The sequence below is a fragment of the Eptesicus fuscus genome, chromosome 6 (assembly GCF_027574615.1).
Source record: "Eptesicus fuscus isolate TK198812 chromosome 6, DD_ASM_mEF_20220401, whole genome shotgun sequence".
NCBI lineage: Eukaryota > Metazoa > Chordata > Mammalia > Chiroptera > Vespertilionidae > Eptesicus > Eptesicus fuscus.
The window spans coordinates 18,612,757-18,741,973 of record NC_072478.1 but is presented as its reverse complement, the minus strand read 5'-3'; the positions used below and the strand labels follow the sequence as shown (position 1 = coordinate 18,741,973).

Here is a 129,217-nt window from a genome sequence, read left to right as displayed (position 1 = left end):
TCAAACCCCTTGCAGACTGAGGGAAGGGACCGTGGGGAGACCGGAGGCTACGTTCAGGGGAAAGATCCGAAGGCAGAGATAGACGTCCAAAATTTCGGAAGGTTCTGATGATCGACCCTCAAAGAGGAAGGCCGGTGATGGGAAATCTCAAAGACGGATGGCAGCGGCCCAGGAGAGACCAAGGTTGAGGAAGCCCCCTCCCCGGAGGGGAATCTGACGGGTGTAGGAGGAGTTTGGGGGTGCTGGGCCACTAGGGCGAGCGAGCTGCTGCGACAGGGGCGCCAGCACTGGGGTGAGGGCAAGAGCTGAGGCCATCAACAAGGCTGAGGTGACATCTTTCTCGGCTAGCCACCGGTAGCTGAGAGAGAGGTAAAAACGGGAAGGTGCTGAACTTGGGGCCCAGAGCACTCGCCCTCCAGTTGTTCCCCAGCTGACCTCCTTCTTGTCCTTAAGACTCAACTACAGGTCAGCTCCATCAAATGACATTAGGTTTGCCCGGCCGTTGTTCTCAGTGGCTGAGCGTCGACCTGTGAATCAGGAGGTCACCAGTGGATTCCTGGTCTGGGCACATGCCGGGGTTTCAGGCTCCATCCCCAGTAGGGAGCGTGCAGGAGGCAGCCCATCAATGATTCTCATCATTGATGTTTCTCTCTCCCCTCCCTTCTTCTCTGAAATCAATAAAAATATAGTTAAAATAAAATAATAATAATAATAATAATAATAATAATAATAGACTCGTTATTCTAAAAAGATATAGGTAATTTAAAAAAATTTTTTTATGCCCCCTTCTTTCAAAATATATCGATATACTAGGATAGTAGTCAATAGTTTTGTCCCTATCCTGGTGTTTGCTCACTCTTCATCAAGGGCAATCATAAATCACTGATGAGCCGAAACCGGTTTGGCTCAGTGGATAGAGCGTCCGTCTGTGGACTGAAAGGTCCCAGGTTCGATTCCGGTCAAGGGCATGTACCTTGGTTGTGGGCACATCGCCAGTAGGGGGTGTGCAAGAGGCAGCTGGTCGATGTTTCTCTCTCATCGATGTTTCTAGCTCTCTGTCCCTCTCCTTTCCTCTCTGTAGAAAATCAATAAAATATATTTTTAAAAAAATCACTGATGAGTCCTGAACAAAGTAAAGCCTTAATTTTACCCTTTATTTTAACAAAGTATGAGATAACAAAGTATTAAGAGTAAAAAATAAAGGCAGTAATAGTCATTGGTTGGTTCATTAGTAAGCTTCCTTCTAATTCTGTATTACAGAATATTGAAACTGTTGAATATCTTTTGGCTTCTAACTTTGCATGCTAGGCAATTTGCAGAAAATAGTTGGAGATGTAGTAAAGAATAGGAAGGTACACAGGGCTAAGTGAATGGAACAACAACTTTTTATTTTTTAAAGGAAACCAGAATGTATCCATTTTTTTTAAAATACATTTTTATTGATATCAGAGAGAAGGGAGGAGAGGAGATAGAAACAGCAATGATGAGAGAGAATCATTGATGGGCTGCCTCCTGCACGCCCCCTACTGGGGATCGAGCGTGCAACCCAGGCACGTGCCCTTGACCAGAATCAAACCCGGACTCTTGAGTTCACAGGCCAACACTCTATCCTCTGAGCCAAACCGCCTAGGGCCAGAATGTATCCATTTTAAGCTGCCCTTTCCCACAGTTGCCTTGTTGCATTATCCACTTTAATTTATTGTTGCAGACAATAAATGTCTTTGGAAGTAATTTGCAGTTCCCAGTTTGCAAGTTACATAATAAAATTTTTCCTTTGACTCTAGAATCACAGTTCATTTTAGACAAAACCATAAATATTTAGCTTGATTTACTGGACCCAACTGGAGGGTTTTTGGCCATTGCTAGAAATCAAATCCAATCTGAAGAGAATATGGAAGCTGTAAAGGGAGTTCCAAAGCTGTCTCCAAAAATATTTTAGGACAACGTCTCATCCTTTTTGTCTTCCATAATGCTTACATAGCCTAACTCTTCACAGATAGCTCAAACTCAGAAAATGTTTATTCAGTTGAATCAGTTTAATAGTCTCATTACTTAATGGTTCACATTTAAAAAAAGATATTTTTTATTGATTTCAGAGAGGAAGGGAAAGAAACATCGATGAGAGAGAATCATTGATGGACTGCCTCCTGGTGATGGAGCACAACCCAGACATGTGCCTTGACCTGGAATTGAACCATGACCTCCTGGTTCATAGGTCAATGTTCAACCACAGAGCCACACCAGCCAGGATGGCTCACATTTTGATAAGCTCTTTTTTACTTCTCTTGCTATTACTGTGTTTTCAATACTGAAAAACAGAAAAGATTAATAAAACATTAAAGAATGAAATATGAAGTATTACACAATGTAATTCTGACTGGTATTATTTGTTTTTAGTAAAGTAATACATGAAACTATTTTAATTGAATAATGTAAAAGAATATGGAGGAAAAATAAAGCATCCTCCCTCACCCACTCTCGCAACAGAGTTACCACTTTGATGTGTTTATACCTGTGCTATCTGATAGCCACTGGCCACATGGCTATTGAGTGCTTGAATATAGCTGGCCCAAATTGAGATGGACTGCAAGTGTAAAATACAAATTGCATTTCAAAGATTTAATATGAAAAAAAAAAACATGTAAAATATCTTGTTTTTATATTGATTACATATGGAAATAAGTTTTTACATATTGGGTTAAATAAAATCCTATATAATAAAAGCCCAGCGACGCTTATGGCGGAACAAGAACGACCGGTCGCTATGATGCGCACTGACCACCAGGGGGCAGACGCTCAATGCAGGAGCTGCCCCCTGGTGGTCAATGTGCTCCCACAGTGGGAGTGCCGCTCAGCCAGAAGCCGGGCTGGCGAGCACTGCAGCGGTGGCGGGAGCCAAGACTGCTTCTGGGGCAATACTAAGGAGCTGTGAGCCAAGCGGTAAGGAGCAAGCAGGTGGGCAGTTAGGAGCGAGGAGTCCCAGATTGTGAGAGGGATGTCTGACTGCCGGTTTAGACCCGATCTAAACCAGCAGTCGAACATCCCCTGAGGGGTCCTGGATTGCGAGGGGCGCAGGGTGGGCTGAGAGACCCCCACACACACACACACGAATTTCGTGCATCGGGACTCTAGTATATTATAAAATTGAATTTTAACCTGTTTCTTTTTACTTTTTTTTAAATATAATTTTATTGATTTCAGAGAGGAAGGGAGAGGGAGAGAGAGATATAGAAACATCAATGATGAGAGAGAACCATTGATCGGCTGCCTCCCGCACGCCCCCCACTGGGGACCGAGCCCACAACCTGGGCATGTGCCCTCGACCGGAATCGAACCTGGGACCCTTCAGTCCGCAGGCCAACACTCCATCCACTGAGCCAAACCGGCCAGGGCTCTTTTTACTTTTTTTAATATGGCTACTAGAAAATATAAAATTACATATATAGTTTGCAATATAATTTCTATTAGTGGCCTGATGCACAAATGAAGATTTGTGCAAGAATGGGCCTTCGTTCCCCTGGCTGCTGGCACCGCCTTCGCTCTGGCCTGGAGCCACCTTTCTGCCTTCCACACTGCCCAGAGGCCCAGAACAGCTGGGGTGGTGCAGAACACCTGCATTGTTGCCATGGCAACGATGCAAGCATCCGTCCCCAGCCGCTGGGCACCTGGTTATGCAAATTAACCTGCCATCTTTGTTGGGTTAATTTGCATACTCACTCCTGATTGGCTGGTGGGCATTGTGAAGGTATAGTCAATTAGCATGTTACTCTTTTATTAGGTAGATTAGCCGCACTGGTCTAGACTTTTCATTTTATGCAATAACTAGTGGTCCGGTGCATGAAATTCGTGCACGGGGGTGTTGTCCCTCAGCCCAGCCTGCACAGTCTCCAATCTGGGACCCCTCGGGGGATGTCCTATTGCCGATTTAGGTCCAGGGATCAGGCCTAAACCGGCAATCGGACATCCCTCTCTCAATCCGGGACCACAGGCTCCTAACCACTCACCTGCCTGCCTGCCTGATCGCCCCTAACCACTCTGCCTGCTGGCTTTCTCGCCCCCAACTGCCCCCCCTGCCAGCCTGATTGCCCCCAACTGCCCTCCCTTCCTGGCCTGATCGCCCCTAACCGCCTCTGCCTTGGCCCCGCCACCATGGCTTTGTCCGGAAGGACGTCCCGAAGGTCTCCCGGAAGGTCTCCCAGTCTAATAAGCATATTACCCTTTTATTAGTATAGATATGTCTACATATAGAAATAGTCCTAATATATAAAAACCCAGGGTCCCTAATGTCCAAAATGACTGAAGGCTCGACTGACCGGAAGTTAGTCCTGGGTTGCCGTGGTGACCCAGCACTGACTGCCGCCACTGTGGGTGCGGTGAACCAGTACTGACTGCTGAGGGGGCTGCAGATCAGGCCCAGAGAGAGGCCTAGAGAGAGAAGCAGGGTCTGATCCGTAGCCTCTGTAGCAGCTGTTGATCAGCTGTTGCCTCTCTCTTTCTCTCTGGGCCTGGCCAGCAGCTGTGCCTCTCTTTTCTCTCTGGGCCTCCACAAGGGCTGCTGATCAGCCCTGCCTCTCTGATCAGGCCAGGAGATAGGCCCGAAGACACTTACTGGCATAGAAACCGACCAATCAGAACTAAATCTGGGTGAATTGTGAGGAGCCAATGGCTGCATAGGAGGCAGAGCTTTTGACGCTGACTGGCATAGAAACCGACCAATCAGAACCAAATCTGGGTAAAGTGCAAGGAGCCATTGGCTACCTAGGAGGTGGAGCTTTTGATGCTGACTGGCATAGTAACCAACCAGTCAGAACCTAATCTGGGTGAACTATGAAGGCAGAACCTAAGGTGGGGGCTGAGGAGGGGTTTTAAGGGCAACAGCTGTTTGTTGTAAGCAAGGTGTAAGAAAGCAGTGCAAGGAGAAACCAAGATGGCGGCATAAGGTAAACACCTAATTGTTGCCTGCCACAACAATTTTGAAACTACAACTGGAAAACAGAGCGCACACCGTCCAGAACCACCGGAAAGCTGGCAGAGTGGAAAACCTACAACTAGAGAAAAAAAGAGAGGGGGACGCTGAGCCTCAGGAGCTGTGGAGGTGCAGAGATCCGTGAGCGACCAGTCAGAAATTATGCATACACTGTCTGAAATAAAGAATATACAGAGTAGACCACCGCACCCGAAGAGTCAAACCAAAGAGCTGGAATATGAGGAAGAAAAAAACACCCAACCAGAGAGGTGGAAAGAAAGAAAAATCCAAAAGTGTGAGGATAGCATAAGGAGCCTCCGGGATGGCTTTAAGCATACCAATATCCGAATTTTTGGGGTGCCAGAAGAGAGAGAGCAAGATACTGAAAACCTATTTGAAGAAATAATGACAGAAAACTTCCCCCACCTGGTGAAAGAAATAGACTTACAAGTTCAGGAAGTGCACAGAATCCCAAACAAGAGGAATCCAAAGAGGACCACACCAAGACACATCATAATTAAAATGCCAAAGGCAAAAGACAAAGAGAGAATCTTACAAGCAGCAAGAGAAAAACAGTTAGTTACCTACAAGGGAGCACCCGTATGACTGTCAGCTGATTTCTCAACAGAAACTATGCAGGCCAGCCCTAACCGGTTTGGCTCAGTGGATAGAGCGTCAGCCTGCGGACTGAAAGGTCCCAGGTTCGATTCCGGACAAGGGCATGTACCTTGGTTACGGGCACATCCCCAGTAGGAAGGGTGCAGGAAGCAGCTGATGGATGTTTCTCTCTCATTGATGTTTCTAACTCTCTATCCCTCTCCCTTCCTCTCTGTAAAAAATCAATAAAATATATATTTAAAAAAAAAAAGAAAGAAAGAAACTATGCAGGCCAGACGGGAATGGCAAGAAATATTCAAAGTGATGAATAGCAAGAACCTACAACCAAGACTACTCTACCCAGCAAAGTTATCATTCAGAATTGAAGGGCAGATAAAGAGCTTCACAGATAAGAAAAAGCTAAAGGAGTTCATCACCACCAAACCAGTATTATATAAAATGCTGAAAGGTATTCTTTAAAAGGAGGAAAAAGAAGAAAAAAGTAAAGATAAAAATTATGAACAACAAATAATATCTATCAACAAGTGATTCTAAAAATCAAGTGAATTAAAAATCTGAGGAACAGAATAAACCGGTGAACATAATAGAATCAGAGGCATGGAATGCGAGTGGATTAATAATTCTCAGGGGGAAAGGGTTGTCTGTGTGTGGGGTATGGGAAGAGACTGGACAAAAATCATACACCTATGGATAAGGACAACGGTGGGGGAGGGAACCGGGTGATGGGGAGATATGGGGGGAAAAAAAGGAGAAACAATTGTAATAATCTGAACAATAAAGATTAAAAAAAAAAAAAAAGCAGTTCAATTTTTTAATGACCTGTTTGGCAGTATAGTGCATATGGCTGGCTATCAGTCCAGATATAGGGATTATGTATTCTTGTCTGCCAAGAGCATCTCCTCCTGCTGAAAAAAAATTTCCCCCCCATTTAAGCAATCCTATCCTATATAATCTATCTAATCTAATAATAGACAAATATGCAAATTGACCATACCTCCGACACACCCACAAGCCACGCCCACAAGCCACGCCCACCATCCAATCAGAGCAAGCATGCAAATTAACCCAAACCAAGATGGCTACAGCCACAGAGAGCAAGGTTTCCTAGGTAACAGAGGAAGCCAAGCTTTCTGCCAGCCGTTGCAGGCCTAAGCCTCCACTCAAGCTACAAAGTTTCAATTATAGAAGGTAAACAAATTCAAACAAATGGCGGCAGAATGGAGCTTGAGAGAGCAGGCCAGGGTTGCCGCCGGCAACAGGGGAAGCAAAGCTTTCCACACACCCTGGCCAGGCCCACCCGCTTAAGGCAACAAAGTTTCAATTATAACCCAAACACAAATGGCTTCGGGCCTCGGAGGGAGCCCCAGGCTTGGCTCTGCTCCAGGCTACAAAGTTTCAATTGTAGAAGGAAAATAAATTCCAGATACCAGGGCCTCCACTTGCGTTGCCAGGGGGCGTGGCTGGCCTGCAAACCACCACAGGCCCCTCACTCAGGCCGCCCCACGCCCCAAGGGTACCCCACCCTGATCAGGGACACCCTTCAGGGCAAACCAGCTGGCCCCCACCCCTGTACCAGGTCTCTATCCTATCTAATAAAAGAGTACTATGCAGATTGATCATCACTGCAACACACAATATAGCTGCCCCCATGTGGTCAAAGATCCTGCCCCCATGTGGACACAGGATGGCCACCACAAGATGGCCAGCAGGAGAGGGCAGTTGGGAGGCACCTGGCCTGCAAGGGAGGGCAGTTGAGAGTGACCAAGCCTGCAAGGGAGGGCAGTTGGAGGTGATCAACCCTGCAGGAGAGGGCAGTTAGGGGTGACCAGGCCGGCAGAGGATGGAAGTTGGGGGCAAACAGGCTGGCAGCAAAGTGGTTAGGGGGTGATCAGGCTGGCAGGCAGAAGCGGTTAGGGGCAATCAGGAAGGCAGGCAGGCAAGCAGTTGGGAGCTAGCAGTTCTGGATTGTGAGAGGCAGGCAGAAGCGGTTAGGGGCAATCAGGAAGGCAGGCAGGCAAGCAGTTGGGAGCCAGCAGTCCTGGATTGTGAGAGGGATGTCCGACTGCCCGTTTAGGCCCGATCCCAGGGATCGGGCCTAAACGGGCAGTCGGACATCCCTTGAGGGGTCCCAGATTGGAGAGGGTACAGGCTGGGCTGAGGGACAACCCCCCTCCGTGCACGAATTTCGTGCACCGGGCCTCTAGTCTATACTAATAAAAGGGTAATATGCTAATTAGACCGGGTCAACCAGCCATCTTCCGGATGTCCAACTTCCTTCCAGACAAAGCCATGGTGGTGGGGGCTGAGGCAGATGCAGTTAGGGGTGATCAGGCCAGCAGAAGAGGGCAGTTGGGGGTGAGAACAGGCCAGCAGGGGAGGGCAGTTGGGGGCGAGATCAGGCCGGCAGGGGAGGGCTGTTGGGGGCGATCAGGCAGGCAGGCAGAGGCAGTTAGGGGCAATCAGGCAGGCAGGCAGGTGAGCGGTTAGGAGCCAGCGGTCCCTGATTGCAAGAGATCGGGCCTAAACTGGCAGTCGGACATCCCCCAAGGGGTCCCCGATTGGAGAGGGTGCAGGCTGGGCTGAGGGAACCCCCCACCATGCACAAATTTCGTGCCCTGGGCAACTAGTTGTGTTATAAAACAAAGGGATCATTCTGTACCTGTTAATTTGTAACATGCTTTTTTTTCCCCCCCCATTTAATATATCTTTGAAGTCATTCCACGTGGATACTTGCAGTTCTGCCTAATTGGGAGGTAACATATAGATATATGATAATTTGTTAGTTATTCTCCTATTTTGTATGTTTAATTCATTTCCAGTTTTCCATCATAATAATCAGAATTACAGTGAACATCCTTATACATTTCTCGTTTTCTTTTCATACTTGCCAGGATTTTTCTAGGTTAAAAATTATATAGTGTGGGTTTTTTTAAATATGTTTTTTTCTTGACTTCAGAGAGGAAGGGAGGAGAGAGAGAGAGAAACATCAATGATGAGAGAGAATCATTGATTGGCTGCCTCCTGCATGCCCCACACTGGGGATCGAGCCCGCAACCCAGGCATGTGCCCTGACCGGGAATCCAACCGTGACCTCCTGGTTCATAGGTCGATGCTCAACCACTGAGCGATGCTGGCCGGGCTATAGTGCTTCCTTAAAAGCAAGAATAAATCTATATAGCATGGATCAGCTTTGGAAAAGCTGAAGGTATTTGATTTGTTATGGCCTGGATTCAGGCCCACTTTCTAATAAGAACTTACCCATGAGGTTACATTCTGGAATTTATAGTTTGGTCCTAGAGATGGTAAGTGACTCACCGAAGATCACACATTTATACAGTTTAGAACTCAGAATTCTTGATTCCATGAAGACTGAAGAGCCAAGTAGTCAATGTTTTAGATTTTGTGGGCCATACAATGTCTATAACATTGACTATTATATGCTCTGCTATTATAGCACAAAAGCTGCCATAGTTAATATGTAAACTAATGGGTGTGGCTGTGTTCCAGTAAAACTTAATGGGTACTAAATTTAGATTTCATGTAAATTTCAGGAATCACAAAATATTAATTTTAAAAATATATATTTCTTTTATTGATTTCAGAGAGGAAGGGAAGAGGAGAGCGAGATAGAAACATTAATGATGAGAGAGAATCATTGATTGGCTGCCTTCTGCATGCCCCCTACTGGGGATTGAGCCCGCAACCCGGGCATCTGCCCTTGGCTGGAATTGAAACCAGTATCCTTCAGTCTACAGGCTGACGCTCTATCCACTGAGCCAAACCAACTAGGGCAAAATATCAATTCTTTTGATTTTTTTCAAAAGTCGTTCTTAGCAGGCCCTGGGCGTCATCCTGTGCACTGAAGGGTTGCTGGTTTGACTCCCAGTCAGGGCACATGTCTGGGTTTCTGGCTTGATCCCCAGTGGGTGCATGCAGGTTGGCAGCCCATTGATGTTTCTCTTTCTCTAAAAATTAATAAAAAAAAAAAAAGCCCTAGCTGGTTTGGCTCAGTGGATAGAGCATCGGCCTGTGGACTGAAGGGTACCGGGTTCGATTCCGGTCAAGGGCACATGCCCGGGTTGAGGGCTAGATCCTCAGTGGGGGGCGTGCAGGAGGCAGCCGATCAATGGTTCTCTCTCATTATTGATGTCTCTCTCTCTCTCTCTCACCTCTCTGAAATCAATAAAAATATTTTTTTAAAATTATTATAAAAATAAATAAAATAAAAATATTTGGGGAAATGAACACAGACGATGGGGCAGTGACAGCCAGGGTGGGGTTGGGGGGAGGGATCAGGGGCGGGCTGGAGGGGGTCTATGGAGGAAAAAAGGGAATATATGTAATACTTTCAATAATAAAGAATTATTAAATATATACATATCGTATATATTTGGAGAAAACAGGAAAAAATAAAACAAAAGAACAAAAATAAAGGAAAATTTTTTTTAAAAAAAGCTTAAAAAAAAAGTCCTGGTTGGGTGGCTCAGTTGGTTGGAGCATACTCCATACTCCTGTACAACAAAAGTTTGTGGGTTTGATCCCTGGTTGGTTGCATAGGGGAGGCAAATGATGTTTCTCTCTTCTCTTTCTCTCTCTAAAAATCAATGAAAACATCCTTGGGTGAGGATTTAAAAAAAAACAAACACAGATAGCAATCCAGTCTAGGCAGTAGTTTGATGATCCCTGCTCTAGACTCTCAAGTCTAGAGAAATGGAAAATTCCTTACCATTCTACAAAAGCTATTCTGCTTGCAGTTTGTTTTTTTTTTAATTTCTTTATTGATTAAGGTATCACATATTTGTCCTCATCCCCCATTCCCATCCCAAACCCCTCCCCACGCATGCCCCCACCCCCCTATTGTCCGTGACCACTGGTTAGGCTTATATGCATGCATACAAGTCCTTTGGTTGATCTCTTCCCCTTCCCCCCACCCTCCTCTACCTTCACTCTGGGGTTTGACAGTCTGATCGATGCTTCCCTATCTCCAGGTCTGTTTTTGTTCATCAGTTTATGTTGTTCATTATTTCCCCCAGATGAGTGAGATCTCATGTGATACAAAAATACACTTATAAGAACCAAAAATGAGACAAGCAATAATGGTTATGCTGAGAGGCAAATGAATCAGTCTGTAGTGAGTTTCTTTCTGGGCCAACAGTTCTTTTGAGTCCCAATTTCAATGTCAAACAGTTCCTTATGTATACATGTCAGCAATGATATTTCAGTTCTGGAGGGTGGACAAATGGTGGTAATGCAGGTCCGACCCTCTCTGGTTTGGTCCTGGGCAACCTGCAGTGAGGCACAGCTGCTGACTGCTAGTATGGCAAGGATTCGTCAGTGTCTTCCATCTCTGGACTGTTTCTCTTCTGTCTTCATGGCTAGAGCAGTCCTGTCAATTCCTCTCTGTTGCAGGAATCCATATGGTCTTGGAGTTGTTTTCTGAAAATATACAAACATATTCTCGACCAAAAATTAATAAAGGAATATTTTCTATAAATTTGACTTGGGATCCTTTTTCATTTTTTGCCCAAACGATTTTTCTTTGGCTTGTTTTGACACCATGTGTGTTTTTCATGGGTGTCTTGCTGTTAGCATTACAAATGAAAGTTAATTTTCTAAAGTAAAAATTTTCTAGATATAATTTACTTACAGGATATTTTTCCTTACATGATATTCTTCTACTCTCCCCCCTTTTTTGATTTAAATATTAGGAGGCTTTTGGAAATTTTATAATGTAGTCTTGATAGCTTTTAAATTTTAATTTTTTTGCACTAAAATATGACTGCTTTAGGTTCATTACATGTTACGCAATTTTACCATGAGATGAACTACCAATAAAAATTTTAGTTAACACTTTAGGAACAGCTTTTTGTCCAGTACAATTAATTTTTCTAGAATATTCGCTTATTTCAATTATCCAATTTAAATTAGTCTGAAAACTTGACTACTATTTTACTGTCATATTTAATACTCTAACAACAATCTTATTTTACCCTGTAAATATTAGTGGAAAGGATTATTTGCCTTCTTGATTAGGCCCTGAGCATTCCTGGTGGTAGGCTGGATTTAGATATCAAAAACCCACTTCCCCACATCATGGGTACAAGACAACTCAAACAAGTCTTGTTGCAGTGAGAGGGCAGCTGCTGTTGGCCAAGTCTCTGTCTGTTACCCGGGTCCCGATTTGAGCTGGGCATGGGAAGTTAAGCAGCCCTGGGGGCAGGAGACCTCCCTCAGAAGGGGTGAGGGTTCAGGCCCCTGCAAAGTTGGGGGGGTGAGGGTCTGTGCCCCACCTCTGTTGACCCCCAAGTTCTCTCCTGATGGCCCCTCTGCAACTGTGCCTGTCTTAGGTTGTTCCTTCCCTGAGGAATCTTACCCGTCTCTGGCTAACCAGCCATCCTCTGGGGCCAAGCAGGGTGATGTGAGGTTCAGTTCTGTCTCCGTGGTAGCCTATGCCCCTATGGCCTCCATGCCCAGCACCTGCCTTGGGATCCCCTCGCCTGCTGGCGAGGCCCCGGCACTGATCACATATCTTGGGGAACCCAGGTTTCTTCTCCAGGGAGGGCCCAGCTCACCCCACTTGGCGAGAGACAGATCCATGGTACCAGCCACCATGAGGCTTCAACCTCGGCATGAACAGAAAGCTCAGGCAACAGCTGTGGGCAATTGGATTGTGAGAAGAGGGGCCAATATAGAATGCTCAGGTGCCTTCCCAGGGGGCCCTCTACACAGTGGAAGGGATTAAATCCTTTCATGTCCTTTTTAAATTGCTGCCAGACATTCAAATAATTAGTTTGTAAATTTGTTTGGGATAATTGTACATTATGCTGTTGTAATTCTAAAATATCAAGAGACGTGTTACCTTTGTCTCCAAGCACCAAAAAGTGATTTTTTTTTATTCCCAAGGGTGCAAGGTACTATTATAGGTAATGGGGGTAACACAAATCTGGGGGAAATTATAATGACATTGTAGAATAATATCATGTAAGGATTTTCTTTGCTCTAGGCCATGGCAATTCCATTTCAAACTGGCTGTCAATTTCTTTTTGTATAGACAAGGTCTTAGTTACATTTTCTGCACCTCTCCCAGGAGCAAGTAGTGATAGTCCCTTCCTTTGGTGTCCACGCAAGCCAGAAACCTCTCTTTAATTTTACACACAAAAGAGCAGTGATTTGATTTTGTGTCATACAAAAGGGAAGCTGGGTGGAGACCCCTGTGTAATTATGCTTCCTTGCCCCACCCATGGTCTTCCTGGATGACCAAGGTGTTTGGTATTATTGGTGACTATATTAGGTGGGGGATCAGCCCATGTAAGGGCTCTTACCCATGAAGGGTCAGGAACATAAGTCCAAAATACTTCCCCATTTGCCCCAGGTCATATTACCGTACAGCTGATGACTGCTAGCATGGCAAGAAAGATGTTCTCAGGCGTTCTTGGGGTTTTGGTTACCTCACAATTTCTTTTTATGTCTTTTTTATTTTATTATTATTATTATATATATTTTTTTACGTATGTGTCCTTATCCCCCCATTACTCCCCACCCCCAACTCATGCCCCACCCCCCTGTTGTCTGTGTCCATTGATTAGGCTCATATGCATGCACACAAGTCCCTTGGTTGATCTCTCCCCCTTACTCCCACCGACCCCCTCCTTCCCTGAGGTTTGAGGTTCTGATTGACGTTTCTAGTTTATTTTAATTAATAGATTTTTAAAGCAGTTTTAGATTTATATTAACATGAGTGGAAAATACAGAGTTCCCCTCTCCCACTTCCCTCATTATTAACATCTTGTATAGTGTGGTACATTTGTTACAGTTGATGAGCCAATATTGATACATTATCCTACACAGGCTGTCCTCCGGTTAAGTCAGACTCAACGTATGTCGTTTCATGGTTACGTCGCCATCTCCCATTTATTTATAATAAAAAAAAAAAGTTCCGTCATTTTGACATATGTACATATATGCTTTATGTTCTTTATTATTTATTTACCACAAATAAAGGTCAGGGGGAGAGATCAACCAAAGGACTTGTATGCATGCATATAAGCCTAACTAGTGGTCACGGACAAGAGGGGGGTGGGGGCATACATGGGGAGGGGTTTGGGATGGAAATGGGGGGATGAGGACAATCATGTGATACCATAACCAATAAAGAAATTAAAACAAACAAAAAAAACAAGTAAAGGTCAGGAATTTTATCTTTCTTTTAAATTTTTTTTTACTGTTTCACTTCATTACTGCTGTGTAAGTGCTCCATGTGAGTGACGTAGGCGCTTATGTAGATGGATTCTGACTTACGGCGAAATCGCGTTACACTGTGCCATAGGAATGGATCTCCGACGTAACCCGAGGTCCTGCTGTATAATAAAAGGCTAATATGCAAATAGACAGAATGGCGGAACAACTGGTCGTTATGACATGCGCTGACCACCAGAGGGCGTACGGAACATGTGGGTGTTGGCCGTGGCGGGATGGTGGAGCAGGCGAGCAGGGGCACCAGACCAAGGCGGGGTGCTGGTTGATATCATCGGGGCGAGCCTCTGGTGGTTACTGAAAATTCTTTGCTCCTGTGCACTGCAGTCCCACCCGGCACTCACACCTGCTGCTGGTGCTGGCCCTGCTTGCACCAGCAGCCGGCGCCGGAGCCACCGCTCACACCCACTGCCAGCGCCCAGCATCAGTCCTGATCGTTCAGCACCGTCAGCAGGTAGGAGCGGCAGCTGCCCGCCCTGATCGCCTCTACTCACACCTGCTGCTGGCGCCTGCCCCAATGGCTCCATGCCGTCAGCACGTGGGAGCAGCGATGGCGGGAGCAGGGCTGATGGCAGAGAGGGGACCGGGGCCTGTGGTGGGAGGGACCAGGCAGGGGCTCAAAGGATGGGCTGAGACCTGCCCCTGTGCTCACCACAGCCTCGTGGCCCCAGTTCCTTTCAAGATGCATGAATTCGTGCACTGGGCCCCTAGTTATTAACTGAAGTCCATAGTTTACCTTAGGATTCACTCTTTGTTGTACATCCTGTGGGCTTTGACAACTGTAAAATGACATGCATCCAACATGCTTGCCAATTTTTAACTCATAAACTAGTTAGGAATGAAAACTTTAGAGTAAAGCATTATACTTCTGTCAGCCACAAACAGTTATAAGCTGGCCCTAAGGGTCATTTTAGTCTCTGCTACTCCATTATTTTGTATTTTGCTATGTTTTGCTTAGTTTTGAAGTGTTTTACAAATATCATTCCCTGTCACATTCAAAACAGTGAGATTGCTGGAAGACCTAGTGAAAAGTAGAACGAGCCAAGCAATTTCAATAAAAAAAGGAAGTGATTTTTAAAGTTTCAAAGTAGCCCTAGCTGGTTTGGCTTAGTGGATAGAGCATTGATCTGCGGACTGAAGGGTCCCAGGTTCGATTCTGGTCAAGGGCACATGCCTGGGTTGTGGGCTTGGTCCCCAGTGAAGGGCGTGCAGGAGGCAATTAGTCAATGATTCTCTCTCATCATTGATGTTTCTATCTCTCTATTCCTCTCCCTTCCTCTCTGAAATCAATATAAATATATATTTTTTAAAAATGAAAAGTTTCAAAGTGGAAAGAAAATGCAACTGTCACACGCGGGATAAAAGTGCTTAAGAGGGAGTCTGGAGGTCAAAGAAGAATGACAGTGGGAGCTCTCATATACTTCTCATCATTTGGTTCAGTCATTTTAGAAAACAGTTTGACCTTTTCTGGTGAAGTTTAAGCTCCGCATACTCTATAGCCCACTAATTCCAATCCCACAGAAACTCTCACTGACACAATTAAGGTTTAAAATAGCATTGTTTCTAAGAGTCTACTTTGAAAACAGCCCAAACATCCATCCATGGTGGAACAGATATAATGAGAATGAACAAACCACAGCCACACACAACACATGAATCATACAAACGTAACGGGAAACCAGAGAAGCAAGGTATGTGTACATATGTGATTGATCATCTCTTTTTCATGTAGATTTCTAAAACAGACAAAAATAGACAAGTTTCTAAGGACGTAAAACTATAAAGAAAAACAAGCAAGTAATTACCACTGGTTTCCTGAGAGGGTGATCAGAAAGGGATAAGGGGATTTGATGGAGGTGGTCAATTTCTGAGGTAGGTATATCAGTATTCTATTTTTTTCTCAAATTTTATGTTTTAAGTGCACAATATTGTTAATTATAAGCATATGCTATACAGCAGGTCTCTAGAACTTTTTTTAATCTTACATGACTGAAAATTGTTCTGCTTCTTTTTTTTAAAATATATTTTATTGACTTTCCACAGAGAGGAAAGGAGAGGGACAGAGAGCCAGAAACATCGATGAGAGAGAAACATCGACCAGCCGCCTCTTGCACACCCCCCACCAGGGATATGCCCGCAACCAATGTACATGCCCCTGACCGGAATCGAACCTGGGACCCCTCAGTCCGCAGACCGACGCTCTATCCACTGAGCCAAACCGGTTTCGGCTGTTCTGCTTCTTGACTATGCATTAGCTTTGTAATTATTCACTCTACCTATGCTTTATGCATATTTTTGAAATATAATCCTTGAGAAAAAATGAATCTTAGGTTTAAGGAAAACTATCTTGAGAGAGAAGTAAATAGAAAAGGCTTGTGATGAACTTGAAATGGACAAATTTCTGAATTTATCACTAGAAAATGAGCAGCATTGCAAGATACCTTGCAGTTTAAGGCTCACACAGAAAACTGGTGATTTGAAGCCTAGAGCAGGGGCGGGGAATGTCTGGCCCTGCCACAGCAACTGCAGGCGGGACTCAGAACTCAATAAATCTAGGACTTTTTTCATAGTAACAATTTTTAACTTGGTAATTTTGTATGGCCCATGAATGATGTTATAAATATCCAAATGGCCCTTTACAGAAAAAAGGCCCCCCACCCTTGGCCTAGACGTTGAGCATGAAGTGTTACTGGTAACATTTTGACAGTGAGTCACTGGTGGCTTTGTGAAAGCACCACAGCATCAGAATGGGTGGAATCCACCAAGCGAGGCTGCTCTGGCTGCTAGAAAACTTTCCGTGGCACTTGCTGAGTTAAGGAAGGGTATCTTGTCTTGACAGGTTTTTCACTGTAGTTGAAACCAGCCAGTGTTGGGGAAGGATGCTTGATAGAACTGATTTCAGCAAGGACTGATGAAGCAGGCTCTTAGAATCTGGTAGTTTCAGTGGATCGAGGGTTGGCTTGCAGACTGAAGGGTGCCAGGTTCGATTCCGGCCAGGTCAAGGGCACATGCCCGGATTGCTGGCTCCATCCCCAGTAGGGGGCGTGCAGGAGATAGCCAATCAATGATTCTCTCTCATCATTGATAGTTCTCTCTCTCCCTCTCCCTTCTTCTCTGAAGTCAATAAAAAAAATATACTAAAAAAAAGAATCTGATAGTTTATAAGAAGAGCATCTATATCTAGATTTATACTAGTATTGTGTGGCAGGCACCTTTCAAAGATGGCCCCCAAAGATCCCCACCTCGTAGAATTTACACTTTTATAACATCCCCTTGAGTGTGGGCTAGACCTAGAGACTTGCTGCTAAGAAAAAAGTGATGTCTCTTTCCTGGTTGGGTTAAAAAAATATATGTCTTTAATCTCGCTGGGCTCTTGCCTTTTCAGCTTGCATATGTTGATAAAGCAAGCTGCCATATAGGAAAGACCCATATGGCAAGGAACTAGGGTGGCTTCTGGTCTATAGCCAGCAAGGAGCTAAAGCTCCTATAGCAGTGGTTCTCAACCTTTCTAATGCCGTGACCCTTTAATACAGTCCCTCACTGTATTTAATACAGTCCTGTACTAAAGGGTCGCAGCATTAGAAAGGTTGAGAACCACTGCTGTAGAGCCTAAGACAATCGGAAAACACAGATATTTACATTACAATTCATTAACAGTAGCAAAATTACAGTTATGAAGTAGCAACGAAAATAATTTTATGGTTGGGGGTCACCACATGAGGAACTGTATTAAAGGGTCACAGCATTAGAAAGATTGAGAACCACTGTCCTATAGGGTTAGGGTTAGTGTTAGTCCAACATCTGCAAGGAATTAAATTCTACTAATAACCACATGAGCAACATTGAAAGTAGATTCTTCCATAGTCATGCCTTCAGGTGTGAAACTGCAGCCTTGGCCAACACTTTAAGGCCAACTAAGGACCCAGGTAAGCCACACCTGGATTTCTGATTCCTAGGAATGATCAATGTCTTATTTTAAGCTACTAACTTTTGGAGTAATTTGTTAAGCAGCAGTGGATATCTACTAATACACATCCTGGGACCAAATACCCCTTTGTGAGAAATAAGGCGAGCCCCCAAATTGTGGGGTTCCTGGTAGAACACAAAACATACGTGGGAGCCAGGCAGCAAGGCAAATATCTTTACTTCTGTGCAGAAGGGTGTGCACACATGGTCTGGAAGCACGCACACACTGAGAAGGCAGTCTGCTTGGCTTTATAATCTCTGACACACGTGACCTGTCCCTCACTCTTGATTGGAGCTCAGGCGCACAGTCTTTCGTGATTGGCTAATTCAAAGAGAGGGGTTGGCCTTTGCCATTTCAAGATGGTGACCCCCAGGGGAGCTGCAAGTCATGGGGCCAACATGGTGGCTGCCAAGTCACGCAGGCCAAAATGGGGCTGTCTAAACTGTTCTTTGACAGAAAAGATGAGTTGTTTATTCTCACACCTTTTCCTGAGGAAGACATATTTCAGCCTTATTGAAGCTGATGAATTAGCGACAAGTAAGTTCTTTTTTCTCCAAGAATATTCCCTTAGCTTCCTCTGGTTTTGCCATTGCTGAGCTAGACAAAGTGTATGTAAAACACTGAGGGAAATTGTGGTCTTAGTTCATTTGAGACAATCAGTATTGTCATTCGCATTGTCCTCCAATGACAAGGAATTAGGGACTTATGTCTCTGTAAGGAGGCTACAGTTTCCTTATGGGAACCATTGCAGAAAACAATTTACACCTTGTTACTCAGGTTAGTCATTGGCCCTTGGGAGTTATCGCTAAAGAGAAATTCTTTACAGAATTTTATGGCAACAAATAAGGGAAATGTGTGATGTATTTGTGAGTTATCTTCACTCCTATTTATTTAGAGAGATGTTCCCAAATCATTGTGAGCATCTGAGAAGCCAAAATCCCCAGGCATTTCCCATGGAGAAGCTGAGGATTTGTCCTAAGTGGGTATCTTTGGACGGGTTACTAAGCAAAGATGTGATACATGTACCCACATTGCCTGGGCCTTACAGGCCCTAAATACACAACTTGTTGACCTGTGACTCATAAATTTAGATCTCAAAAGAACATTTTATCTACTTTATGTTCTTTGATTTTTTACAGAGAGGAAGGGAGAGGGATAGTTAGAAACATCGATCAGCTGCCTCCTGCACACCTCCTACTGGGGATGTGCCCGCAACCAAGGTACATGTTCTTGACCAGAATCGAACCTAGGACCCCTCAGTCCGCAGGCCGACGCTCTATCCACTGAGCCAAACCGGTTAGGGCGTACTTTATGTTCTTTATTCAAAGAATCCAGCTCAAGTGGATTGGCTGGAATTGGAATATTTGTCCTTCCATGTAAACTTAATGGAATTTACAGTTAGGAGAAATATTACTGAGAATATGAATAACTTTAAAAAGAAATGTTACAAGTATTCCAACATTGTATTGGAAGTTCCATTCAGAGCAATCAGGCAAGAAAAAGATATGAAAGGCATTCATGTAGGAAAGGAACAAGTAAAAACAGTCATTATTCATAGATGACATGATCTGGTATTTGGGAAATCTTAAAGAATCCACCAGCCCTGGCTGGTTTGGCTGAGTAGATAGAGCGTTGGCCTGCGGACTGCAAGGTCCTGGGTTCGATTCTGGTCAAGGGTACATGTCTAGGTTGTGGGCTTGATCCCCAAGGGGGGCGTGCAGGAGGCCGCTGATCAGTGATTCTCATCATTGATATTTCTGTCTCTCCCTCTCCCTTTTCTGAAATCAATAAAAATATCCTATCTAATAAGAGTAATATGCAAATTAACCATCACCCCGCTATACCCACAAGCCACGCCCACCAGCCAATCAGAGCGAGTATGTAAATTAATCCCAACCAAGATGGCTGTGGCCACAGAGAGCAGGAGGGAGGCTTGGGTTTCCCTGGCAATGGAGGAAGCCAAGCTTTCCACACACCCTGGTGGGCCCAGGCCTCCACTCAAGGGTACAAAGTTTCAATTATAGAAGTTAAATAAATTCCAACAGAAATGGCGGCAGCCACGGAGCTGGAAGAGCAGGAGGCTAGGGTTGCCCCGGGTGATGGAGGAAGCCAAGCTTCTGCAGCCCGGGCCGGCCTAGGCCTCCACTCCAGGCTACAAAGTTTCCTATAAAGAGTAATGGCTGCCGCCATGGAGCGAGCAGGAGGCTTGGCTCCACTCCAGGCTACAAAGTTTCAATTGTAGAAGATAAATTCCAGATACCAGGGCCTCTGCTTGGGTCGCCAGGGGGCGTGGCTGGCCTGCAAACTACCACAGGCCCCTCGCCCAGGCCAACCCAAGCCCCAAGGGAACCCGCACCCTGATCTGGGACACCCTTCAGGGCAAACCAGCTGGCCCCCACCCATGCACCAGGCCTCTATCCTCCTATCTAATAAAAGAGTAATATGCAGATTGACCAACACACAAGATGGCTGCCCCCATGTGGTCAAAGATCCTGCCCCCATGTGGACATGAGATGGCCACCACAAGATGGTCAGCAGAGGAGGGCAGTTGGGAGGGACCAGGCCTGCAAGGGAGGGCAGTTGTGGGCGATCAGGCAAGCAGGGGAGGGCAGTTGGGAAGCACCAGGCCTGTAAGGGAGGGCAGTTGAGAGGGACCAGGCCTGCAAGGGAGGGCAGTTGGGGGCAATCAACCCTGCAGGGGAAGGCAGTTAGGGGTGACCAGGCCGGCAGAGGAGGGAAGTTGGGTGCAAACAGGCTGGCAGGGGAGCAGTTAGACATCAATCAGGCTGGCATGGGAATGGTTAGGGGGTGATCAGGCTGGCAGGCAGAGGCAGTTAGGGGCAATCAGGAAGGCAGGCAGGCGAGCAGTTGGGAGCCAGCAGTCCTGGCTTGTGAGAGGGAGGTCCGAATGCCCGTTTAGGCGGGCAGTCGGCCATGCCTCGAGGGGTCCCAGATTGAAGAGGGTGCAGGCTGGGCTGAGGGACACCCCCCCCCCCGCCCCGTGCACGATTTTCATGCACCGGGCCTCTAGTATTCACCTTTTGCACTCAGATGTCGAACACGGTTAGCATCGGTAGCAGCTCATATGTCGAATTGTATTGAATGTATCAATAATTTGAAATATAAAAAAATCCAAATAAGTTTGTATGAAAAGAAACTCCAGTTTTTTATTCTACTGCCGCACTTTGTAAAATCTGGGGTATTTAAAAAATTAAATCCCGAGTAGAATAAAGGAATCGAGAAAAAAGCGAGTGCAAAGGGTTAAAAAAGAAAAAGAATCCACCAAAAAACTATCAGAGCTATTAAACAAATTCAGCGCAATTGCAGGATACAAGATCACACAAAAATCAGCTATATTTCTGGTGATGGAATAAAATGAAAACAACAAAATCAGCTGTATTTCTATACACTAGCCATGAATAAAACAAAAATGGAAATAAGGAAACTTTTCCAGCCCTAACCGGTTTGGCTCAGTGGATAGAGCGTCAGCCTGAGGACTGAAAGGTCCCAGGTTCGATTCTGGTCAAGGGCATGTACCTTGGTTGCAGGCACATCCCCAGTAGGAGGTGTGCAGGAGGTAGCTAATCGATTTTCCTCTCTCATCAATGTTTCTAACTCTCTATCCCTATCCCTTCCTCTCTGTAAAAAAATAAATAAAATATATTTGTTTTAAAAAGAAAAGTTTTCCAGGCCTGGCCAGCCTGGCTTAGTGGTGGAGCATCGACCTATGAACCAGAAGGTCACGATTCAATTCTCAGTCAGGCCATATGCCTGTGTTTTGGGCTTGATCCCGTGTGGGGTGTACAGGAGGCAGCCAGTCAATTATTATCTCTCATCATTGATATTTCTATCTCTCTCCCCCTCTCCCTTCCTCTCTGAAGTCAATAAAAATAAAAAATAAAGAAAACAATTCCATTTACAATAGCATAAAAAGAATAAAATACTGCCCTAGCTGGTTTGGCTCAGTGGGTAGAGCGTCGGCCTGCAGACTGTCCCGGGTTCAATTCCAGTCAAGGGCATGTACCTCAGTTGCAGGCTCCTCCCCAGCTCGGGCCCTGGTTCAGGGCATGTGCAAAAGGCAACCAATGTGTTTCTCTCACATCAATGTTTCTGTCTTTCCCTCTCTCTTCCACTCTCTAAAAATCAACTTGAAAATATTCTCAGGTGAGGATTTAAAAAAATAAAATACTTAGTAATAAAGGTAACAGAACTACATAAGTTTCAGCTGAAAACTACAAAACACTGCTTAAAGATGCTACAGAAGACCTAAATAAGTGGAAAGACATCTGCATACATGAACTGGATGGCAGTACCCAAAATGATCTATAGATTCGACATAACTGCTACCTGAATTACCAGCTTGCTTCTTTGTAGGAAACTTAAGGGACCCAGAATAACCAAGATACATAATCTTAAAAAGAGGAACAAAGTTGAGGGATTCACACATCCCAATTCCAAATCTTACTACAAAGCTACAATGTGGTATTGGCATAAGGACAGAATACATAGAACAATAGAGTCAAATTGAGAGTCCAGAAATAAAGCCATGTAGCTGTGGTCAACTGACTTGCTGACAAGGGTGCCACGACCATTCAATCGTTTCTTCAACAAATGGTTCTGGAACAATTGGACATCCACCTGGAATAGAATAAAACTGGATCCTTATAACATATACAAAAAGTAATTCAAAATGGATCATAGACCTAAATATAAGAGTTAAAAACCATAAAACTCTTAGAAGAAAATGTAGGGGTAAGTCTTCATGACCTTGGATTTGGCAATGATTTTTTACATATGACTCCATAAGTACAAGTAACAAAAGAAAAGATAAATTGGGCATGATTAGAAACAAAACTGTTTTGCATCAAAGGGCACTATTAAGGGAGTGAAAAGATAGCCCAGACAGTGAAAAAAAAAAAAAATACACAAACCACACTGCAAATCACATCTGATAAGTGTCTAATATACAACTCAACAAAAGACAACCCAATTAAAAAAAGCAAAGAACTTGCAAGTGGAGAAATTGGGACCCTTGTACATTGCTGATGGGAATGTAAAATGGGCAGCTGTTGTGGAAAAATTTGGTGGTTCCTCAAACATTTAAACAGAGAATTACCATTTGAACCAATAATTCCATTCCTAGGGATTTACCCAAAAGAATTGAAAACAATTACCGATACTTGTCCAAGAATGTTCCTAGCAACACTATTCACAATGGTCAAAAGGTGGAAACTACTCAAGTGTCCACTATTGTATGACTGGATAAACAAATGTAGTATATACGTACAAGAAATGAAGTACTGATACAAGCTACAACATGGAGGAACCTCAAAAACATGCTTAGGGAAAACCAGACTGAAAAAGTCATGTGTCACGATTCCCTTTATATGAAATACCCAGAATAAATTGAGGCAGAAAGCAGATTAGTGGTTGTCAGGGAATGGGGGGGGGGGGGGGGATGGGGCGTGACTACTAACGGGTAAGGGCTTCCTTTCAGGGGAGGATAATGTCTTGGACCAGTTATTGGTGGTGGGTTAACAGCACTGAGTGTACCAAATGCCACTGCGTCATCCACTTTAAAACGGTTAATGGCTCACCTGTGAATTTTATACCTAAAAAAATGTTGAGCTTGTCGAACCACTTTTTCAACACTCCGAAATGTTTATCATCTCACTAATTCTGATTGCCAACGCTGTGAGAATGGATTGACTGCCTCCTATCCCTTCATATTGCTCACAAAACTAAATTCTAAGTTCTTATCTATATATATAAAGTATGCACTCATCAGATAGTGTTTTGAGAGAAGGTACAGAGACTATTAAGTCCGAATGCAAAAACACAACTACTTTGATAGACTTCAGTGTCCTTGTATAAGATATAGGAAAGTGGCCCAATACTTTCTCAATTACCAGAGCCATCAGTGTTAAATCAGTGCAAAGCCACACCCATGGGTTTTTTCCCATGCCCATCTGTTTATTGAGCCCCCCAAGCAAGTTCCTGTAATAAAGTAAATATTAAAAGGCGCTTCTACTTTTGTTAATTCTAAAATTCACTTGAACTCTACTGTGCCTGTGTAATCACTACTGTCCACACTTCTGGTGAACAAAGACCATGCCAGATTATGAGGCAGTGGAAATTTATGGTCCAAAATTCTAATTTTGGACTTAATACTAATGATATGTATTCTTGAATAGGCACTTTGCTCATTACATTGTATTATTTCCCCTTTAGCAACTGTATTAATTCCATAAAAACCCAATGAAATCATACAGGCCAGCAACATGATTGCATGAAATTATAATTAGGCTGCCATTCCTAAAATATTTTTGCTTGGATAGCAGCGACTGTCATGTTTACTAAACCTGTTTTTCAAGAAAGGTACCCTTTATTGGCCATTCTTATGTCACAGACTTGTGTATTAATTTGGGCATCCCCCCCTCATCGACATGTGACCCTAACCTCAGAAATAATGTAAATGTTAGTTCCCAATAAGGAAGCTTGCAATTTTTTCCTGTCATCTCAGGAAATATAAAGGCATTCCTTTGTGCAACCCAAGTTGTTACTCCCCATCATGAAGAATGATGGCCTGGTTCAACCTACTTTTAGGAATAAAGTGACTGGCCTGGCTGGTTTGATTCAGTGATTAGAGCATCAATTCCTAGTCAAGGGCAGTAGCTTGGTTGCAGGTCCCATCCAGGGCCCCAGTCAGGGGCATGTAGGAGGCAACCAATTGATGTATCTCTCTCACATCAATGTTTCTCTCTCCCTACCTCCAAAAAAAAAAAAAAAAAAAAAAAGATCGCCTGGTCACCATGGCTGTGGTTGAGCTTCAACCTATGAACCAGGACTATTTCGATTCCTGGTCATGGCACATGCCCAGATTGTGGGCTCGGTCCCCAGTAGGGGGCATGTAGGAGACAGCCTATCAATGATTCTCTCTCATGACTGATGTTTCTATGTCTCTTGCCCCATCTCCCTTCCTCTCTGAAATCAATAAAATAAAGATTGGTGTTATTTCACACAGGGTGGGGGGTAGAAGAACCTCACTGAAATTGAGATACAGGTCTTGGATTACTTTTACAAAAACAAAACAAAGCAATTTCATAGTTTTGTTATCCTTTTTCAGACTATTAATTTTCAACGTCACCAACAATTTTTGCCTCAAGAGAATAAGCTTCAAAGGCCCTGTTGAGCCTATGACTAAACCACATCTATGCAGTAAGAAATGATGAGCAGAAACAATTCAGAGGCACCATTTCCTTGCTTATTGAACAGTTTATTTAGTTCTAATATAGACTTTTTCATAAATATTCATCTTACATCTCTAGTAAGGCTCCTTGAGAGCAGTGCTCATATCTTATTTTTATCATGAATTAGCACCTGGTACACAGTAGATGCTCATCAAATATTTTTACTACCTCTTTTAAAATAATTTCCCACTGGCCAATGCGCCCTCAAATTTGACAGTTCAAAAGTTTACAGGGAAATAGACCCAGCAATACCATTTTAAAAGGTAGGTCTCCTCCAATTCTTTTGGTTATATGAACATGTAGCTAGTGCTTGCTACACTTTAACACATGCTACCTTTCCTTTCTCAGACTCAGGAACCTCCAAAGGAAGAGTATCTAAAATGAAATGTTTACTTCATTTTATTCATTTTTTACAGATAGCATCATACCTGTGGCGATTTATATTGGTTTTCCATTCATGGGAGGGACATCAAGTTTTCTTTTTTAATATATTTAAGAGGAAGTAACTTGATTTAAAGAAAAGGCCCTGAAGTAATGCAGAGGTGGAACACAGGAGATCAATTCTGAAGGTAATTCTCCAAGGATTAAAGATTGGGAAACAATGCCCTAGGCAAAGTGTCCTCAGTCTTAAGGGGCCACTGGGTGTGCTTCCAGTGGTGCAGTGGTCAGAGTTCACTGATGTGACAGGACGAGGATCACGTTAACAAGATTCTGCTACATCTTGTGAGAATCAGACCCCATTCAGTGAGCTATAAAAGCAGAGGTCAAAAACTAAAGCCAAAGCAAATTCTTAAAACTTAAAAAAAAAAAAATCTTTATAAAGTAAGATATATCCTAGTAATAATGAGCTGCTCCCAGACAAAATGGTAATAATAATAATAAAGGAAGGGCATTCTTAACAAGCAAAGTATCAAAATCTAATTGCCCAACTCTTATTATTCCACAGCTGCTTGGGGGAATGTACTCCTGTAGCTTTCAAACCAAGGCAGAAAGCCACACAACTCTGAGACAAGCCCATGAGGTACGTTTTTCTGAAGGAGAGAGCTGGGTCTCTTCACCAAAATGTTTTCAGCATATTCCAGTAACACACACCCTAGTACTACTTACAAACCAAAGAAAGAGCAATGCATCATATAACACATCCCCTGAAACAGGGAAAGGAGGCTCATTCTGTGGGAGTGACATCTTTGGACTCTGCGTCAGTTTGTTCCACTGCAGCTTCTGGGGCCGCTGGGGCCGCTGGGGCAGGAACAGTGATTGTTACAGTGCCTTCTGCCTCTGCTTCACCTTCCGCCTCTGCAACCTTGTTCCCAGCCTGGGCACCTTCACTTCCGGCCTCTGCGTCTGCGTCCCCCTTCCCGGACGCCATTGCACAGTGTGTGTCTGCCTCCAGCGGCTGTTCAGGATGGGGACCACTGGTCGCCTCTGCGGTGTCCACGGCGCTTTCCCCTTCAGCCGGCATTTCAATACTCTTTGGAGTGGGCACTCCTTCCCCCTCTACTGCCTTCACCGCTGCTGTAATCACCTCAGCTAACACTTCTGCGGCCACCTCCTCAGGTGTCTCTTCCTTATCATCACCTCCTAAATTGTCAACTCCTTCGATTTCTGGATCAACGGCTTCATTGGTGAAAGGGTCTTCACCCTGGCCGAGAAGAAACAGGTTAGTGGTCTAAAGAACTGTTCAAATGAGTGGAAGGAGACCCAGGTTGCTGCGTGGAAGCTTGTATTTTCATGATGAGCAATCAGTAAGAGAAATACATTATTCATTTATTTATTAGTTGATTTTAGAAAGGGCAGAGAGGAGAGAGAGAGAGACAGAGAAACATTCATGTGAGAGAGCTACACTGATCAGCTGCCTCCCATATGCGTCCCTACTGGGGATCAAACCCGTAACTTAGGCATGTGCCCTAACCAGTAATTGAACCTATGACTTTCCAGTGCATGGGACAATACTCCATCCAACTGAGCCACATTGGACAGGGCAAGAGAAATACTTTAAACTATACCAGGTGAGTTAACCCTAAAGGATCTCAGAGCCTATAGATTCAGAAAAGACAACTTTGAAAAGCTTCACTAGAACTATTTTGTACTTTTCTCCTTTTGGTTAATCCTCACCTGAGGATATTTTTTCCATTGCTTTCAGAATGGAAGGGAGGGAGAGAGGGAAAAAGAGGGAGAGGGAAAAAGAGAGAGAGGGGAAGGAGAAGGAAAGGGAGAAACATCAATGTGAGAGAGACACATCGACCGGCTGCCTTCCGCAGGCACCCAGACCCAGGGTGGGGAACAACCCAGGTACATGCCCTTGACGGGGAATCGAACCCCCACCCCTTCGGTACTGAACCATTTAATAACTGAGAGAACGTTAAAGTCATGGGACTGAGCATTTAGCAAGTGGGCTTCCCGAGGAGGAGCCAGGTGGGGCTCTTCAGACTTCTCTCCCAGGCACCCCGCTTTGGGACTTTCTGTTACTCTGCTCCTGTCACTGTGGCTGTGGCTGAGGCACTTCTGTCTCTTCCCTGCGCCTTGATCCTCCATTTTATTGTCAGTTGGATCTTCTAGCAAAACCTCATTTTAGCTTCTTTCTTGGACAATTACCTACCTTGGATATGTTTCTTTGTAAGCATCTCACCATCATTTGCTCAGTATTTTATGGATAGTCAATGTTTCTCATGGAGAGAATCAACACAATTGTACAGATTAATCAAGCAGAACCACATCCCAGAGTTCCCAAGCAAGCACTCTGTCTCGGGAAATCCAGAGTTGTGGAATTCCCAAGCCTGCTACATTCCAATATCCCTCAATTCTCCAAAAGACTCAGAAACGCTAAGTACTGCACTCGAGATACAGTTCCACACTCCCAGTTCATTCTCCATTTCGAAAGCTTTCCCCATCCATTGGACTCCTAACCTTTAGGTATTTTTCCAGCATCTTCACTATATGTCTGTTGTTCAAAACACTCTTAGCCACATGGAGACTTGTTTTCTTGAACTGTTCAGCAGCCAACTGCAAAGGGAACCACACATAGTTTTTTAAAAATGGCACATATACAGGAGCAAGAGAACACACCAGCCAGGCTACATCAAGTTGTTCATTTATAGATTAGAAGCTTTGTAAACCAAGTAGGGAAAGGAGTAAGCCTTTTCTTCTCAGTTTTGAGTTATACTGACTTTATAATAAGTTCAACAGCAACACTACGAAAGCTCAAAAACAGCTTGACACACATCCAGTAATCACTTGTTTATACAGTGCTTTTGGCTGCTCTTTAATGAAACGGGAGATGGGGAGCCCTGGCCGGGTAGGCCGGTTGGTTAGCACCATCCTGATATGCCGAGGTTGTGCTATAAGAAGCAACCAACAAATGCATAAATAAGTAGAACAACAAATCACTATTTCTCTCTCCTTCCCCCACCCCCGCCTTCCTCTTTCTCTCTAAAATAAAAAAAGCACACAACAAACAAAAAATGGGGAGCTGGGCAGGCAGGTACTGCGAGCTCCATTTCATCATTGGGTAAACTAAGAACAGATGTTAACTCGGGGATCAGCAAGCTACAGCCAGAGGGCCAAGTGCAGCCACACCCATTCTTTCACTTACTATCTGTGGCTGCTTTTGCCCACCAACAGCAGACTTGTTGGACAGAGACCTTATGGCCTGCAAAGCTGAAAATATTTACAATTTGACCATTTACAGAAAAATTTGCTGACCCGAACTAAATTTTTAGCCTCAGGCCCCATAAGCTAGTACGGACCAAATGGGTCTCCCAGGCCACTCTGCTCTGAATGGCCTTTGGCCTCAGTTTATAGAAAATGTAGTTTTTCAGCAAATGTGGAATTGATTTGTGTGGTTTACAGGGAACATTCTCAAACCAGGACAATTTCAACTATGTATTAAATCAATTCTAAGCAACACACTTTCACAGAAATTGGGGGGCATCATACAATCAACAGATGAAGTGACAGATTTGATGGGATATGGCAAGAGCCCCTGAAGCTGTTAGCATTCCTCATAAGACACAGAAGGTTCTGAAACCTCCACTGGAAGCCCGGGAAGGGAAGGCTCATCCCTCAGCCAGCACCAGGAGGGGACTCACCCGGCGGTTGTGATTGTGATCCACGGAGTGCAGGTGCCGCTGGAGGAGCTGGTGCTGCGCAGGGATCAGCATGTCGCAAGCCAGGCAGTGAGCAGCCTCGATCTTCTTGAAGAAGTGCTCCTGGCCAATCCCTGTGGATGAAATCCAAGTCATGTGGGATCTGGGACACCATGCATGGAATGCTCCCCCCAACCCCCTCAAGCCCCCAACAAGGCCCCCATTTCCTTGGGGGCAGCCCTCTCTAGGGATTCCGTTAGGACAGAATCGGAGACAGGCGCCATCAGCCTTGCAGCAGGAGTGTAGGGTCAGAACAACCAGCCTCTACACCAGGACATTTATTGCTTCTAACTTTTCTTCTCCTTCAGTCCAAGAAGGAAAGAACTGCAGAGCGCTTCATGTCCATGTTAACTTGCCTGAGGAGCTGAGAGCTCTATTAGGCCACACTGGAGGGCCTGTTTCCATTGCTAAGTGCCCCTCCCATGGTTCTTCACGTTACACCCTCAGCAGCCCTGTGCTGGCTTTGCACTGAATCATGTGCCTCAGTGCCATGCAGAACAGCACGCCCCCTAGGATCACAGCTCACCTTTGAAAGGATCTGGTTTTGGTTTTGCGCTTTCCTTCTCCATCAGTTCCTGACGTCGCTTCTCAATCTTCTTATTCCTGTTTACAATGTATTCCTAAAGGGGTTGAGAGACAGCACCAAATGAAATCAGGAGAGGATAGCACACGTGGGTATTTCTCAACTGCATCAGAGGCAGCTCACCATGAGTGTCTGCCAAGCCCCTATCGGATGGCAGCCAGGGCAGCTCCGTGGGCACAACTAATGGGAACTACATGGTTGGAGCTCAGTTATTCCTGACATGGGGACTAGACCAACTGTTATTCTGGAAATAGAAATCTTCCCCAAGTTTAGACCTTATTTCCCCTCCCTTTCCTTGGGAGGGATCCGACCCCTGTAGGACCAGTGGGAAGCACTGTGACAGGGGCCAGGGTGCTTCACCTGAAGGAACTCCACCGTCTTGTCAGGCAGTTTGGTACTTATAAACCGCAGTGTCTCTTTGTGGAATTTGCTTTGCAGATGCTTCTGGATTTCTTCATCTTCAAAGCTACGAAATTTGCACACGGAACAGGCAAATTGAATCCTGGAGGAGGAAGACAAAAAGCAAAAACAGTGATAACCAGTTCATCTGTGTTTAGAACTAAAACAAAAATGGGAAAGCAGTTTCTGAACCAAGACTTTGGACTTCTCATGGGGAGTCAATAGCAGTTTCCTGCCCAGCTGGTGTGGTTCAGTGGTTAGTGGTTGAGTGTTGACTTATGAACTAGGAGGTCACGGTTCGATTCCCAGTCAGGGGCACACAGGAGGTGGCTGATGAGTGATTTTTCTCTCATCACTGATGTCTCTCTCTCTCTCCCCCTATCCCTTCCTCTCTGAAATAATAAATTTATTTATATATACATACATATATATATGTATGTGTGTGTGTGTGTGTGTGTGTGTGTGTGTATATATATATATATATATATATATATATATGAGAATGAAACAGTTAAAGAAAAGGATAGCAGTTTCCTTTCAAGGATTGGGAGTACAATCTTGAAAGTATTCAGGGAAATGATTCATGTAGCAATTTACTACCATACCAGTCTTTTTGGCCCAAAGGCCTTAGGCGACTCAATTTTAGGTAGCTGGTTCAATTCCAGGTCAGAGGATGTACCTGGGTTTCAGGTTTGATTCCTAGTCAGAGCATGTGCGGAAGGTAACCAATCGATGTTTCCCTCTCACACCGATGTCTCTCTCCCTTCCTCTCTCTAAGCACGTCATTCTCAAGTGAGGATTAAAAACAAAAATTGACACGATCTAAGAAAAATTCTCCAACAGGATTCAACATAAAGGCACATTATGTCAAATTCACAAATAAAAACTAAGGTTTCTTTGTCATGTGCTTTCAGTCTCACAAATGCAATCATGCTGCAGACCTGCACACCCCCACAGTGGAGTGCTGCTTCCCCTGGCTTTGCCCAAGAGCCTCTGGATCTTTTGGGGTAAAAACACAGGCCACGTGGCACTCAGGACTCCTCTCCACGCCAGATTCTGCGGGCCTCTAACACCTGGCTTGGATCTCTAGGCAAGTGCCACAAGCTTTTGTAGATACCCTAACAGAGGAGTGAAGAGGAAAAATCACCCAGGCTCTATGTGCAGAACTATTAGAAAGAAATATGTTCCCTGGCTGTATCTCCACCGCCTCTGTATAACTGCTCCATCAATTGATGATTGCTCTGAGAACCGTCACTAGGACAAGATTTAAAGATTCTTTTTAAAAAATGTCATCTAAGTTCTCATGTGGCACGTAAATAGATCAAATCTAGCCATCACTTACTCATCTATTCTTTTTTATTTTAAAAAATATATTTTATTGATTTTTTACAGAGAGGAAGGGAGAGGGAAAGAGAGTTAGAAACATCGATCAGCTGCCTCCTGCACACCTCCAACTGGGGATGTGCCCGCAACCAAGGTACATGCCCTTGACTGGAATTGAACCTGGGACCTTTCAGTCTGCAGGACGACACTCTATCCACTGAGCCAAACCGGTTAGGGCTTTACTCATCTATTTAACAAGGATTTTTGTTGTTGTTAATCCTCATCTGAGGATATTTTTTCTATTTTTATTTTCAGAGTAGAAGAGAAAGGAGAGATAGAGACAGAAACATCAATGTGAGAGACATACATTGATTGGTTGCCTCCCACACGTGCCGTGACCCGGGCCAGGATGGAGTCTGCAACCAAGGTACAGGCCCTTGCCCAGACCCTCCAGTCTAAGGGCCGATGCTCTAACCACTGTGCAAACAAGCTAGGACTTTACAAGGGTTTTGATGAATTCTTTTAACACCTGTAAGCTCCTACATTTCAGTTCCTGTTTCTGTTATCCCTTTTGGTGAGTGTTCTTTGCACAGGAAAATCACTACCCCAGGTGAGCCTTAAGAGCAAGGAGTCCCCCCTCAAGTCATTAAGAGAACCTGTGCAGAGAAGCAGCCATGTGTGGTGAAGACCTTGGTAACTAAGGGTTCCCATGGCCACCAGTGGTTTACTTTTCTAGTCAGCAGCCACATAATCACTGAGCAGGGAGAGAAGTGCACGGTGTGGTCACACCAACACTCTTTGGGCTTTGCGCTTTTGTGCTTCTTTTTCTATTTAACGGTAACACTGATACACGTATAATTGGTAAAGCAAACTCCAGATTTGGACAACGCACCAGATCACCTCCTTAGCAGCTCTGCCTGATGAAGATCACTGTTTGGGATGACAGACACAGGCCAGGGGACAAGGAAACTCCCCACAGGCATGTTAGAGGGCAATAGAAGATCTGGCTGGGCACCTGAGGGCCACAGGGACGGACCTCTGGCAAGAATATGATTCCATTCATGTTTCTCAAGTTTTGTCTCCCACCCCTCCGACTAGGATTTCCCACAGACACCTGAGTCAGCTCAAACCAGGCTCCGCCTGCATCATGGAGTAAGAACAGCTGAGCTTAGGAGAGCCTTGACAGTGCCCAGGTCCAGCTGACCTGCCACCTCACCTGTCAGCTGCCCGGTCTCGCATCCTGTCTCTTCTCCTTTGCTTTTCCTTCCTCTTCTTCACTTCATCATCCTCGTCATCCTTCTCTGCAACACAGAAATCCCTTCAAGACCCTCTGCAGAGCCCACCGAAGAGCTAAGCACCAGGGCCTTGATGGGGCTGCAGCTCGGCCACTGCACCCTGTGCCCTGCTGCTGCCTCCACACACGGCAGGGTCAGGACACCCCGAGGCACCAAGGGACTGTCAGAGGCTCCCAAGTATGAGCTTGGATGAGAACCCTTGGAAGTTCCCAGGGGAGATACCTCACTCCCCCCATGGCCTGATAAGGCTGGGATGGGCCAGGGACATGGCCCGCCCATCCCACTCACACTGAGGCCCACCTGATCTCTGTTCTTCCCTATCCTGCGTTTCCAATCCAGTGCCTTATGAGTGGGTCTTCTCCCAACACCAGTTAAGAGAGTAGTTCTTCCTAGGTAAAGAGGCAGCAGCTAGCGGCCTCAGAAAATGCAGCTGTTCTACCTCCCTCTGCCCACCTCTAGGTGGGCCAAGAGAACCACCCCGTAGGCCTGCTCTGAACTAGGGCCTCAGCAGGTCATCAGTCCTTGCTGGCCCGAACTCTATCTTCCACTCAGGAAAACTGTCACTCCAGGGCTTTCCCAGGGCCATATGGGAAGCAATCCTGGAAAGAGAAGTAGGTAGAGACCTATCGGTCCTCCATCCATCTCCTGGGGCCAGCCCAGTGTCCCAGCGTGAGGCCAGGTTCAGGTTACCGTGGCTCAAAGCAGGGCCAGACACTGAAAAAAGGTTGGATAAGCATCTGAACTGTAACCCCTACCCCTGATGCCAGTCACGAGACTGTCCCACGAAGATGGCGACCGGCGTGCGCTGCTCAGAAGCCTCTCAAAAGGGCGTGTGGGATTTTTGGCAAGAGGTCACTGCCTGAAACTATTACTGCTGTTTAATAGCAAAGTCATCCAGAGTAGGTAGCAGGACCTGCACGCAATAAACATGTCACCTTTGCTTTAGCATTTTCCCCGCTGCACGAGCTGCTCAATGTTGTGTGGTCCCATGCTACAAACATGATCGCTTCAATAAATAAACAGAGTGAGAAGACCTCAGAGGGTTGCTAAACCTGAGCACAGAAGGGAAGACGTAGCTAAGCCAGGGCCCTTCAGAACTGACGGGAGCAGAGCCAGCTACGAACAAGACCCATGGGAATGGGAAAAGTGGCTTTTGGGTAAGCTCAAGGCCACCATGTCCCAGGCTGCTTCTCCATGCCCCCTCCTCACCCCAAGAAGTTTAATTTGGCTTTGCTTTTGCCACTAAATTTTTACCCTTGTCTCTGGCACTGGAACTGACGGGACCTGCTGAGCAGTGAGCAATGACTGCCTCTAGGGTGTCTGGGTCTGGGTGTACCCGATAGGCCTCCCCCCTGCCCTGAGCTCCCAATCCAGGCAGGTGTCCAAACTCGGTCCCATGCAGCAATGTGCACTGCAGTTGCCAGCAATCCCACCATTAAGGCTGAGGCAGCTCCGTGGTCCTGGGCTGGCAATCGAAGGGACTGTGGAGATAATGAAGCCCAGGAGAGCAGCACAGGGGCTCTGCCCCTGAGAAGACAGCTGGAGGGCACCTTTTCCTTGTCTCTCACATTTCTGAGATTCCCTTCACTACCCCTCAAGCTGTTGCAGACACCCACCCACAGATGAGCTTCCCCATAACCTGCATTTACAATGGAGCAAAGTCTTGGGGTAAGTGCCATGGCCAAAGCTCACCCAGTAATCACAGCCCCTCTTCTGCCCTGAGCCATCATTCCCTCCATCCAGGCCCAAGGCTTGCTTAGAAACCCAGCTCAGCTGAGTGCTGGGCAGTGAGTGCAGGACAGCTGGGCAGACAGTGAAGTTCAAAGGGACAATGGGCAATGCCTACCTCTCTGCCTCCCGGAATCGAAGAATTCGTCCTCCTGAAAAAGGACACACACGAAGTCGGGCAGTGAGGTGGTTTCCAAAACTCTCCACACCAGCCTAGCTGCCCCTGCCACTACCTGGTGGTTGCTATGCCACCAGGAACCCAGCCACAAGGTGTTAGGATAAGGTCCAGAGCTATGGGACAGAGCCGAGTGTATCCTGTCACTACTGGTTGCCTTCTGGGATTCTGTGGTGACTAACCTGTTTTGCATTTTTATTAAAGACCCTGACCTTCTTTCAGCTCTTTCTAAAGCTAAAGAACGGCCTCTGGCAATGCACACCCGCACAGCTCTGCACATGGGAATGCCAGGAGCCCATTCATAAATTGTATGTCAAGAAACCCTGATTTGTAGGATGCTACTTCTAGCGCTCTTTATTGAAAATGGGTTTTACCAAGTTTCCCAGACATTTTGTATTTACCAAAGGCTGTACAAAATTAGGTGTGGATAAAAATGACCATCTACCTGAAAATGGAAAGGGAGTCCATTTTTTAGCCATCAAGGCAAAGATTAAATTACTAATCAGCAAGTACACAGTGATTCCTAGACTCAAGACTGAAGCAAAACATGGGGCGAGCAAGACCCTCAGAAATGCTGAAAACTCACTGTACCCAACTCCTCCCATCTTCCGCCAACCAGCCTGACCATTAGATGCATCTGTACAAAGCCTTCACACACAGATCTAGGGCCCTACCCTGGAATTGGATCAGAATTTACAGGGAGTGGCAAAGGTTCACTTGCCAGGTCCTCATGCACGGGCCTGGCTAAGAGCCGACCTTAACACCTGTCTACCATGACTGGCTGAAAGGACTGAATGACATGGATCAGCTCAGCACCAGCGTGAAGCTGGCAAGTCTTCAGTACGTGTTTGGAAGCCTCAGCTTGCACAGCCACTGCACTTACCATGTAGGCACATAACTATAAGGACACAGGAGCGGCTGGGGGGCAGAGGGGCGGGGAGGACCGGGAAATTATTTTCAGGAAGGCAAGGATTGTTACAGGTGGAACACTCTAGCTGCGAGTCTACCATAGCAGCAGTTCCTGTCTCTGTGAGGAAGAAGCTGAAATAAAGAAGAAACCCTGCACTAGAGACAAGGGAGGCTGACTGACCAGTGAAGGTGGACTTACACCCCTGAATTCTTCATCTCCTGACCGGAAGTCACCAGCTCCATCATCTACAGACACAAAAGTAATTGGAAAAGTTAGCCCCTCAGCGGTGGCCCCGTTTTCACCCTCCCAAGCTCACTGTCCAGAATGACGAAGCTTATCCTGACCTAGTGGGGGCTGTGGGAGTTTGGGTGACCCCTGAGTTCCTGCGTGTCCACTGTATGGACAGGCAGGCAGGGCACTAAGCATGCAACTGACTCATCTTATACCCACGGAGAACTCACTGCACCCACCCCAGGGCATACCATTCTCGGAAAAATCTCCTTCGCTGTCGGCCCGGGCCTGCTTGGCATCCGGCTCATCATAGATTTGCAACTGCTTCCGTTTCCTGCCCATGCCATCTGGGCCGCAGCGGTCAAACCCTCTCCACCTGGGCTACAGACACAAGCACATCCTGGTGTACCACTTACCGGGCCATCAAGACGCCCCAGGGGAATGAAGAATGGAGAAGGTGTAAGATTAGAGAACACAGACAGACAAGGTCTTTTCAGAAGGCAAAGAAGGACATTGTTTAACCCCCCACAACAGCTATGCTGAACGTAAAAAGCTAAACACACAGGGACGCATATTGAATTCATGTGTTACGTCCAAAACAGGCAAATCCATGCACAGAAAGGTGTTAGTGGTTGCCAGGGACTGGGGGAGAAAATATGGAGTGACTGCTAATGACAGAAGTTTCTTTCTGGGTTGACAGAAATGTTCTAAAATTAGATGGTGGTGAAGGTTGCACAAGTCTATACATTTTTACTAAAAGTCAAATTATACACGTAAAAATGAGTGAATCCTACAATCTCTAAGTTTTACCTCAACAAAGCTGTTTAAAAGAAAAGCAAGGAAGGCAGGTTAGAACTTTGCAAGGGCTTACCCGATCCCTCATCCGGGTCTGTGACTGGCCACATCTGTAGGGCACAGAGTTTTCATAACCTCCAGCCCCCTGCATGCCCATCACTCCGTAGTTGGGGGCCATGGACTGGGGGGCCACAGACTGGGAGAAGAGGGAAGGTGGGGGCCTGCTGGGAGCGGGGCCTCCCAGGCCCCGTCCACCCACATAGTTCAGCTCTGTCCAGGGAGCAGACAGCGGTTGGGAGGAGGCCGCTGATGTCATGAAGGGGTCACTGCGCATAAAGGTGCCAGCGTTGCTCCGGTCCTGAAAGCGGCCCTGATCCCGGCCCCGCATGAAGCCATCGAGCGAGCGGGGCTCACGGGCAGGGTCCCGACAGTCACTGTACTGACTGCCAAAGCCACCATTGCGGTCAGGTCCCAGGTCAAAGTCATAGTTGTAGCTATAGCTGGGACGGTAGGGATTGTGCTCAGGCAGACAAGGCCTGGAGTCGTAGGAGTCAAATGACTGGAAGCGGAAGGAACTGCAAAGAAAGCACAACCATGACTACATGCCTGGGTTCGATCTCTACACCTCCTGCAAAGCTGACCTCCCTACACTCAGAACAGGAAAGCAAACCAAACCACCACGCGCCCCTCCTAAATGCCTGGAGGCGAAACAGACCAATACTCCCCTCCACACACTGATGAATGTGGGCACAAGCCATTGGCCACAAGAACAGGGAGGCCCTGTGAAGCCCCTGGTGCAGAAATCAGGAGTCTGGCATAGTTTAACCACAGCCATGCCCTAAACCCCACCAATGAGGAAACCAGCAAGTCCAATTACAATGCCTCTATCCCAACAAAGGCCCAACTCATCTACCCATGCTCAGGAGGGAGCTGGGGAAGAGCATTCCGGGAAGAGCAGGTGCCCACTCCCTGGAAAGCGTGATGTTTGGATCCCCAGGGAAGGGATCAGGTCTGTAATTACCTCTCCCGGTCCTGCATGCCCTCCCCACCGGTGCTGCTCCCACCCCTGCTTCCTTCCTTGGACATCATGTCTAGACGTTGGTTGATCTTGGCAATGAGTGAGTCAGAATTGTCAGTGCATGGCTCTGGGCCGTAAGAAGCCATATGTATGGCAGGACCCCCAGGCGCCAGGCCATCACCAGCCTTGGTGGCTTCCCAGGAGGCTGGGCCGTAGCTGTAGGTTGCTGCGGTGGTGACGCTGGTGTTCTGGGCACCATAATAATTGTAGTTTTCATAACCTGCCAAAGGGAAGAAGAGGCAAGTCAGACCTCAGCCGCCACAAAGCCAGCGCAGGGTGGACGTGTCCACAGGAGTACCCACTGCCATCAGGGAAGGACGAGGGCCGTGGGACCAAGTGCTGCTTGCAGCACCCACACTGCGCACCACATTGCCTTTGTATAGCTCATAAAGGCATCAGGAGGGCAGAGGTGAGACCTCAACTCTGAGCAGATTTTTGGTGTCAGATCCTAAGACGTGCTTCCCATCCGAAGCCAGAGGTGGCTGAGAGCCCAGAGTGGCAGGTGGGTGTTGACAGGCCCACCACAGAGATACAGCTCCCAGAAGACAACCACAATCCCCTCATCGCCTCAAGTTCCCCTCGAGGCCTCCTCAGCACCTCAGGCCCAGCATGCAAGCCTTCAGGAGAGCTGTCAGCACAGTTAGGAAGGGAGATGGGGGTCCCTGCGTCCCAGCTCCTCTGGATGGCTGACCAGAGAGCCTCGTGTCCACCCACTGACCCCCAGAAGGGCCTACCTTGCCAGCTGGCCACACCAGTTCCATATGCACCTTAGAGGAAACAAGAACACACAAGAGCTTTGCTTGCAGAACGAAGGCTTCTAAGACCACCCACACCCCAGATATTGGACAGGTGTCACCTCACTCCCCTATCCACAGGGCCAGGGCTGCAGGCGGCTATGGCAGCACTCTGGGAGGCACCTTTGGTTGCCTACTAAGGCCAAGAAAGGCGAGGGCCATTGACTATAAAACCCATTTCTTCCAGAGCACTCAGCTAGGCATAATCAGGGCTTCCCTCCTAGGCAAGCCCGGTCTCCCCCATCAAGGCAAAGGAAAGGACGCTGCAGCCTTCCCAAGAAGCGCATCCAGTGTGGGCCACCAGCCAAGAAGCCAGTGGGCCAGGTCCCCAGGCAGAGCCCTTCCAAAGTGCCAGCACTCACTAGAAGCCAGAGCTCAGGCACTGCCAAAAATATGGAGAGTGCACCCGTGGAAAATCATGTCCCTAACTCAACTGAGCAAGAGGACATTATGTGCCTGAGTGACATGGGAGGCCTCTTTCTGGGACACTTGGTGATGGGTAGAGAAGTGACCCTCCCCCCCAACAGTTCTAGGGGCAAATCCCAGGCTCAGAAAACAAAGGATGCCATCGTCCAAATCCCTGGACAATGCCACAAAAAGCTCATAATTAGAGCACATTTTGGTTCATAACCTGCCAAAGGGAAGAAGAAGCAAGTCAGACCTCAGCCGCCACAAAGCCAGCGCAGGGTGGACGTGTCCACAGGAGTACCCACTGCCATCAGGGAAGGACGAGGGCCGTGGGACCAAGTGCCGCCTACAGCACCCACACTGCGCACCACATTGCCTTTGTATAGCTCATAAAGGCATCAGGAGGGCAGAGGTGAGACCTCAACTCTGAGCAGATTTTTGGTGTCAGATCCTAAGACTTGCTTCCCATCCGAAGCCAGAGGTGGCTGAGAGCCCAGAGTGGCAGGTGGGTGTTGACAGGCCCACCACAGAGATACAGCTCCCAGAAGACAACCTCAAATGTACTTTGTGCCATGATCTGGACTCCAGAGCAGGGTTTAGCCAACAGGCTCCAGGCCAAACCTAGCCCACTGCCAGTTGTTGTATAGCCACCCACATTTTTAAATGATTGAGGAAGAAAAAAAAAATCAAAATATTGTATGATGTGATACACATCATTTATACATTTGTCAAAATCCATAGAACTATCCTACCTAATAATAGAGTAATATGCAAATTGACCGTACCTTCGCCACACCCACCAGCCACGCCCACCAGGAAACCGTCGCAGGGACGTTGGGGTACGGCGGAGCCCAAGGCCGGGAAAGCCTCAGGCGGAGGCTTTCCCAGCCTTGGGCACCAGCGGGGAGCCTGCACGGATAGCAGGCAACCATTGGGGGTCGGCTCCTACGATCCCTAGCAGGGACACTGGGGTGCAGCAGAGCCCAAGGCCACCGCCTGGGGCCAAGCCCCGACCCTGAAAGAAGGCAGAAGGTGGTGGCCACAGCCAAGGCCTGGGTCCCCGGTGCCGGCAGAAAACTGGTGCAGGCAGCCAGGTGAATGAAGGTCTATTGCACGAATCTTCGTGCAAACGGGCTGCTAGTATACTATAAGAGTAAACATTAATGTAAGCTACAGATTATCCTATCTAATAGAAGAGTAATATGTAAATTGATCGTATCTATGCTACACCCACAAGCCACGCCAACTATCCAATCAGGAACACGTATGCAAATTAACCCAACCAAGATGGCTGCGGTCACGGAGCGAGCAGGAGGCTTGGGTTTCCCCGGCTATGGAGGAAGTCAAGCTTCCCGCACACCCTGGCTGGCCCTGGACTCCACTCAAGGTTACAAAGTTTCAATTATAGAAGATAAATAAATCCCAACAAAAATGGCAGCAGCCAAGGAGCTAGAGAGAGCAGGCTTGGGTTGCCCCTGGCATGGAGGAAGCCAAGCTTTCCGCCCACCCTGGCCTCTGCTGAAGGCTACAAAGTTTCAGTTATAGAAGACAAATAAATCCCAGATACCAGGGCCTCCGCTTTGGTCGCTGGGGAGTGTGGCCTGCAAACCACCACAGGCCCCTCGCCCAGGCCACCCCACGCCCCAAGGGAACCCCCACCCTGATCTGGGACACCCTTCAGGGAAAACCAGCCGGCCCCCACCCATGCACCAGGCCTCTATCCTATCTAACAAGAGCAATATGCAAATTGACCGTCACTTCAACACACAAGATGGCTCCCCTCATGTGGACACAAAATGGCCGCCACAAGATGGCTAGCGGGGGAGGGCAGTTGTGGGCAATCAGGCCAGCAGGGCAGGGCGGTTGGAGGGACCAGGCCTGCAGGGGAGGGCAGTTAGGGGTGACCAGGCCAGCAGAGGAGGGAAGTTGGGGGCGACCGGGCCTGCAGAGTAGGGCAGTTGGGGGGACCAAGGCCTGCAGGGGAGGGCAGTTGGGGGGAACCGGGCCTGCAGGGGAGGGCAGTTAGGGGCAATCAGGCTGGCAGGGGAGCAGTTAGGCATCAATCAGGCTGGCAGGGGAGTGGTTAGGGGTGATTAGGCTGGCAGGCAGAAGCGATTAGGGGCAATCAAGAAGGCAGGCAGGCAGGCTATTGGGAGCCAGCAGTCCTGGATCGTGAGAGGGATCCCAGATTGGAGAGGGTGCAGGCTGAGCTGAGGGAAAGAATTCTTCCACGCTGCGCAAGAATTTCGTGCACCGGGCCTCTAGTAGTTAATAACAGTGTATCAACATTGGCTTGTTAATTGTAATAAATGTATCCTGCTAATGCAAAATGCTAATAGGGATTACTGTGTAGAGGCGAAGTAAGGTTGAGTGTATAAAACTCTACATACTGTTTAATCTTACAAATCTAAAACTACTAAGAAATAAAAGTCCAGCCCAGCTGGCATGGCTCAGTGGTTGAGCGTTGACCTATGAACCAAGAGGTCACAGGTTCAATTCCCAGCTGGGACACATGCAGGCTTGATCCCCAGTAGGGGGCGTGCAGGAGGCAGCTGATCAATGTTTCTCTCTCATTGATGTTTCTTTCTTCCTCTCCTTTCCTCTCTGAAATCAATAAAAATATATTAAGAAATAAAGTCCATTAATTAAAAAAGTATTTGATAGCCCTGGGCAGTGTGCTCGGTGGTTAGAACGCCAGCCTGTGCACTGGAGGGTCTCAGGTTCCATCCATGCTCCGTCAGAGCACATAACTAATTGATGTTTCTCTTCCTTCACTCTTCCAGTGAGGATTAAAAAAAAAAAAAAAAAAAAAAGTCTTTGATTATACACTCAGCTATTTACTTAAATTAAAATAACAGATTACTGCCGAAACCGGTTTGGCTCAGTGGATAGAGCATCAGCTTTCGAACTGAAGGGTCCCAGGTTCGATTCCGGTCAAGGGCATGTACCTTGGTTGCAGGCACATCCCCAGTGAGGGGTGTGCAGGAGGCAGCTAATCGATGTTTCTAGCTCTCTATCCCTCTCCCTTCCTCTCTGTAAAAAATCAATAAAATGTATTAAAAAAAAAAAAATAACAGATTGCTGAAATGGACTATTTTGTGATACATGAAAAGTTATATGGTGACACAAATGTCAGTGTCCTTCAGTAAATGTTATTGGAACCAACATGTCTATTTGTTTTTCATTTGTCTATGGTATCTTCTGTACTACAGAGACCATGGAGCCTGCAAAGCCGAAAACATTTACTATCTGGCCCTTTACAGAAAAGGTTTCCTGGCCCCTGTCTCCTGGTGCAGACTCAGGAACAGCTGTCCGTCTGGTGCCTTGGGTGGGTGGTGCGGGGTCCCGGGAGCCCACGCCTCCCACAAAGCAGGTTCCACCTACCCTGGGTGTTGGTGGGTCCAGCACTCCATGCCCCATAGCCTGTGAACAGAAGACCTGTGAATTAGGATCAAATGTGTCACACCAGCAACAGGTGCCTTGGAGGTGGCTGTAAGAACCTAAAGGGATATCCTCAAAGGAGTTCAGTGCCAGCCTTACAAGAGGGCAGCAAAACCACAACACTGCCTCCCTAAAGGCCCTCTCACAACTGGCTGATTGCATCATCACACTCCACCTGCCAGAGGTCAAGGCAGAAAAGAGGGGTGGGGAGTGGGCCTTGAGCCAGTTCTGCCTGTCACTAGCCCAGGAACCTTGGCCTAAGCCTCAACCCACAACTGAGGGTGACATAGGAAGAGCCACCAGCTAGCCCATCATTAGGACACAGCCCCATTCCCCTCCCTGGCTCACCAACTAAGCACCCTTAAGTGCCCATAACTTGGACACAACAGCTGTGCCACTCTAGGTCTCGCTTCCATATGGCTTTGAACCCTCCAATGCTCCGGTGCACCTTCAAGTCCCAGGGCTTCTTCCTGGCCCCAAGAATCAGACTGTCCTCCCCTCTGTGGTCGCTCCTCTGTCCCTCCAGACCCCAATATAGCATCTGTCTGGCCCCTCTTCATCTCCATAAGCTTGCATGTGGCATAGAGCTGGCCACGGGCAGCTGTTTACACCTGTCCAATGACTTCACCTTTATAAAGCAAGAACGTACCGGATTTCCCAAACCACTAGCTGACTGCCTACTGTGTGCTGACACACAACAGGCACTGAGCATACGTTAGCCAGCTTCACAGAATGCCGTTCAGAGACCAGGGAGCTAAGGCTCTTGTTAGGGTATCTGACCCAGTCACCCTCTGCAAGGCACCCTCCCCCACACCATACAACCTCCCTATCTGCGCAGAGAACTGCAGAGTGCCGGTTCTAACAGCAAGTGACCAACTGCAGGGCACCGACTGCTTCACTCTGGGGCACTAACAAATGGCATCTCCTACTCACATAACTTCATGACGCCCCTTGAGATAGGTACTATTTTTCTTGTTGTAAAGGCTTGAGAAGCTAAGTCACTTGCCCCAAACCAAAGAGCTAGGAAACGGGTCAGGGAGCACTGTCAAGGCTCAGTGATTCGCAGGAAATAACTCCGGGTGTTAAGGCTACAGGATGATTCAGGGAAGCTGCAGCATCTAAACTGAGCCTGAAGGCTTTCAGCAGGTAGGACGTGTGTGTGTGTGTGTGTGTGGGGGGGGGGGGGGGGGCATCGCCAAGCTAAGAGCCTGTATGACACAGGATTACTGGCTCAAAGATCTGGCAGGAAGGCAGACAAATAACGATGAGACCCAGTCAGGCTGCAGAAAAGAGTGGGAGAGTCAGGCTGAGGGCCCCGGACACTTCCGTGCACCTCAGAACCCCTCCGCTTCTGCAATTCCTGCGGCTTGGACCCTGCTAACGCTGCCCCCTTTCAAGACAGATATCTTCTCTAGCTGCCGCTTCCAAGATCAGGTTCACCTGCTTCTCGAACCTCATATACTTGGATAGGGACCTGCGCCTGGTCAAGTCCAACTGTTCCCAATGGGCAAACTGGGCTCCAGTACAGAGCAAAGGCTTCCCAGGAGACTGATTCTGGAGATAAAGAGCAGGTCCCCCGCAAAGGTCCGACCTGCTACAGGCCCTGCAACCCAAATGGGGAAAGGGCACATATCCTTTTTACACGGCCCTGTAAGAGAGTCCCTGAAAGAGCCAATCTGCCACCAGCCCGGGTACATCAGGTTTCCAGCTTTGCACAAGGAAATACCCAGCATCTGACCCCCAAGGTTTCGTCCTAGGCCGGCACGAGTCAGACAGATCCACGGCTGAACCCCGAGGCCGAGCCTCACTGAAGCCTCACCCGGTCCGGCCGCGCTACACCGCGGGGCTGGCAGGGAAGGCTCCGACCCCGCGCCCGCCAGGCGCATTCCGGGACCAGAGCGCCTTGCCACGTGCGCCGCGCGGAGGCCCCCACCAAGCCCCGCGGGTCCCGGGACAGGCCTGACCGCCGCTGAGAGAACTCTGCGCCCCCCGAGCTCGGACAGTGGCTCCGCCCCCCGACGCCGCCATTTTGTGGCGTCTTCCGAAGGGGAAGTCGGCGGGCCGGTGTGCACGGGCGCGGTGAGCAAGGCGGCTCAACCCGCCGAGGCTAAGGGTTAGGAACCGACCCGACGGCCCAAGGCGCCCCCTGAAGCCCATCCCAGCGTCAGGACGCCGAACTCCGCCCGCCTCCTCAGGCACCGCCACCCAATCCGCACGTAACGCCGCGGGAGCGACGGCACCGCAGTCCAATGAGCGGCGGGCGCGCGCCCAGTCCGCCTCTCCGCACGACCGGGCTGCGGTAACCGCACTCCGGCGTGGTCCCGGACCCTACGGCCCTCTGAGCGGCGGCTTACCCGGAAAGCGCCGACCCTCCCTACACTGCACCCAACTGCCGTACGAACCTCCGTAGCCCTGCTCCATGTCTTCGGCTCGGCCCGCCAGCAGTCCCTTTTTCTAGGCTGCCACGGACGCATGCGCTCAACGTACCTCCCGTCGTCCGCTACTGGAAGACCAGGCACCTACGTAATTCCTTCCGCGCAATACCATTGCCGAGCTCCACGGTGAGCCCGCCTCCATCTCCCCAGCCGGCCTTGCGGTTGGTAGGCATCGGCGCGCAGCATCTTGGGAGTTTTGGTCGGGCCTCGGGGCCTCACCGCGCCCAGGCGCAGCCCCTCCTTGTCCCCGCCCCTCCGGGTCTGGCCCGCAAGCACCCCCGCCTCCCCCCTGCCCCGCGAGGTCCCGCCTTCCACCGGCCGCCGGCGCTGCCCACAGACAAGCCTGGAGGCGGGATGGGAGTAACTTTATTAAGATCGGCTTCCGGCCTCAATTACGTGCGCCCAGCCCTGACCCTGGTCACGGGGGGCCCCCGCCGCCCTCCTCCTCGTCGTCGTCCTCCACGTCAAGGCCGGGGATGCCACGGATCTCGCGCTGCAGCGCCCCGCCTAGCAGGGGCACGGCCTCCTCGTCTTCCTCGGGGGGTGGCGGCGGCGGTGGGGGGGACGCGGCGCCAGGGGCCGGTTCCGGGGGTACCGGGGGCTGCGCCTGCGTGCTCTCGGCACCCTCCGTTCCTCCTGCCACTTGGATCAATGGCCCCTCATCCAGGGCGCTGCCCTCGGCCTCCTCCTGTTCCTTGTCCTCCTCAGGGCTGTCGGTGAAAGGGTTCTCGCCCTGTGAAAAGGGCACAGATGCTAAAGGGAGAAAGGACTCGCGGGACCAGGGCTGGAGACAAGGAGGGGGGACTGGGGATGCAGCCAGGCTCCAGGCGCCCGCGCCTCACCTTCAGGTAGTGCTCCAGCTTCTTGCTGATGAGCTTGTTGTTGAGGATGCTGCGGGCCACCATGAGGGAGGACTTCTTAGACTGCTCCATCATGAGCTGCGGATAGGAGCAGGCGGGGCGGGGATGGAGAGGCTGCTCCGGGTCCCAAAAGACCCCCGCCTGCCAGATGGCAGGGCCCTCCCTCACTGCGTACCTCCCCGTTGTGTGGGTTTGTAAGTGTACCTTGAGTACAAGCCTGTGGCCATCCTCCAAGCATGGAGTGAGCCATGGCCTGGTTTTATCATTGCTGAAATGCTCCATTCTTCCACACCGTACTTACTGTATGTAACTGATTAAAAACACAACTTTACAGCTGTATTGCAGAAATCTGACTTGCTTACATATTTAAAAACCTACTAAAAGCCAAATGTGCAATCCAGAACAGAGCCAGCTGCCCTGATCAGCATAGAACTGGAATACAAATGTTAAACAGTATATTTAAGTGATATACATCCTTTTAATCCATAGGATTCCTAGATGAAGACTTACACCCAAATGTAATTGGGGTGTAATTCTACACTGCTGACAAGAGGCTAAACTGTTTACTTATATTTTTTGGAAAGCAGTTTAATAGAATGTATCAAAAGTAAAAATTTTTGGCCCTAGCAGGTTTGGCTCAGTAGATAGAGCATCAACCCACAGACTGAAAAGCCCGAGTTCGATTCGGTCAAGGGCATGTACCTTGGTTGCAGGTACCCCAGCCCTGGTCGGGATATGTGCAGGAGGTAACCAATTGATGTGTCTCTCTGTCTCTCCCTTTTCCTTCCACTCTCTCTAAAAATCAATGGAAAAATAACCTCTGGTAAGGATTAACAAAAAACGAACAAAAAAGTAAAAATTTTTGAGTAATTCTTCCTGGAATCTATCCTGTTTAAGATTTGGAACTGTGCATTAAGTAGTGAAAAACTGGAGAGCACTAAGTGTTCTTCAGTGGAGAAGTGGTTAAACAGATCATACATCCAAAGGAACACCATGCAGTCCTTAAGGAGGGCTCATCTCTCCCCTGGTAATAAAGATGTATGATAGACTGACTGTATAGCTGCAAGTCTTTTGTCTGGGAGGATTTACACCAAACTGCCAAGTGATTTCCTCAGTGGTGAGGGTACAGGCAAATCGCACCTTCATCATTACAAAGGTAATAAGCAGAAAGGAACTGATAAAGCCATTTTTGTTGGGGGAAGCCATACCTACTGAACCCCAGCCAACTCTACATCATGTCTCACTTGCTGTTTGTACTCCTTTCCTTGCCTTTGCCTTGTGTGTTGCTTTTTTTTACACATTTTCTCTACCACTTGGGCAAAATATTAATAGAACTCCCACGTGCTCAAAATGAAATGTTAGAGATGCAGTTAGGATACAACAACAGAGCAGCTCCTCTCCAACTCCTTTTTTTTTTTTTTTTAATGTATTTTATTGATTTTTTACAGAGAGGAAGGGAGTGGGATAGAGAGCTAGAAACATCGATGAGAGAGAAACATCGATCAGCTGCCTCCTGCACACTCCCCACTGGGTATGTGCCCGCAACCAAGGTACATGCCCTTGACTGGAATCAAACCTGGGACCTTTCAGTCAGAAGGCTGACGCTCTATCCACTGAGCCAAACTGGTTAGGGCTCCTCTCCAACTCTTTAAGCACACACCACAATGTCTCCCAACTGAGGCACACTTACATTATTTCTAGATTTCTGCTACAATAACCATACAGCACCAGAATAAACAATACAGTCAGTTCTCCAACGTCTCACATCTCAAACAATTCCAATGTCTACCAAGTTGTTCTCAGAAAACAAACTTCAGTTCTCGACCTGAAAACAGCATGACAAAAAAGCATCTCTCAGCCCTAGCTGGTTTGGCTCGGTGGATAGAACGTCGCCCTATGGACTGAAAGGTTCCATGTTTGATTCTAGTCAAGGACACATGCCCAGGTTTCAGGCTTGATCCCCAGTAGGGGGTGTGCAGGAGGCAGCTGATCAGTGATTCTCTCTCATCATTGATGTTTCTATCTCTCTCACCCTCTTCTTTCCTCTCTGAAATCAATAAAAACATATTTAAAAAAAGAATAATTCTAAAAAAGTAGTAATGTATAAAATAACATCAAGGTGTTTTTTTAAAAAAGCATCTTTCAGATAACAAAGGAGAGAATGAGCCAGTCTGAGTCAGTTTTCTGCTAAGCCTCAGGTTGTTAACATCTCAGGGAACTGTGCTGTGAATATTTTTGTTTTGCTTTTGTTGCTGGCAAATGGACAATTAGCACAATTTTAAAACAAATAGGCCAGCAAGAGTTGCTAATGTTGTGAAAGAAACAATGATCACAGGCAACTGAAGAAGTAGAAAGACTTGATTTGGATAATCAAAAAGCAGTTAGCCAGTGACAGCATTTTGAAAGCAGTGATATATGAACATGCAAAGATGCTGCATGCAGACCTGAAAGACACCCCTGGAACAAGTGCTGACAGTGATTCATTCCTTTAAGGATAGTAGAGGGTATTTCGATAAATTTAAGAAGTGTTTATTTATAGATCAAGCAGCACATTAGACAAATTCCTTAAATAAGAAAGGTTTAATACAGGGAATCATTTGGGAGTCTGGAATGAATTAGTTAAGGGGGTGGGGGATGATTTGGTTTCGAACAAACTGCTTCTTGAATAACCTTGTGAAACAAATTAAGTTTGAGAACTGAGGTTCCACTGTAATTCTATGCTGGCGCTTTTAATTCTACCAAACAGGTTCACCAAAGGCAGAGTACCCGGCACTTTACAAAACAGTTGTAAACCATGCTTCCTCCAGCTGTTCCCGGTTTGCTCAGGAAGGCTTTCCTTAACATCAAGGCAAACAAATAATCTCCTAAATTTTGTTTTTTACATTTAAGATTTCTGGAATTTAAATATATGGTATGAGATAGAAGCCAACTTTCCTTTCCAGAAATTTATAAGATAAACCAGTTTCCCCTACTGAATTGACACAAAAGGTCTACAACCCTTTATTTAAAAACTGAAACCCAAAACCTTCTCCCTATAACTCACCTGGTGGCAAAACATGAGCTGACATTATGTTTTGTACCATCTTTATTTATCCCACTTATACAAGTCACTTTGAAGAATTATTGGTGGTTCAACTACAAGGCACTCTCCCAGATCCTAGTGTAGCTGTCCTGAAATCCAAAAAATTAACTTAAAAAGATCTGGCCCCAAGGTTTCAGATAAGGGACCTGTACTTAACTTTGACAAATACTAAGTTCCAAAAGGCACTGGGATCTTTCACTAGACTGACTCTATTCTGGTTCTAGTTTTATTACTACGCCATTAACACTTTTTTGTTTTTAATTGCACTGGCTTTGCAGTTAGTAATATCTGGTAAAGCAAGGCCCTGAATTCACTACTGCTTTCTGTATAAACTTTACAAATGAAACCTTGAAATAATTTCAGCCAGTACCCCTCCCTAGACTTTGACTGGAATTGCATTGTCTACGTTAATGCGAGAACTGGTTTTTGTTGTGTCTTGTTATTAAATCTTCCACCTGAGAACACAGTCTGTTCTGTCATGCACTGAGGTCTTGTCTCATGTATTTGAATTTTAAGATCCCATAACTTCTTAAATCTACATTCCTAATTATCTCAATGTATTTTGAGGTTATTGTAAGTGGATTCCCCCACCTCCCATTTATGTTTCTAACTGGTTATTATAATAGTGGAGAAAAACTAGTATATTTTGTATGTTATCTTGAATCCCAACATGGTTACCAAATTCAATCAATTAAGAACATTTTGTTGGAATCATTCATATTTTCTGAGAATATATTCATTTATTTGCATATAAAAAGTTTTCATTTCCAGTATTTTATACTGATGTTGCTTATTTATCCTTGTATTCCAGAAACAAACTCATAGTATAATCAGACATTTGAATCACTACTAGATTGGTTTTCACTAATATTTTACATAATACTTTTATTCTTTAACTAGAGGCCCGGTTCATGAAATTCACGCATGGGTAGGATCCCTAGGTCTGGCCTCGATCAGGGCCGATCGGGGCCTTCTGGCTGCTGCCTGGGACCTCCCTTCCCTGGCTGCCAGCTGCCAGCCTTCCTTCGTTTTGCACTGCCCCGATGGTCAGCGTATGTCATAGCAAGTGATTGAACTTCCAGGGGGACACTTTGCATATTAGCCTTTTATATATAGAGAGGAGATAATAAACAAATTTATAGTTTTATCTTGGTATTACCCTTATCAATTTTTGGAATTAAGGTTAAAAAGAGTCCCTAAAAATGAATTTGAAAATAGCCTTCCAGCATGGCAGCCTGAGAAGTTCTGCAGACCTGTCCCTAGTGAAAATGATGAAAACTACTTAAAAAAACAAGCCCTGGTTGGTGTCACTCAGTGGTTGGAGCATCAGCCTGTGCATCAAAGGATCCTGGGTTCGATTCCTAGCAAGGGCAGGTACCTGGGATGTAGGTTTGATCTTTGATCCCCATCCACAGTTCAGGGTGTGTGCAGGAGGCAACCAATTGATGTGACTCTCTCACATGTATTTTCTCTCTCACATGTATTTTCTCTCTCACTGGCTCACACACTCTCCCCCACTCCCTTCCTTCCATTCGCTCTAAAAAAAAATAAAAAAATCAATGGAAAAATTATCCTCAGGTGAGGATTAGCATAAATAAATACATTAAATAAAACAAACATCTAACTATTTAGTATCTACAAATGATCCTACTCAAACTCAGTAAAAAGTGTGAGTTGTGGTGGTTAAAACATGATCTGTAGCTTCCCTGCCTCACAGCTCAGCATGATGGAAACTCCTCTATAGACAGTACCGCCAGACCTCCTTCTATACCCAGGTCATCACAGTTAAGGGCTCTATCTCCCCAGGAGGGACAGTACGTCCACATCTAGCTACCTGCTTCTGAGGCTAAGTTCTGGGCAAGTTCAGCCAGAGGTGGGGACTCCTTTCTTCTAGCCAGCCCCTATGGAATGGAGGCTTGACCTTGGCTGGGCATGCTGAGAAATACTGGCTTGTTCACAAAGAAGAGGGTCCAATGCCAAAGAGGCAAACCAAGACGACCAGAGGCTACAGCTGCGCCCCGCCCCCCCCCCCCCCACACCATCTCCTCTAAAGCAACCGAGTCAAAGAGAAGTGCTCCATTGTTTCCAATCCCAGCTCCACAGCACAGACTCAAAGATTCTGACCAGGAGAAAGGAAAGTCTTAAAACAATGAGCTCTCAGTCTCTTCCCAAAGAAACTTACTGAGCTTTCTCCAAATAGTGGAGTGTAAAAAAACAACAACAGTGGAGTGTGTGGAGAAAAGCAAAAGTGTGGAGAAAAGTAATTAAAAGGGGACAGGTAGATTTGATAGCAAAACTAAACCACTGACAGTCTGCGTTACCAGAAAGAACCAATAAAACAGACAGCTAAGAACCTTCCTGGGTTCAGAATAAATCTCAATTAAAAAAATGATCCCTGTAAAGTAGCCCAAATTTAATTAGATCAGAGGAACAATTTAATGACTCAATGCATTGTTGAAAGAAATAGAGAAATCAACCAACAATTTGTGGAGGTGTAACAGCTGAGTGCAGTCTGGGAAAGAAACAGTCAAAGAGAGCCCTGTATAAACCACTGTTATCTCAGGATAGCTGTGCACTTGCCTATGGCTTTCTACTCCAAGGCACAATATCAGAGGCTTCACATTGTGGAGAGGAAAGAGACTTCACTAAAATAATTTTACTAATCAACTAAACAAATAGACAAGCAAACACAATCACAAGACTTGGGGGATGGGAAGAAGGAAAAGGCATGATAACACTGGCTCATCAAATAGATATCAATAAAAAGATATAAAAAAGAAATGAATACACATCGTGGAGCTAAAAAATACAATGAAAATGAAAAATTTACTAGAGGGGCTCAATAGATTTGAAATGACAGAAGAACTAGCTAATTTGTAGATGGGTAGATATCATACAATCTGAAAAACAGAAAGAAAAAATAACGAAGGAAAAGGAATAGTCAGTCTCAGACAACCTTTAACACAAGTGACCCAATTATGCATAATGGAAGCACCAGAAGAAGAAAGGAGCAGAAAAATTATCTGAAAAAATAATGGCTAAAAACGTCACCAATCTTCCCAGCTGGCATGGCTCAGTGGTTGAAAGCAGCCCTATGAACCAGGAGGTCACAGTCTGATTCCCAGTCAGGAAGATCAACAAGAAAATGGCAGCTGATCAATGATTCTCTCTCATCATTTATGTTTCTCTCTCTCCCCCTCTTCCTTCCTCTCTGAAATCAATAAAAATATATTAAAAAAACAACACTTCACAAATCTGATGAAAAACTTTAATCTATACATCCAAGAAACTCAACAAATTTCCAAATAAATTAGATCCACAAAGACACATCATAATAAAAATGCTGAAAGAGCCCTAACCCGTTTGGCTCAGTGGATAGAGCGTCAGCCTGTGGATTGAAGGGTCCCAGGTTCGATTCTGGTCAAGGGCATGTACCTTGGTTGCGGGCACATCCCCAGTAGGGTGTGTGCAGGAGGCAGCTGATCGATGTTTCTAACTCTCTATCCGTCTCCCTTCCTCTCTGTAAAAACTCAATAAAATATATTTAAAAAAAGAAAAGAAAAAAAATGCTGAAAGCGAAAGACAGGAGTAAAATCCTAAAAGCGACTAGAGAAAAATGAATCATTTTTTAAAAAGGAATCCCAATACGGTTAAAAGCTGACTTCTCATCAGAAATGAGGCCAGAAAGTAGTGGGATAACTTACTAGTATTTAAAATGCTCAAGAAAAAACTGTCAACCAAGAATCCTATGTCTAGCCAAGCTGTCTTTCAAAAATGAAGGTGAAATAGACATTCCATAATAAAGAACTGAGAATTTGCTGCTAGCAGACCACACAAAAAATACCAAAGGAAGTCCTAGCTGGTTTGGCTCAGTGGATACAGCGTCAGCCTGCGGACTGAAGTGTCCTGGGTTTGATTCTAGTCAAGGGGACATGACCAGGTTGAGAGCTCGGTCCCCAGTAGGGGGTGTGCAGGAGGTAGCCAATCAATGATTGTTTCTCATCATTGATGTTTCTCTCTCTCTCCCTTCCTCTTTGAAATCAACTAAAAAAAAAAGAAAGAAACCAAAGCAAGTTTTTCAAGGTAAAAGAAATGATCCCAGACAGTAAAGGGAATCTACATGAAAGAACAATAAAGGTAATTATATAATTATAAAATACACTATAAATGCATATTTCTTTCCCTTTCTTCCAAACTGATTTAAAAAGCAGTTACATAAAACTATGTATTTGTATTGTATGGCCTATGACATACAGAAATGTAATACATTTATCAATAACAGGACAAAGAGAGGGGGGTTAGTAAAGCTGTCTTGGGCTAATAAGGAAATAACTACAAATGGTAAACAAATCCAAAGGAAGAATCCAAATGAAGAGTTCCAGAAAAAGATTTTAAAGAAGTTAATATGTGAAAAGCCTAGAGAAATCACTATGAAAATAATGCCCAAAAATGTAGTACCAAAAAATCATTAAAGAAATTAAAGTTTACACTAAAAACTTTTAATACAACAGAAAGCAATGGTGGAACTAGAATGGGGTTAGAACAGATGTAAGTACAATAATATAAATAACAACATTAAATGTAAATGGCTTAATGATCCATTCAGAAGGTTGAGATTGTCCAACTGGATAATAAAACAAGATCAAACTATATGCTGTCCATAGGAGACACACTGTAGATCCAAAAGACTCAAAGATATGAGTAAATGGAAAGTAAAAGAATGGGAAAAGATATACAAATATCAACCCTAGAAAAGGGAACTGGATATACTACGATTAGACAAAAATAACATATAAAACAAAAACTGTTACTAAGATTGAAAGGGACATTTTATAATGATAAAAGGGGTCAATGTATCAGGAGGACATAACAATTATAGATGCACCTAACAGAGCAACAAAACACATAAAACACAAATTGACAGAAATGAAGGGAGAAACAGACAATTCAACAATACAGTTGAAGATTTCAATATCCCAGTTTTATTAATATATAGAACAACTTGGCAGAAGATAAACAAGGAAATAAATGGCATGAACAACACTATAAATGCTAATAGGCATAACAGATATCTACAGAACACCCCACCCAACAACAGAGAATACACATTTTTTCCCTCAGGTGCACAAGAAATATTCTCTAGGATATTCTGGGCCATAAAACAAGCCGCAGTAAATTATAAAGGACTGAAAAAAACCCCAATGTATGTTTTCTGATCACATAGAATAAAATTAGAAATCACTAACAGAAAGGAATTTGGGAAATTCACAAATATATGGAAATTAAATGACACTCTTAAATAACCAAAGGATCTAAAAAGAAATCAGAAGAGAAATTTGAAAATAACTTGAGATGAATGAAAAATGAGGACATGACAAATGAGGACATCCCAATTATGGGATGCAGTGAAAGCAGCACTCAGAGAAGACCTAACTTCCCATCTTAAGAAATTAGTAAAACGAACAGCAAATTAAACCTAAAACGTAAGCAGAAGGAAGAAAATAATAAATATTCTAGTGGAAATTAATATAGTCGAGAAGAGAAAAATGAGGGGGAGGAAAACCAATGAAACCAAAAGTGTTCTTTATAAAGATCAATTAAATTAACTAAGATTTACATATAGCAAGACTGACCACAAAAATAAAAAAAGACTCAAATTACTAGAATCAGAAATGTAAAAAGGGGACTACTGACCTTACAGAAATAAAAATGATTATAAAGGAATACTATAAACAAATATATGCTAATAAGTTAGGTAAGTTAGATGAAATGGACACATTTCTAGAAAGACAAAAACTATTGAAACTGAGTTAAAAAAAAAATCTAAATAGACCAATAACAGGTAAAGAAATTGAATTAGTAATAGAAAAGCTACCTACAAAGAAAAGCCTAGTCCAGATGGCTTCAGAGGCAAATTCTACCACACTCTTGAAGAATTAATACCAATTCTTGTTTAAAAATTAATACCAATTCTTTACCAACTCTTCCAAAAAACATAAGAGGAAAAACTTTCCAACTCATTCTTTGAGGCCAGTATTACCTTGATACCAAAATCAAAGACATCATCAAAAACCACAGACCAATATCTCTTATGAATACAGATGCAAAAATTCTTAACATATGAAAAAAAAATTATATACTATGACCAAGCAGAACTTATCCCAGTATGCAAGGGTGATTTAACACCTAAAATCAATTAATTGTAATATACCAGGCCTGGTCCTTTTAGCTCTCCCCCGACTGCACAGTCCCCTCCAACCCCACCCGATCTCTAACCTCCAACCTGGCATGTCATCCATTCAAACAAAAAACAAAAACACACACACAGAAAACCCTACCTACTCTGATTTCTGTGCTAGGCACTGAGGATTCACTGCAAAAAGACCAAATTTGTTCAATTTCTTGCCAAATATGTTCCTTTACCTGTACCATATACTGCCTTCCCCATCATGGTAGCACCACTGTCCACCAGGTACTTAAGCTAGAAATCTGAGATATTCCAGACTCCTTATCACTCACTCATTCTTACCTCCTGTTTGCTTCCTTACACAGCACTTTTATCCTGCCCTTGTCTTCATTCCCAAGGTGGAGGCACATCTCTGTGCAGCAGCCCATCTAGTTCAACACTGACTCTAATCCTATTAGTCCTTTACTTACAAATTTTGCTGCCTACAGGAGCAAGCCCAGACCCTTCAGCCCACCCCTCGTGAACCTCTAAAGTCCAACCCCTCCTCCAGCAACATGTATACTGTACACTTCTGCTTCATTTCTGAACCTAATTTGGACATTGGCCCCAACATACATGGAGATCCCCATATTCCATAGCCTACTTGCTCCTTAAGGTCCAACTCTGATGTCACCTTCTCCAGCAGAGCCTCCATTTCCCACTCCTCTCTGTGACTGCACTGGGCCAGAAATGTCTAACTTCCCCCTGCACCCTCTTGCAGTCCCTAACTGGAAGGCAGGTTATAACTCCAGAACCTCCCCACAGGATGGCCACTCACCCTGCGATTCCGGTTGTGATCTATGGTCTTAAGATGCTTCTGGATGATCCCAAACTGCATGGGAATGAAGAGGTCACAGGCTGCACAGTGGGCTGCCTCTACCTTCTTCACAAAATGCTCCATGGCAATTTCTGTAGGGGAAAAAGGAGGGAGTTGCCACTGGTACCAAGAGCCTAAGACAAACCCAAGAGTTTGGGAAAAACACCAGACTAGCTCCTCACTTCACCCTGTAAGTTCCATGTGAGCCTAAGGCTGTTCTCCCAAACAGTCCCTGGGGAAAAAGGGGAGTCATGACCAGAAAGAGGGCAGACCGAGGCCATGCCGGTGGGAGTGAGATGGAACTGCCTCACCTTGTGTCAGATCCTGGTCTCTATAGATCTGCTGGATCAGACCATCAAGGTCCTCCACAGTTTTTCGGAGCTCCTCTGTCTTCTTAGTCTTGTTGGTGACGTACTCCTGCCAGAGACACGAGGGGAGACCAAGGTTCATGTGGGCTGCTCTATGTCTTGAGGGGACTGAGAAGAGTGGAGCAGTGTGCCGCTTCAAGGCTCACCTGCAGAAAGTCAGCCGTCTGCTTGGGGAGCTTGGTGCCTATGTACTTAAAGTGCTCCTTGTGGAACTTGCTGTCAAGGTGGCTGGCCATTTCATCCTCATAGAAGGTTCGGTACTTGCAGAGCGAACACACAAACTGGATCCTGCCACAGGAGGGAAATGAGGGGTTGAGGCCTTGAGGGTCCCATGGAGCAGTGCTGCTGCCTCACCCAACCCAGCTCCGAAGCCCTGAAACAGGCTTTTCTCACGGGCCTCTGAAGTGCAGTCCCAGCAGGGGGACAGGCTAAGACCAGTGGGGCTGGGAGTAGGAAGGGACAGAAAGTCTGTAGGCTGTAGTTACTGCAATGTAGGGGGCAGGGGAGGAGCTCTTCCTTCCCACAGGCAGGAGGCTGAAGCCTGACGCAGCAGCTGCTGCAACAGGCAAGGATCGCTGGAAGGTAGCCGGAAGGCCTCTCTACCAAGGCTGGGCAGGAGCTTGTGTACTTGGCCCAGCTGGGGACCAGAAGGAAGGATGCCCTGGCGTGAGCCAGGTGGCCCTGAGGTGCAGAGTGGAGTACGCAGTCCCGAGGCAGGGCCAGAAAAGGTGCTGCATCTTCCTCCTGGGGCCTGGGGGACTGAAAGGCCCAGCCCATCCTCTGCTCAGAGTGCTTGGGGGTGGTGTCGGGAGGGATGGGAGGCAGGCAGGCCTGGGCACCTGCTGCCTCATCTTCCTCTTCCAAGAAGAGACCAGTCTGAGCTGGAAGGAGAACGCCTGCCCGGCCTGCCAGAGGGCAACCTGGAGTCACCTGAGCGAGGTGCTCTGTCTGGGCCTGGTGTTCACAGCAGAAGCCCAGGGTCTGGGGCCTGGGCTGGAGCAGGCCGCCGTGGCAAGGGGCGGAGGAGGCCAGCCGCCACCGAGGCCTCGGGGCAGGTCCCTACCTCTGCCGGACGTCCTTATCTGGGCCACGGGGTCAGCTTTTTCTGGAGAGCCCAGGGGCCAGGTGCCGGCGAGGCTGAGGAAGGTCCAGCAAGAGCAAGAGTCTGAGGCGGAGGAGGAGGAGGCAAGCGCCAATACGGGAGCCCTGAGGGCAGACAGACCCGACCAAGGGGCGTGAAGGGCTCAGCCGCAGATAGGCCTGGCCTGACAGGGCCAGTGGACAGGGCAGAGCGCAGGCCCGAGGCTGCCACAGCCCACAGGTGCTGCCATCTCTCCTGGGAACGGCGGTGGCCTCTTGGCAGCTAGCTGTGGTGGCACAGGCACCTTGGACCTTGAGTCTCTGATGAGCAGGCCCCCTCCCGCAGGGGCACCATGCCCCCAGTGCACCTCCGGACTCCCGCGCCAAGTAACCAAGCACTGGAGCTTCTGGGCAACGGTGCTGAGCAGTGTCAGGTCTCAGGCCAAAGACGACAGTGGTCACCAGGCGGGCACAGAGGGACAGGGGATGAGCCAGGCCTTGGGAGCTGGGCCGGGTGGGAAGCAGGGTCCATGCATGGCCGAACAGGTGGAGGCTCCCAAGGGAGGCCAGAGGGCAGTGAGACGGCAGAGCTATGGCCCTGCCGGCCTGGTAGCAGCCCCACTGTGAGGCAGAGGCAAAGGGCTGCAGGGAAGGTGGTTACCTTTCCACCATGCGGTCTCGCTGCCGCTTCTTCTGTTTGTCCTGGCTCTTCTTGCCTGCCTGTAACTTGTGCTTTGTCTGGCCACTCTCATCCTGGGCACTCAGGGACCCTATGGGAACAAAGGGACTTAGTTACCAGTTTGGCTCCAACAGGTGAGGGCAGGCCCTGTGGCCTCTAGCTGCATCACCTGCCATTTACTCCAACGGGTCCATTCTGAGCAGCTGCCTGAGCAAGGCCTCTGGCCTCGAGCAGGTAGGTACCCTGGGCTGGACAGGGAGCAGTTTTGGCCTTAAAAGGAAAGGGCACGTGCTGACCCCACCACTCTCCAGGACACCCACACTCCAAAGAGTGGACCACAGGGAGGCTGGAGGCAAAGAGAGGCTGTTTTAGTGGGGAGGGCCTGGGTGGTGGGATGCAGGGAGGCTGCGGCTAGGGCTTAAGTGTAGCCCCCAGGGGCAAAGACCCCAAAGCTCACATGGCCCTGCCCACCCCCACACCGGCCACCGCGGCAATAGTGGGCTGAGGCTGGATTTACTGTTAAGTACCTGCTGGCGCTCATCACTCGGGTGGGGGGACACGGACTCCCAACACAGAGGCTGGAGAGGCGCTAAGGGAGAGGACACGCAAACCAGAGCCGTAAAAACTGCACCAAGGGTCCCAGCTCAGACACTGGCCACTGAGGACTTGAACTTCATGTTACTGAGAGACCAAGGGCAGGGGATGTGCCTGGGGTCCACCCATACTTTTTCTTGTTCCCCCCACCTGAAGTCAAAATCAACGTGCTAGGCAGGGCCCATTGCCACCCACAGCCTTTGTCTGGGAAGAACAGGGACAAAGTGTGAAGGGGTAGAGGACAAGGAGCCCCCTGCCAGCCCCACAAGGGAAAGCCCAAGCTGGCCATGTTTCTGTCACAATCCTGCCCTCAGCTGGATGCCTCCCACCATGAGCGCCTGGGAGAACCATTCCAACACCCAGGCCACTCAGAACGCTCACCCTTGTCTGCATCCTCTTTGCTGTCTTCCTTCCCCTCCTCTTTTCCCTCTTCATCTTCTCCTTCCTAAGACACAGTGTCAAAAAGCCAACGTCAAGCATATGTAGTTGTTTATAATAGCTCTAAATGGCAAGGCCCTGCTACATGCCAGGCACTGGGCCAGATGCCTCACATTCTCCCCACAGCCCTTGCATGGAGGGCTCATTCCGCCCCTGGCTGGAAAGCCTCCCCACAGCCTCGCTCCCTCTACCAGAGCTCCCTGTCTCCCTGTGGTGATCATGCATGCGTGCAGAGCTGCCTCAGGATGGCCTGTGAAAGCCCTCTTCTGTGGCTCAGGTGCTCAGGCAACCCACTCTTCACTGGCACTCCTGCAGACAGAGCACACAGGGCCAGAGCCACTTACCGCTCTGCAGCCCTTTTCCACAGCGTCTGCACCTTCAGTGCCATCTGCAGCTTCTCCCTCGGTACCATCATCTGGAAGAGGAGACATGCTCAGCCCAGGAGCCCCATGGGGGAGGGGGCAGGAGGCAGGGGCAGGGGCAGCAGCCAGTGCCCTGGCTCACCATTGTCCGAGTCACTGTTGTCTGAGCAGTCCGTTCGGGAGGCTTTGCTGTCTGGCTCATCAGGACTGCCGCCCTGCTTTCTCTTCTTTTTCTTGGTCTAGGTCAGAAAGGAGGAGCCAGGTCAGGATAGATGGCTCCAGGCCCCTTCCTCCACCCACTCAAGAGCCAGAAGGGAAGGCCTCCTCTACTCACCCGGAAGTCAGCTGTGGTCCAGGTCTTCCAGGTCCGCCTCATCTGCTTCATGCCATTGCCAAACCCGAAGCCAAAGCGGGAGCCGCCTGGGAAGGCACCCCCACCACGCATGCCCTGGAACATGCCATACTCCGGAATGATGTTCTGGGAGAAGAGGGAGGGCAGCCGGGAGGCACCAGGCATGCACTGGCCCCGGGCCCCCATGGGGTCTTCCCACATGCGCCCATAGCCTGAGGCCATTGGCCGGCTACTCCGGGAGTCCCGGGCCCAGCCCTGAGCCCGTGGGCCAAAGGTGTCGCCGCCACGCATGCGAAACTGGTCTCTGTAGGCATCGTACTGGCCCTCGTAGGCCATTTCCATCTCAGGGTCAAGTTCGCCATAATCGTAGCCCGACCGGTAAAGGTCACGCTCACTCAGGACAGCCCTCGAGTCACAGGCCTCGTAGGAATCATATCTGCAGAGGCAGGTGGCAAGCATCAGGGAGGGCTTCAGGTCCTGTTGCCTTTGCCTTCCCCCAAACCTCCCTCCAGCACCTACCCACCCTGCTGGAGAGGCTCAATGTTCAGAAATGCCAGGTAAAAGGCCTCTCAGGAGCAGAGTTCTAGAAACAGGAAGGGTCCCTCAGCTGGTATCCCCAAGCCTGCATGTGGACACTCACCAGCCTGGGGACCCTAAGGACTGATGACAGGAGGAGGGTCTCAGGGACAGAGACACCGGATAGCCCTTAACCCTTTGGAAGCACATGTACATGTCTGTGGTAGCCACAACACCAAGGCTGCTCCTTGGGAGGAATAGAGCCGAGCATCCCAACATCCTCCAGCACATTAACTGTCTGTCCAATGGGCTGATAATGCCAATAAGAAACCTGTGCTGATCTCATCCCACATGACTGGGGGAACCCCCAAAACCCTCCAAAGCCCCTTACCACCCAAAAGGAGAAGGGGTACAAAATGGAGAGTGTTTCCCAGGAAAAACAATGAGCTTGCCTAAGGACTAGAAAAAAATGCTCTTATTACATCAACCTGGAGCCTGGGACAGGGGTGGGGATGGGGGCAGTTAGGGCACTGACCCTACACAGCAATAGGCCAAACCTTCCACAGGAGTTGACAAGGCACTGCAGAGAGCCATTCTAACTTCGGCTGCAACCAAAGCCCCACAGGCCCAGACCCCACCCGCACCCCCGGTCTCACAGGCACAGGAAGTGTTCACTGCTACACCTCAGCTCTAAGTACCGTGGCTGGTGAGGGCAGGGGGTGTGCCTGGGGTTCCTCCCACATTTTCACTTGCTACAAAGCCCATGCAAGCAAGTCCCTCTGCCTCCCAGTGGCTCTGGAGTTCTCTTGACCCCACCAGTGCCCAGCAAGGCCCCTACTTACTTTCTGCTCTCCCCATCTGTCAGCTGGGCTACTCCACTCCACCTCATACTAAAAATAGGTGTGCCCTCCTCACTGAAGCCTCTTGGTAGGGCCCAAGAACTCCTGGACTAGCACCAGTTCAGACAGTAACAAATACCCATAACACGATGCTGTGGAGTAGGGCAAGTCTGAGTGCCAGGCCCAGTTCCACCAGTTATTCCTGGGCACCTTCGAGCAATGGTGTGACCTGCTGTGCCTAATGTTCCCCACCTGCATAATGAGGACAGGGACAGTTCTTTGTAGGCCGCTTCCGAGGCTCAACAGGTGCACATCTGTCAGGTACTGAAAAGTGGCCAGGAAGTGTCCATATCTGCCCTGTTCTTTATGTGGGGATGGCCCAGTCTACTGTCGTGAACCCCAAAGGCTCATTTAACTCTTCATACTCAATCCCATCTGTCCTGCCCTGACGGCGGGTAGGATGCAGTCTCGTGCGAACTTCAAATGGTTGTCTCTAAAAGGAAGGGCCACTTAACACTGCTCCTAAGAGCCATTTGGAGGGTACAGTAAAATCAGCGGGGTCCAAAGTTGCTCTTTCCCCTACAAGCTGGGGAGAGATTGGCCACCAGCCGGTAGGGGAGGGAGTAGGTAGGGGAGCAAAGCCAGATATGGTCAGTGCACTGGATCCCAGCAGAAAGCCCCAGGAACAGAGTAAGGAGGGAGGAAGCAGACATGGAGGCAGTTGCGAGGGAGAAGCCAGCAGGCAGCAGACAGGGGTGCGCCTGCAGAGCCTCAGCCCCTAAGCAGGCACCTACTCACCTTTCTCCACCTGAGCCGTACACGCCTCCTTGTATCATGTCTGTCTCCAAGTGCGGCACCATATCTAAGCGCTGGTTAATTCTGGACAAAACGGAATCAGCACTGGTGCTACCCACAGCACTAGGGTTTGCGTTTGTGTCAGAGCTAGGCATTTCCCAAGAGTTTGAAGTGGCCATACCATACCCATAGTTGGTGGTGTTATCCTGGCCATAGCCATAGCCATAACCATAGTTATCGTAGCCTGTAACGAAGGAGATAGACAGAGATGGCTGGGGGGTGGGGAGAGGTGGGGACAGGGAAAAGAGAGGCAGAGACAGAAACAAGCACAGAAACAAGGACATTTTCTGTTGCAGCGACAATCTGGGACACTAGCCACCCAAGGAGTCCTTCTGTGAAGGAGCAGCCAGCCCAGAGCCCCCCAAGGCACCCATCCCACCCAGCAGAAACATAAAACCAGTTCAATCCCAAGGGAGAAGACAGCAATCATGGAAATGATACTTGCCTCTGTTTGTCCCAGAGTTCCAAGTTCCATATCCTACAAAAAGCAAAAGAATAATTACATCTTACAATATAATGAGAGTTTAATTCAGGAATAAACGAAGACAATACTTCCAGTATTTGACTGGATGCAAGAGACTGAACCTGCCCTTAACTGAGGAGTCTGGAGCTTGACAGAACCACATAAATGATCCAGGCCACTCGCTGCCCTGGTACTCCACCTTCTGTGGATCTGACCATCTGCTATTCAAGGAGTGTCCCCTTCAAAACACTCTCAGCTAAGGAATTTGACTCCTATACTCCCTTAAGAAGCCAAAATGAGAAGGTTACACCAGTCCTGGCTAAGCACCAATTAGAGGAGAAGGAGAGTGGTTCCAGTGCCTCACACAGATCCTGCTGTATAAGAAGCTCAGCACCGAGACCACATCCACGCTGAAGTCATGTCACTCAAATTGCACAACAAAGCCACCTGGATGGAGTAGAGAAACTTACCACCCTAATCCTTCAAATGTCTGCCTTAACAGGAAGGGCCACTGAGCCCCTAAATTGTGTGAGCGTGTTGTGCTGGAACACATCAGCCAAGGGAAGGACAAGACACAACTTCAATCTGGATTATAAACTAAATATGCTCTGGAGTTTATCATAGTACTCGAGAAAAATTCATTCCTTCTGGAACACAAAGCCACTTAGAACTGACAAAGTATGAAGCAGACATACTTCCTACCCAGGGGAATCCATGAGAACAGACAACCCAACTTCCCAATGTCTCTGGTGAATGCCCAGAGTCATCTCCTACTTCTGGTTCTCTCTGCCCTGCAGACAAGTCAAGCTCATTTCAGGGCAGGACCAAAGTTCAGTGAGATGGCAGCACGATAAATGGCAGAATCCAGCCATAGCAGAGCAAGAACACACACACTGAAAAGATGAACCAGGGAGAATGAGGGACAGGTCGAGGTCCTCCTCAATACAGTGCACAAACAGGATGTGGAGGCATAAAAAACCAGCGAGGGACTTTATTTTTTTCTTTTTATTTTTTTTAAATTTCTTTATTGATTAAGGTGTCACATATTTGTCCTCATCCCCCCATTCCCATCCCACACCCCTCCCCACGGATGCCCCAACCCGCTGTTGAACTTAACCATTGGTTAGGCTCATATGCATGCACACAAGTCCTTTGGTTGATCTCTCCCCCCTCCCCCCACCCTCCCCTATCCTCCCTCTGAGGCCCGATAGTCTGATCGATGCCTCCTTGTTTCTGGTTCTGTTCTTGTTCATCAGTCTATGTTGTTCATCATTTCCCCTAGATGAGCGAGATCATGTGTCACTAGAGATATACTTATAAGAACTGAATGTGAGACGAGCAATAATAGTTATGCTGACAGGCAAATGAATCAGTCTGTAGTGAGTTTCTTTCTGGACCAACAGTTCTTTAGAGACCCAATTTCAATGTCCACCAGTTCCTTATGTGTACATGTCAGCACTGACCCCTCAGCTCTGGATGGTGGACAAATGGTGGTAACGGAGGTCCGACTCCCTCTGGTTTGGTCTCGGCCAGACCCAGGGGCACGGCTTCACCCGGACTCAGGGGCACGTGGCCTCACCCGGACCCAGGGGGCGTGTGGCCTCACCCAGACCCAGGACCCAGCCTCACCCGGATCCAGGGGCACACGGCCTCACCCGGACCCAGGGGCGCATGGCCTCTCCCAGACCCAGGGGCGCGTGGCCTCACCCGGACCTAGGTGCGCGCAGCCTCACCCGGACCCGGGACCCAGCCTCACCCGGATCCAGGGGCACACGGTCTCACCCGGACCCAGGATCCGGCCTCACCCGGACCCAGGGGCGTGTGGCCTCACCCGGATCCAGGGGCACACGGCCTCACCCGGACCCAGGAGCGCGTGGCCTCACCCAGACCGGGACCCAGCCTCACCCGGATCCAGGGGCACACGGCCTCACCCGGACCCAGGATCCAGCTTCACCCACACCCAGGGGCACGTGGCCTCACCCAGCGAGGGACTTTAGATGACCACTAAGTTTAATGAATGTGAGCATAAAAAAGCTTACAAATAAAAATCCTCTTCATCTGAGAAAACCAAAGGAGAGTCTTCTCATGCATTCATTTATTCAACATCTATCATCCTGAGCACAAAGAGCAGACTGGCAGATCTGGGCACTGTTCAGGCCCGGGGCACTGCATGTTAAAGGGGTGAGACACTGCTAACTAGTGAGTAATAATGGTCAGCTGGGAGTGGGAAATCATAAACAGAGTGACAGGTAAGAAGAAAGGCTGGCAGAGGCACACAAGGAATAAATGCACTTACCCCTGGCAGCTACAAGAGTCTGACCATGTGGCTGTTTGCACCAGGGACAGTGGACACTATTCACAAAAGGAGATGGGACTGGGAGCAGGGAGTCAAGGCAGACCCATCAGGGCTATGCTTGTGAGGCTAGAATATGGTCTCCTAGGGTTCAGCTGCTGAAGACCCACCAGAACAGTTTGGAAGCACAAGTGAAGGAATCAGGAGTGGATACTGACTCCGTGAACACAAGCACAGGCTGCTATGATTGGCTTCGACAAGCACTCTCTAGTGCTATTGCTTCACCTGGAGCAACCCACACACTGATGGGCTCCCCAGCTGGGTCTACACTATGGCATTTGGAGACAACTCCCCCCCCCCCCCCCGAGACTTGTCCGAAGTGACACTATCATCCAGTGTTCTTGTCCCTAAAGAACATCCAAACTCACTTTCATCTCCAGAAAGGTTAAGACCATTGTTAACAAAGGGAATATTAAGGACTTTTTTTAAAAAAAAAAAAAAGAAAAAAGGAGATGGTCATAGTAAGCAATACTTACAGAGCAAAAACAAATAGTGAAATATCTCATGTAGGCATCAAAAAATCTATTAAGCTTTTTGTAGCACAAGGAAATGTGCTACAGTAATAAAATAAAATAAATCAGGATACATAATTCTATCCACCTATAATTCAACTACCTAAGATAGGTATGCTGACAAATGTTAAACATTAAAATGGTTGACTGTTTCTCAAAATGTTATTTAAACGTTGTTACACTATTCTTGCAATTTAAGCCAGAAGGAAAAATAAAACTGCCCCCATACTTTCACAACATTGATTATCTACATTTTAAAAATCTCAAGCAACCTAACAAGTTACTAGAATAAGTGAACTTTGCAAGGTTTACTAAAGGCAATATACCAAAATATAAAATAAAATAAATAGCCCAATTTCTACATTTAAGCAATGAGTAACTGAAAATTTTAAAACCACTACTTACCTTAGCACTAAGAAATACTTAAGTGTAAACATAACAAAATATGTGAAGGATCTGTGTGTTGGAAACTACAAAACACTAATGAAAGAAATCTAAGGTCTAAATAAATGGAGTATTAAGGATCAAAAAATTCAATATTGTTAAGATGTTAACTCTCCCAAACTAATATATAGATTCAAGACCATCCACTCAAAATCTCATCAGGTATTTTTATAGAAATGGATAAACTGACCCTAAAATGTATATGCAAAAGCAAAGGAAATAAAATATCCAAGTCAATTCTGGAAAAACTAGACATACTATACAGTAAACAAGACAGTTTGGTATTGGAGGAAATTTAGACATACAAATCAATGGAGCAGAATTAGACTCCAGTTACAGACCCACACATATATATGTTCAATTGATTTTCAACAAAAGTAAAAAACAATCTTCAGCTATACTGCACACCTTGTAGAAATATTAACTCAAAATGGATCACAAAATAAATGGAAAACATAAAACTATGGGAGGCTACTCAAGGCTGAACACAGTCTGCTAGCAGAGGTGGGTCTCTGGAGGCTTTCAGTCTTTGCCTGATCTAATTAGTCAGAAACAGCATCTGACACTGTCCTGCTCTAGAGATTGGGAGGCATAGCAGATCTATCTAATACATAGTCACAAACCCAGACAGACAGACAAAAGGGAGACAAAAATACAATTCCCAAATGAAAGAACAAGAGAATTCTCCAGAAGAGCTAAGTGAAATGGAGAAATTTATCAGACACAGAGTTCAGAATAATGATGGCAGAGATGCTCAACGCATGAGAAAATACATAGCAACTATGAAGAATGACATAGCACTAATAAAGAACACAGTGGAAGGAATACACAGCAGATTAGGGCAAGCTGAGGAACAGAGCAGTAAATTAGAAAACAGGGTAGAAAAAAAATCTCTCAGAGAACCAAAAAGAAAAAAACAATAAAAAACCAGGACAGTTTAAGAGAACTGTGGGACAACATGAAATGTAACCATGTTTGCATAATAGGTATGCCAGAAGGAGAAGAAAGTGAGCAAGGGATAGTGAATGTGTTTGAAGAAATTATGGCAGAACACTTCCCTAGCCTGGTGAAGGAAAAACTCACACAAGTCCAGGAGGCACAGAGAGTACCAAGCAAGAAGAACCCACACAGGCCCATACCCAGACACATAGTAATTAAAATGACAAAAATTAAAGACAAAAAGAGAATCTTAAAAGGCAGGAAAAGTAATTTATTACATACAAAGGAGTTCCCATAGGCTATCAGCTGATTTCTCATCAGAAACTCTACAGGCCAGAAGGGATGGCATGAAATACTCAACATAATGAAAAGCAAGGATCTGAAACCAAGGTTACTATATCCATCAAGGCTATCATTCAAAATAGGTAGTAAAATAAAGAGCTTCCCATACCAAAAAAAAAAAAAAAAGGCTAGCATTGCAAGAAATGCTAAAGGGCCCAGCCAGCATGGCTCAGTGGTTGAGCATTGAACTATGAACCAGGAGGTCAGAGTTCAATTCCCAGTCAGGACACATGCCCGGGTTGCAGGCTTAATCCGCAGAAGGCATGCAGGAGGCAGCTGATCCATGATTCTCTCTCATCATTGATGTTTCTATCTCTCTCTCCCTCTCCCTTCCTCTCTGAAATCAATAAAAAAATATTTTTAAAAAACACCACAAACTTTGCTTCTAAAAAAAAAAAAAAAAAAAAAAGAAATGCTAACAGGACTGCTGTAATGAGAAGAATAAATAGAAAGAGAAACTATAGGCATACAGAATTAAAATGGCAATAAATAAGTACCTATCTATAATAATAAAAGCATAATATGCTAATTAGATCAGACAAAACTGGGGCTGTGAGGGAAGCCCGGGTCCCAGGTGCCAGAGGGAGGCCAGTACCAGTTGCCAGGGGAAGGAAGGCCTATTCTTGCACGAATTTTGTACATCAGGCCTCTAGTTAATAATATCCTTAAATGTAAATGGATGAAATGCTCCAATCAAAAGACATAGGGTAGCTGTATGGCTATAAAAACATGACCCACTTATATGCTATCTACAAGAGACCCACCTCAGAACAAGAGTCTCACACAGGATGAGAGTAAAGGGATGGAAAGAAATTTTCCACGTAAATAGAAAAAAAAAAGCTGGGTGGCAATACTCATGTCTGACAAAATACACTTCAAAGCGAAGGCCATCACAAGAGACAATAAAGGTCACTACATAATACTAAACAGATCAATCCAACAAGAGAATATAACCCTGGTAAATATATATGTACCCAATATAGGAGCACCTAAATATATAAAAAACTTCTAGAGGACTTTAAGGGAGAAATTGACAACAATACATAATAAAGGTCATATATGACAAACCTACAGTGAACATCATACTCAATGGGCAAAAATTAAAACCATTTCCCCAAAGAACAAGACAGGGATGTCCCCTTTCACCACTCTTATGAACATAGTACTTGAAGTCCTAGCCATAGCAATCAAACAAGAAGAAATAAAAGGCATCCAAATTGAAAAGGAGAAAGTAAAGATCTCATTATTTGCAGATGACATGATATTGTACATAGAAAATCCTAAGACTCCACCAAAAATCTACTAGATTTAATAAATGAATTGGACAATATAGCAGGATACAAAATTAACACCCAAAAATCGATGGCTTTTTTATACACCACTAATGAGAGAGAAACTCAACAAATAATCCCACTTACCATTGCAACAAAAAAATTAAGACAGTTAGGAATAAACTTAACCAAGGAAGTTAAACTTGTACTTGGAAAACTACATGAGGTTGAAAAAAGAGATAGAGGAAGATATAAACACATGGAAGAATATACCATGTTCATGGATTGGTAGAATTAATATCATTAAAATGTTCATACTGCCCAAGGCAATCTACAGATTCAATGCAAACCCAATTAAAATACCAACAGCATATTTCACAGATCTATAACCAATACTCCAAAAATTTATATGGAACCAAAAAAGACACCAAATAGCCGCAGGGAGTGGGGACAGGAGAGAAGTGGAGAATGAGGGAAAGAGAGGGGACATATATAATACTTTCAACAATAAAGAAACATAAAACTATGAAGCACCTAAAAGAAAACTTAGGGCTCTGGACAGCGTGGGTTGGTTGGTTGGTTGGTTGGAGCATCATCCCATGCACAAGAAGGTTGCGGGTTTGATTCACAGTCAAGGGCACATACCTAAGTTGCAGGTTCAATCCCTGGTTGGGGCGTGTTTAGGAGGCAACCGATAAATGTGTCTCTCTCATATTGATGTTTTTCCTTCTCTCTCTCCCTTCCTCCCTCCCTCTCTTTCTCTCTCTCTCTCTTTTTTTTTTTTTTTTTGTTAAATATATTTTTATTGATTTCAGAGAGGAAGGGAGAGGGGAGAGAGAAATAGAAACATCAATGATGAGAGAGAATCATTGATTGGCTGCCTCCTGCATGCCCCCTACTGGGGATTGAGCTCGCAACCTGAGCATGTGGCCTTGACGGGAATGGAACCTGGGACCCTTTAGTCCGCAGGCCGACACTCTATCCACTGAGCCAAACCAGCTAGGGTCTTCCTCCCTCTCTTAAAAAAAAACCCACAAACCTAGTTTTGCCCTGGCCAGTGCGGCTCAGTTGTTTGCCATACCGTGCACTGAAAGGTGCCCGTTCAATTCCGGTCAGGGCACATACCCAGGTTTCGGGTTCGATCCCCGGTCAGGGTACATACGGGATGCAATCACTGATGTTCTCTCTCACATCGATGTTTATGTCTCTCTCTCCCTTCTCTAAAATAAAAACATATTAAAAAAAAGAAAAAAACTTAGAAAGAAAATATTTGTAACATTGGGTTAGGCATAAATTTCTCAGATACCATAAGTTTCTTGTGATTCCAAAATCACAATCTATTAAAGACTGATAACTTGGATTTCATCAAAATGAAGAACTTGTATTCTTCAAAAAACACTTGACAGGAGAATAAAGAGACAAGCCACAGTCTTGGAGAAAATATTTGCAAATGGCACATCTTATAAAATGCTTATACTCAGAATATGTAAACCAGAGGGAAAACAATTCAAAAAAGATATGCAATTTGGTACTATGTTTGGATAAAAGAAGTGAGGCAAGGAGGGCAGGAGAGGGAAGCCATGCAAACCAAGTTCTTCCTCATTTATGAAATACCTGATAACTCCTTACTCAATTTCAAAACATTTTAAGTCTCTCTCCTGCAGGGAGTAGCTGCTAATACTTCAGGTAGCTTACTATGTCCATTTACTCAGTGACTCTTGAGGGAATGTCACCATGTAGGCTCAGTCTTTCCCCAGACCTTAGTAGTAAAACAAACTACCCATCTCAGCAACCAAGACTTTATCTTTATTAATTCCAGAGGGTTCTTTGTCAACAGACACTTAGCGTCAGAGAACTCCATATGGAAAGACTAGCTTTATCCGTAGTTACAGATGCCGAAGCATGCTGACAGAATATCTATGGACCCTGTTGGCTGACTACTTCTGAATTAAATTTAGTGTGTCTGTCCACATTTGAGAAATCAGAAATTTTCCCTCAACCATACATGTGAGGTACTGCCTGGCTTGAAATGGCCTGAACCACCAAATTCAGACAGGCAGCCTCTCTGGCACAGTGGACCCATACACTACGTTGGGGCTAAGTTAATGGCTTGGTTTCTGTTCATTCCAATCCTTTTGACTTTAATTAGCCACTTCCCTTCCCAGACCCTCAAGAAGATTTTCTGAAGCCAGAGGTTTGTCACAGACTTCTAACAAAAAAGTTAAAGGGTCAAAGGAACCAATCATTTCTAGCCCCAAGATTTCCAACTTGTTCAATAACACAGACATCTCTCCCATAATTGCCTCCAAGGGGGGAGTGCCAGCTACTCTAACACCCCACCACACCATTTTATAAAAGTTTGGATTTAGAAAAGCAAGACAGGGAGACATCAAGGTCAAAGGCAACTAACAAGACACCAGACTGCTCTGGTACTAGGAGAAGGCAGAGCACTCACCCTCTGGTTCCCAGGGGCCCACACTTACCATAATCACAGGTGGGCTGAACACTGGTGTCTGAGAACGTTGACTGCAAAGTGGTTTCAGATCCCTGGACAAAGCCTAAACATATGCACAGCATGGTTAATTTCCCCAAACAAGCCATCTGCCAATGACCTAAAACTACTATTTAGTATAGACTGGTAGGCCCGACCCTCATTGGAAAGCCTAAACTCTAGCTTCTGAACACTTTAATTATACCCCAGAACATATTAACCAATGGAAAGGCAGGCTATGTTTAACTTGCTACACCAAAAGAATTGGATAAAAATTTTCAAATACTTTAAACCAGTAACTCAAATGAGTACCCAAATTACCATTCAGCTAAATGAGAAAAATACTTGTATCAAATATCTAACCACTGCCCTGGCTGGCTTGGCTCAGTGAATAGAGCGTCAGCCTGTGGACTGAAGGGTCCCAGGTTCGATTCCAGCCAAGGGCACATGCCTGGGTTGCGGGCTCGATCCCCAGTGGGGGACGTGCAAGAGGCAGCTGATCAATGATTCTCTCTCATCATTGATGTTTCTATCTCTCTCTCCCTCTCCCTTCCTTTCTGAAATCAATAAAGAAATATATTTTAAACAAACAAAAAAAATCTAACCACTGATTATTGCAGGTGAACCACCTTCAATTCAAACAAGGAGAGCATTATTTTTGAACAACATTTAGACAAATAATACCCCTCTCCTTCCCCCAAATCTAAAACCAAAACTGTTTTGTATTTTTAGTTTTCCAATAAAAATGTACATACTACAATTACTTCTTAAATGTAATTACTTGTGTTATAGCATGTTTACATGGAACAAATATTACATGTAATATACATATTATTTCCTATTTTCTCAACTCTCAAATTATTTCACACCTTAAAATAAATTAGTACCAAGCAAGGAAAACTTGAATCTCTACCAGAAATACTACTCATAAATGCTTATTGTAACAGACTATGATGAGTCCTAATACTATCTTTAAAACCAGGTTGAAAAAAATGTTTTAATGATTTACCCATAGCACTGAAATTATGACAGATACCATAAGAGGCAACATTTGCCTACTCCCATCAGAGCCAACTCATGACCTAAAAATAAAAACCAGCACCTCCAATATCAAAAGCATACATCAAGTGCCCTCCTGGGGTGAGCATTCACATATTTGTTGATGGTTTCTCTAGTTCATCTCTTAAAGACCCCAGCAACAAAGATAACAGCAACAGCAGCAAGTATTTTCCCCGAAAGGTGCTAAGAGCTTTCCCTGCATTATTTCATTTTGTCCTCACCACAGCCAACAAAGGGGACAGGGCCAAGATCCCTTACCTTGCAATCCCACAATCCAAAAAGGTTTGCAAACCAAGTGTTCTCCTCAAATGTGGTACAACACTCATTTGGGGACAAAAATGACCTGTGAGGGCAATTATGGTCTTTCTTTACCCCACTTGGTACAGAAATAATGCATTTAATTACTGGGTGCTAGCCCACATCTTGGTGGAGGTTGTGGAATGTCCTCTCAAGCTAGAATTTTGCAAAAATGACTGAATATGACTTCTGAGACTTCCGTCTTGTTCTCCCTTAGCTCATTCACTCAAGGGAAAACTAGCCACCATGTTGTGGGGACCCTTTAGTAGGACTGTGGAGAGGCCCACCTGGTGAGGAACCAACAGCCAGCACCAACCTAACCAGCATGAGAGTTTAAGTCGCCTTGGAGGTGAGTTCTTCAGCACCAGTCAAGCCTTGAGATGACTACAGTCCAGACTAACATAAAAAATGTAACCTCATGAGAGATCCCAAGCCAGAACCATCCAGCTAAACTATCTGTGTATTCCTCACACACAATAACTGTGAGATAATAAAGGTTCCTATTAAAAATTTGGTATCATTTAAGACCTGATGTTGGATTTTTCTACCCTATGTTTCCATTACTTTCATCTTTCCTCTCAGGGCCAGAGATAAAGACTCCTTTCCCAAGCACACATAAACTAAGTTCAAAAGCTGGACAAGTTATCAGAAAGATAAATTATTTTAATCACATTCTAGAAGTAAGAGGGGTAACATTTGCTTAGGCCTCCAGAACTTCTCCTTAAGGGCAAAATAGTTGTCTGAGATAGGATTAAAATGCTTTTGACTTTAGTGGTCAGCTTTTTAAAAGTGAAAAACATAAAGCTACTGTGGTTTTCAGCTGATCAAGACCAAGGACAAACTAATAATTACCTCATTAGCTTCACTAGCTCAGTACCCACTCCAACACAGAATCAGAGCCCACAAGATCTGGAGTTAAAAAAATTCAGATGTGGCCAATCAGTGACCTCTCCAACTCAGTGTCCTTGTCTACAAATGTAAATGCTCCATTTTTAAGTTCCCCACAGCACCTAATCACTCATGTTCTGGTTTCCTCAGCAGTCTTGCCCCTAACCACCACAGAACGGTCTTCCAGGTCACACTAAGATTTAGTGAAAAGGATTACATCTAAGTTACAGAGATGTCAGTAACAACCCTACTGACTTTCCTCCTGAACCAGGAAAGCTATACAAATGCTAGGACACGGTTGCCCAATCCTGGCATCACTGATTTCCAAGCCAAATAATGCTTTGTGGTGGGGGCCCATCTTGTGTACTGCACAATGGTTAGCAGCATTCCTGGTCTCTATACACTGGATGACAGTAGCACCCCCTTCCACCAGACAAGACAACCCAAAGTATCTCCAGATATTGCCAAATGTCCCCTGGGGGGTAGAATCAGCCCTGGTTGAAAACCACTGGGCCGCCGAAACCGGTTTGGCTCAGTGGATAGAGCGTCGGCCTGCGGACTCAAGGGTCCTGGGTTCGATTCCGGTCAAGGGCATGTACCTTGGTTGCAGGCACATTCCCAGTAGGGGGTGTGCAGGAGGCAGCTGATCGATGTTTCTCTCTCATCGATGTTTCTGACTCTCTATCCCTCTCTCTTCCTCTCTGTAAAAAATCAATAAAAAAAATATATATATATAAAAAAAAAAAGAAAACCACTGGGCCAAGGGATGACTGCTTGGGGTTCTTGCCAAACTCTTGACCTGGGTGCCAGAGGAGGGAGGCCTGGCAACACCTCCTTGCCAGGCCAACATAAAGCAGCCTACAAAGGAGCCCCAGAGGCTCAGGTTCCATTCTTAGTCCCCAACATTCCACAGTAGAATGCTGGTTACCAGGCAACCACACATGCTCAGCCTAATACTCCCCTCAAAGGGGGAGGCCTAGTCCATGGCTCCTGGTTGAGCAGCCTCGGTGATTACTACCAAGACAAACCCAGCTGTCCAATTCATCCACGGATGATTTACAATTGCCATGCAAGCATATCACAGCCTTCCCCCCGCCCCCCCCCCCCCCCATCTCATCATCCACCCTCCCTTTTGCTCAAGCCCCACTGGCCTCCCTGGCAGAACTTCTAAGGAGCCAAGCAGCTACTAGCCCCTGGGTCAGATATTCTTAATTCCCTTACTCTATTCTGGCTTCTGCTCAAATGTCACCTCTTTAGCTGTCTCCAACCACCCCACGTAATAGAACAACTCCCTCGGGGTACTGACCACCCCAGCACACAGCCCATATTCATTTGTTTGCTTGTTGTGGTCTGCCCCGCCCTGTAACTGCTTGAGGAATTCTTGCCGTATTCCAGTTGCCTTATTCAGCACCTGACACGATGAATCTGACAGATGGTGAATGAATTACCATGGAAATGAGCCATTCCAGGCAAGGCTCAAGCTCAGGCCCTCAGGACCCAAGGTACCCTGCTCAGTCCACACCTTCCAAATATCTACTGCTCGCCCCGGGGCCTGGAGCGTCTCCCAGCCCGGGGCTGGCAAGCGGCAGGAGGAGCTGCGACATCTTTCAGGGACACTGAGCGTGGGGGGTTGGGGGGCCGGTGAGGCAATGGCCACGGCAGCCGAGCCCGCTGACGGATCTGAAGGGCCGAAGCCTGAGAAAGGGCGACCTGAGGCTGCGAGGTCCGAAAAGTCCAGGCTAGTGGCGGAGGTGGTGGGAGAAAAGACCTCGGGCCCCGAGGCCGGAGCTCGCGGACACGGGCAACAGAAGCCAAAATCTCGGGCGACCGAGAGCCAGAGCACGAAGGTGCAAGCACAGAGCACCGAGGAGCCGAAGCTTGAGGGGCGCGAACCTGAGAGGACCCGTCCGCGGCGCCATTTTGTGACCGCAGAGAGAGCAGTATCCCGGCCCTGGGGAGGCGCGGGCGAGCCTGGAGCGGCCTTGGCACGTCCTCGTCCCTACCCACCCGGGCCTGACTCCTGACCCTGCCGGGCTCACCTGTGTAGCTCATGGCAGCGGCGTACACTGTGCCTGAGAACCCGGCCAGGCGCCCCGCACGTCAGACGCGGAGATTGCCGTGACAATCCCCCGGGCTCTTTCTACATATAACGGAGCCCCGCCTCCCGACCGCATTGGTTCACGCCCAGCTCTGACTTCACGTCTATTAGGCTACGAGGCTGTCTCTTTCAGGGTAGCCTCATACTAATGGCTGAGGCTGTTGCCAATCTCATGAGAGCCCCGCCCTGCTCCCGCCTTTCGTTATTTCAAGCCTGCGATGATTGGTTAAAAATAACCTGTGGAGTTCGGAGGGGCGGAGCTATGTACTACGGAAAGACCCGAGGCTCAAGTGCGGCCGGGTGGGTGGAGGGTCTGTGACCTGGAGGCCCGCCAGAGGGAGCTGGGTCTACAGCAAAGGGCACCGCTGGAATTGCGGCTCTCCCACTGGGGTGCTGTGCCAAGGTGGACTGTTTCTAACATCTCTGGCCTTCAGCTCCAAAATGAGCGCGGTAAAGCCATATTGGAATGAAAATTACAACTAAGCGCCAAACAAGATGCTGGGCACAGGTTCAAACATGTGAGGTAATATATATAAAGCAATCACTCCAGTGCTGGGTGTACTAATTGTTACGTTTTGTTATCAATTGTTACATAAAAATAACAAACATATTTATATAGCATGTTTATATTATATATGTAATAAATGTAATTTATTATCTGGAATGTTTCCTCACACCTGCAAAGACCTTGTTTTTTGAATTCTCATTTAAAAGACAAGAAAACAGAGACTTGCTCAAAGTCCTTGATGCTTAAGTGCTAAAGCTGGAATGACCCACTAAAATCTTCTTGGTCCTTCTGGACTTGAGAGATCCTGCAGTGGCCCAGCCAGGTTCCAGCCCTGTCCTCAGCACCCTGACTGGATATGTGCAATCCAGTGTCAGAGGCATCTCATCATTTCTAAGACATTATTTGGCAGAGCTGCAGACACTTGAAATGGTACTTAACATGTTTGTGAAAATTCATCAAGCTACACAATTGACTTGTACACTTTTCTGTCATAATTCAGATGGGGAAGAGGAGGTGAAGAGTTTATAACTGAAGAGATTGGTCATGAGTTAATAATCGATGAATAGATGAGGGTTCACTGTAGGGTTGGAATTCTCCATAAAATTTTAGTGAAACAACTCCTTCCCACACACATACACAAATGGGGCTTCTGCAGAACTTGCTGTCATGTGGGGCAAGAAACTCCTTATGTAAAGCATGTAAAACTCTGATCAATGTGCATTCCAGCTTTGGGACTCGGCTTATTTGTGTCACCCTCAGGGATACCTGCCTGCCTGTCCTCCAAAGCAGTCCCCTGGACACTTCTCCTTCATAGCACCTACCACAGCCATCATTTTATCCTCACGTGATGATTTTGTTAATAAATTCAACCCTCTTACCTCAGAGTGAGTCAAAATGACTTAAGGGATGTGCTCAGCTGTTTTAGGAAAAGATCCTTCTGTGGTAAGAACTATATGTGACCCATTCAAGGACTCACACAGCTATCACTACACAATTGTGGGTGAGAAAGGTCATCCCATATTACTTTGTAAGTTCTTCCATCATTTGAACTTGCTTTATATTCAGCTTGTATCACTACTTTTTAAACTAATTTGTAAAAAAAATTAAAAATTGCCTTTAGGTCAGCTCTCAGCCAAGAGATACCCTCCCTGTTTTCAAAGCCTCAGATATACCCTCCCACAGCTCGGGACAGACAGCAGTGGTGGAAACCTTCCTCCACCAGGCAAGACGTGTCCTGACCTCCCACAAGCAGAAAAGTCAAGCATGAAGGACAAGACCACTCCTATGGGTATGTTGTCATAGTTCTTTGCCCCTTTCCCAGCCAGGTACATGGTGGGGGCTGGGGTAAAAGGGTTGGGGGCTGAAGAGGCTTCTTCTGTTTATACCCCATGAGGTCATTCCCGCTTTCCAGCCCTTGGCCGTGAGTGAAAACGATGAGCTGAAAAACCACATGCAATAAACAAGAAGGAGCAGCCAACAAAATCTCTTAAAATCTCAGAAATGTTCAATAAACATTTGCAGAGTGAGAAAATAAATAACATTGCAGAGGAGCCAACAGCTCGCTTTCTCCTTGTTACTGGGGTTCAGGGTGCATGTATCTCCCGACAGGTCACATGTCTTGAAGGCAGGCCAGTCCCAGCTCTCTGAGAGGTCCTGACAGCTGTGCGCTCCTCCTCCCCCAGTGTCCCCCACACCCTAGATGGTCAGCTCCTGACTCCAAGAGCCCTTGGGCCTCAGTCACTTCTCCATCCTGGCTCCCTTCCTGGACCAGCTGCCCAAAGCCCTGTTTCCTCTCCTCTGCACATAGGAGCCACGTCACCAGCTGGCCAGAGTCCACACCGGCCATGCCATTGAGGGCCAACGAGCTGGGAACTTGAGCTCATCCCCAGCTGGGTCTGGCTGGTTTGGTGGCCAAAGGGAAAACCCAGGACCTCCTGAGACTCTGGGTGGAGGCGGCTTGATCCCAGCCCCAGGTGCCAGCTGATGCCAGCCTGTCCACTTGACAGAAAAACACACGCTGGCCACCTGCCCCGGGGTATTTCCAGAAGAGAAATTTAATCTAATTTACATACTTCTAGGTACATTGATAACCAAAATGTGGCCACTGAAAAAAGTTAAAAGATTGATCAGCTCCCAGTTTCTAGCTGGCCCAGGATCGCAAAATAAAAAGATCCACGTTCCTTATTCTCTACACAAAATGCGTTTTTAAAAAAGTGAAAGGTCTAGGGAGCTGTACATAGACAGGAACAGTGAAAAGAGGGAGGGGATAGGAGTGGGGAGGAGAGTCCCACCCCACCCCTTCCAGGGCCCAGAGCCCCCAGAGGTTCTGGGGGGCCTGGACATGGCAGGAGGCAGCTGTCAGCTCTGAGCTCTTCCCAGCTGGGAAGGCCCCTCTGGGGGAGGGGGGGGCGGCCAACAAGGATTTCCGTGGCATTGTGGGCTCAGTGGGGGCTCCCAGGCCTCAATGGGCCTGCAGAGGGAGCGTACCTTCCCCTGAGCAAGCACCGTGGCATGATGTGTTCGTTTGACTCGGGAACTGGGGGGCTGGGGCAGATCCCGGGTCTCACGAAGTGTGTGTGTGCGTGTGTGTGTATGCGTGTGTGTGTGTGTGTGTGTGTGTTAGCATATGCGTGTGTGAGAGGATATTCACGGGGCAAGAGGGAACCAGGACAGGGGGTCTTTGGAGTCCTTGTAAATGGCCACAGATGGCAAACAAAGCCCCACCTGGCTGCTAGACATTGGGGAGTGCTGGCCTTCCTCCCATGACCAGATCACCTGCCACCAGGGACCTGGCCGCTGCCCTGGCTGGATTGGGTAGGTGTGGCCTGAAGGAACACACCCTGGGTTTGGCCCCAGAGTCCTTGAGCTGGGGGAGGGGCGCCCTGGCTGTAGTGTGCCCGGCCCCCAAGGGTGCCGGTTTGAGGTTTTGGCTTGCTCCTTTGGGAACGGAAAAGAAAGGAGGAGGAGAGAGAGGAGGAGACCAAGGAGGAGTAGGAGACAGAGGTGGCACGAGAGAGATCTGGAATGCTTTTGTGTTAGGGTGCCTCTGCCGCCGCTGTCTGTGCTGGAGGGGCCTGGGGCTCCTCGGGCGGGGGGTCTGCTTTGGAGAAATTCATCTCCAGGATGTGCCGCTGTAAGTGCCGCACCCACTCCTCCTGGATGGAGAGAGGTCCCTGGAATTCCACCTCACAGAACCTGTGTGGGGGACAGAGAGAGGGAGGAGTGGCCAGTGCCCTGGCTATACCCTGAGTGTCCAACAAACCTGATGTTGCTCAGTGTGGACAGAACCAGACCAGGATGAGGGAAGGGAGCCCAGACGCCAGATGTTCCCCGATGGACAGCTATCTCTACCCATCATGGGGTACTGGCCAGGTCCCCTGGAGCCCCATTTCTATGCTCAGGGCAGTCTGCTGGCTCAGGTGCTGGGTATGGGTCATCTGGCTTTCCAAGCACCTCCACCATCTGACTATAGGCATGTGCCCTGATTGGAGAGAGCAGAAACAGATCCTGCCCTGCCAAGCTCCAGGAGAGAAGGATAAAGCTAAGGAAAGGAGGGTCAGACACTAACAAGTATCTATCCTGCTCATGCACCCTTCACCAGCTCACAGCCCTCACAGCCCTAAGGAAGGTCTCACAGCACGTGGGCTCCAAACTCAAACTAGTGGCTGGAGAGACGTAGGTTTGAATCTTACTTATGACTTGGCCTGGGTGGCCTGAGGAGGCCCTCTCACATCTCAGACTCCCAGTTTCCTGGCCTCTGACACTAGACTTCAGTATTAATAAACTAAGATCTATTTTTTTCTTAATCAGGAAGACACTTTTTGAGAGTTTACTCTGTTCTAGGCACAGTCTGAGTCCTTTATAAACATTCAACTCTTTTATCCTCATAACAAATCAATCAGGTAGGTCTGCTATTAATCCCATTGTATAGGTGGGAATATTGAGGCATGGAGCAGAAAGTCCTCGCCCAAGGTCACTAAGCTGCTAGGTGTCAGGGTCCCAGCCTCATGCTCAGGCATCTCTGTCCGTGAGGAGCCCTTAGCCTGGACCCAGCCCATCCCAGGGAATTGCTGAGGTTCCCTTTCCCAACCCTGAGCAGCCCCTGTCCTGTTCAGAGGCTCTGGATGGCCAAACCCCAGGCAGGTAACCTCCCACCTTCCCTCCCTCTCCCAGGGGCCTCATACCTGCACTTGAGGGTATAGATGTTGCCGACGAACTTAACCAGTGATGTCTGGGGGGGACGAGGCACCAAGGAGGGGACTGGCCGGACCCGGGGTGGGGGTTGCCGCACCTCCTCCAGCTTCTGCTGCAGGTCATTGGCCTCCTCACCCCCCCTGGCCGCAGAGGTATCTGCAGGGCGGGCTTGTCGGCGCTCAAATTCTGAAGAGGGGGGAGGAGAGGGATGGGAAATAAGCTGGAGGATGAGGACCCTGGGGAGGTTCCTCCTTCAGCAAGTGATGGGCGATTACTGTGGGGATTTGTAAGACGGGCAGCTGGTGCCTGGATGCTGCCTGGCCTGGTGACAGGTGGGATGGCGGATGGATAAATGAATGGGTGAGCAAGTGAGGAAGTGACTCCAAGACAGATGCACAGCAGAAAACCTGGGGGAACAGTGGATGCACCCTGCTGGTGTCCATTGCCCTCATGACCCTCTGCCCCCAACACTCACTGTTGATGTTCTGCCGCTGGTGCTCCTCGGCTTTCACAGTGCCCGGTGGGCTGGCTGCCAAAGGCCGCTCACCACTGTCGGCCGCCCGGCCAGCCTCTGGCCCTGGCTCACCCCCAGCACTGCGGCCCACCATGGACAGGCCCCCAGGTGCCAGCCCCAGGTGTGGCCGCTTGTCGCCCTCGCGGCCGTGGCCAGCGTTTCGGAACTTCTTGGTGAAGGGGCGGCCACCCTGGATGTAGCTGCGGTAGGCGCCCACCTTCTGGGGCCGGTGCTTGATCCACTCGCTCAGCGTCTCAATGGGTGAGCCATTCACGCACCACTCAGTCACACCGAACTGCCGCAGATGCGCCCGAGCATGGCTGGCCAGGGCCTTGCGGTTTTCGAAGTAAAGGCCACACAGCTCACAGCAGGCCTCGGTGGCTGCAGACAGAGGGGGCGCTGCTGAGCCCCAGAACCAAGGGAGCAAGGGTACCCAGAAGTTGCCGCCCAAGTCGGGAGACAGCCCCGCCTCCCACTGGGGCCTTGACCCCTGTTGGGGGTGGGCATGCGTGTGGCAGTGCCCGGCCATGCAGGCCCTGGCAGATGCCCTCCCAAGACCCTGCCACCCGCTGCTTACAGGAGTGGGAGGTCTTCTCGTGAAGGGTCTTTGCCTTGAAGGGCAGTTCAGTCTGGATGTAGGTCTTGGCCTTGACCTCTGCAGAGAGGAAGCGATCCTCCTGCAGGGGTCGCTTGGCTGCCACTGAGCCCAGGTAGCTGGTGGCTGAGGGCTTGGCACCGGTGATGGGTGCCAGGTTGAGCTCACGGGGTACCTGGGCCAGCCCAGCTCCTGGTTTGCCTGGCCGGCCAGCCATTGGCACCAGCGGCAGGAGGGGCTGCACAGACCCAGGAACCGCAGTAGGGGGCCCATCCTCAACCAAGGCAGGGGCCAGGTCTCCAGCTGGAGGCTCCTTCTTGATGAGGCACAGCTTAGACTTCTTCTTAAGGATCTCCCGAAGCGTGTCGATGGGTGAGCCATTGACGGACCACTCAGTCACACCCATCTGTCGCAGGTGGGAGCGTGCGTGGCTGGACAGGCCTTTTCGGTTCTCAAAGAACTCACCGCAGAACTCACAGCGGATGTCACGCACTGGCTCTGCCCGTGATGCTGAATGGGGTTGGGGAAGAGAGGAAAGAGAGAGGTGGCTACTGGCAGGAAGCCTTCAAGCTCAAGGCCAGTGTTAACTGCCCTGCTGGCCCGTCCATGCAGTCCCAGACCCGAAGGACCTGCTCCCTCATCTTCCTCCAGGGGCCTTGGTGTACATCTAGTCCTTCTGCTCGTTCTGTCACTTCAAAGTCTAGCTGGCTTCCAGAAGATTCCCTGGGACATGGTGATATGTTAAGGAGCAAGCACTCCTTTGATCCGGGGTTCAGATGCCAGGGTGACTGTGACCCAATGTGATGCTTGGTAAGCCAGTTGCCCGCTGAGCCTGTTTCCTCCTCTGCAAAATGGAGATGAAAACTTCCACCTCCCAGTATTACTGGGATGTGGGATGGCCTAAGGCGGGAGCAGTTGAGAGCATGGGGCACCAAGCAGCATGAAATCACTGTGCTAAGGCCTAGGGCTGGGCCATCCTCATCTGCTGGGCATGCAGTAAAAGCTCAGCCAATCTGACAGTGCGAGAAAGAAGTAAATGACAGGGGCATTACAACTACTGCACACAGCTTTTTTAACCTGACACCATGCTAAGCACTTTACATCACTTCAGAAAACCATACAGAGTGGGGACCATGCTGATATCTATCCTGCAAAAGAGGAAACTTGCCCAAGGTCATATATTGCTAGACTATGGGGCAGCTGAGAATCTAACCTGAACCTGACTCCCACTTAGTGTCCACAAATGTCAGAGAGATAGTTTAGACCAACTTCTGGTGCGTTTCTATTCCTGCCCCTTGCAGACATCACTAATTAATCCTTGCAATCTTTATTCCTGGGAATCTGTATGGGTGCCAATCAATTGAAGATGACATAAGAAATAGAATCTTTTTGCCATCACTGAGTGTATGAAGGAGAATCAAGCAGCAGCTCAGTAGCAGGAGCATACAGCTAGCTCCTTGTCTTCTGAACCTGTGTATCCTCCCTCCCATTTCAACCCTGGGCCCTCTGGGTATCCTGTGGGGAGGGGGGTTAATCCCCCACCTGACCTGTTCTCCCTGCCTTGCCCCAGGGTCACACTTACACAGGTTCAGGGGGGCCATGTCTTCCCGTGGTGCCACCCAGGGACCCTCAGACGGGTGTAGCTCCCCATGAAGGGCCCCTGGCAGCATCTCACGCTTGATCTCCACACGCATTTGTTCAGGCTTCAGCTTCTTGGTCAGGGAGGGTGCAGTCAGGCCTGAGAACATCTTTCTGGCCGTGGGAGGAGGAGAAGCAGTTGGTGAGTGGCCCAGGGGGCTGCCTGGTGGTGGCGGCAACTTCTTGGCCAGGGGCGAGAGGTGAAGGTCTGCAGGGCTGCGGGCTTCCAGCGAGCTGCCAAGACCTCCGCTGCCCACCACCTTGGCCAAGGCTTTTGGACTAGGTCCTGGTGGATTGAGGGGTCCTCCAGGCCGGGACTGAGTCCGCCTCTTGAGGATCTCCCGCAGTGTGTCGATGGGCGAGCCGTTGACATACCACTCAGTCACACCCATCTGCCGCAAGTGGGAGCGCGCGTGGCTGGAAAGACCCTTTCGGTTCTCGAAGAACTCACCACAGAACTCGCAGCGGATATCGCGAGCTGGTTCTGGGCCTGAGGCTGCAGCAGAAGAAAGGGGCAGTCAGCACCATGGTTACCATAAGCATTGTCACCTGCGGGTCTCCTGGTCAGCTGGGCTGCAGCACGCCCACAGGCTGGGGTAGTGGTTGAGGGAAGGTGCAGGCCAGGGAGCTGAGGATTGGGGTGGGGGGCCAGACACCCAGCAGGAGCAAGGGGAAGCTCCAGAGAGCCATGGGCCCTAGGTCCTGGCGGAGAAAAACGGAACTAAGATTCCACAGCTCTGCAGGTCCCAACAAGGACTGGGGCAGGAGGGCAGGAAGTGGCAGCCTAAATGCCACGTGCCATCCAGACCAAGGACAACCATGGGCACGTTCCACACCAACAGGCAGCACCCCACCCTTGGCCTTCATTCTCAGGGAAGGTCACATTCATGGAGGTCAAAGGCCAAGAGGGAGGGCATAACAGCCAACTGCCAACAGTATCTCTGGGCAGAACCGGCCCACTGCCAAAGGCCCCTGTCTACTCCCTGCCCCAGCAAGGAGGGAGTAGGGAGGGGGCTGCGACCCCCCCGGGAGGGGCTCCAGGGCCCGTAGGGAGGATGGGGCAGCTGAAGCGAGAACCTACAGAGGTTGAGAGGAGACGGCTCCACATCAGAGGCCCAGAAAATGCCAGCGGCTGCGGCGGCCGAGAGGTCCTGCTTCCCCCAGGGGCTGGCCATACCCGCAGCCTTCAGCTTGGCCTTCTTGGCCGGCGGTGGGGGGGGGAGCAAGGAGAGGGCCGTGGAGGTGGGAGGAGGCCGCCCCAGCTGGGCCAGCACGCTGCGCCCGGGTGGGAGGCGATTCTGGATGCCGACCCTCCTGATGAGCCCGTGGAGCACGTCTATGGGGGATCCCTTGGCATCCGGGTCGCTGACGCCCAGGTGGCGCAGGTGGGCGCGGGCGTGGCTGGACAGGCCCTTGCGGGTCTCAAACCAGGCACCGCACAGCTGGCAGTCCAGCTCTCTGCCCCCGTCACTATCTAAAGCTGCGGAGACAAAACACAGGGGGGGGGTTCACGGCCGCCACCTTGGCCGGCCCTAGGGAACTGAGACAGGAGGGCCTGGTGTGATTCTCGTCTGCTCAGGCGGTCCGGGGTCCAAGACTTATGTCACAGATTGATTTTTAAGAGGTTCTGGAAAGTGGGAAGTCCTGCTTCCTGCCTCCCTCTCTGGCATCAATGTAAGTGTGTAGAGCTCAAGGATGTGGGGTAGAGAGGCGGTAGCCCAATTCCAGGGTCTAATCTGATGCTCTCGGGCCTTCTTCACTGGGACCCCAGCTATGGGAGCTAAGTATGGTAGGTGGCAGGTACAAAGCAGGGTCCGGCCTGGCTGCCCAGCGTCATGCAGCCGAAAGCACACCTGCTTGGGGCCCTGCTCCTAGCAGCACAGCAGACCATGGAAGCAGCTTCATGGGAACCTGAGGTGCCTCGTTGGGCAGGGGGCCAAGACCCAGGGCTCATTCCTAGGCTCTAGGGGCTGCTGATGTGTGGGAAGGCCTGATTTCTTAGGGGCCAAGTTAAACCTGTTCACTGAGACTTAGGGGGTTTCTTCCCACACCCTACTTAGCCAGATCCACAGGCAGACTGGACCCAGCACAAGTCAGAAGTCCCTCTGCATGGGACTGATGGCCAAGAGCATGTGAAGACAGGGCCAACCATTGGACCTCCTGGCAGGTGGACCACTTGTCTACCTGCAGGACCCAAGACGCCCCACAGGTGGGAGCATGCATGGCTGGTTCCCTTCACTGCTCCAACCCTCAGGCCCACATAAGGCGAATAGCTGCCCCTAAGTGGCAAGGGTGATCCTAGCTGGCCTACCAGCCACAGTGGGAAGAATAGCAAAGTAAAGTGGGAGACAGGTGATAATATGCAGCATGGCCAGCACAACAGGAGATGCAGCACCGTGACCAATACTCTGACCCAGAACACAGGAACTGCGGTCTCCACTGCCCCCAACCCTGAACCCTATAGCCCAACCTGAGGCCTCCGCCCTCCCTGTGCTGGGACCTCCCTCAGCTCCCAGGACCCACACTCACTGAGGTTCAGGGGCCCCTCGTCCTCAGACTGAGGCCACTGTGCCTTTGGGGAGATCGGCCGGGGGCTCAGGGACAGCTGGGGGTTCTTGTCCTCAGGATTCTTGGGGATAGGGGAGCCTGCCAGGGCCAGTGGTGCCTTCTTGAGCAGTGGGGAGCTGGGCGGGTGAGCCAGGCCCTTGGCTGAGAAGCCAGGAGGCGACTTGATGGCCTTGTTGATAGCAGGGGCGTCCAGGGGCTTGGCCAGGGTGAGCAGGCTCTGTCGGGGGGCCCCAGCGACCACCTCCTTCGGGGAGCTGGACTTCTTAGTCAGGCCCGGGGGCAGCCCAAGGGGTGTGTCAGGCAGGCCCTTCTGCTTCACGAGCTCGTAGAGGAGGTCGATGGGGGCACCGCTGCTCTCAGACTCGGCCACACCCAGCTGCCGCAGGTGGGAGCGCGCATGGCTGGACAGGCCCTTGCGTGTCTCAAAGCAGGCACCGCAGACCTCGCAGGTGGTCAGGCTCTGGGCTAGAGGGCAAGACAGAGGCCAGGAGAGCCAGCTGTGAGGTCCCACAGGCCCTGCTCTCCCACTTCTCTTCCCTTGGGGCCCCGCTCACTCAGCTCCGTATAAGGGTTTTGCTTCGGTCAAGCCCAATGATCCTTAAAATGACCCTAATGAGGCAGGAATTGGCCTGTCCAGTTTGCAAATAAGGAAACTGAGTCTCAGAGAGAGGAATTATGCCCAAGGGGCCAGTGGCAGAGTCCTACCGTGGTCCAGCCAGTGAAATTCCTTTTGGATCTCCAATGTACTAACCTGGCAACAGGTTTTCACCTAACTGCTGACCTGACAGCCACACACTTTACAGAGCTAAGTCCTGGCCACCCTCTGCCACTCAACTCATGCCCCAAACACTGGGCTGGAGGCCCCAGCCACCGTCTCGCAGTGCCCTGCACCCTCTTCTGCAGAACCCTTATCCCTGCCTGTCTGCTTCTTTGCCTCCCCACTCCCCAACTTCATGACCCCAAGGACAAGGGCCAGGTCTGTTTTGCATCTCTGACATCCCTGGGGTCCAGCACAGTGTTTGTCACTACTCAATGACCTGAGAATCAACACACACACAAGGCAGTGTCATGAGGAAGATCACACAGCTAACGAGGGTCAAAGTCAGCCAATGAACTGGGTCTGAGTGTGAGCCCTTGACAACCATGACCACTGCTTCTGTGGATGCCCCTCCCTCGTCCAGTGAGGGTGAAGCTCAAGGCCATGCATGCCCAGGGCAGCAGCAGCTCAAGAAAAAAGACAGCTGGTATCTCCTTGGTGCCTTGCAGTGCCAGAGATAAAGTTGTGGCCAATCTGGGGACCCACTTTAACCCCAGGTCCAAGAACTCCCTGTGAGTATGACCAGCCTGGCCAGTACCATCACCCTGCCACCTGGGCCACTCACCCTTGAGGTCCGGCAGCTCTTGCTTGCTGCCATGAGAAACCTCTGCAGCCACTTTGCTGCTCAGCCGATTGGCCACCTGCTCCAGGGGCCCGGGAGCAGGTAGGCTCTTCCTGGGGAGCAGAGGGGGGCCCAAGTCCATGGCCACCATGGTGTTTTCTTCAGAACCCAGGCCTGTGAGGTTGGGAAGACAGCCTCAGCCTCAGCAAGGCATAGGCTGTCTACCCCTATAAGGACAGAGAGCAGGGACATGGTGGGGGGTTGCTTCATTCTCATCCTGGGCGCCTACTCTCAGCACATCCCATGGAAGTTGAGGCTCCATCCATAACCCCCCAAGCCAGTCTGACACAGGGATGTCAAGTCTGCCCCTGGCAGCAGAGACTAGGAAGAGCTTCCACCCCAGTCTCTGAATACAAGTTGGGGGACACAGTGTTAGTCTGAGCAAGGCTCCCCTTCTAGAAGATCTCAGAGGAAATCTTTCTCTGGGCAGAACTTATGAGGGGAACATCTGTCAGTCTTAGAGACAGGTGGGGGGTGGTCAGAAGAGGAATTCAGTGAGAGAAGGCCAGAGTCAGAGGCAATGCAGAGATGAGGAGCCAGGACAGGGAAGAGGCTCCAACGGACTTGTGGGGAGTTTCCAATCAGACAAGACAGCTGGGGCTGGGGCTGCAGGAACAACTGGCCTACTTATCCCAAGCTGAGCTCTAAGGGGGTAAGCTGAGAATGACGACATCACTGGGGACAGGAAGAGTAGGAATCATAGAACTTTGTATAAAGTTTGTGAAGCATCATCCATCATGCCAGTAAGCTTCCCTGGGTTGGGTGTGCATGAGGACAGGGAGTCAAAGGTGCATTTTCATGGTCTAATTTTTCAGAGAAAGCGGCCTGAGAAGCCCGTTGAGCCCCCCGTTACCCTTCCTCCCCCCCTCCCCCCCAAGGTTTGTGCTTAAGAGTATGAACAGGGCTCTTAGGATGAAGGACCAGTGTGTCAGCCGGGGCCTTGGAGGCGCTCAGTGCTATGATAGGGAGCCGGTCGGCCCCCTAGTCAATGGGAGTCCTAGGAAAACAAGAAGGCAAGCAGAGAGGGCCAGCAGGGCCACGACACCGAGGACTTTGTCGAAGTCTCCGGGTGAAGTGAAGTGGGCGCGTCTGTCAGATGGGACAGGGACCGTGTCAGGGCTGAAGTGACTTGGAGTGGGTTTCCCCGCTGGAGAGGCCGGAACTCCGATGAGGGACATCACGGGGCTCCCAGAGGAGCAAAGGACATCTGTCATACGGGGCGAGGGTCCCACGGGGTGGCGGTGATTGTTTCCGAAACCCGAGACCCTGAGAGCGGCGACAGGAGGCCCAGGACCCGCGCGACTGGAGGGCCTGGGGGGAGGGGCGCCCCGGAGACTGGACGGTGGTTGTCGGGGGCGAGCGGGACGCCGACTCTGTCCTCCCCTAACCCTCCCCGGCGCGGGCTCTTACCCGGCGCGGGCGCAGGCGCGGGCCCGGGCCCCGGCTCCGACTCGGCCTTGGGCCCGTCCCGCGGCGGCGGCGGCGGCGGCGGCGGCAGAGGCGGGGGTGGGGTCGGCGGCCGCGGCGCCGGGAGGGCCCCCGGGCCCGGGCTCGGGGGGCCGGGTGGCGGCGCCCCCGCGGGCGCGCGCTCCCGGACGCCCACCGCGCGCGGCCCCGCTGCCGCCTTGCTCTCCGCTTTTGTCACTCGGCACTGGGCGGTGGAGGCGGCCATCTTGGCTCCGGCGCACGCGGGGCGGCCGCCCCAGGCGGGAGCAGCCGAACGCCGAGCGCCGCCGCCGAACCCTCTCCTTTCCGCCCCGCCCCTTGGTGTGAGCCCAGGGCGGCCGGCCGAGCGCCGAGCGCCGCGAGCGAAACGATCGTCCCGGCCCTACCCGCGCCGCGGCTCCCGGTGGCACGCAAAGCCGTGCTCCCAGCAGCTGCCAACGGCCGCCCCAGCCTGGATAGCCCTAAAGCTCCGTCCACATGCATCCGCTCAACAGCCTGCAGGTTCCCAGAGCCCCGACGAGCGGAGCTAGCTGCCCTGGGACCTGCTCCGTTCCCTTCCCTGGAAATCTCGCCTCCGGGTCGGGCATCCTGGAAGATCCCTGGTTCCCAACCACGAGGATCCCCCAACATCATCCTGACCGCACTGTTCTGCAATTCTACAGAACTCCCCACACGGCCGGCACCACATTTTAAGCACAACCCCGCTTCTCTCTAACACCAAACAGATTGCCCCCAGCTGTTCCTTGACAGCTGGGTGGGGCCAGGATCTGACCGTTGCCCCGCCCCCAACTTGGCACCCGCCCCCTGTGTCCCAGGTAGAGAGGAATGGGACAGGCTTTTAGGGACAGCTTTGTACGGCCAGTGCCCAGACCTAGCCTTAATCGTGGGCCTCCTTCCTCAAGGCAAGGCTCCCAGGATCTTCTCAACCTGCCCACCATCCACCGCCCCCCCTCCCCCTTCACTGAAAGACTGATCATAGCTCCCCCTCACAAGGACAAGGCCAGGGCAGTGCTGGGCTGCTTCCTCACACTCTAATGGTTGGCCAGCTCCCTCAGCACTAAGGAGGAGGCTGGTGCACTGGTCTTCCCGTCAAAACAGTTTAGCCAGAGCTCAACCGGGCTGCTAGGTGTGTAAGGGATGTGAGCCTGACATTCAAGTCTCTGTGGGAGTGACAAAGAAAGGGACAGGGCTAGAACCTAAGAACTGCCAGCTATGCCGCCAAGCCTCTCCTGAGACACCACCATAAACCTAGCCAGGTGTGTGAGCTGAATGCCCAGGGTGCAGTCTCCAGCAGAGGCAAGAAGCCTGAGGTCATGTCCCTACTCGACTTCTCCCCAAAATGTGACCTCAACCCACCGTTATCCTCTGTCTGTGCCTCAGTCACCTCTTTGTCCAAGGAGGAGAAGGGGCTTTGATAGCCCTGCCCTCCCCTTTGTGGACCCTCAAGTGCCCTTCACTGGTACGGAGGCTTGCAGGTGGGACCAGCCTATCCCAGAGTACTGACTGAGGTAAGACCCTGGAAGCTCTAGACAGAAGAAACAAAAAGGAAGCCTCAGTCCCAAACAGCCTCTGGACAACACGCCCCCCACCCCCTCCATGTTCAGGTACCTTCTCCATTCCCCAAAGCCCACCTATTTCTCACTGCAAAATTCTCTGCCTCAAGGTCCAGTAAAGGCGTCTACAAAGTCAGGCTCCACAGGCTGGGTCCTTCCATGGTGTCTAACCCCAGGCCTCTTCACCAAAATATTACTTCTGTATTTCCCAGGTCAGCTCACTAGAGAGACCACCAAACATGGTGTTCAGAAGTCTAGCTCTACTGCTTGTGGCTATGGCAAAGCAGATGACCCAGTTTCCTTCTCTGTAAAACAGGAACACAACAATCTTTAGCCCCATGGAATTGCTTTGTGGCATACATGAGATGAATGAAACCTTAGCATACAGCAAGCACTCAGCTATGGGAGTGATTATCACTGCTGCCAGACAAAGTAGGCACCACTGGAAACCTCGAGTGTAGATTCTAGAGCCACATTGCCCAATAGGATCGGACTAACCCTTCACATTTCAAGTTCTCAACAGCATATGTGACTAGTGGTGACCTTGTAGATCTCCATCATCTCAGAACGTTCTACCAAATGGCATTGCTCTGTCGTTAAGAGCAAGGAACTGGAGCCTGACCTGCCTGAGGTTTCAAATCCCAGCTTCACCACTTTTGGCTGTGTGACCTTGGGCAGGTTAATTAGGTTCTCTGTGCCTCAGTTTCCTCATTTGTAAAATGGGGCTCATCATACTACCCTTATAGGGTTGTCATGAGGGTGTACATTTCATGTTTGTAAAGTGTTTAGAACAGTATCTCACTCCTGGCAAGAACTCCGTAAGCATATGTTAAAATCACTGTCAGACAAGGCAAGGTGGAACTGGATCTGGGGGGAGCTCTGGGCCAGCCCAGGTAAAAGAAGTGACCCATAAGTAGCAGGGTAGTTGTGAGGACACTTGTCAACGTACTTTGTAGAGTAGCTTGAAATACTTTCAGGAAAGGGGAGTGGCTGCCCCCCTCCCCCACCCTCCATCCCTCTGGGCTCCTGCAAAGGGTCGGGGCTCCACACCTGCCCACCTTCTCTCCCCTTACCATCTCCGTAGGCTGGCCCAGGGTCCTCAGCCCAGGTAGGTGGGAAGGGCACTGTGAGAGGTAAGCGGGGCCTGCGAGGGGTCAGATAGCCACCAGGCATCCCCCCGGGCTCATGGCCAAGGGGGCTGGGGGGCCTCTCGGCGGCCGATGTGGCCAGCAGCTCCTGTAGGATGTTGATGGGTGAGACGGTGAGCTCCCAGTTAGTGATGCCAAAGTCACGCAGGTGGGCCCGGGCGTGGCTAGAGAGGCCAGCCCTAGTGTCGAAGCCGGCCCCGCAGAAGTCACAGCGCATCAGGCTGAAGGTACCAGGGTCAAAGTTAGCCACTGTGGAGAGAGAGAGGACATGCACTGCCTGGGAGGGAAAGGGTAGACGACTCTCCAGCCCCAGCCCTCCCTCCTCCTAGAACTGCTCACCCTCCAGGATCACACACCTGGTGCTGTTCCTCACCTGGACGCCTCCCTTCCCCGTTGCCCATCATAGCCCTGCTTGTGTCAGCTCCTGAGTCCAAATCCCCCGCCCCCCGCCACTCCAAGAAGCCTTCTCTCCTGACCTTCCAGGCCCCCCCTCCATGGCTCCCAGAATGCACCCTCAAACACTTCTTCAGTTGTGGATTTGCAATCATTTGGGTGAGTGATCGATTAAGACCCTTCTCGTGTCTAGAGTTCATATTCCCGGAGTTCCCCCATCACAGCCCTGGTCACTCAACATCATAACTGCCTGATTTTGTGGCTGTCAGCCCATGTCCCTCACCCCTAACACACATGTGCGCGCGCACACACACACACACTCAAACACCAGACCAGCATCTCCCAAAGTGGCCTCCATGACTGCCAGCATCAGACCCACCCAGGGTGCTCATGTTGGAGAAAGACCTCTGGAATCAGAACCTTGATGCCTGGGACTCTGCATACCTCACAGACAGCCCCAGGGGTTCTGAAGCCAGCCAGAGTCCCACCACTGCTGTGACTGGGCCGTGAACTCCAGGAGAGCAGGGACAGCTGCTTCATTCACTGCTGTGGCCCCAAAGCTCAAAACAGAGGGGACCTCGCTCAGTAAATATTTGTTGAATGAAGAAACCAGTGAAATCCCCTGCCTGGGGCTGACTCCTCTGCCTATACTCCTTCCTCCAGCTGCTGGAAGGGCCGGGGCATGGGGTATCCCCATACCTCCTCTGAGGTGGTTGCCTTCGCTGTGGCTCCCAGGTCTTCCCAGAGGGGAGGCCCCAACTTCACCCAGCTTGGCACTATGGGAGGATTTAGAGTGAGGGCTGTTGGTTGGTTCAGACTCAGCTGCCCAGCTCTGTGTCTCGGGGGCCTCGGAGGGAGGTGGGTGCTGGATCGAAGCCCCCCTACCTTTTTTCTTCTTCTTCTGGAAGGAGAACCTTTGTTCGATGGCCTTCACCTCCTCAGCGGAGATGAAATGCCGAACGTTGTAGCTGACGCCCACACGGTTTAGGTGGCCCCGCACATGGTTTGCCAGGCCGATGCCATTGTGGAAGCGATCAGGGCAGTAGGGGCACTTCCGCTCCTCGTGCTTCAGCGCCACTGCGGGGTCCCCATCCAGGATTGTGTCCAGCCCCAGCGGGCCGCCCAGCGGTGCATCCAGGAGTAGGAAGTCCAAGGGGTGGGTGCCCTCCAGCCCCAGCTCCTCGGGCGGCAGCCTTGGAGGCGCCCTAGCTGCCGCAGCCAAGACCTGGGACCTCAGCTTGGCCACCAGCACGACGGGTACCATCCCAAGGAGCTGCTGTTGCTGAGCTGGTGAGGCCTCGGCCGACCGTAGGGCTTCTCGGAAAGTCCGCTTCAGCTCCAGGGCTGGCTCTGGGATGAGGCCGGGGACAGCGAGAGGTGGAAAGACCCCATTTTCAGGGAAAAAGTCCATTTCCGAGGCCAGCTGTATATCCTCCTCCTCCTCTTCGCTCCAGGGGTGTCTCTGGTCCCCCAGTGGGGCTGGGAGCCCCTGCAAATGGATAGCATTTTTGCTTCTACTGGGCTGTAAGGAATACGGGGTGGATGCTAGTGGTGAGGGAAAGGCTGGCCTTCCCAGGGGCCTCTGGCCCACGCTGTGCCGTAGTGGCTTTGACAGTGGGAAATCCCTTGTGCCCAGCTGCTGGCAGCCTGGGCCAAAGGCCAGGCTGGGGTCGTATCCAGTAGGGTTCTCCCGCCATGTAGGGGCCAAAAACGGCTCAGCATTGCCAAAGTAGTCCTCAGCAGCTCCAGGGAAGCGGGCATACACGTCCTGGCTGGTGCCAGGCTGGCTGGCAGGGTTCTCCTCAAATGCCTCACCATCCTCCTCCCAGTGGGGACGGGCGTGCACAAGCCTCACATGCTCCCTGAGTAGGCTCTCGCTGGGCGCTGGGAAGCCACAGAAAATGCAAGCATTGAGACCTGAGGAGGCTCCATAGGGCTCATAGCCGAGGGCAGTGGCGTCGGGGCCTGGGCTGCCACCCCCAAAGTGCTCCTTGGCAGCCTGGCCTGGTGACTCTCGCACGTGCAGCTTGGCATGCTGCACGAAGGCTTTGGAGGAACTGGTGCCAAAGACACACTTAGAGCACTGCAGCCGTGCCTCCCGGCCCTCATCGTTTGGGATCCGCTTCAGCTTCTGGATTTCTTCGAGAATCTTCTCCCTGGAGGCCTGGTGCAGCTGCCGGTGGTGCTCCAGGGCACAGGGGTCAGCAAAGGCCCAGCCACACTCACCGCAGGCCAGTGGGGCCAAGTTAGCGGGGGGCTCCTGGCCTGGGGCTTGGCGGTGCTGGCTCATGTGCTCCAGAAGGTGCTCCTTCTGCTTGAAGTAGATGCTGCACTCCACGCACGGGAATACAGTTGGGTCCTCGTCCTCATCCTCATCCGGGCTGGCCACCCCCTCAGCCACCTCCTGCAGCAGCTCACACAGGTAGGGACCGGTCCGGACGGGGGGCAGCAGTGGCTGCAGTCGCTCCACAGATGCCTCTGAGTTCACCGTCCAGGTCTGAGTGGCCACTTCCGTGGCTGACCTAGGCAGACACCACTCCGAAGTTGGCTGGGCCAGACCCTCCAGGTCTGTCAAGTGCTCTCTGGCTCCTACCTCCACATCCAAGTTCTTCGTGGCGCCCTCTCCAGGCACCAGCACTGTCCTGAAGGAGGTGAGAGGTGGCGGTGGGGGCAGCAGGTCCAGGGGCAGCCCTGAATTCTGTGGTGGGGACTGCTCATCGGCGTCTTGGAGCCAGCTGAACCTGGAGTGGCCCTGGGGGGACTTCTCCAAGAGCTTCGGTTCACCCTGGTGGTACAAGAACCTTCTAGAGCCCTCAAGCTCAGCGTGGGGCTTCACAGTTCTCACAATGACCGAGTCCTCGAACCTCTGCTCAGATGGGATGCCCTCCCCAGCTTCCTGGACCAGGGGGTGCTCCCAGGGCCCCTGGCCATCAGGGAGGCCAGAGAAGTGGCCCAGGAGATGGGGTGGTGGGGAACCTGGCCGGAAGTCCAGGCTGCCTCCATCCCAGCAGCTGCAAGGAAGTGCCAATGGGGACAGGTTAGCCAGGGGCCTCAGTTTCCCTTCCTTGGGCAGGGGAGAGGGGTCCTCCCAGACAGCCTGAGACAAGCCCCAGAGATCCAGCCCAAGAGTGACCTCAGAGTGGCCAGGAGTGTGGGAGTGAGGAGTGTGGGGGGGTATGTGTGGACCATTCTAGAGATGTTGGACCAAAAGCCAGATTCAGCTCCCAGGATGCACCTGCTCATATAGCCTCGCCCTGCTGCACTGTAGGGGGTGTGTAGTCACAAGGTGTTTCCCCAAGGCTGGTGGCACAGTCAACTCTCATTTGTCCCCTGGGAAGGCCCAAGGCCCTGACCCGTGTTCCAGGCTGCTTTTGTATTAGTCCTCCCTGAACTGGGGGGGGGGGGGGGTTTAATTTATTTAGTTTCACCTTTCCAGCAAATTTGCTGAAACTCTGTGGCATGAACGGCTCCAGGGATGCGGCTCCCTCTGTTACTCCCCCAACCCACACAGCATCTTCCCTCTTGGAAGGGCAGAGTCAGAGAGATACAAAGTCCCCACCCAGCCCCTGATCCCAGTGACCCGGACCTCCTTTGGAGGAGGGAGGAGTAAGGCCGCCTCACTGAACCTCAGTTTTCCTAATAATGGGACAAGTCCCAAGAACAAGAAGTCTCCATGCCCTTGTGCAACATCTAGGGAACACTCTCACTCTCATATCCGTGACCAAAGAAACCTTAACACGTGACAGGTGCTTATTTAAAGCATCCCAACCACAGCCCTTCAACAGGGGACCTTGAACACATGAAGTGCAGGGTGAAGATGACACAACTCAGTGTTGGGGAAACACCTCACTTGGCCCGAAGCCTGGCTCCCGATCAGCCCGTGACTAATATGGGTTCTTACTATGACTGTTCCTGACCCATCTCCCTTCATTTTCAAGGTTCTGCCTCCACAAGGGATGTTGACCACACTGAGGGGCCAGCCAGAAATCATGGGGTCACCTCTCTAAGCCCCATCGGTGACATGAGAGACTAACAGGACCATTCCCCCGGGGCTATGGAAAAAATTCAGTGGGGTAAACCTGTGCAGGAGCCCAGCATACAGTAACCGCTCAATAACAGAGAGCTATGGCTAATCCTGATCTGACTATTATTCCAGATTGACACCTGCCAAGCCTTTTAATAAAGGGTCACTGCCCTCAGCATGGCTGTTGATTTCTGTTCCTACCTAACATCCCTTGGATCCTCAAGACAAGCTGGTGAGATGCATCGTGGGGACTTTACAGATGAGGAAACTGAGTCTCAGAGAGGCCTGGTATCATCCTAAGGGTCACCTGACAGAGACAGGACTCCAAGGGTCCTGCCTCCAGGTTCACCTCTGGCTCCGCTCCTGGCAGGGATAATGAGAGTTGACCGTCTGTGTTTATCCCAGTCCTCCCCCACCCCCTGAACACACCCAGGGCCTTGCCTGCTGGGAGCTACCTTCTCCTGCCTGGCCTCCTGGTTCCCTCTGGTCCCCTTCTCACTCCCGGGGCTTCTCTCAGGCCTGGGCACATCCTACTTGCCCCCCTGCCCTCCCTGAGGTCAGGGCCAGCGTGGCACTCACCAGCTGCTGATCCGATGGGTGGCGGAGGTGGCACGGGGGAGGGCTTCGTTGAGGCCGGGATGGGACTGCCCGTCTGCAACAGAGATGGGAGACCCTGAGGGGCTGGGGTCCCCCTGGCTGGGGCCCTTCGCACCCCAGCTCTGGAAGCCCTACCGGGCACCTTACAAGGGCCCGGCTCCCCCACCCTCCGCCTCTGAGAGGCCTTTGGCCTCTACATTCCTGAGCCCTGAAAGGGGTTTCCTTGGAGGAGTCTCCTTAGCTCTCCTGGGGGACACCAGGGGCTTGCTGCCTTCAGTGGTCCACTCTTTGTCCCTGCTGGGCAACCAGGATGGTTTTTTTTAAAGTCACACACTGGTAAAAACTCTACCTGGCTCCTCATACCTACTATAAAAGCCAGATCCCAACCACCACCTACAAGGGCCTGTGAGGTCAGACCTCTGCAGGTCTCTCTAGCCTCACTTCCTGAAATCTCAAGCCCAACTAACTCTTTCTGGCCAGGGGCCTTTGCATTGGCTATTCCCTTGGCCCTGAAGACCCTTCCCTAGCCACCTGCCAAAGTGAGCTCCTATGATTTTCTCTCCCATCTCCTATTTCATTTCTTTCTTAGCACTCTCTGAAATTGCCTGGTTCCTTCTCTGGATGGCTGCATGCCTGTGTTCCCTGCTAGCATGTAAGTACCCCCCAAGGGCAGGCACCTTTTCAGCCTCATTCATTACAGCACCCAACAGGTGCTAAACAATACTGGCCAGATGATAAGTGAGAAGTCTTCTAGCCTGAACTGCAGGGGTCCCATCCCTGCCTTCCAGACCCCCTTCCAGGCCTACATCCTCGAATCAAATCCTCTCCTGGGACCCCTCACACAGATAGAGCCAACTCTCCATTATCCGCCTGTGGAGCCAAGGCCTGGAGTGACCACAGGGATCTTGGTCTGCGCCTCCTCTGCCCACTACCCCCATCTGACAAGGCGAGCATCCCAATCGGGGCTCCCGCCAGCAGCCTGGGCCAAGGTTAACACACTGGGGGAACTTGCACCCTGTCCAGAGCCCAACAGATGCAACTGCTGGATTCGTATCAATCTGAAGAAGGGCCAGAAAGAGGACTAGTGCCAGGGCTCATTCTTTTCCCAATCTCCCTTCAACAAATTTGCTCAGGACAATGAAGGTTGACTGTCAGGAACCCAAGTAAAATATGGGCAGGAATGGGTAGAGGGCTCAGAAAGTTGTGACCACTGACTGGGGGGTCTTTGTGCTGAGCCTGAGAGAAGGGCTGTGACTGGGGGTGGTCTCTGGAAGGTGAGGTTGCTGATGGAGCTTCAGAAATTCATTGTCCAGAGCAGCTTATCATCCTTGGTGCTATTCATATTTGGGGCCAAGTATTCTTGGAAGGGGCTGCCCTATGCATTGTAGGATGTTGAACAGCATTCCTGGTCTCTATCCACTGGATGTTGGTAACCCCTACCCCAACCCCTGCAGTTATGACAACCAATGTCTCCAGATATGACTAAAGTGTCACCTGGGGGCAGAATCGCTCCTTGTTTAAGAACCCTTGGAGTAGACAGGCATGGAGCACAGCCGGGCCAGGGGTATGCTTGGATGCAAGGGCCGGTGTCAGGGTGGGAGGATGGGGTGGGTGGGGGGTTGGAGACGGTGTGATGGTTGGGAAAGCCAGACCTGAATAAGCCCACAAGCATCAGAGGTATGAGTTTCTCAGGGTGGGGCAACCAGTTCGCTAGCAACAGGCCCCAGCACAGCCACGAGTCTCAGGGTCCAGGCATCCTGCTTCTGAGATTCTGGGGCCTCAAGCTCCTGAGATTCCGGGCGTCCCAGATTTGATGATTCTGCGATTGCCGTTGTCTAAGAATGCCACGAGCCAGGGGGCTGCATTGGCCTCTTTGAGCAGCTCCAGTGAGGCTCCTATTTTTAGTGGCAATGACTTTGAAGGAAGCAGGCCAAGCAGAGCCCCATATCCGAGACACCTGGGGGCCAGGAGCTCACCCAGCCAGTAGGGATCCAGAAGTCCCTATGGGTCAGACGAGGCGCCCAGGCAGTCGCCATGCCAATGGGCCCTCAAGGACTCCCATTCTTCTAGGATCCCCAACAGGTTTGAAAAGGAGAGAGGGAATACAAGAAGAGTGTCCATGAGCAGCTTGAACCCCAAGCCAGGCAGCATGGCAGAATGGCCAAGAATCTAGGCGTTGGAGTCAGACAGGTCCTAGTTTAAGGCCCCAGCGGTGACCAGAGGAGCATGCCTTTCCCATTCCAAGCCTCAGTTTCCTCCTCTGTATAGTGGGAATAGCCACCGACCCAGTTTCACATGGCAGGTGACTGGTGTCAAGGAGGTCCCAGGAAATGTTCCATCCACAGAGGCAGCGGCAGTGGGGAAGGAAGGAGGTAGGCGTGCCTAGGGGGTCAGAGACGTCCCAGGTTGGAAGCTGGAGGCTGGCCCCAGAGCCTCAGGCCCCTGCTCACTCCATGCTCTGATTTCCTCTCCAGCCTGAGGCTCCACAAGGGCAGATGCGTTGTTCATCCCCTGGCCCCCTGGTCCCAATACCAGTACACACCAAACTCTTCATCAGTCCATGGGAACCATCTTAGCTCCTGGGAGGCCAATCAGAGAAGCCAGACATTGGTGGGTGGCTGCGGGGAAGTTGTGGGGCCAACAGCCAGACTAGAGGACAGAGGAGGCAGTGGACACATCCATGCCCAGGTGGAGAAGTTTGAAGGTAGCCATTCCAGGGGTGCCCGAGGGCTGGGTGGGGCTGAGGGAGGGCCCAGGCTTCGGAGTAGAACAGCAGCCCCAGTAACTGTTCCTATTTATAGACATCACAAGACTCCTAGGGCAGGTGCCCATGCCAGGGAAGGGGGGTGAAGTAGGCTGAGAGGGCAGCAGGGGATGGGGGGAACGTCATGTCCGAAGCCCAGGCCCTCCTCCAACCTCCCGGCCCAGACCCCACTTCAAGCCATCCCCACCTCATGCCCCCATTTGTTCAGAGACACCAGTGAGGGTGGGCCTTGCCCTCCTCAGCAGCCACACTCCCCTCCTCCTCAGGCACATGCACTGGACCCGGGTTGATTCCCTAGGGGCACTAAGGACACACCCACCTACTTACCTGGGGGTTTGCCAGGTAGAGAAAAAGCACCCAATACCTCAGAACCAGAACCAGAAAAGGCCCCGGGACCTCAAAGCCTGTTCCCTGGGGCTCCCACAGTCCAGGTCCTGGGCCCGCTCTACAGGCAAGTTAGAGGGGCACTGTGGCCTGGGACAGGGTCCTGCCTCTCTCAGCCTTGGTTACTAAGGTTTGGAAAAGGGGATTACTAAGGTTCCCTGAGCTCTGATACCCTGCAGGTCTTACCCTGCCACTCCCCTGCATAACACCTTCAGGTGTCACCAGTCACCATGCCATTGCATATATGGGGCCCGCTGCCTAATTCACTGTTGCTCATCCTCAACTCCTGGATGCCTCCCCCCAACACCCCCCATCAGGCTGGGCTCCCCCACTGTAGTTCCAGCAACTGTGTCATAACACCTGGTGGTTGGTCTGTCTCCCTAATCCCAGATGGCAAGGTCCATGAGAGTGGGCATGGTGTGTGTATTTGGTCACTGGCTGTGTCCCAGTGCCCAGCCCGAGAAGGTGCTCTGTAAATATCTAAGCATCGTGAGTGTTGCTAAGGATGCGTGGGGGCAGTCAAGGATGCCTTGATAGAGCATGGTGTTAAGGATGAGGGGTGCCAAGCCAGGTTACTGACTAGCTTTATGACCTTGGGCAACTTCAACCCTCAGGGCCTGTTTTCACATCTCTAACCTGGGATAATAATAACAAAGGCTACCCTGCAGAGATCTTTTTAGAATGACACAAGATGATCACTTAAAGGGGTTAGCATGTAGGAAAGCCCCAGCTGAGTGCTTGCAGATTCCTGGAAACCAAGGCCTTCAGGGCAGGCCAAAGAAATGGAGATGTGTCTGGTGCGTCAGCCTGTGCTGCCCCACCACGCTCCAGCCGTAGGCTGGACTCGTCCTTACCACAGGGCCTTTGCACCAGCCACCCCCTCTACCTGGCTCCACCTGGCTCCACTCAAATTCCACCCCCTCAGAAAGGCTTTCCCAGGTCCCCCAGGTACAGGCCTGGTACTCTATGAATGCCTTCACAGCATCTGTCACGACCTGCCTGTATGAATTTAGTTGCTTGTTGCCTGTCTCCCCTATTAGACTGTCAGGCGCCTGAGGGCAGAGACTTGTGCCTCTTTGTTTATGGCTGTATCCCTAGCCTAGAACAGAGACTGGCACATAGTAGGTGCTGAGTATAATGAATAACTGATGAGGTGGGAACAGTATGAGGTCCCCTTTTGCTGGGTAAACCAAGGCACGAGGTGGTGGATGGCATCCCTGACTATCCAAACTCTCCCCAGCCACTAGAGGGCATAAGCTGTTTTGGCTTATGGCTCAGGGGCAGGACTCACCTAGACACCGCGGGAGGAGAGAGCCAGGATAGACTTAGGGTAACCCTGGGGAACAAGTGGGCTCAGGAAGGGAGCTTAGGATTCTCAGCTGGGCACCTGGACCCAATTAGTGTGCTCAGAGGAGGAAGCCAGGCAGACCTGAGTTCAAGTCCCAGCTCCTTGTGGCTTACTGTGGGGCCTTCGTCCGGTAACTGGCCCACAGAACCGCTGTTTAGTAACTATAAAATGCAAAACTAAGCAGAGTGCCAGAGAAGGCTCTGGACCCAGGAAGAATCTGAATCCCAATTCAGCCCCTGCTGGGCTGGGTGACCTAGCCCTCTCTGAGCCTTGGGGACTGAGCTGGATGCTCCATCAGGGCCACAGGGCCCACTCTCTTACCAGAAATGCCACCTCTGCCATCCAGAATGTCTCGGGGGCCCTCCTTGGTGACCGGCAGGTAATGGGTGGACCGGAAGATGCCACCATCCCCTTCAGCTGCCTCAGCCCCACCCTCAATGTCCTCTCTCGGTGCTGGGCCAGGCAGTCTCTCAGGGCCTCGAGGACGGTCTGGGGCAGCCAGGCCGCCCACCAGGGGTCCATCCATGGATGCTCTCTGCTTGGCTCCACTCAGTTGCTGGGCTGGCTCAGCAAGGCATTGTCGATCTGGGGGCAGAGAGACAATGCTTAGGGGAGGTAGGAAAGGGACTCTGCCTCAGTTTCCCCTTCCTTGAAGCCCCAGTCCTCACTCTTGAAGCCTAGTACTTCAGTTTACCTCCCAGCCCAGGTGAACTAAATGAATGGTGCTGAGGCCCTACCCACATACAGTGTACAGAGAGCACCTCTCTTCACACAGATCCGGTGCTGCCTCAGTTTACCCATTCTTACACATGCACACTCAGCCACCTTGTTTGATCTCAGCATTAATCCTGTCACTTCTCACAGATGCCTCCCTTTTGCACTTTCCCCAGTTGTGCCCATCACTTCCATGCACACATATACCCTATGCCCGTGCCTTGGCATGCATGCAGGTCATCTCTACACTCTGATCTTACACCGAAGATCATTACCCCTGCACTTTTCCCACATTCCAGTCCTCCCCCTAACAAGACCTCAGGGTTCTCCAGCATTAATACCTTCACCCTCACAACAGCCTCAAGTGACCCCAGATTAACCCCTTTGCTTTCCCCCCACATTACCCCTCATGCACACCCCAACCTGAGTTCCTCCATCCCACCCTCCCAAGATCTCTCTAGTTTGCAGGCAACAGGGATGGATGGGGCTCCTGGTCCAGAAATGAGGACCCTAGGGAAGCCATGAGGGTGGGGGCTGTTCTCTACACCTATAAATACCTTCAAGGTAACGTCGGAAAGTGAAGGGCAGGAATGAGGCGCCCTCCCTGGGGAGATGTTGGGGAGGCCGGTCGAGGCAACCGGGGCGGGGCCGGGGCTCCCGGCCTGGCTGCAGGCGCTGCCCGGGGGGCCTAGGGGCTCCCAAGGGGCCCGTCCGTGGACTGGCAGTCGTGGCGGGGGTCTCTGCCCAGGCCTGGAGGAAGCACCTGCAGGTGCCCACCGGGTGGGTAATGCCAGCGGGGAACCGGCAGGACCGCAACTTCCGAGCACTTTGGCGGCGTTGAGAAGGGGGCTCCAGTCCGGACGCCCCCCCGGGAGTGGCAGGGGTGGGAGTGGCGCCGCGCCAGCGCACCCCTCGGGGGACCGAGGTCCAGGAGCTGCGCCCTCCGCCCGTGCATCTCGGGGTAGGAGACCCCGCGGGACGCGCAGAGGTGGGGAGGGGGACACCTGCCCCAAGACCCCCACTCCTCCCCCCACCTGCGCGGCCCCGCCCCCAACCAGGCCCCGCCCCTGAAGGCCCCGCCCCGCCCCCCGCCTCAGGGGGTCCCGCCCGGCCAGGCCGGGCCGGGCCTCCCACTCCCCGCATCGGCTCCGCCCCGCCCGCGGGCTCCCCAGGCCGGACCGGGCCTCACCGGGGAGGCGGCGCCGCCGGCCAGGTGCCGGGCTCGGAGCTCCCCTCTTTGGTGCGGCCGTCGCTGCCGCTACCGGCGCCGGTGCCGCGGCCTCCGCAGCCACCGCTGCCTCCACCGCTCGGGGGACATTGTCCCTTTAAATCGCTCCCCCCCCGCCGCCCCGCCCCCCCGGCGCGCCGCCGTGACCTAAGCGCGACAGCCCCGCCGCGCCGCCATGATGGGGAGGTCCAGGGCGCACCCCGCCCCCCCTCCCCTTGACCACCCCCCTCCAGCGCCCCAGCGGCGCCCCCGGGAAGGGGAGCGGTCAGCGAGCGCGCGCCATGTTGGGAGTGGCCGGGCAGGGCCCGCAGCCTGGGAGTCCTGGGCGAGGCTCTATTACCATGACAACACTTGTCCTCCTGCCCTCAGTGGCTCTTCATCACCCCACTGGTTCTTCCAATGCTGTGCTCGCTAATAGCACCAGGGAGTGGGGAGGGGGCAGAGAAGTTCCCCTACGGGTCACTCATAGATCATTGAGGATTCCACCCAGCCAATCCTTAGCCTTCCGTCCCCTACCTTCCAACTACAAGCTCACTCCCTCCTTCCTCATTATCCACACTGGACTTCCAAACCTCCATACCCCCAGAGCCTGCCCTAGGTTCCCACTGCGAAGACCCCCTTCTCCACTCAACCTCCAGAATTGCAGCCTCCAGGTCGACCCTATCATACACGCAAAAATAGGCCTGTTGCCTTCTCCTAGCCTCCCATCCACATGTCTGACAACCCATTCATTTCCCCACCCATTCATCCACACACCCAATTGACCAAACACATCTACCCACCCAGTCAACTAACCACCTCTCCATCCACATCTCCAACATCTACCCATCCATCCATCCAAATACCCACTCAAACCAAACCACCCATCCACCTCCCATCTACTTACTCATCCATCAATCATATAACGTGGTCCCATTAGCCAGCTAGCCACCCTCCCAAATCCCCCCACCCATCCACCCATCTGAACATCCACTCAACTCACCCATCCATGTCTCATCTACCTGTCCATCCATCCACCACCCAAGTAAATACCTACTTATCCATACAACCCCACTCTTCCTTACACAGAACCTTTTACCCAACTACACAACTACCCATCCATCCATCAATTGCATCTTTACTTGTCTGTCTCCTCCACTAGAGTGTGAATTCCCTGAGGACAGGAGTCCTATCTGTCTAATTCATTACTGTTTCCCCACTGCCCAGCTCAAGAGTCTCAGGACACTTGAACAAATGCTCATACAATGTGGTACATACTCAAATTCAAATATTTATTTCCTAGTACGATACGGGCCTTTGCTAGGCAGACATAACCATCCCAGCCAACCAACTACTTAACTGCTCACCTACTAGTGCACAAACATCTAGCAAATGCTAACCTATTCATTTGCCCCTCACCCATAATTCAAATGTTCACTCAGTTATCCAACCAACACCCACAGGCCTCAACTATCTTCACATCTACCTGCCCCTTCCTTCATCTGCTTCCCAGACCCATGCTCTCCCTGCCAGGAGGGAGCTAGTATGGGATTAGGGGCCCTAGAAGATGCTCTCATCCGGGGCTTGGTGGAGATGGGATCTGGGCTTCATTGAGAAGTAGGTGTTGGGCCTAACAAATGATGAATACCTTTTCTTGAATGCTTTAAACTACAGGTCTTTTTTTTTTTCTGTGTAAGGACCTTTAGATCCAATTTACAGATGAGGACAATGAGGCTCTGAGAGAGTGAAGGCCTGAAGTCACACAACTGGTGAGAAGCTCTTTACACCTCCCCCGTTGTGAGCCCTCCAGTTAGGGAAGAATTGGGGAGAGCTGAATTGGGGAGGGTGCTTTCTGAGTGGCAACACTTAGGGACAAAGAAACCATCAATTTTACTGAAATCAAGATTTTACTGGGCAACCTCACAGCGAGCGCCAGGCTGGTTGCCATCGACAGCTCCACTCCACACTGTAGGCCATGTAGGGCTGAGGCAGGGCCCCTAAAACAGGTATCTTTTTGCTCCCAGACCACGTGGGGGTGGAGTGGGCAGCTCAGGTGGTGTCTCCGTTAACGCAGCGTGCTTTGAGAGGCAGGGGCTGGCTCCTGGACCCCGGCGTCGTAGGAAGATGCTGCAGGCTCTGGACGGCATCCCTCAGCTGGGCTAGAGAACTCTCCATTTCAGACAGGCGGCGCTCCTGGGGGGCAACGGCAGTGGGCTCAGAGCCAGGGGAAAGTTGCACCCCAACCCTGGCTTCCTCACCGCCAGACCTGCCCCAGGGTTCAGACAGGGGCTCTCACCAGATTTTCCAGCTTGTGGGCCTCCCTGCTTGGCGGGTCGCACTCTGGATCCAAACGCGAGGTCCTGTGGAAATCAGGGGCGGGGGGGGGGGGGGGGGGGGGGGGGGGAAGCTCAGAGGTTGGGGAACTCCCCTGCAGCCCCTGATTGGAGAGCTAGGGATCCTGGGCGGGGCTTAGAGTTGGAGGCGGGGTCTGCCCAGACCAGGGGGCGGGGCCTAGGTAAACTTGAAGAGGCCATCAGAGCCTGGAACGCCTAGGATGAAAGGACCCACGAAACCTTTGGAGGCGGGGCTTGGTCCGTCCTGGATCGGGTGGTGACCGGGATAGGGGCGTGCCCAGACTGAGAGGGACGGGCCCAACCAGTTTGAGAGGGCCTGATTGAGGGATGGCGCCTGATAAGACGACCAGCCAGCGACTTGGGGGGCGGGCTCACGTAGGGGCGGGCAGAGCTGACCAAGAGGTGGGTCTTAGGTGTGTTGGGGCGGGGCTGACCGAGGGGGCGTGACCGTGCCTGGCGAATTTGAGTGGGACTGACTGAAAGGCAGGACCTGAATGATAGTGGGTTCTGGGCGATCTGATTACGTCTAACGGGTCCACGTAGGACGGAGCTGATGGAAAGGCAGGGCTCACCTTCCCCCAAGCCTGGAGTCCAGGTCTTCCAGCTGGCTGCGAAGCTGCTGCTGCTGCTCCGTCAAGGCCCGGATGTGGGTGCGCAGGGACTCCACGAGGCCGGACAGCATCTTCTGTTCCTCGCGCAGGGTGGCCACCTCGCACTGCAGCTCTGCCAGCTGTAGGGGAGGGAGCCACTGTAACCTGACCCGCCGTCCCACCCCTTCTTCTCCCGGAAGACCCTGACTTTCCTGTTCCTTGTGCTCTGCCTCCTCACTGCCCTGCCTCTTGGGGAACATCGCTGGCTTGTACAGAGGAGGAAATGGAAGCTCAGAGAGGGTTGGGCTAGGCCCGGGGTAACACAGCGGAGGGCGCTCATGTTTGAACCCAGACCTGCCTGGCCTCCAGTCTCGTCTCTCCCCTCCAGGCGTGCACCTAGGCTGGACCTCACCTTGCCCACGGGTCGGTGCGTGCTTAGCGCCTGGTCTGTGTCTCGCGGCTGGTCCAGCTGGCGCTGCCAGGGTACTGACGGCTTCCGGGGCAGCGAGGCCGAGGCCCCGGTCCAGGGCCGGCCGCGGGGCTTGGGGCCGGTGCGTAGGGAGCCTTTGGGTCGCGGCCGAGGTCCTGCAGAAGGGCAGCGGCGAGCCGGGCGGCCAGCCGGTACGCTCTGCGTGCGCTGCACCGGCCGGGGCAGCCGTGGGGGCCGCTCCTCATCTGGCCGCTGCCGGGCCCAACTTCCTGAGCCATGAACGCTGCGCAGGGACTGGCTCTTGGATATGAGAGGGGTGTGCTTGGGGAGGTCCCGAGGGGCCAGGAAGCCCGGCTTCTCCCCTGCGGAAAAACTGGGGGTGGGATGGAGGAGCTCAGACCCTTGACTGGCCCCTGAGCTGATCCCACCCCGAGTTTTGACTGGAAATGACCAGACCCAGGATCTTTTTACTTCCATGTGACCCAGTCACTGATGAGGTCACAGTTTAACCTCTGACTCTGTCCTGGACTCTGACACAGTGTGATCTCTCTGTAGCATCAATTCCAATCTGACCTTGGGCTCAACCTCCGTTCACAAGGGTATCCTCTTCCTTCCTAGCTGATCCTCTCTAACCCCCAACCTCTGACTTTAAACCGCCCCTGTCTGCCTCCTGAAAGACCATGGTCCCTGACCTCTGACCTTAACATGACTCTGCCCATACCTTTGACCCATCTGACCCTGACCTCTGCTTACAATATGTACCTGAACCTGACCTTTGATGATATATCTTAACATCTGACCTCTGACTTAACCCCATCACCAGCCTCTCACCGAAACATGACCATCACTGAACATGATGTCACTTTCTCTCTCTGATGCCACATGTGACCTCTCCTGACCTTCAGTCTGATCCTGTGCCTGCCCTCTGACTACACTGTGAGCCTCTCCCTGACCCCTGGACGAAGCCATCTACAGCCTCTGACCTCCATCCAACACTTTCTGACACTGACCCCAATGTGATTCCATCTCTGACCCCTGACATAATCCTGCCTTCACCACTGATTCCATTCTGACCCTCTGCGTGCCTTTGGCCCTGCCCCTGCTCCCACCCATCAGAACCGGACCAGACAGCAGGCAGGCAGGTTACCTGGAATAGACCTGGGCTGGGGGTGGTGGAAGACGCATCGGCACAGACACAGGTACAGGGCGGCCTTCCTCAATGGCTTGCAGGATGGTGGGCAGGGGTTCCAGGCTGTCACGGGTTGCCTGGTGAGACACGTAGGGAGGATGCTGAGAAGCTCTCCGGGCCAGAAGCTCCCTGCCCTCTTGCTTCCCTACCCCATGTTCTGGACTCTAGGCTCAGGACACACCTGGTCAAGTTCAGCAAAGATGGTACAGAGCTGGGCATGAAGGACTGCCAGCTGGAGGGCCAGGTCACTGCTGCCCTGGTAACCACTGGGTGCTGCATCCACATCCACCATGGCCACTTGGTCCAGGAAGCGTTGCATGGCAGGTCCATGATTCTCCAGGAAGCTATTCATAAAGCCCATGTAGGCTTCCTTCTCACCAAACCTGGGTCGGGGTCCAACTGGGTAGGTCAGGTCAGGCATCTGCCACCCCCATGGCCGAACCATACCCCCCTCCCCCAGCCTTCCAGCACCTACGGGGCTCGGTTGGCAAGGTTCTGGATGACCTTGGCAATCAATGTGAGGGTGCGGGCCGGGGCAGGTGCTGGGTGCTGTGGTGCCAGGCCAAAGAGGCTGGGTGCCAAGATGGCGGGACACAGGAGCCGCAGGAAGAGAGAGGCACACACCAGCCGGGGGCCCAGTGCCTCGGAGCCTCGTGCCTTGCATGCTTCTCGCCAGCCTGAGAACACGGTGCCCAGCTCTGCTGGAAACCAGCTGGGACAGAATAGGCAATCGTCAAAGGGGAGTATATGGGCATAAAGTTCATGGATGATCAAATGCCTAAGGTCAGGGGTTAGGAGTCACCTATGTTCTGAGTTCCAAGATTAGAGACATCAGGGATAATGATGCTTGGGGGTCAGGATTTATGGTAGTGTTATTGTGGTGACCGCTGGAGTCAGTAATCTTGGAGTTGGGGGTACAGGTTCACATGGGGACAGCTATAACATAACTGTTCTCCTGTAGCCAGATCTAGCCAGACAGAGTACATGATATGAATAGAAGGGGCTCACGGGGTCACCTAGGTTCAGAAATCATGATATTGATGTCCCATGTGACATGGGATTAAGCATACAGCTTAACCTAGAGTCAGAGAGCAACAAATTGGAATCCCAGGTTTCCTGTGATCATCTGCATAGGATTTGGGGTACAGTGTCACTGAAGGCTAGGGGCCATGGGGTTGAGGGCAGGACATCACCTGAAATCAGAGGTCATAGGATTGAGATCCTATATTAACTGGGGTCAGGTGGCATGGGATTACAGTATGGGGTCACCTGTGGTTAGAGGACAAGGAATTGTGTCCCACGTTACATGGCGTTAGGTGGCAAAATATTGGGGATGAGTTACCAGAGTTAGCAAATGAAACTACAGGATAACAGTTAAACTTGAATTTCAAATAATAAATAATTTTAAAATATAACTGTGTCCCAAATATTGCATCACATGTAGCTGGGCACCCTGTATTTTATCTGGCAACTAGCACAGTGTCTGGGAGGCAGGGGCAGGCTCAGGTGCTGGGACCCTGATTCTTACTCATAGGAGTGGATGATGTTCTCGAAGACCTCCTCACAGCTGCTTTGCAGTCTGGCTTGGTGCTGGGGCAGCTCTGAGGCTGGGCACTTGCTGGGGTCCACCTCACAGTCCTCAGTGGAGGCACAGATTCGCCGCAGGACCTGCCCTGCAGTCCAGCACAGCCAGACAGGGGCCAGAGCCATAACCACCAGGACCCACCAACCCAACCTCCAACTCTTCTCCATTGACTCTGGAGGCACCTAAACTCTTGGGGAGTCCCCAGTTCCCTCCAGGATCCCAGCACCTCCAAGGCATCACCCACTACCAGAAACCAGGTTACCCAGGGACTCCCCGATTTCCTCTGGGGTCTCCTAGTCCTCCCAGCAGGCTTCTACAGGCCCACCCCCACCCCCACACACTGCTCACCCAGCGTCTCTTGGAGGTAGTCCTGTGCCACCAGCTTCATGTACTCATCGATGGCCTTAGTGGCCAATGTATTTTCCCGGAACAGCAGCGCCTCGCGGCCTCCACTGCGTGCCAACTCCGCGGTTCCCAGGTCTGTCACCAATGCCTGGGCATAGCGGGGGGTCATGTAGCTAGGGTGTAGACTGAGCCAGGGGGAATCCCTGCTCTTGGTGAGTCCCTCTCACCTGGGCACAGGTCGCGCTCCTCATAGCTACAGCTCAGGCCTGGCCCTCCCTGCTGGGGCACCTAACAGGTGGGAACCTCCACCCCTCAGCAGAAATGTAAGCCTTTTAAAGCAGAGACTCAGCTCAGGCCCCGCCCTTCGCAGCTCAAGTTTAGGCCCCGCCCCTCCAGGTGCCCCACCCTTCGTAGCGGAAGCTCAGACCCCGCCCCTCAAGGTGCCCGCCCCTCGCAGGTGCCACTTGGTCTGGTCACCCAGGTCCGCCCGGTCGCTGCGACGCACCTGCGCCCGGCCAGTGGCCTGCAGCACGCGCACCATGGCAGCCGCCAACTCCTCCTTGGCCTGCGCGGACAGCTGGGGCTCCAGGGCCCCGCACAGGCGCGCGTAGTGGAAAGTGAGAAACTCCGCCAGCTCCTTGTAGCGCTCAGAAGGCAGCACGCGCAGGCGCCGTGCCCGGACGCGCGCCCGGAGCGCCGCGCCGGCTGGTGCCCCGAGCAGCGGGAACCAGCGCTCCAGGCCGGCGGCCGGCGCGCGGGGGGCGCCCAGCTCCTCCAGCGCCAGCGTCGCGCGGCCCAGCGGGGCGCCCCCCGGGCCCGCTCCGCGCAGCCGCAGCGACATACGATGCGCCGGCGGCAGTGCCTCGAAGTGGAAGCGCTCGGCCCAAAAGAGCGGGCCCGGACCAGCCCGCTCCGCCGTGCGCGCCAGCAGTGCGCCGTCCAGCCACAGCTCCACGCGCACTCCGGGCGCCCCCGCCGCCGACCGGGACAGTCCCTTCACTTCGTGCACCCACACGCTCAGCCACGTCTCTTCGCGTTCCACGTTGTCCTGCAGACCAGAGTGGTGGGAGGAGTGGGTGTTCGACGGCGGGCACCAGAGGTGAAACTCGGGGCCCACGTCCCCAGGGAAACCCCTGGGTCCCTGGGGAAGAGAGTGGGGCCACCGGGGTCCCAAGGCGACCCTGCGGAAGCCCTTCAGCTGTTCTGAGATCTCCCGGGAAAATCGGGGATGTTGCGTACGGAAGAGCAGCTGCGGTGGGAAGATTTGGCGGCTGCCTCGTTGGCGGAACTTCGGGTCCACATTGAAAAGAAGGGACCGGGCCCTTGTGCAAGGGGCTGGTACGAGATGAGGAGGGTCTGAGTGGTTGCACAGGTGTGGGCGGGCAAAAGCGTGTAAGGCGTGGGGCCTTGACTTTCCGCAGTGCTGACCTGACTGGGCTGGAACTGGCGACGAAGGTCCTCGATCCAGCGGTCTCTCTCAGCAGCCGAGCGACAAGAGAAGCAGCGGCTCCCGCCTACCCAAGTTACCTGTCGAGGAAGGGCATTCCAGGTTGCGGTGGAGACCAAGCCTGAAGCCAAAGGATCGGGATGACGTGAAGAGCTGCCCACATTTACCTGGAAGCAGTGGGGCTCATCCAGGAGGCTGGGGTGCAGTGGCCAAACCCGCACATTCCGCTGGGCACCCAGGTCCAGTTCAGAGAGTGTGGCCAGCGACTCCCGAGAGCCCAGAGCACTGGGGGGTCTGGAGAGGGTGGTGGTGGGGGGGAAGGAGTGTCATTTCTATCTTCTCCCCTCATCACCCCCTACAGCCTGAAGGGTGGAGGGAGGCCAGGATGGACTTGAACCTAAATTGGACTTGAATCCATCACTTTTAGGATCAACCCAACTTCTCCTGGTGGCCTGAATGACCTTGTATAGTATAGTCCTTGTTACCATAGCCCTCATTTCCCTTCACTGAATCCCTCACGGTCTGAAGTCCGGTCACACTGGACTTAGTTGTGTGTCTTCATCCGACCTCTTGGCCTTTTCACGTGCTGTTCCCTCTGTCTGGAATGCTGTCCCTGCCCTTCTTGGCCTAGTTAATTCCCGCCCATTATTCAGATATCAGCTCAGTTTCCTTCCCTGACACTCTCAGACCAGGCTTTTGATTTAGTTCCTGTTTCAGAGTTACTGTGTCAGACTCTGCTCCCACTCTTCCATGGGGGAGTGGCTCCATGCTAGGATCTTTCAATGGCCCCGGTATGGCCCAACACAGGGCAGGACACAGAGGGTATGTGGTGAAAGGCAGAATGAAAGGCAGGAGGAGGGGGAGGGGACAATGTTGAATCCCAGCCCTTCTGGCCCCTCAGGGACTCTTACCCAGAGGCATTGGCTCCCAGCTCTGACCTGGCCTTTTTCTTTTCTTTCAGCCGCTTGAGCAACCCCTATGGGGAGAGGGGTGTGTCAGCTGAGCAGAACCCTGGGCTCCCACTTCAGCTCCTTTTCCCTCAGGGTGTCCTGGAGGATCTGCTATTCTTGGAGGGCCACAAACTCAGGCTGTATTAGCAAGAATAACAAAGGCCACCAATAGCTCCCATTTTTAAAGCACCAATTGTTTGCTTTCCTGCATTCTCTCTTGATGTCTCACAAACAGCCCAGAGAGGGAGGTTTTCCCATTAGCTCTATTTGACAGAGACACCGAGGCCCAGAGAGGTTCCGTGATCTGCCCCAAATCACCCAGAAAGAGTCCCCTTTCACCTCTGAGGGTCTGGAAGCATTTGCTCTCCCCACCTCCCCATCCCCCAATGGATGCCTCACCCGGACGTTGTGGACCTGGTTGGGGCCAGCAGCCTCTGGCTCAGTCTTTCCAGGGACTCGGTCTGTGGTGTTCGGGGATGGAAGGTTGGGAGATGGGATCATCTTGGATTCTGACCCCCCCCCTGACACGCTCCCAAATGCCCCAGCCCTCCTCACCTCTCACACTGACTTACCTGCATCCCTGAGGTTCCCCATGGCCGCCTGGATGCTGCTCTCAGAGCTGGCGCTCCCCATCCGGGACTGGCGAGGGCCCTGTTCCTCCATCGTCGTTAGAGTGAGTAGTCAGAAAGGGAAGGCAGGCAGGCAGGTCGAGGGAGAGGCACTTACTTTCCATTATCCCATTCCTTTCCCCTCCTTCCTGCCCCTGACCCATAGGCCCTCTCTCACCTCTTCCTCACCCCCAAGCAGCACCAGCCTCCCATCGAGCAGAGTGAAGGCTTCGATGTTCCAGACAGGCACATCGGGTGGGGGGGCCTCAGGGATCTGTGGGGTTGGGGGCTCCGGCTCTGGCTCAGGCTCTGGGTGGAGGAAGAGGTGCTGGGGAACTGGGACTTCTTCCTGAACCTCAGACCACCCTTCCCATTCACCAAAGCTCAACGGGGCTCCCTCCTAATGGCCGCCTCTTCCCCTCACTCCCCCAAGGCAGCCATGTCAGGTAGTTGTTGAGCAAAACCCCTCTCTGGACCTTGTCTCCACTGGCGTTGGGTAGTGGACTCAGCCCACCTGCTATGTGACCTGCTCTGTGTTTACTGCTCCACACGCCTTCTCTCATTTAACCCCCCAAAGCCATTAAAAGGGCTACGATAAGCCCCATTTTACCAAGAAGGAAACTGAAGCCTAGAGAGATTGAATGACTTGCCCAGGTTCACGCAGCTTGTGAGTGATTGAGATGGACCTCAGACATAAAGCATTCTTCTCTTAACCAAGACAGCGGTTGTATTAGCAAGAATAATAAAGGTCCAAGAAGTTAAACAACAGGACAGCAGCCTTGGTTCCTTCCATAAATAACTAGTCTATGGTGGACTACATTCAAAGTTTGAGAAAGGAATAGAAGAAGGCCAGGGTAGGGGGTGGGGATAGTGCAGCAGGCCAGGGAAGGCCTCCAGAGAGAGTAAGTTTGTGCTAGGACTTGAACAGCAGGTTGGATTTTGACAGAGATGGAGGGGATGGTGGAAGGAACAGCTTGATCAAAGGCTGAGAGATGTCAAGGTCCAGGGACACAAAGGGAAGGGCAAAAAATAAAAATAAAATAAAAAATTGGAGGGCTCAGAGGCTAGAAAAAAAGGTCCAGGAAGAGATTGGTTCAGGGCCTTGGGTGCCAGTCAGAGGTTTTATCCCTGGGGGTAGTTTTATCCCTGGGGGTAGATCATCCTCGCATGCTCAAAGATCAGGTCTGCTTGTTAGAGAGCTCTCTCTGGATACGATGGAGTGGGCAACACCTGATACCCTGGAAGGGGGTTGAAGGGATGCTTTTGCCAAATGAGACTATGAATGGTGAGAATTAAATGAGCTTCCAGGAACAGGAGAGCTGGACCAACTCTCCCAGATTACCCATCTGTCCTATTGTTTTACCACGAGGGGAAGAAATAAGTCCCACTGTTAATGGGCCACTTAAAATATGCTGGACACCGGGCTAATGCTTCATGCTCTAGAGCTCCAATCCCCATGATACCCTTCTAGATCCCTCTGGGCAACACTGAGCCCTCTCTGTCATTTTCTTGTTTATACTCATTACTGTCTTTCGCGCCCACTACACGGTGAGTCTCATGGGGCAGCCGGTGACATCTCTTTTAGTCACTGCTGTTTTCCTCAGTGCCTAAATCAGGGCCTGGCACATAGTCAATGCTCAACAGGCCTCTGTTTCAATGAATGGATAAATGAATGAAGGAAATAATATACCCTTCAAGGTAGGGATCACGATTCCCATTTAATTGATGGGGAAGCTGAGGCCCAAGGAAGTGAAGAAACTAAAACATGGAAGCAGGCGAGCAGGAGGAGGCTGAGATGGATATCCAGGCAGGAGAGGATGAGAGTGGGCCAGTGGCTATGACAAGAGACCAGTTGGGGCCAAGGGCCATTTGGCATCTGGATAGTGCTGTCATCAGTCTATTCCCCGTGTCTCCCCCAGGCTGGACCCCCTTGCCCACAGCTCCTTGGCCACACCCCACACCCCCAGGCCCTGGGTAAGGGGGGAAGAGGGAAGAGGGCAGCTGGGCCCCAGCCACTTCCTGTTGGGCTTTTGCACTCCCCACAACTTCCTGTGTCTGTATGGCTGATGCTCTGGAGGCAGACAAAACCCAAGCATCCGGTCTCCCAGCCCTGCCCCGTCTCTGAATGGGGGAGCCATGTACCTGAGGCTTCTGGCTCCAGCTCTGGCTCCAGTGGTGGGCTCTTATGTCTCCCCCAGAGGGTCTTGGATAGTCTCAGGTGGTTCCTGCGAGACTCCTTGGGGGGCGCAGAGAGGACACGACGGAACAGCGAGCGACGGGCAGGTTGGCTGCTGACCATGGGTTCCTGGTGGCTCAGTGCCCTCCCCCAGCTGGCAAGGCGGCCCCAGTGGAACCCTCCAGCTCCCTTCTCTCCACCACCTCCTGTGTGCCAGCGATAGGAGGTTAGCGGGGTTTGGGCTGCATGCTGGGTTTCGGAGGACTGGCTTCTTGATAGTGGGTCCATGGTGGGGATTCTCCTGCGGAACAAGAGGGTGACAGTTCTGTCTCGTGTCTGCCCACATGCTGCCTTCATCTCGGCCCCCTCCCCACTCTCAGCTCTGCCCCCAGAAAATCCCCTTGGGGGCCACACGCACTCCCTCTCTTACCTTGATTTCCTGATCAGCCCCAGAGGCAACAGCCGTCTGCACACTGCCTGGCTTCCTCCTGCTGAACGCTACTCCACGTGACCCTGCCCGTCCCACCCCACCCCACAGCCAGGTTGGGAGGGCACAGTGGGGGCAGGATGCAGGAGGAGAGGAGGTGCCAGAGCAGGAACCCAAATCTCTCACTGACCAGAGGAGGCAGCACATGCCCCTCTCTGAGCCTCAGTTGCCGTCTTTGCAAGATGGGCACATGTTGTCCAAGTGCTGGGGAGAACATCGAGCCCCTGGAACTGTCACCCACTGCTGGTTGGAGTGTAGACCAATTCACTCAAGTTGGAAAACTGTTTGGTCGACAAACATTGACTGTACAGCTCTCCTCTGACCCAGCAGTTCACCCAATAGTTCACCCCATAGACATACCCACTGGCACTCTTTGTAATAGCCCCAAACTGGCAACAACCCAAGTGTCCATATTCCCTAGAATGAGTAAATTGTGGTCTGTTCCCACAGTGGAATACCATGCAGCAATAAGAGTAAGCAAACTGCCGAAACCGGTTTGGCTCAGTGGATAGAGTGTCGGCCTGCAGACTGAAAGGTCCCAGGTTTGATTCCAGTCAAGAGTAGGTACCTTGGTTGTGGGCACATCCCCAGTAGTGGGTGTGCAGGAGGCAGCTGATCGATGTTTCTCTCTCATCGATGTTTCTAACCCCCTATCCCTCTCCCTTCCTCTCTGTAAAAAATCAATAAAATATATTTAAAAAAATAAAAAAGAATAAAAAAAAAGAATGAACAAACTACTGAATGATTGAACTTGGATGAATTACAAGCAATGTTAAGCAAATAAATAAATAAAGAAAAAGAAAAAAGAGAAAACTATACACTGTATTGCTCCATTTATATAAAGTTCCAAAGCAGACAAAACTATGTACTAACAAGTCAGGATGTCAGTTTCCTTTGGAGGGGCTAGTGAAGGGGGGGGGGTATGAGAGGCATCTGGGGGCTGATATAGTTTTTGTGTCTGCTTTCAAAATTGAGGTGAAAGTCACATAACATAAATGTTATAGGTCTATTTCTTATTTTTAATCCTCACTTGAGGACATGCTTAGAGAGAGGAAGGGAGAGAGAGGGAGGGAGACAGACAGAGAGAGAAAAACATCGATGTGAGAGAGAAATATGAGTCAGCTGCCTTCCGCATGTTCCCTGACCAGGGATCAAACCCGCAACCCAGGCATGTGCCCTGACCTGGAATTGAACCGGCAACCCTTCAGTGCTCAGGACGACACTGAGCCGCTTGGGCCCAGCAAACATGTCTATATCTTGAGCTGGGTGTTGGGTTGTGAAAGTTCACTGATGCACTTTTCTAATAAATGTTTTCTTGAAAAAAAGAGATGGGCAAATACTGTTGTAAGGAATAAATGAGTCAACACGAGAGTCAGTAGAATCGGGCTCAGGAGTGGCTTCCAGTGCCAGCTGGTCCTTCTCTAGCTGTTTGACCTCAGGCAAGTCACTTCCTCTCTCTGAGCCTTGGTTTCCATATTTGTACAACACAATGATAATATCGGTTTCAGAAGGTTTATAATAAGAGCCTTCTTTTATTTGAAAAAATGTTTCCTGAGTGCCTACTACGTGCTAGGTGCTGGAGAAGCTGTGGGGGAACGAAACAAACATGATTCCCGCCTCCCTGGAGCTCACAGCTTAGTGAGGGAAACAGACCCTGAACACAAATGCAAGACATTTCTACCTGGTGAGGACATGGAAGGAAACAGACAGACTGGAGTAGAGAGGCTGAGCAGAAGTAATGCTCTCTGAACTGGAAAAATCCAGGAGGGCCTCCCCGAGGAGGTGACATTTGCAACCTGAAGCATGAGAAGGAGCTGGCCGTGGGAAGAGCAGGCTAGGGAGAAGGAATAGTTTGTGAAAAGGCAAGGGAGACTGGAATCCAGGGGGTGGGGTGGGTAGGGTCACCTCAATGGATGTGCGGCCCGTGCAGTCTCCCCAGGAGCCCACACTCAGAAGAGCGCCCCACTACATTTGATTTAATGCTCTGCTGTCACTGCCTTGAAGTTCTTGCTTTTTGAACAATAGGCCCTGCATTTTCATGTGTATCGGGCCCCACAAATTCTATAACCCGTCCCGAGGAGGAGGGTGTTCAGGCAGGTGCACACCCCTTAGATATGCCCATCTTATTCATACTGTATCAGGCTACTCACCACACACACACACACACACACACACACACACACACACACGGAGTCTCCCTGTGTTCTGCTGCATCCCTGAGTGTTTACCACCTCATTGCATACTGGCTCCACTCCCAACGCCCTGCATTTTTGGCTGGAGGACTTTCTCTGACAGATGGAGCCCATGCCACACGCAGCCCCAAAGTGCCAGAGAATTAACATTTCCCTGAGAGAAGCCCTCAGCCAAGGACTGTGGGAGCTGGCGGATCAATACCCCAGTTTCCTCACTTCTTGGTGGGATAACTTAGAGATACGGATCCCATGCTGTCCTCCGAAGTCCCTAGTGGGACTGAGCTCCATGTGCCCCGGGGCCAACTTGCTTGATAAAGCACCCTTCCTGGGCTTCCTCCCTTTTCCTACCTCTTTTCCTTGTTCCCCAATGATCTGTCCTGGGATCGCCTGCCACGCTACGTGCACTGGAATGTCTATCTCAGGGTCTGATTCTGGGCAAACACAGATGATGGGCAGACACAGGCTTTCCTCACACAATCTCTTTATTGGAGGTCTGTGGCCGGCATGGTCACTAGAGGCGGCTTCCTCTTGGATCTCCTGGGGGCGCTCTTGGCAGTCCTTCGCTTTACATTCTAGAAAAGGCAAGAGATTGTGAGGCTTGGGGGTCGGGTGAGGCCGGGTCTCCTCTGCTCATGGTGGGAGCCTGAGGAAGAGGACATGGGTACACACTGACTGCAGGCCAGCTTCATGAAATAGAATGGCAGTACGCAGGTAGCACGAGATTGTGCAGGTGTGTGCGTAGAGGTGTGTGTTGATGGAGGCGCTGGGGCCAAGGTTGTGCTGTTTGGGCCTAGATTGCTGCAGCATAAGGACTGTCATCAAAGGTCAGGGAGGCTGGGGCGGAGCAAGCATCCTTAGGGCTGAGATTGGGCATAAGACTGCAACACACAGTGAGGAGCTGGACAGAGATGTGCAGGCAAAGCGGTTTTTGGTAGAGGGACACCACTTAGGGTTACTGGTGGGTATACAGAGGTCTTTTGGGTAGGGGACTGGGGTGAGGCCAAGGTTAGGTGGGCTGGGAGGAGGTTGTGCAGGCAGAAGCGATGTGACTTGGGTATAGGTGATGCAGGCCAGGCTGCGGTTGTGAGGGCAGAGGGGCTGCCGCAGGAATCAGGGTCCATGCCCTGGTTGTGAGCGCAGAGGTATTGGAGGCTGGGCAAACAACAAGCTGGCTGGGTCAAGGTTTAGGCTAAGGTTGTGCAAACAGAGGACAGGGGATAGGACATGTTGTGAGCAGAACAACTTAAAGGCTGGGACTCGTTGCCCGAATAGAAGGGCTGCAAGGGAGACCAGGGGCCTGGCTGAAGCTGTGTGAGTAGCGGGGTTACAGGAAAGAGAGGGGCCTGCGGAGGTGGGGCAGACAGGCAAGGGTCAGGGGCTGAGCTAGTGTCGGATGGGTGGCAGGCCCAGGGAATGCGGACGTCGGACGTCGCAGACTCACCCCATCGAAGTGCGGCCAGGTGCGCAGCTGGCGGAAGAGCGCGTCGCCAGGGCAGTCGGTACGCACGAGCTGGCGGTGGCCGAGCAGCGTGTAGTCCGGCCGCAGGAGGCCAGCGCGCACCGCGCACCTGGGCAGCGTGTCGCGCACCGTGCGCAGCGCGGCCTCGGCGGGCAGCTCCGCGGTGTAGTTGCCCACGAAGGCCACGCCGAAGCCGCGGGCATTGTGGCCTAGAGTGTGCGCGCCCACCCAGCGCCAGCCGCGGCCCTCGTACACGTAGCCGTCTGAGCCCACCACGAAACTGCGGAGAGGGGGGCAGGCACCGCGCGGCGTCAGGGTTGCCCTGCCCCAGTTCTATGCCAAGTCCTTGCCTGGTCGCACTGTGCCTGGCCCACAACGTCCCACTCCTCCACCAAATGTCACTCCAGAAACCCTCCGGTTACTCTAGCATTGGCCACGCCCCTTTCTGTCTGGCCCCCCACCCCATTGTCTCAAGTCCCGCTCCCTCCCAGTTCACAGCGTTTTCCGTCTTAGGCCCAACCCCATCACTATTCCGCCCCTGTCCCAGCCTCAGCCCTTCTCACTGGTCCTGCCCCTCTCCCCGGTGCCGCCTCCTTCCCCTATCTTACCCCGGACCCATCCCACGGTAAAGGCCCCGTCCCCGTCTAGGCCACGCCCCTCTCCACCTTGGCTCCACCCGCCCGGCTCTTCCGTTTCTCCAGGTTTGCTCTGGTCCAACCCGCCCCCCCGCGTTAGGCTCCGCCCACCCAGGCTCCCAGACCCCGCCTACCTGTAGCCAATGTCGTCCCAGCCACGCGTATCCTGGTGAAAGCGCTGCATGGAGCGCATGTTGGCTGCGCAGCGCGCGAAGGTGGTGCAGGGAGGCGCGGGCAGGTAGGTGTGATGCACGTACAGGGACCCGAGCGGCAGCCGTAGCGGCGTCGGGCGGCCCCGGTACGGTGCCGCACTCCAGCGGCAACGGGGGTGGATGGCCGGGCACCCTGCGGAGAAGGGCGACCAGGGCTGGGGTTAGCCGCCGCCTGTACCTCCATTAGAGCGCACCTACGGGCCATTTCCCCAGCCTCCTTTGGGATCTCACAACGAATCCAACAGCATCTCAGTTCTATTGGAATAGATGGCTATGCCTCCCAACCCCTTCAGGATAAACCCTAAGAACTGTAGTTCAGACTTCAGGGATCTTTTCAACCCAGGATCTTTACAACGCTCTCTGCAGCTGGCCCTGCTCTGAGTGAGCCCTAGGAGAGACAGCCATACTGAGGAAGAGGGAACGGTGGCACGCATTTATTATGCTCTAGTTTTGTGCTACTTGCTTTACATGCTTCATCTTTCTCAAACCATCCAGCAAATCCAAGAGGTAGAAGATTTACCCTGCTTCACTGAAGAAAGTGGGGTTCAGAGAAGTGAAGCAGCTCACCTAGATGCACAGGCTGAACGTCCATTTCAATCTCTGTGCCTTTGCATGTGCTGAGCCCATCTCCTGCAATGCCTTCTTTCTCACTTTTTTTGGGGGGAGCGAGGGTCAGACAAACTCCTATTGATCCTTCAAGACCCGAATCTAACCTTTCCTCACCTGTGCAGCGGCCCTGGCTCCCCAGCCAGAGCCCTATTGCTCTCTCTGGAATCCCTAGTCCTGGATCCCCCTGACCTCATGGGACTGAGAGTGTCTGTCTCTGAGAGGGCGGGTCACGGGGGTTGGGGGCCCTTCTCACCCAGGAAGGCCTCAGTGAACTCCTTGGTGGCATGGGTGGCCGCCTGTGCCAGCTGTTCTTGGCTCATGCCCTGCAGCTGAGGGTGTGCTGGCTCCAGCCTCTGGAGCAGGATGAGGGCGCCCCACACCTGCTGGGTCAGGGCAGGGGCTGAAGTCAGAGCAGCTCCGTTCTGCCGTCGGAAGTTGCTGCGAAGTCCTGGATCTCCAGCCACCCCTGCTCCATAGTACTGGCTCAGGAGGTGGTTGAGGGGTGGCCGGGGCTCAGGGGCCCGACTCAGGTAGTCCCCAAGGAGGGCGCCATCCAGAGCACCATTGAGGAAGGCTGTGGTAACCGGTGATGCCTCAGGGTCCAGGAGTGTGAAGTTCCTGGGGACAGAGAGCTGGTCCCAGCAGCCCTCAGCTCCCAGGCCTGGGTGGCTCTGAGTTTGGGGGCCCTGGAGGAAGGTCAGGCCCAAGTCTCTGGCCAAGGTGACCACCAGGAGGCTGTCCACAGTGGTCGGAGACGTTGCTTTGGCATCTGGCGAGGAGGTTTGGTCATCTGGAGAGGTGACTCTGTCATCTTTAAAGATGGCTCCCACATTGAGATCTGTGGTTCTAACATCTGGAGACATAGCTCTGACACCTGCAGAGCTAACATCTGGAGAGACATCTCTGAGTCCTGGGGAGGTGGCTCTTACATCAGAAACCTCAGCTCCAACATCTGGAAAGGTGTCTCCGGCACCCAGAGGGGTGGCTGTGCTGCCCAAGGGCAAGTTTATGACCCTGTGGCCCTGCAGGCCGGCTTCCAGCCCTGCCAGAAGAGGCTCCACAGCCACCGTCGAGCCGTCGGGGGCCAGTACCACCCCGTATTCCTGCCCACCCCGCACATCATGTCGGGCCACCTCCTCCATCAGGCCTTGCAGCTCTGGGCTCAGTGCAGAAGGACCCAACTTGGTGACTTTGAGACTTCGTCCCTTTAGCAGGAAGTGATGAAGGGGATCATGGGGATCAGAGTCCCGGGCTGACAGGTGCCACACAGAGACAGTGTGGTTGGCCTCCGTGACTGGCACTTTCTGCTCCAGCTCAGCCAGAGCCTGGATGACAGAGTCCATGAGGAGGGGCAGGGATGCTGTAGAAGGAGGGACGGCATTAACCCAGTGGCCCAGCACCCCCTGTTCCTGAGCCTCCCTCTGCTCCTTCCACATCTTCTCAATCCCCTCTTTCCCCCCCCTCCTTCCCTCCCTCCCTCCCTCCCTCTATCCTTCCCTCTCTCTCCTCTGACTACCCTGTGATGCCCCAACACCATCCTCATGTAAATGATGAAACGGAGGCACAGACAACAGGTTAAGGAGCTTAGACAATCTGTGAGCACTGGGGAGCCATGGCAGGTTCAGGAGCAGGAGCGAGATGCAGCCAGGCTGGCATTCTAAGATTGCTCCTTTGGCTGCCTGTGGAGAATGAGTTTTCAGGAGGCTAGAGTAGAGGAGGGGAAACAGTGTGGAGGTGAGCAATAAAGATGGCCAAAGCTAAGCGATGGCAGTGTGACGGCCCAAAGTGGGCAGAGTCCCCAGGTATTTTGAGGGAAAGATGGACAGTTTTTTTTTTTTGTTTTTTTTTGGGGGGTGTGTGTTGGAATTTGGGGAATTTCATAGGGCGAGGTGTCTGGAGGATGCTCAGCGGAGGAGAGGATGGGCCTGTGCCTTGTGGGGGAAATGTCAGCAGCTGAACCTGGAACCTAGACGTGCTAGGCTCAGGGCTGGGGTGGGTTGTTCAATAACAGCTAACATTTATTCAACATTTATTTAGTGCTAGGCGCCATTCTAGGTAGCGCACATAACAACACATTTAATCTTCACAGTGACTCCGTGAGCCCAGAGGGGTTAAGTGACCTGCCTAAGGTCACACAGATAGGAAGTGGCAGAAGCAGGACTGTTAACCCAGGAATTCTGATTCTTCTCCAGACACTCCACTCTGTTCTTCTCTCTGCCTACAATGCCCTTTCCTGCTTCTCCCCAGGTAAAAGTCTCCTTCCTGTCCTAAATCTGTGTCCCCTCCTCCCGGAAGCCTTCCTGATTTTTGCTCGTCTGGCCCCACCCCCTGCCTTGACCCTGTAAAGCTGGGAGAATCTGTGTCCCCAGACTGGAGGAGGTTCCTCGAGACTGGGGGTCTCCTGAGGACTCCAGTCTTACCCTGTACATGGCTGGACACAGAGGGGATAGCAGTGCCCTTCTGCAGGATTGTCCTTGCAGCAGGCCTCTGCCTTCTGACCTACCTGTCCCTGGTTCCGGACACAGCAACAATCCAAGCAGGGTCCAGAGGACTACTGTTGTGGGATTCCAGCTTCTGGGGGACATATCTGGTTGACCTCAGCAGAGCTAGAAAGAGACAGGCATGAAGAACTGAGTGGTGCCTTTGGCCACTCTCAAAGTCCAGGGGTGAATGACATGGTTGCCTCTTGCAGAGCTGTGGGTGGGAGGCAGCGGGAGCGTCGGGACAGTGCCCCGAGTCAAGGACATCAGGGGCTCCCCCATCCTCTCCTTTCCTTCCCAGGCTGGGGGCAAGGCTCAGTAAGCCAGGAGGCATCTGGAGGCCAGGTAGTTTAGACTCCAACAAACTACCCAATCCAGCAAGCCCTCCCGCTTCCTGATCATTCCCTAGCTGCAGCTGCTGCCGGCCACCACAGGGGGCTCTCAGGTGCCAGCCCAACTGGTAGGACTGGCTGTGCTGGGGGCGGGGAGAGAAGGACACACCTGAAGTTGGCACTGCCTCCTGCCTTTGCTGCCAGCACTTCAGGCTCAGGCAGAGAATGGGTACAGGGGCTGGGGAGAACTTTTTGCCAAGGGACCTGACAAACTGTGAGCCCAGGGGGCGAGGAGATGTCTTCTCTCATCCCCTTCCAGCTCCTGATCCCAAGCCGCTAGATGCAGCTGAAAGCAGGGCTTGGGCCTGGGCCCTCTGGACCCTGGCTTTGTCCCAGGAGCTGGTTTCTTGGCTCACCTGGGTTGACAGTGAGGGTCCTCCCTCTTCTCCTGGGGCTGTGTCTGAGTCCTGCTGAAGTGAGACGGCCTCCCCTTTATTTGTGCTTCAGGTGGGATGGGCTCAAGGTGACTGGGGCTGCTGCTGTGTAAATTGCTTCACCGTGGGCCTCCCACCTCGAAACTAGCCTGGGGTGTTTCCGGAAGACCCACTAAGCTGGGGGTTCAGCAAAGGCCAGGCCCTGGGCAGGCCTGGAAATGCCCAGGCTGAGCCCGGCTTGGGGTTCCCCAGGGTGGGGCCTGCTCAGATATCCAGTGTCATCCTTCTGGGGACTCAGCATCACCCTGGGTACGCAAAGCTGGGTGCACTTGGGAGCTCAGGAGTAAGGTCCCAGGGGAGGGAGTGAATGGGGGCCACGCCCCAGGGGAATCTGAGGAAATCTCGTCCTCCGAGGATTTTGGGATGGGGCTCTGCCTGGTAGAACCGAGTGCAGGAAGTGGTCTGTGTGTCCATCCAGGGCAGGGACTGGAATGAGGAGAGTGAGGCATCCTCCTCAGATACAAAATGTAAGGTGGTGTCGAAAATCTCCGTCATCAAGATAAGTAATATTTTAATGCAATATTTTAATAGACCGACGTGAGTGCAAAAAGTCCACGATGAACAAACATTTTAGATAAGTGTTTATCAGCATTCTAGATAAAGTCAGGATCAGGAGCAGTGCTGTGCAAAGACTGGGGCCAGAGGTGGAAGGGAAAATCAGGAATTTTGATCTTGTCTTTGTGTCTCACTTGCCTCACTCTAATCCCAGGGGCCCTGCCGTAGACCTGGGGAGCCCTGAGATGCTGTGGGGGTGGCTGTCACATGAGAGCCCCCCTGATGTCCACCTGGTCTGGGAATGACTGTGATTCAGCACTATGGATCCTGGGTTTGTCCCTCTGATTCTCCCACTGATTGCACCTTGCGGTTTTATTGAACCACTTCATGCCCATTTTACCCAGCGGGAGGGTAAGCTCAGAGAGGTTAAGTATGTTGTCCAAGGTCACAAAGCTAGAAACTGGGAACAGCTCCAAGTCCAGTGCATGTTTTCATGATCCTGTGGTTGGGTCAAGGTCAGTGTAGTTACATGATGACCCTTCACCCTGGGGAAGTGTTTACAGAACAACTTCAGCCAGGAATTCATGGGCCAGCTGGAGAGGCAGCCCTGATTCCCTTTTCAAGCTTGGAGTTAGTGGCAGGGGGTGGGTTGAGTCTGAGCCAGGGAAATGGCATGGCCAGCCCACATTTCCCTGAGGGCCGGTCCGGGATTTGTGACCTCCTAGGGTAAGACCCTTGCTCCAGGAAGCCTCTCTGATTGCCCTTGGCTCCCATCCTGGCTCCCTAGCCTGAAGTTCCCCCCTTTATCCCGGACCTGTTCATACAGGGCTGGGAGTTTCTCCGTCCAGTTCCATCTCCCTGAGAATAGGAGATGCTGAGTCCTCTTGGGGTGCCCAGACGTGCCCAGCACAGGTCAGGGACCAAGTGGGTGGCAGGGAGGGATTGCTGAACACATGAAAGGCTTGATTGCGGATGTGGGATTAGTTTGGGGTTGGGCTGTGAAACACACATGCACACATCCACAAGTATGCACGCACCCACACTACAAGGCACCTCGTCTAGGCTGGGCCTAGGAGGAAGCAGAAAGGCTGGGGTTCTAGGGATGAATCACCCCCACCCCTACTTTTCTCCCACTTCTTGAGGCCCATCTGCCAGGGTAGGTCAAAGGCCCCTCCAGGCTGCAGGCAGACTAGGGGTCTCGTGAGAATAGTCACTGTTCAGGGCCAGGGGACAGCCCTAATGGAAGTAACATTGGCACAGAGAGGCAGAGCCCTGGGCCCTGGATCTCAAGTGAAGCTGGGATCGGGGTCAGAGGTCAGAGGAAAAGAAACTTGGGCCAGGGCTGGGCTTGGGGCTAAGGCCAGAGTTAATAATACTTAAGTAGCAGTAATATAATAATAACGAGGACGCTGATAATAGTAATAATAATTGTGTGCAGGGCTTTGAGCTAAGACTTTATATGCCTGTGTTTTTATTCAGCTCTGGGTTTTGTTAAGAGACATCGTACAGCAAGAGTCAGCACACCACAGCCTATGGACCAGCTATCTGTTCTGTGAACAGTTTTTTGCCCCTCAGTGAAAGTCACCTTACATAAAACGAACCATTTTAAAGTGTACACTTCTGTGGCATTTAGTACAGTCACAGTGTTGTGTAACCGCCACCTCTATCTAGTTCTAAAACATTTTATCACCATGAAATAAAGCCCTGTACCCACGAATCAACCACTCTCCATTATTCACCAGCCGTGGCAATCCCTGATCTGCCTTTCTGGCTATATGGCCTTGCCTGTACTGGACATCCTATATAATAAAAGAGTAATATGCAAATTGACCATCACTCCAACACACAAGATGGCTGCCCCATGTGGTAAAAGATGGCCACCCCCATGTGGACACAAGATGGCCACCACAAGATGGTCGGCAGGGGAAGGCAGTTGTGGGTGATCAGGCCAGCAAAGGAGGGCAGTTGGGGGGGACCAGGCCTGCAGAAGAGGGCAGTTGGGGTCATCCAGGCCTGCAGGGGAGGGCAGTTAGGGGTGACCAGGCCTGCAGGGGAGGGCAGTTGGGGGGCATCCAGGCCGGCAGGAGAGGGCAGTTAGGGGTGACCAGGCTGGCAAGGGAGGGCAGTTAGGGGTGACCAGGCTGGCAAGGGAGGGCAATTAGGGGTGACCAGGCCAGCAGGGGAGGGCAGTTAGGGGTGACCAGGCCAGCAGGAGAGGGCAGTTTGGGGCATCCAGGCCTGCAGGGGGTGGCAGTTGGGGGCATCCAGGCCGGCAGGAGAGGGCAGTTAGGGGTGACCAGGCTGGCAAGGGAGGGCAATTAGGGGTGACCAGGCTGGCAAGGGAGGGCAATTAGGGGTGATCAGGCCTGCAAGGGAGGGCAGTTGGTGGTGACCAGGCCTGCAGGAGAGGGCAGTTGGGGGCATCCAGGCCTGCAGGGGAGGGCAGTTGGGGGCATCCAGGCTGGCAGGAGAGGGCAGTTAGGGGTGACCAGTCCGGAAGGGGAGGGCAGTTAGGGGCTATCATGCCAGCAGGGGAGCAGTTAGGTGTCAATTAGGCTGGCAGGGGAGTGGTTAGGGGGTGATTAGGCTGGCAGGCAGAGTGGTTAGGGGCAATCAGGCAGGCAGGCAGGTGAGCGGTTGGGAGCCAGCAGTCCTGGATTGTGAGAGGGATGTCCGACTGACTGTTTAGGTCTGATCCCACTGGCAGTCGGACATCCCTTGAGTGGTCCCAGATTGGAGAGGGTACAGGCTGGGCTGAGGGACACACACACCCCTCCATGCACGAATTTCGTGCACTAGGCCTCTAGTTTCATATAAACAGAATAATGCACTATTTAACTTTTTAAAAAAATTTCATTGAGCATAATGGTTTTGAAGTTAATTCACATTATAGTATAAATTAGTGCTTTTTATCATGAATCGATCCTTTTCATGGCTGAATAATATTCCGTTGTATGGAATATTCATTTGTTTAAAATGGAGGTTTATTGGAATACATCATTTCCTATTTGTTTATATATTGTGTATTACTGTTTTCATGCCATAACAGCATAATTTAGTTGTTTTGACAGAGACTGTCTGGTCTGCAAAGCTGAAAATATTTACTGTGTGACTTCTCCCTTTCCTCCAGCTTATTGATATATAATCTATATACAGTAGGTCCTCGGGTTATGTCAGAGATCCATTCCTATGGCGCGATGTAACGCAACTTTTGCCGTAAGTCGGAACCCCACCTACATAAGCACCTACGTCTCTCACATGGAGCACATACACAGTAGTAATGAAGTGAAACAGTAAAAAAAAATTAAAAGAAAGATAACAATTCCTGACCTTTACTTGTGGTAAATAAATAATAAAAAACATAAAGCACATAGATATGTACATACGTCGAAATGACGGAACTTTTTTTTTTTAATAAATAAATGGGAGATGGCAACGTAACCACGAAACGACATAACCCGAGGATTGCCTGTATATAGAAGGCTAATATGCTAAGTGTCCCTCCCTCTGCCCGGGTAATGATGTCATGTAGCAATGTCTGGCTTCCTCTCCCTAGTGATGACTAGCTTCCTTGCAGTTTCTTCAGCCCAGGAAAACGACTTGCTTTATAGCCAGGTGGAAACATTTTACACTTTAACCAAATGTCTATGAAGCGTTTTCCCATGCCTCATCTCATTTGATCCTCACAGAAGTCCTGGAGTAGGTAGAGGGGAGACTCAATGGAATCATATTTTCTTTTCATTAGCCAGAAAACAGATTTAGAAAGTTTAGAAACTTGACCCGACTGAAAAGAAGTAAGAAATGGTGGACCTTGAAAATGACTTCAGGTTTTCTCACTGAGCAGAATATAGTCAAACACTGCTGCAGTTAAATATTTTACTCTTTGTTCTCCCTGTGTGATCTACAATACTAATCTGCTTCATGTTGATATTTACTGCTGTGTTGCTGACTATTACCTGAAAGAGAAGTTGGGGTGCTTCACTGGGCTGGAAAAAGTTTAGCTAAACCAGAAAGGTCTAATTAAGCAAGTTTGTTCTATATCTATAAAAGGCTAAGTTGACTTGTGCATGCATGATACATATAAAGCTTTTGCTGGTGCCAATTGCACGTGTGTGTTTCCATCTGTCATTGTCAATCGTGAATTTGGTTGACACTTCTATTATAAAGGAAGGATGAATAGTGATATTAAAATATTTCTTCTAATTAATTTCCTTTCAATGTGCATGAATCATGCACCGGGCCACTAGTTGACATATAACATTGTGTAAGGTTAAGGTATACAGTGAGTTGATTTGATATATGTACATATTGCAAAATGTTTACCACAATAAGATTAGTTAACACATTTTTTTGCCTCACATAGTTTCCTTTTGTGTGTGTGTGTGATGAGAACTTCTAAGACCTACTTTCTTAGCAACTTTTAAGCATATAATACAGTATTGTTAACTATAGTCACCAAACTGTACATTAAATTTTCAGAATTTATTTATCTTATAACTGGAAGCTTGTAAGTGCTAGATTGTTTAACTCTCACAGTAACCAGCATCCCCCAGCCCCTGGCAATCACCATTCTACTCTCTATGAGTTTCTATGAGTTGAATTGTGTTTTTTTTTTTTTTTTAGATTCCACATGTAAATGAGATCATACAGTATTCATCTTTTTCTGTCTGACTTATTTCACTTAGCATAATGTCCTCAACTTCCATTCATGCTGTCACAAATGGTAGGATTTTCTTTTATCTTATGACTGAATCATACACATATGTCCATCGATGGACACTTAGGTTGTTTCTATGTCTTGGCTATTGTGAATAACACTGCAGTGAACGTGGGGGGTACAGATAGTGACTTCATTTAGTTTGGATTTATGTGGTCTTTAAAGTATTTTTCAACATAGGTTTTAATCAGGCTTTATATACAAATTGTTGTACATTTATGTTTATATGGCCTTTTAATAAAGTTTGCTGACTCATGCTCAGCCAGCCCACCCATATTCAAACTCTCAGTCTGTTGCTTACTAGCTGGACCAAGTGGCTTAATCTCTAGCCTTCATTTTGGCCATCTCTAAAACAGGACAATGGTACCAACCTCATCGGGTTACTGTGAGAGTTAAACGATCTAGGACTGTGCTAGCATGTGGAAAGCATTCGGCAGTACGCTAGGGTAAGGAGTCATGTCTGCCTCTCTACCCACCTGCCCCAGCCTCCCCAGCAGAGGTCCAGCCCACAGTTTGTTATGAACAGATTCCCACATTCTGATAATGTATTATTTCTGCAGCTGGGGCATTTGTCCAACCCCAGGCTTTCCTGCTGGCTGTGGCCCCTCGACAGCCAGCTGGGCCTTAGGGCTGGGCCTTAAGCCAGTCTGGAACTCCAGCCAAATCACTGAAGCCAGGGAAGGCCAGTTCCAGAATTGGTTGAACTCAATTTGCTAAAGGGAAAAGCAAGTCATGGTGGCAAGTAATCAACCCTACAACCTTTAGCTGGGGCTATTCCAGTCCCCGGTGGGCAGAAGTTGACTTAAGTTGTGTGTTTCTGGGAGAGTAGAGGTGAGATTTAATCTCTCAGACACCTGGTCCTGAAACAGGCAAGGAGGGAGTTTTGTAACTGAGAACACTGGATATTATAGTGAAATCATAAGCTCAGCCCTTGGCGGTATGCTAGAGGCCAAGAATGAGTGTGGGGTAAATGGGACCAGATGCGGGTACTCTCTGGGAAATATTTACCTAGCACCTACAGGTTTCTAGCAATGATCACCTGTTTTGATAGAATGACATAAGGCAAAGGGCTTTAAACATTTTATTCTAAACTAGAGGCCCGGTGCATGAAATTCGTGCACTGGGAGGGGGCGTCGAGGGGGATCCCTCAGCCTGGCCTTAGCCCTCTTGCAGTCCAAGATCCCTTGCTCCTTACTGCCCACCTGCTCACTGCTCCTTACTGCTTGGCTTGCTGCTCCTTAGCGCTGCTGCGGAGGCAGGAGAGCTCCCGCCACCGCCGCTGTGCTCACCAGCCATGAGCCCGGCTTCAGGCTGAGCGGCGCTCCCCTGTAGGAGTGCACTGGCCACTGGTGGTCAGTGCACGTCATAGTGACCAGTC

At 50.6% G+C, this 129,217-nt stretch overlaps 5 protein-coding genes and 1 long non-coding RNA gene across 19 annotated transcripts; 1 reads left to right on the top strand and 5 right to left on the bottom strand.

Moving 5' to 3' along the window:
* Positions 1-25,059: 25,059 nt before the first annotated feature.
* Positions 25,060-44,856, bottom strand: AKAP8 (A-kinase anchoring protein 8). Of its 3 annotated transcripts, XM_008157842.3 has the most exons (14): positions 44,762-44,856; positions 42,303-42,341; positions 38,451-38,483; positions 37,660-37,936; positions 36,715-37,213; positions 36,095-36,224; positions 35,811-35,857; positions 34,646-34,679; positions 32,721-32,805; positions 30,143-30,284; positions 29,726-29,819; positions 29,143-29,273; positions 27,962-28,057; positions 25,060-26,696 (listed from the first exon to the last, which is right to left on the bottom strand). In XM_008157842.3, the coding sequence occupies exons 1-14, from the start codon at positions 44,778-44,780 to the stop codon at positions 26,220-26,222; spliced, it is 2,103 nt and encodes a 700-aa protein (XP_008156064.2). In that variant the 5' UTR covers positions 44,781-44,856; the 3' UTR covers positions 25,060-26,219. The 3 variants fall into 3 exon arrangements, with proteins under 3 accessions (XP_008156064.2, XP_054573295.1, XP_054573296.1); XM_054717320.1 differs by lacking the exon at positions 38,451-38,483; XM_054717321.1 differs by lacking the exons at positions 38,451-38,483; positions 42,303-42,341.
* Positions 44,857-45,143: 287 nt separating this feature from the next.
* AKAP8L (A-kinase anchoring protein 8 like) lies at positions 45,144-75,047 on the bottom strand. 3 transcript variants are annotated; one of them, XM_028134467.2, is made up of 15 exons: positions 74,961-75,047; positions 70,670-70,744; positions 62,308-62,340; positions 61,989-62,046; positions 61,806-61,886; positions 59,635-60,088; positions 59,443-59,539; positions 59,283-59,353; positions 58,882-58,945; positions 57,889-57,997; positions 56,294-56,435; positions 56,091-56,196; positions 55,741-55,871; positions 45,637-45,732; positions 45,144-45,527 (listed from the first exon to the last, which is right to left on the bottom strand). In XM_028134467.2, exons 1-15 carry the CDS (start codon positions 74,971-74,973, stop codon positions 45,213-45,215), a joined length of 1,845 nt encoding a protein of 614 aa, XP_027990268.2. In that variant the 5' UTR covers positions 74,974-75,047; the 3' UTR covers positions 45,144-45,212. The 3 variants fall into 3 exon arrangements, with proteins under 3 accessions (XP_027990268.2, XP_008156062.2, XP_054573297.1); XM_008157840.3 differs by having other exon boundaries at positions 61,806-62,046; XM_054717322.1 differs by lacking the exon at positions 61,806-61,886.
* Positions 75,048-75,250: 203 nt separating this feature from the next.
* LOC114228457 (uncharacterized) lies at positions 75,251-77,065 on the top strand. 3 transcript variants are annotated; one of them, XR_008556299.1, is made up of 3 exons: positions 75,251-75,542; positions 76,648-76,815; positions 76,894-77,065. It is a non-coding gene; the product is annotated as an uncharacterized LOC114228457 (long non-coding RNA). The 3 variants fall into 3 exon arrangements; XR_003614604.2 differs by having other exon boundaries at positions 75,256-75,542; positions 76,921-77,065; XR_003614603.2 differs by having other exon boundaries at positions 75,268-75,542; positions 76,939-77,065.
* A 497-nt stretch (positions 77,066-77,562) lies between these two features.
* Positions 77,563-100,658, bottom strand: WIZ (WIZ zinc finger). Of its 6 annotated transcripts, XM_054717315.1 has the most exons (12): positions 100,454-100,658; positions 95,619-95,691; positions 91,901-94,026; positions 90,548-90,871; positions 86,419-86,589; positions 84,998-85,501; positions 83,550-83,948; positions 82,413-82,964; positions 80,813-81,340; positions 80,197-80,616; positions 79,712-79,907; positions 77,563-78,722 (listed from the first exon to the last, which is right to left on the bottom strand). In XM_054717315.1, exons 1-12 carry the CDS (start codon positions 100,656-100,658, stop codon positions 78,563-78,565), a joined length of 5,658 nt encoding a protein of 1,885 aa, XP_054573290.1. In that variant the 3' UTR covers positions 77,563-78,562. The 6 variants fall into 6 exon arrangements, with proteins under 6 accessions (XP_054573290.1, XP_027990240.2, XP_027990241.2 ...); XM_028134439.2 differs by lacking the exon at positions 86,419-86,589; XM_028134440.2 differs by lacking the exons at positions 83,550-83,948; positions 86,419-86,589.
* A 2,699-nt stretch (positions 100,659-103,357) lies between these two features.
* On the bottom strand, positions 103,358-114,015 carry RASAL3 (RAS protein activator like 3). Of its 3 annotated transcripts, none has more exons than XM_054716829.1 (18): positions 113,694-114,015; positions 112,016-112,027; positions 111,730-111,860; positions 111,516-111,594; positions 111,343-111,404; positions 110,905-110,969; positions 110,161-110,287; positions 109,975-110,073; positions 109,052-109,594; positions 108,550-108,694; positions 108,145-108,289; positions 107,092-107,328; positions 106,798-106,999; positions 106,575-106,693; positions 105,410-105,800; positions 104,980-105,137; positions 104,350-104,413; positions 103,358-104,246 (listed from the first exon to the last, which is right to left on the bottom strand). In XM_054716829.1, the coding sequence occupies exons 1-18, from the start codon at positions 114,013-114,015 to the stop codon at positions 104,103-104,105; spliced, it is 3,045 nt and encodes a 1,014-aa protein (XP_054572804.1). In that variant the 3' UTR covers positions 103,358-104,102. The 3 variants fall into 3 exon arrangements, with proteins under 3 accessions (XP_054572804.1, XP_054572806.1, XP_054572807.1); XM_054716831.1 differs by having other exon boundaries at positions 107,092-107,347; positions 108,155-108,289; XM_054716832.1 differs by having other exon boundaries at positions 110,932-110,969.
* A 2,873-nt stretch (positions 114,016-116,888) lies between these two features.
* Positions 116,889-121,906, bottom strand: PGLYRP2 (peptidoglycan recognition protein 2). Its single transcript, XM_008157835.3, has 5 exons — positions 121,825-121,906; positions 119,575-120,681; positions 118,635-118,845; positions 117,848-118,145; positions 116,889-116,978 (listed from the first exon to the last, which is right to left on the bottom strand). The coding sequence occupies exons 1-5, from the start codon at positions 121,904-121,906 to the stop codon at positions 116,889-116,891; spliced, it is 1,788 nt and encodes a 595-aa protein (XP_008156057.2).
* Positions 121,907-129,217: the final 7,311 nt, after the last annotated feature.

Excerpts from the sequence above, each read along its gene's own strand:
- AKAP8 (XM_008157842.3), bottom strand. Across the intron at positions 29,820-30,142 it reads AGACGGTGGAGTTCCTTCAG|GAATACATTGTAAACAGGAA; the intron begins GTGAAGCACCCT and ends CAACCCCTTTAG. Across the intron at positions 28,058-29,142 it reads ATCACAATCACAACCGCCGG|TTGGCTGCTGAACAGTTCAA; the intron begins GTGAGTCCCCTC and ends TTCCCTTTGCAG.
- AKAP8L (XM_008157840.3), bottom strand. Across the intron at positions 56,436-57,888 it reads CGAGACCGCATGGTGGAAAG|GATCCAGTTTGTGTGTTCGC; the intron begins GTAACCACCTTC and ends CTCCTGTGGCAG. Across the intron at positions 45,528-45,636 it reads AGCTGGAGCACTACCTGAAG|GGCGAGAACCCTTTCACCGA; the intron begins GTGAGGCGCGGG and ends CCCTTTTCACAG.
- WIZ (XM_054717315.1), bottom strand. The coding sequence starts at position 100,658 with ATGGATGGACCCCTGGTGGGCGGCCTGGCTGCCCCAGACCGTCCTCGA. Across the intron at positions 86,590-90,547 it reads TGGGCCAGCCTACGGAGATG|GCCTGGGTTCTGAAGAAAAC; the intron begins GTAAGGGGAGAG and ends CCAACCTCACAG. Across the intron at positions 81,341-82,412 it reads CATGGCCCCCCTGAACCTGT|CATCACGGGCAGAGCCAGTG; the intron begins GTAAGTGTGACC and ends AACCCCATTCAG.
- RASAL3 (XM_054716831.1), bottom strand. The coding sequence starts at position 114,015 with ATGGACCCACTATCAAGAAGCCAGTCCTCCGAAACCCAGCATGCAGCC. Across the intron at positions 110,288-110,904 it reads CTGGGAGCCAATGCCTCTGG|ACCCCCCAGTGCTCTGGGCT; the intron begins GTAAGAGTCCCT and ends CACCCTCTCCAG. Across the intron at positions 109,595-109,974 it reads GCCAGTTCCAGCCCAGTCAG|GACAACGTGGAACGCGAAGA; the intron begins GTCAGCACTGCG and ends TCTGGTCTGCAG.
- PGLYRP2 (XM_008157835.3), bottom strand. The coding sequence starts at position 121,906 with ATGTCCCCCAGAAGCTGGAATCCCACAACAGTAGTCCTCTGGACCCTG. Across the intron at positions 120,682-121,824 it reads GTGTCCGGAACCAGGGACAG|CATCCCTGCCCCTCCTCATG; the intron begins GTAGGTCAGAAG and ends CTCCTTCTACAG. Across the intron at positions 118,846-119,574 it reads GTTCACTGAGGCCTTCCTGG|GGTGCCCGGCCATCCACCCC; the intron begins GTGAGAAGGGCC and ends CCTTCTCCGCAG.